The 142,287-nt window shown below is 47.6% G+C and overlaps 3 protein-coding genes and 1 long non-coding RNA gene across 8 annotated transcripts; 2 read left to right on the forward strand and 2 right to left on the reverse strand.

Moving 5' to 3' along the window:
* Positions 1-14,630: 14,630 nt before the first annotated feature.
* Positions 14,631-36,002, reverse strand: SLC35B1 (solute carrier family 35 member B1). Of its 2 annotated transcripts, XM_083470164.1 has the most exons (10): positions 35,843-36,002; positions 34,643-34,920; positions 32,247-32,350; positions 30,854-30,984; positions 29,316-29,346; positions 27,945-28,105; positions 23,581-23,707; positions 20,345-20,451; positions 17,661-17,814; positions 14,631-15,040 (listed from the first exon to the last, which is right to left on the reverse strand). In XM_083470164.1, exons 2-10 carry the CDS (start codon positions 34,864-34,866, stop codon positions 14,988-14,990), a joined length of 1,092 nt encoding a protein of 363 aa, XP_083326290.1. In that variant the 5' UTR covers positions 34,867-34,920; positions 35,843-36,002; the 3' UTR covers positions 14,631-14,987. The 2 variants fall into 2 exon arrangements, with proteins under 2 accessions (XP_083326290.1, XP_083326289.1); XM_083470163.1 differs by lacking the exon at positions 35,843-36,002 and having other exon boundaries at positions 34,643-35,098.
* Positions 36,003-36,368: 366 nt separating this feature from the next.
* FAM117A (family with sequence similarity 117 member A) lies at positions 36,369-77,665 on the reverse strand. 2 transcript variants are annotated; one of them, XM_083470047.1, is made up of 8 exons: positions 77,448-77,665; positions 54,864-55,036; positions 45,830-45,919; positions 43,272-43,385; positions 41,874-42,008; positions 40,635-40,863; positions 38,865-38,985; positions 36,369-38,154 (listed from the first exon to the last, which is right to left on the reverse strand). In XM_083470047.1, exons 1-8 carry the CDS (start codon positions 77,551-77,553, stop codon positions 37,812-37,814), a joined length of 1,311 nt encoding a protein of 436 aa, XP_083326173.1. In that variant the 5' UTR covers positions 77,554-77,665; the 3' UTR covers positions 36,369-37,811. The 2 variants fall into 2 exon arrangements, with proteins under 2 accessions (XP_083326173.1, XP_083326174.1); XM_083470048.1 differs by lacking the exon at positions 77,448-77,665 and adding an exon at positions 71,498-71,552.
* LOC310690904 lies at positions 50,080-52,405 on the forward strand. The gene is made up of 2 exons (XR_014518270.1): positions 50,080-50,302; positions 50,401-52,405. It is a non-coding gene; the product is annotated as an uncharacterized lncRNA (long non-coding RNA).
* A 145-nt stretch (positions 77,666-77,810) lies between the features above and the next one.
* Positions 77,811-113,208, forward strand: KAT7 (lysine acetyltransferase 7). 3 transcript variants are annotated; one of them, XM_083469823.1, is made up of 16 exons: positions 77,811-77,934; positions 83,371-83,928; positions 87,431-87,578; positions 88,355-88,531; positions 90,161-90,400; positions 90,518-90,600; positions 92,049-92,138; positions 93,832-93,930; positions 95,334-95,444; positions 101,111-101,302; positions 101,495-101,584; positions 102,624-102,764; positions 105,287-105,380; positions 106,732-106,878; positions 107,677-107,783; positions 109,694-113,208. In XM_083469823.1, exons 2-16 carry the CDS (start codon positions 83,914-83,916, stop codon positions 109,793-109,795), a joined length of 1,836 nt encoding a protein of 611 aa, XP_083325949.1. In that variant the 5' UTR covers positions 77,811-77,934; positions 83,371-83,913; the 3' UTR covers positions 109,796-113,208. The 3 variants fall into 3 exon arrangements, with proteins under 3 accessions (XP_083325949.1, XP_083325950.1, XP_083325948.1); XM_083469822.1 differs by lacking the exon at positions 77,811-77,934 and having other exon boundaries at positions 83,006-83,928; positions 95,334-95,462; XM_083469824.1 differs by lacking the exons at positions 77,811-77,934; positions 105,287-105,380; positions 106,732-106,878; positions 107,677-107,783; positions 109,694-113,208 and adding an exon at positions 105,180-105,278 and having other exon boundaries at positions 82,997-83,928; positions 95,334-95,462.
* Positions 113,209-142,287: the final 29,079 nt, after the last annotated feature.

The raw sequence follows: 142,287 nt of genomic DNA on the forward strand, positions 1-142,287 counted from the left end.
CCTTGGTCCTAGAGCTATCATGAGCTAGTACCCATCAGAAGATTTATCCAGCACGAACCCCTTTCGAAAGAGCCACAACCACAACAGTGTGGCAGTTAATCCCGTAGTTTTAACTATTTGCATTTCAAAATATTGAAGAATTGCAAGGGGGTTGGGCTAGATGACCCATTGGGTCCCTTCCCTTGCTATGATTCTGCGTACTTCCTTTTGCCTGTCCTGAATCTTCGATGATTCGGGTGAGCTGGGTTTCCACTATGATGAGAGGAAGGGAGGGAAAAACACAACCTTCCCATCCACTTTCTTTATTCTGCACCAAAGAGACTCAACAGGGACGTTCTTTCAGCCCCGTGATCATTTTGGCTGCCCTTTGCTACACCTTTCCCTGACGATACAATACGATACGATACAATATCTTTATTGTCATTGTCCCATGCAGAACAATGAAATTGAAAAATCTACGTAAGACATTCAAAAACCCCTAAAAACTCTGAAACCCCATTTAAAAACACAATATACTCCTATAGAGACTCCTTATACTGCATTTAAAACCAGAATTGCATTTGGGTAGAAACTGTTTCTCAGGCAGCTAGTCCTAGTCTTTATAACCCTGTACCTTCTTCCAGAAGGCAGAAGCTGAAAGAGATCATTTCCGGGGTGAGCACTATCCTGCGCTATCTCTGCAACTTTCTTATGGCACCTGGCAGCATAGATCTGATCCAAGGTGGGAAGAGGGCACCCAATTATACTCTCTGCAGTCTTTACAACCCTGGATAGCATTGGTTTTTCCCCGGCCGTGCAGCTCCCAAACCACACACAGAGACCGTAAGTTAATACACTCTCCACAGTACAATGGTAAAATGCCATCAACAGGTCCTTTGAGAGATTGTTTTTCCGGAGGATTCTCAGTACAGAGTTCAGTGCTATTTTTCAAGAGAAACAGGTGCTGGCACTCACCCTGAACCTTGTTCTCTTAGAATGGCAATGGTGCCCACCTGAGAGGTGCCGGAACTGAGTTCTGGCTGGAAAAAAAAGCCCTATGTACACATTTCTTTCTTTTTTTATATAAGATATTTATTAAAGTTTCACAAATTATATAATCAAACACAACAATACAAACAAACACAAACAAGAAAAAAAACAAGTATAATTTCAAATCCTTATTTTCATAAAACTTACTTCACCGACTTCCTCATACCTCCCCTTTCTGCATTCCAATTTCAAATATTTAGTTCAGCAAATCCTCACCCTTAATTTTATCTAATTGTTAACCTTTCTTTTCTTTTAACTTAATCTTTACAGCTGTAATCCACTTACTTTCTAAAGCCGCATCATTTTAACACTCATTAATTTTACAATGTTTCTTAAGATAGTTCTTAAATTTCTTCCAAACTTCTTCCACCGTCTCTTTTCCCTGGTCTCGGATTCTGCCAGTCATTTCTGCCAATCCCATATAGTCTATCACCTTCATCTGCCATTCTTCCAAGGTGGGTAGATCTTGTGTCTTCCAATACTTTGCGATGAGTATTCTTGCTGCTGTTGTGGCGTACATAAAGAATGTTCTGTCTTTCTTTGGCACCAATTGGCTGACAATGCCCAAGAGAAAGGCCTCTGGTTTCTTAATATGTACACATTTCTTTCTGAGGTGCAGAGACCAGAGCCAAGCACAGTATTCCAGGAACAGTTGCTCCCATCAGTTGGTATCAAGGCATTAAGAGAGCAACCATTCCTCCCTGCTTCAGCGCAACAGCAAGTTTCCTTGCTGCGGCGACCGAGAACAGGTTGTTCCGGATACCATTTACCTTGGAAGCGTGTCAAGTTTGTGGCACCCATTTCCTGGCCGGGAGCTGTTACAATCGCCCTAACTATTTGCAGCAGTCGTATGAGTGTAGCGATGAAAATTTTGTGGGTCACAGCTCAAGGCTATTTTGACATCAGCTTGGTTGTAATGATGCCTTCATTCTATAAGTGGCGGTTGATGTTTTTACCGGTTTGTTCGTTCCTCTGTTGTTAGAGAACAAGCAATCTGCTGCAATGTTGTGACTGAATTAAATGTAAGGAAATTGCTGCTGGGGGTGGGGAAGATCAATGAAACTAAGGCTCCATCTGTACTACAATGGTACCTTGGTTCTCAAACGCTTTGGTTCTCAAACTCCAAAAACCCGGAAGTAAGCATTCCGGTTTTCAAATTTTTTTGGAAGCCGAACATCCGATGCGGCTGTCGGCGATTGTTTCCAGGGCACCTGCACCAATCAGAGGCTGTGCCTTGGCTTTTGAACATTTTGGAAGTCAAATGGACTTCTGGAACGGATTAAATTTGGTGCTTTTGTTTTTGCTATTTATTTTGTGTTTTTGTTTTTGAGGCTTTTTCGATTAAATTTTTTTGTGTGACTTTGTGGAGCCCAGTTCAGCTACTGATTGATTGATTGTGTGATTGTGGAAATGGATAAAAGCCCCCCATCCAAACAATAACTATCATCAGTGCAGGTAAGAATACAAATTAATTTAAATTTTTATCATCTACAATGCTGTCTTATTTATTTTATAGTACAGTACATTGATTATTGCTTTCGTTTTATGGATCAATAGTCTCGTTAGATAGTAAAATTCATGTGAAATTGCTGTTTTAGGGGTTGTTTTTAAAAGTCTGGAATGGATTCTTTTGTATTACTTTCTATGGGAAAGCGTGCGTTGGTTTTGGAACGCTTTGGTTTTGGAACAGACTTCCAGAACGGATTAAGTTTTAGAACCAAGCTACCACTGTATATGTTCAAAGCAGCATTATACCACTTTAAAGAGTCATGGCTTCCCCCCTAAAAATCCTGGGAGCTGTAGTTTGTTAACTGTGCTGAGAGTTGTTAGGCAATCCCTATATCAGTTTTTATCGATGGGCTGTTGGGCTGCTGAATGGAAAAAAATAGTGGTGTAATTGACTTCTGACAAGCACACAGAGCGTGAACAAGACTGAGTACATGGGGAGGGAGGGGGCCTCATTTAACTTCACTGCACACAGGTGATGTAGTGACAATAAAGGTTATATTATTATTATTATTATTATTGCCCCTCACAGAGCCACGATTTCCAGCATGGTTTAACAATCAATCGCTGTTCTTTCCAGGGAACTCTGGTAATTGCAGCTCTGTGTGTGGAATAAAGGTAAAGGTAAAGGGACCCCTGACCATTAGGTCCAGTCGTGGCCAACTCCGGGGTTGCGGCGCTCATCTCGCTTTACTGGCCAAGGGAGCTGGCGTACAGCTTCCGGGTCATGTGGCCTGCATGACTAAGCCGCTTCTGGCAAACCAGAGCAGCGCACGGAAACGCCGTTTACCTTCCTGCCGGAGCGGTACCTATTTATCTACTTGCACTTTGACGTGCTTTCGAACTGCTAGGTTGGCAGGAGCAGGGACTGAGCAACGGGAGCTCACCCCATCGCAGGGATTCGAACCGCTGACCTTTTGATCGGCAAGTCCTAGGCTCTGAGGTTTAGCCCAGCGCCAGGTGTGTGGAATAGAAATCCCCTAAAAATGCTCAGTACCCTTAATCAACTACATTTCCCAGGATTATTTGGGGGGGAGGGAGCCATGACTCTTTAAAGTGGTGTGATACTGCTTTAATTTTATAGTACATACGGGGGGCAAATTTAAGTCTGCCTGTCACAATAACATTTAAAACGATTGTCATCAAAGTACATATAATTACTCCGAAAAGAGTATTTTAGAAGTTCTCTTTCAGAACAGCAGTTTGCACTTTCAGAATTCCAATTCCAGACTGATTTGTTCAGGCAAATTTGTGCAGTGTTTCATTTCAGTTTAGTTGTGCTGGAAACTTGGCAGTTTGACTGAGCTTGAGGTCAGTGCTAATAGAAAATTCCTAAACTTTGAGAGCTGTGGATCGTCATTTTGAGGAAGGGAGAGCCTGGAAATTCTAATAAGAGGGCTTTGGGGAGATGTGACAAGTGGTCCCGCAAGATGTGTGCGTGGGGAGTAATTTTTGCCTTTGATTTGCTGAGAGCAAGGGTCTGTTTAATCCCAAAGGTGATGGATTTGATGTACTATTTCATCTTCCAATAAGAAAATGTGTACCGTATTTTTCGCTCTATAACACGCACCCGACCATAACACGCACATAGTTTTTAGAGGAGGAAAATCCGTAGGCATGCCACCCGTAGGCATTTCCTCCATAACACGCACAGACATTTCCCCTTACTTTCTAGGAGGAAAAAAGTGAGTGTTATGGTGCAAAAAATACGGTATATTGTTATAGATTTGGGAGGGGGACCCCCCCCCCCAAACCCTAGAAATTAATAAATGGTGGGATTTTGATTATTTGGGATACAAAGGGAGAAATACCAGCTGCAGAGGAATTCCTGGGCTAGCCTATGCAAAAAAACGACCTGGCCAAACTAGAGCCATTAAGAAACAATAAAGAGCCATTGGCAATGCAAGAGAACTCTACTTCCTCCTTGTGTGAACAGAGACTGGAGGTTTGGAAGGTTGCCAGAGAAACTGGTTGTGAGGTGACAGGAAAAGAGGAGTTTTTAGCAAGGTGTTCTGGGAGGAAGAAGGAAGAAGAAATACTGGGATACATCTTGGGCAGGCTGGCTGAAGGTTGGCTGGAAGAGATGCCTTGAACTTTAGGACTGCACAGCTCTTCCTCTTGAAATGATCCTGCTGTAAGATACGGACTCCCCCCATGCAGAATGAACATGTAAACAGGTGAATAAACTATATTTCTTAAAGCTACAACAGTCTCTGCTGTGTCTCAATTCTCCAAAGGAACACAGGCCCTAGGTGAGTGCCTGGAACCCCCTGGGATCTTGCTATTGCTTGGCAGAGAGACGGGGAGGCACTCAACTTTTGTTAACAATATTTTGAAAAGCTACTGAGCCAAGACTCAACCCCGGCCCCTGTTCTGAATGCAACGGCTCAGCCCTGGATTAACAACAAGGAGTCAGCATGGACAAAGGGCTCGTTTCTCACCAGGGATAAGAACAGCCAGACTCCACGCCCATCTCTCTGACTTAGCCATCAAGACAACTCCAAAGCCGCTCTCTGATCAGCTGGGATCTGGCCTTCTCGGCTGACTCTACTTCACAGGGTTGTTCTTAGGCTGGAACAGACTTTCAGAAAGGCTGAGCAGGCGGTCCCATTTAACAAATCAATGTCTCTCGGGGGCTGCGGACTAAAAGGCTCTCGAGCTGAAAGCAAGCACCTTCCAAACAAGCCTCTCACTCTTAATTAAGGAGTAGGACGACTGGAATTGCCCAGTGGGAACAGGGCACCAGTTGAAACAGCCTGCGTCAATAGCCTCTCTCTCTCTCTCTCTTTTCCATGCCTGGCTTGTTGAAAGCACACATCTACAGATTGGGTCCCTCGCTTCAATGCCTGCTCTAACAGGAAACCATTCCAAAATTTTGCAGAGCTCATTAAAGGAAGGAAGATGAAGACACCATCTTTCCTTGACTGTGAAAAAGATCTTCCCTTTGCCCCAAGTTGGCTGACCTTTAAGAAAACAGGAACAGGCTGACTACAGCAACTCCTTAACTTTTCCTTGTCCTTGTCCTTAAAAACACAAGAACAACAACAACAACAACAACAACAACAACAACAACCCACCCTTTGGAGCAAGGGGAGCAAAAAGTGTTCTTGGAGCAGCGACTGAGGACATCAGAAGAGATTAACATAGAAGTCAGCCGAAGACTGGCGCGAAATCAGAAAAGACGAGCGGAGGGGGAAGAGCAAGTTTGCAGCAGCCACTGAGGATGGGAGATCAAGGTCCCATCTGGAAGGGCGAGAGGCCAAAGGCACAGAGCAGATGGAAGCTGGTGGCGACAGCTGGTGGAGACACGCTTTCATGTGTAAAGTTTGCTCCACAGAGACTCTGGCACTCTGGTTTTGAAGGCATCCTTCTGCTAACAGTCCCTCCCTGTTACTGTGCGCTCAGGAAACAGCCTGGCCTGGTGCAGCTCTCAGGGCTGGTGCTTAATGACAACAGGGGCCCTTTTAAAAACATTGCAATGCACGTGTCCATTGGCTAGGGCTCAGCGGCGTTTGGGAGGAGAGATCTTCAGCAGCAGAGATCAACCTTCTGGGAGTTGTGACGCTGTGTGCAGAAACAGTCGATCCCAAGTCACCTTCCTTCCCCTTTGCTTTCTTTTATGAACGCAGTTGTTGTGTTATTTTTATGCAGAACAGGCTCAAGCACTGGATGAGCATTGCGCGAGGCAGAAATGGCTGCCAGCCCTGGCAGGCTGTAGCTGTGTGCAGCCAAGTCCCTGTATGATCTTGCAGCCAGGGAGAGATACACAAAGAAAATGAAGCTGCAGCTTCGAAAAGGTCCAAACTGGCGCGAGTTAAGCGCTCATAATCACAACGGATCAAAGTGAAAGGCCTTCTTTCGACTTACTTCATTATTTGAGAGTCTATGACTCATCTTGGTGCTGTTCTCTCCAGTTTCCCTTCTGCACTCATGAGGCCTGGAAATATGTCCATTCTGCGATTAGACTGCAAAAAATCACAACCCCGTACAACTTCAACTTCCCCAAAAGCAGCTGCGAGCTCTCTGTGTGTGATGACAGACCAGAACCAGAATTCAGTAAATGGTGCAGAGTTTTGGTGGTCTCATCTTTCATTCAGAAAACCCATCACATATTTTGCTAGAAAGTAGTTATGAATGAAAAAACATACAGGTGCAGAATGAAACATCTCTTTGGCTCCTGCTCTCTATAAAGTCCTCCTCTGCTGGCATTCCAGCCTTCTCTGTCTACTTCCCTTTCTCCTGCCTTCTTCTGCTAAGCACCACGGTCCCAGCTTCTATAAAACACAAATATTACCGTTTCTCGCAGAGGTGAAAGACTCTGGGCCTTACAGCTTCTGAGTGTAGGCAGATTTAACCAGTTCTCTCCACACAGAAATCTACATAGATGGGAGTGAGAAGGGTTCCTGTGTTAACCTTGTCCCCTATGTGGATTTATTTTATAATTTTGCACAGAAGGAAAATTCAGGTCATACATACCTGCATTCTGAAGTAGTACCTCCAGAACACAGGTTTACAACGTTAGCAACAAGCTTGAGAAAACAGATTAAATTCAGCCTATCTACAAAAATTGGGAAGGGGGAGGAAGAGACAGGATGACAAAAGATGCTTTATTTGCATACCTTAACACCTAGTTAGGATTTCTTGATCAGAGACTGCTAACTCCCATTTTTAGAGATTAGGAAGGCAGCAACTTGCTCAGTTTAGTGAGCGCATAGCAAAGGTTGGCTTGCAGCCCCAGCCCCAGCATTCAAATCCAAGTCTTCAAGCTATGGTTGCAGCCCCATGCATGCTTAGTGTTAGGGATTGATTAGCTGCTTGTGCGTAAAAACGTGCTCCCTCAGAGTTTGTGCGACCCCACAAACCTCCGTGTGTGACGGAGCTCCTCAGACATGTCTGCTCTAGTCACTAGTAGAGTCCGACAGTGGCTGTCTGCGGAAGCGTTTCCAGCAAAGGAGCTCCTTAACGGAAACGCGTCTCCTGGACTCACGGCGTGACAGTTTCCGGCGAGGTGTGGGTCTCCCTATGGGAGACTCAGATACCTCCCCACTGTTCTCGCTGGAAGCGTCCCTGAGCCCTCCCTCCTGCTCGCATTCCCTCAGAGACCCACTCCTCCCCCTGCTGGTCCCTGCTTCAGCTGTTGAGTCTCTTTCTTCCTCCCTGAGCCCCTCCACCACCTGATGCTCCGATGGCAGTTCCCTGACATCCACCTCCCCTCCAGGGCCCCCCTCACCCCCTCCCATTTCCTCTCCCCTGGGAGGTGAAGGGCTAAAACCCCGAAAAGAATCTTCCTCATCTTCCGACGTCTCGAACAATTCCCTCCATCGATCGTCGTCCTGGCTCGCTGAATCCTCTTCCTCTTCAGAATCTGGGAACCCCTCCAACTCCTCTTCCTCGTCGGTGGTGGCAAAGTATTCCCTTCGGAACCTCGCTACAGGCTGAGGTTTACGTGGGAACCTCTGATGAAAAGTCTCTATTAAAACTTCGTCATTGACATCCTCAGCCCTAACCCAGGTGTTTTCCGACTCCGGTTCCCCTTCCCACATTACCAAATACTCTACTTGATCTCCCTTCCACCTGGAATCGAGGATCTCCGCTACATGGTAGCTGTGTTCCTTCTCCTCCATTGCTGGTCCCCTAGTGACCCTCCCTTCACTGTCTCCTCTATACGGTGACAGCAACGACCTGTGAAAAACTGGGTGCAGCTTCATGTGGTTCGGTAACCGGAGCCTGAAAGCCACTGGATTGACCTGCTGCATGACTTCAAACGGACCCAGCCTTTTGGGTCTTAATTTCTTACAACCTCCTTTGAACGGCAACCCTTGGGTTGACAGCCACACCTGGTCCCCCACCCTGATGCTTTCACCTTCCCTTCTGTTTTTGTCTGCCTGCCTCTTATATTCCTCCTTAGCCCTGTTTAAGTTGAGTTGGAGCTGGCGATGGATCGCTTCCATTTCTTCAACGAACTGTTCTGCAGCTGGAACGCTCCAGTTCTCCCCCTCCCCCCCTGGGAAGGCTCTGGGATGGCACCCGTGATTAGCCAAAAAGGGGCTCATCCCCGTGGACACGTTCTCTGCATTGTTGTAGGCAAATTCTGCCAACGCCAGCTTCTCCACCCAATCATTCTCTCTGTCATTAACATAACACCTCAAATATTGTTGGAGAACCCCATTTGCTCTTTCCGCCTGCCCGTTGGTTTCTGGATGACGGGCCGTTGAAAAATCAACCTCTACATGCAGTAAGCTCATGAGCTTCCTCCAGAACCTGGAAGTAAATTGTTTCCCTCGGTCTGAAACCACCCTCAAGGGGGCGCCATGCAACCGAAACACATTCTCTACAAACAATTTGGCTGTTTCTTCTGCTGTGACCGCATGTGAGCAGGCTATAAAGTGGGCCATTTTAGTTAACAGGTCTACTACAACCATGATGGCTGTTTTCCCTCTAGACCTTGGCAGATCAGTCATGAAATCTATTGCCACTGCTTCCCACGGTCTTTCAGGTGTGGGCAGTGGTTCTAATAAACCAGCCGGCGCCCGCCTCTCCCCCTTGACTCTTTGGCATTGTTCACACCCTCTCACATACTCCCGCACATCTTCCCTGACCTTGGGCCACCAAAATTCCCTGGTAACCAGCCACATGGTCTTGTGTTGCCCAAAATGCCCTGCTGTGGGGCTATCGTGCAGCTGCTTGAGTACCTTCTCCCTCAATTCCCCTTCAGGTATATATAACGCTCCCTTATAATACAATGCCCCGTTTCTCTCCTCAAAACCACCGGATTTGTCTTCCTCCCTCCTGAGACCCCTGAGTTTGTCCTGGGCGTATGCATCATGCACCGTACCCTCTACCAATTCCCTTTGCCCCACCAAAGTCCCCCCACACACCCAGCGGTCCTCTGGAATGATATGGGTTTCTTCGGGTGCTCCCTCCCCCTCCAAATATTCAGGTTTGCGTGAGAGAGCGTCCGCCCTAACATTCTCTGGGCCTGGCACGTAACAAATCTCAAAGTTAAATTTGGAGAACTCCTGGGCCCATCTCAACTGCCTTTGGTTGAGCACTCGCGCAGTTCTCCAATACTCTAGATTTTTATGGTCCGTGCACACTTGCACCTTATGTTGTGCACCAACTAGCAGATGCCTCCATCTCCGGAACGCCTCATGAATAGCAAGGAGTTCTCGGTCGTACACCGTGTAGTTCCTCTCGGATTTGTTCAGCTTTCGCGAAAAGAAGGCACACGGTCGCCACTCTGACTCCTCCTTCCCCGGCTGCAGAAGAAGCACCGCCCCTATGGCTCTGTCAGATGCGTCTGTTTCAACCCTTAGCTTCTTTCGTAAATCCACATGCAGAAGTTGTTCTTCAGAGGCGAAGGCCCTTTTCAGCTCCTCAAACGCTCGCTCCGCCTCCGCCGTCCATACAAACTTCTTTTTACTGCTGAGACAGTCAGTGATGGGCGCCGTCAGATGGGCGAAGTTGCGGATGAACTTACGATAAAAGTTTCCAAACCCTAGGAACCTCTGCACATCCTTCTTGGTTTTGGGTGTTTTCCATTCCAGCACTGCCTGTACCTTGCCGGGATCCATGGCCAATCCCTTGTCTGACAGGCGGTACCCCAGGAATTCCACCTCCTTGGTATGGAACCGACACTTCTCCAGTTTCACCCACAGCCTGTTGGCTTGCAGTCTGCTCAACACTTCTCTGACGTCTCTCACATGTTGCTCCTCATTCTCCGAATACACCAACACATCATCTAGGAAAGCAACGCAATTCTTGTAGAGCAAAGGGCCCAGTACGTGGTTCATAAAAGATTGAAAACACGCTGAGCCTGCTTGTAATCCAAATGGCATAACGAGGTATTCAAATGCCCCCAAAGGGGTAAACATGGTGGTTTTCCATTCATCCCCTTTCCTTATGCGTATCAGGTTGTACGCCCCCCTTAGATCCAGCTTTGTAAAAATCTTTCCCTTCCTCACCCTGGTCAAAATATCATCAATCCTGGGCATAGGGAAAGCCACTGGCTCAGTCACTGCATTTAACCTCCTAAAATCACATACAAGTCTCGGCTTGTCCGCGTTTTTTTTGTCCACAAAAAACACTGGGCTACCCCCTGCTGCTTTGGACTCTCTGATGAAGCCTCTCTTCAGGTTCTTGTCAATAAACCCTCGCAACTCCTGCATTTCTCTGTCTGACATGGCATACAACTTGCCCACGGGAAGCTGTGCTCCAGGGAGTAAATTGATCTGGCAATCAAAGGGCCTATGAGGTGGTAGTTGGTCAGCTTCCTTCTCGCTGAACACGTCGCTGAGATCTGCATACTGTGGTGGTACCTTCACCTTCTCCATTACTTCAGTCCCTGCTAGGGTGGCTTGGGCCCCTGCTGAACCCTTTTCCCCTTTGCAGTGTTCTAAGCAATGTGCTGAACCAAAGGACACCACTCTTTGATGCCAGCCAACCAGCGGATCATGTAGAGCTAGCCAGCTCATTCCCAAAATAATGGGAGCGCCTCCCAGGGTGGCCACATTAAACGCTATCAGTTCTGTGTGCCTTGCCACCCTCATTATCATTGGGACAGTCTGCAAGCTGACTCCTCCTCCCAACAACTCCCTGCCATCAATCGTGGTCACCTGCAGGGGGTTGCTTAAAGGGATAGTCTGTATCTGGTGTTCAGCAGCAAACTCCTTGCTCATAAAATTGCAGGAGCTGCCTGAGTCCAATAGCGCCTTTATTTTTAGGGGGTGCCCATTTTGCAGCTCTAGCGACACTTCAATCACTAGAGCAGGTCGAGGAGCTTCTGGCACGGGCACTTTCACTGCTCTTTGGCCTGGCTGCAGTGCCCCGATTGTGGCAACCAGGCGTTGGCTTTTACCTGCTCCGTTCCCCCCTGTTCTCCCCCCTCAACAGCTCCCACCATCCCTTGCCATTCCTTCCTCTGGGGGCAGACTCTGGCAAAGTGGCCTGGCTGTTGGCAGAGATAGCATTTCCGGGCGCCCTTTCCCTCCTTCTTAGCCCCCTCGCTGGTTTTTGAAAATGCGCGCGCGCGCGCTGTTCCGATTTCCATCGGCTCTGCCGGCGGGAAAGCTGGCTCAGGAATGTCTGGAATGCGGAACTCCTTCCAACGTTCCCCTCTCCCTTCCCGCCTCTCCAAGGCTCTTGCCTCCTGCCGCGCTCCTATGGTCAGCGCAGATTTGGTCAGCTGATCCATAGACCCCGCCCTGGGGCTCCGTGACAGCTCGTCTTTCACCGCCGAAGAAAGACCTTCTTCAAATAGCATCTGAATGGGTGCCGCCGATAAATCCCAACCCAGTCTGTGAATCAGCATGGTAAACTCAGTCCAGTACTCACGGACAGATCGACTTCCCTGCTTGCAAGCCATTAGCTGTCTGCGCACCACCCCTTCCTCAATATCGCTGGAAAACATGATATCCATTGCACGAAAGAACTTCATCGTGTCCTTTAGTACGTCATTGTGCGTTGCCATTAGGGGTCGAACCCAGTCTCTCGCCCCTTTCTCAAGATGCCCAATTACGAAAGCAACTCGCGATTCCTCATCAGGGAACTCATTGAACTGCACATTAATGGCATATTGCATCTCTGTCCTAAAGGCATGGTAATCCTTGGGGTCCCCCCCAAATTTCTGCACCAATCCTGGTACCTTTCTGGGGAACTGAGTGGCTCTCCCCTTCTTGTCTGCATCCTGAGCCCTTCTCTCCTCCAGCCTCGCCGTCTGCAGCGCCAGTTGGACCTCCAACGCTCGGTATCTATCTTCCAAGCTTGGACCAGCTCCAGCCCCCGCTCCTCCGGTTCCGGTTGGTTCGCTCATGATGCTTTCTCTTGCACAGGCAGCGTACAGAGACTGTCGGACTGCTGTTAGGGATTGATTAGCTGCTTGTGCGTAAAAACGTGCTCCCTCAGAGTTTGTGCGACCCCACAAACCTCCGTGTGTGACGGAGCTCCTCAGACATGTCTGCTCTAGTCACTAGTAGAGTCCGACAGTGGCTGTCTGCGGAAGCGTTTCCAGCAAAGGAGCTCCTTAACGGAAACGCGTCTCCTGGACTCACGGCGTGACAGTTTCCGGCGAGGTGTGGGTCTCCCTATGGGAGACTCAGATACCTCCCCACTGTTCTCGCTGGAAGCGTCCCTGAGCCCTCCCTCCTGCTCGCATTCCCTCAGAGACCCACTCCTCCCCCTGCTGGTCCCTGCTTCAGCTGTTGAGTCTCTTTCTTCCTCCCTGAGCCCCTCCACCACCTGATGCTCCGATGGCAGTTCCCTGACACTTAGCTAGGGAGTAAGCACCAGTAAACACATTGGGACTTATTTCTGAGTCAACATATATAGGACGGCTCTGTCAATTGGCTCCCTGAAGAAAAGGGCTTTTCAGTGAAGTACAGTGGTAACTCGGGTTCAAGATGCTTCAGGTTACAGACTCCGCTAACCCAGAAATAGTACCTCGGGTTAAGAACTTTGCTTCAGGATGAGAACAGAAATTGTGCTCCGGTGGCATGGCAGCAGCAGGAGGCCCCATTAGCTAAAGTGGTGCTTCAGGTTAAGAACAGTTTCAGGTTAATGAATTAAGTACTTAACCCGAGGTACCACTGTAATGTTAACCCACAAACACCTGCGCTACAATGTGAACACAGTGTGTTTTCAGTTAGCTGCTACAGAACCTGTAAGGAATCTTTGGTCCTCCGGCTGTTGCTAGACTACAACTCCCAACATCCCTGGCTACTGGCCATGTTTTCCGGGGCTGATGGGAGTTGTAGTTCAGTGTCACAGAGCATGCTGGTCAGTAATCACACAGTTCAAAATTGGATCCAGTAGCACCTTAAAGACCAACTAAGTTAGTTCTTGGTATGAGCTTTCGTGTGCATGCACACTTCTTCAGATACACTGAAACAGAAGTTGCCAGACCCTTCTATATAGTGAGAAGGTGGGGAGGGGTATTACTCAGAAGGGTGGTGGGAATGGGAGATTGGCAGATAGCTGAGATGAGCCTGTTGACGACTCTTAACGACTGTAATAGGTCTTACAGGAAAAGGCAAGGGGTGAGAAGGTGAGAAATGGCTTAGTCATGTATAATGAGATAAGAATCCAATGTCTTTGTTCAGACCAGGTCTCTCCATGGTTTGGTAATGACCAAAACTTAAAACCATGGAGAGACCTGGTCTGAACAAAGACATTGGATTCTTATCTCATTATACATGACTAAGCCATTTCTCACCCCTTGCCTTTTCCTGTAAGACCCCTCCCCACCTTCTCACTATATAGAAGGGTCTGGCAACTTCTATTTCAGTGTATCTGAAGAAGTGTGCATGCACACGAAAGCTCATACCAAGAACTAACTTAGTTGGTCTTTAAGGTGCTACTGGAAGGAATTTTTTTATTTTGACTATGGCAGACCAACACGGCTACCTATCTGTAATTCAAAATTGGAGTTAACGCTTTATTAGAAAAAAACAAACCACGATCGCTGCAGACCCAGCTGTGTGTGAATGAGCAGAGCAATTCATTCCTGGTGCTCTTCCTCCATGGAAATCAGTTGCTGAGACAGAAAGTCCCCACCTGCCCACAGCCATCTAAGTCCCCTCTTCTCCAGGGCTTTTTCCAAGCAACTGGAGACTGCGCCTGCATGAAGCCAACCTCTTCTCTGCCCTTTTCATGTCTCTTCTGGTTCTGGGAAACCATGGGGGAAGGGGAGATTGTTGCAGCAGGAGAGAGACAACTGTGACTCTTCACCGGCCTGATTCACCTCTCCCTCTTGGCCTCCCTCCTCGGCTGCTTCAGCTCCGATTCCTGACTTCGCTCCGCCACAGATGCTCCCTGCTCACCAAACCCTGTTACCTCTTCAAGCTTCCGACAGCTCCAGTCTTCTTCCTCATGGTCATCCCACCACCGCTCCCCAGGCTATGAGCCTTCTTCCCTTGGAGGTTTCCCAAGCTAGTTCCTCCCACCATTCCTCTGCATCCAACCAGCCCATGACAATCAGCAACATCTAGAGGGCCAAAGGTCCCCCACATATGAATTGGAGGAAGTCCGTATGACTCCTGCCCAAAGCCTCCAAGAATGAAGGACCACAAGGTGACGAAAAAGGCAAGAACACAAATCTCTCTCAATCTCTCCTCCTTTTATTTATTATGAAGGGCTCCTCTCCTTTTGTCAATTGCTTCTCTTTTTTGCCGCCTGCCAACCCCAGCTTCGATTCCCGGCGCAGAGGGGAGGAGGCAGTACATGTGGAAACCTTCACGTTGTTGATTTCAATTAAAACAAAACCTTTGATTTCTCTTTTAAAAAAATATTCCAAGTTTCTTGGAGCCGCACCAAACCAATGCCCTGCCCACACTCCCAATAAAACCCCCTCTCCCCCAAAGCACAAGTCCATATCTGATAATAGGTGCCGGGGAGTAAGACAATAAGTTAACAGTTTGTTCAGGTTGAGGTTTCCAAGAGAAGGACCCACTGCTGTCTTAATGTGAGGTTTTCTTGGAGGCTTTCCCGTATCTGGCATCCAGTCCAAGTCCTGCAGAGAAACAAGAGGGGAACGCGGCTTTAAGAGGCTATTCTCACAGCAGATAGGTCGTTCCTGTGGGTGTGCGAGATTTTATTTACAATGAATGGGAGAGAGAAGTGCTTCTGCCTTCGCTCCCACCGGCCAATTACTCCCCAAGAGCCATGCTGGCTCTCAGAAGGCAAAACTGGCACCTTTGACGCTTCCCCTTCTCAGGCTAGGAGGCTGCCTCAAACAGGAAAGCTCCCTGCTTTTGTAGGGATGGTGAAAACGTGACTCGTGTTGTGTGCAGGCTGCTGGAGCTGACCGACCCCGTAACCGATAAGCTCCTCCCTCCTCATTTTTCCCTGCACAAGTTCACACATGCACAGTCGTTTCATTTCCATTTGGGTTTTTTTGTCGTCTCCTCTGCAGTTTTAAAGAAATTGAATGCAAGTCCGTATATCTCTGGGTCCCCACCCCTGTCCAAGCATGCATACACCTTCCCCTTCTTTGTGGTTGGGGTCATTTGCAATCCGTAATATAAATTTAAATATTATATTATTATATATATATATGTGTGTGTGTGTATATATATATATATAAGGCACCAAGAGAATATGCTCCTCTATATGCTCCTCTTCAGCCAGGCCTTTGGCTGCTTAGTATTCTACAGTCTTTTGAATGTGTCTGCGCAAAGGGGTGGGGTGGGGGTAATGTTTTGCTGTTTTGTTTTATTCATTTTCGTGCTTTTATGCTGTATTTTATTCTGTGAACTGCTCTGAGATCTTATGATGAAGGGCGGTATAGCAATCAATTAATCAAATAAATAAATAAATAGCATGCAGCCTCCAACTATTTTATGGAATTACACTCTCTCTTTCTCCACGCACAAAAATGCACATTTATGCTTATGCATTATGAATATATACACACGTGGTTCACACGACTAGCACAACCAGGAGCTGAGACCTTCTCTCTGGCCACTGTAGTCTATAGGACAGAAGGTCCTACAGTGGTAACTCGGTTTACATATGCTTCAGGTTACAGACACTTCAGGTTACAGACTCCGCTAACCCAGAAATAGCACCTCAGGTTAAGAACTTTGCTTCAGGGTGAGAACAGAAATTGTGCTCTGGTGGCGCAGCGGCAGCAGCGGGAGGCCCCATTAGCTAAAGTGGTGCTTCAGGTTAAGAACAGTTTCAGGTTAAGAACGGACCTCCGGAACAAATTAAGTACTTAACCGGAGGTACCACTGTATTTTCATTATTCATTCTATGATAGCCTCCTTTTCTATACCAATATGTATTCACGTGGCTTGTTATTAGGAACCAAAATCTGGGAAAGGGAACAATCTAGTGCTCCCTTGGGGAGTGGCCGAGGGCCTGTAGGATGCTGCAAACCTCATTCCCTGTGGTTGGAGGGTGACGTGTGTGGAAAGCAGCCTCTGCAGAGGGGCTATAAAGCATCTCTGTTGCTGTTGCAGACCTGTCCTCTATGCAGAAAGGATAACAGGGTGCTCTGGGGGCATCATGGTTGCGTTTGGATCCAGCGCCCTCTGGCCACGTCCCCTGGACCTGGGGTTACTTTCCCTCCTGTTGCTGGTAAGCGAAGGCAGGTGGGGAATACACAAACTTGCTCCCTCCTGACTTTTTGCCCTAGCTGGTGAGAGTGTAGCAGGGCTTACATTGTGGCGTTTCCTCCGCCCGGCGGCAGACTCTCCCCAGCAATCCTTGATTTTACAGAGCATCGTGGCAATTAAATAAAACAGCTGCGGACAAGACCCAGTTGGATGGTCCTGTCTTAAAAATGCTTTCTGAACGAAGTAAATAAATAAATAAATAAATAATCCCCTCTCCCCCCTGAAAAACTCACCTAAAAGCTTTTCTGCTTTCCATGCGACATAACCAAAAACTAAAACCCGAAAACCTTTCCCCCTGGGGAATTGGCCCAGATCATTTGCTCATCAGACGCCCCCCCCCACCTCTGGTGCCCATGGAAGGTGCAGGTTGGGTGCTGGTTGTGGCGCTTTGTACTTAGAAGAATGCAGTTCCTGGAGAAGCTTGACATTACACAGCGCCAGGCAAATATTCCCACCCGCCTCTTAATTTGCCCAGGCCTTCCAGCGCATTTTATAATGGGTTTTACTATTGTCTTTACAGCTCTGCATGGATTTTATTGATTTTATGGCTACTGCTCCCGTGTATTTAATGCTTTATATGGAAATTCTTTATTGCCTTTTGTTATTCTAAATTGGATGCCACCCTGGGAATCTGTAAATAGATTTTTTTAAAATTAATAATAAAACCATTCCCTGCCCCCCCACCTCCCCAATGGATGGGCAGGAGAGAAGGATAGCACCGTCCTGCCTACAGACCCTCACGGGGAGGGACTTGCCAGGCTGCCCCTCCCAACAGGAAATGCCACTTGAAGCACCAGACTTTGCAGGACCGCTTTGGCAGTTTTGCTAGGAATTGTAGAGTTGGAAGGGACCGCAAGAGTCATCTGTTCCAACCCACTGCAATACAGGAATCGCTTCTCCAAGGTGGGACTCGAACCCACAACCTTGAGATTAAGAGTCCCATGCTCTACCGACTGAGCCGCTGGAAACGGAGTCAAAACTCGCCCAGAAACAAACGGAGCTGAAACTTACCAAGGAATACTAGGATGGTGCCCACCCACTGCAGGCCGGTGATCGGATTGGCAAACAGAATAACCGAAGCCAAGATGGTGAAGAATTTGCGGGTGGTGGTGACGATGGAGCAGGTCAGGGGCCCAAAGTATACCACAGTCATGAAGATGAAACTCTGCAACGAGACAGGGGCAGATGCGCAGTCAGGCTGGATACGATACGATATCTTTCATTGTCATTGTCCCATACAGAACAATGAAATTGAAAAATCCACATAAGACATTCAAAAAAACCCCTAAAAACTCTGAAACCCCATTTTAAAATACAATATACTATAGAGACTCCTTATGCTGCGTTTAGAAACAGAATTGCATTTGCGTAGAAACTGTTTCTCAGGCGGCTAGTCCTGGTCTTTATAACCCTATACCTTCTTCCAGAAGGCAGAAGCTGAAAGAGATCATTTCCAGGGTGTGTACTATCCTGCACTATCTCTGCAGCTTTCTTATGGCACCTGGCAGCATAGATTTGATCTAAGGTGGGAAGAGTGCACCCAATTATTCTCTCTGCAGTCTTTACAACCCTGGACAGAATTGTTTTTTCCCTGGCCGTGCAGCTCCCAAACCACACACACAGACTATAAGTTAATACACTCTCCACAGCACAATGGTAAAATGCCATCAACATGGGAACAAACAACAGCAACACAGATTTTGTATCTTCCCAGGTGGTTTTGCTGCGGGACGTACCCCTGCGTTGTCGAGTTTGCACGTAACCAGACGCAACAGAGGGTTACGTGGCCCTTTCCCCCTTGGAGTACTGGGAAGAGGTAGTGCTGCTTTTCACCCACTTAGGCCAAAAAGGTTTTGGGCAGTTTCCTTTTTCAGAGGCTGTGTCCTCCGCTCTCTCTTAGGGAACTTGGCAGCAGCCTTGCTGCTGAAGCACAGAGGTCCAAGCAAAGAGGAAAAGCAGGGACTCGATTCCCACACGTTGCAAGGAGCCAGATGGGTGGCTTCTGAACCCGGCATGGGAGCAGAAAGGCAAAAGGCATTCTCTTGTTGATTTGCACGTCAGAGCAAAAGGGATCTAGGTGAAAGGTGCAAAGGTGACAGAAAGCCCAGCCGCAGAACATGCAAGGGAATGGACCCTCCGAGCACATGCGGAATGTCTTTTCCTTGCCAGCAAAGTGTCAAAGCCAGACTGCAGGGACAGGAAGAAGAGGCAGAGCCTTAAGAACACCCCACAAAATGGCCTGAGCTGCAGTCTCTGGGAATCATCTGCAGGAGTTAAAAGGCACCTGTAGTGCACAGGACCAATGGGAGAAGATACACAGATTGTCCCCTCCTGATTCACATGATGAAGGCAAAGACCCTTGTGTATTCCTGCAGGGCTTGTCTTGGCGCTCGGGGCACCTTAAAGACCAACAAATTTATTATGGTATGGCTTCCACGGACTAGAGACCACCCTGGCAAATGGTAACAATTGGTGTCCCTAAAAACGAAAGAATTTATTATTATAATACCACCACTGCGGCTAGAATCTTACTGACACAAAGGTGGAGAGCAGGAAGAGTGGCAGATTAAAATGCTTGAATATGATGAATTGGCAGGAGTAACGAATAGGGTAAGAGAAAAGAATGATAAAGAATATAACGAGGATTGAAAAACGTTTATTGAATATTTTAAGAACCGGTATAAACAAGTAAATAACCTAGCAGGTCCTGAGTAAATCCAGTAGAATAGAAGTTAATAGAATTTAACAGAGGGAAGAAGAAATTTGAAGATTAAAAATTTGGAATATGCAATTTAATAGGAAGAATAATGAAACCAGGAAAAGGGTGGAAGGGAAGTCACCAGGTATTTAGTTGTATGTCAAGACTGACATGAAAGTGGAGGGAAGGGGATGTGGGATGTTTTTCTTTCCTTTTGTCTCTATTCAAAATGCAAATAAAAATAAATAAATAGACAAATGCAGGATATGTATTCTTCAGCTGGCAGGTAGACATGGGTGTACTTAGGAGCTGGCATTAAATGGCCATGGAATGCAAGGAGGACAGGTTCATTAGCATGCAAAATGAGCGGTGACCCTTTACTAAAAGCAGCGATATACAATAGCACCTTAACATCCGTAGTGAGAAAGAAACCATTGCTTCCAAACAGGCCCAAATTAAGAGAACTAAATGATGTACAGCAGAGGTCAGCAAATTTTTTCAGCAGGGGGCCGGTCGACTGTCCCTCAGACCTTGTGGGGGGCCAGACTATATTTGGGGACGACGACGAATTAATTCCTACGTCCCACAAATAACCCAGAGATGCATTTTAAATAAAAAGACACATTCTACTCATGTAAAAACACGCTGATTCTTGGACCGTCCGCGGGCTGGATTTAGAAGGCGATTGGGCCAGATCTGGCCCCCGGGCCTTAGGTTGCCTACCCATGATGGACAGGAAGACCTTTTCCATGAGCAGTGGGAAATCCTATCAGCATAACCTAGAGTTTGCTCTCTGGTGGTGAAGCGCATCTTGGGAAGGGCCTCTCACTCTGGAAATAGTCTCACGAACACCCTATCCAGAAATTCATGTACTTCAAGCAGCAGACTTTATTCTACCTTTCGTCAAATGCCTTGAGAACAGAGCAAGGGTTAATGCACAAATCCTGGGCTGGTTAAAATGAAGAAATGCACAGAATAGCAAACACACGCCACTCACCTGGCCCAGGGCGCTTGTCAGGCCAAAGAGGAGGATATTGTAGATGATGCTGGGGTAACGCTCGGTGAAACTCAAGAATTCCCAGAGCTCTCCTGTAAACAAGATACCTGCAAAGGGAGGGGGCGTGTTTAGAAAAATAGAATGTGTTCTCCTCTGTCCTCTTTTTTATTTGGTATGGTGACCAGACTACAAAATAAAGGAACTTTTTGTCATTTAGGAAGGGAGCATGCTGGCTTCCTTGAAAACACGGAAACTGGAGCCCTGATTTTTCCCTCAGTGGCTGCTGTCACGTCTTCCAAAAGGAACACCTGCCAAAATACACAGGGTGTGTGTGTGTGTGTGTGCGCGCGCGCACTGCTTAAGAGGTTACGCATACAGATAAACAGCATGTAAATTATGTAAAATATATAAATAAGCTGCAAGGATTGGGATGAAACCAAAGCACTGAATCCTCTCCCATCCCCTGAAAGACACACTGCAAAGTGATTCCTTTCCACTTCAGTCCCACCCGGTCCTTCTTCCTGTGCCCAAATGGCTGGAGACTCCCTCACAACTACTTTTAACTATGGCAGCCTTGTCTGCAGGCAATTCAGGCTCCAAGTATTTCCACCCACTTTCGACCAGCATTCTGCATCCTTGACCATCTCCTGTTCCACAAGGAAAAGGGTCCTGCCTGGCTCACAGGTAAGTCTGCAACACAGCAAGCTGCGTCTGGAAAAGGAGAAAACCAGTCCCTCCTGCTCCTTGCTCAATGAGCTATTTTTGAATTCGACGTGCCTGCCTAGCTGCTTCACGTTTTCTCATCTGCCATCACATGCAAAAGCCTCCAGCCACCTTAAGCAGAGAGAAAATGAATGGAGCAGAAACCTCCATTTTTCCAGGGAGGCCAAAGGCAGCATGTAAAGCATTCAAATTAGGCCCACCGGGCCTCCCCACTTGGTTCGCAAGGCCGTTTTGGCCAATGTCACAGGTGCTTCCCAGCCAAAGGAAAGCTGGACAGCACAGTTAGTTAGAGCATGGTGCCAATAATGCCAAGGTTGCTGGTTCAATCCTCATAAGGGACATAAGGGGGTTGGACTAGATGATGTGCGGGGTCCCTTCCAACTCTACAATTCAATGGTTCTACATAGCAGATAGTTAAGTCTTTATTGTCAAAGATAACACCGCCACTCTGGATACCTACGCACACCAATCTAGCGTCAAGGCAGCTATTCCCAGGTCCACGCTCTATGGAGCAGTTGCAGCAACACGGGACCAATTCCCCTCCGCCGGTTTATGTACTTTCTCCCAATGGACTGCATGCACACAGCCAGAGACCATGCCTGTGTGGAAACTTCCTCTGCTCCTCCCATTTCAACCCCCTCTTGGTTCTGGGAGAGTGTTGCAGAAGAGGGTAAGGAAGCCCTTGCCCCTTCACTTTCCCAACCTGCCTCCTCTTCTGACTCATCCTGTGGCTCCACCCTCCAGCTCTGAAGCTTTCCCTGCCTCTTGCCTCCTGGCTGGTACAGATTCCTATAAGCCACTGCCCCCTCTCCCAAGTCAGACTCCGGCCCCGCTTCCCCCGTGGCACACTCACCAGAACCTGCCAGTCCCTGACAGCCAAGCACACCTGCACCGGTAGTCATATGCGTCACATGAAGCGTGGGGCAGGTAAAGGTGTAGCAGAGTCAAAAGGCAGTTTTTGCAAACACTGCCCATCAGCTGGAGACTCCCCCTCCTAAAATCTCAGAGTCAAGGGACAGGAAAGGTCCCAATCGAAGGTAGCGTCACCATCCTCCCGGGACCAGCTTCTAGGCCAGGTGTGGGAAACTTTGGGCCCTCCCTATTATACTGGACTACAACTCCCATCAGCCTCAGCCAGCATGGCCAATGGTCAGGGATGATGAGGGCTGTAGTCCAGGAGCACCAGGAGGGTGACTGCTTCCCCACTTCTGCTCTCGGCCACCAAGAGATGATGCAGTTAAGGATGTGCGGCTGGAAGGGATTGTCTGGTGTACTGTCAAAGATTGGCATTTGAGAAAAAAGAAATAAAGCTAAAATAAATTGCTGGCTGAACCTCACATTCAGGCTGATCACCCTTCCTCTTCCAGTCAGGAAGACCCTTCCTCACAGGTTGGACTGGCTAACAAACCCTGCAAGGCCGGTGTTTTCTGTATTTTGGGCTTTTTTTGCCTGTCACTGTGGACCATGGCTTGACTCACCTGGAGAAGGAAACTGCGCAGTTTAATACTTAATAATTCGTTTGAAGACGACAGGCCAACCGGCTTCCTTTGCAGCTTCTACGGAATTCATTTTAACACACTGCCTTGTTTTAAAATAATATACAGGGGAACAATCATTCTCCAAATTACTTTGGCTGCAAGGGACTGCTCCTTTTCATTAATTATCAGCTGTTTCTCCTAAGGCAGCCTCAGTGGAGAGGTCTAACAATTGCAGGGGGGGGGGAGGCAAACTGCAAAGGTTTAACTCTTGGAAGCCTAGCAGAATGTGGAAACCACCCAGGTTGCTGGAACGAGGGAGACGCCAAACGGCGGAAACAGGTTGTTGCTGCCAAGCTGCAGTGGGACCCCAGGCAAAAGTGAGTTGCGCACAGGAATGGTCTTTTGGGAAGGGGAGTCCTACAGGTGACATCAGCACCACTCCATGGCCATGTAGAGAACTGCAGTGCAGTCGCAACCCATGGGAGGCAGCCGTCAACATATTCAGAATTGGAAAGGACCACGAGGGTCATACTGTCCAACGCCCTGCAATGCAGGAATCTTTCGCTCAACGCAGGGCTCGAACCCACAACCCTGAGATTAACAGTCTCATGCTCTATCGACTGAGCTATCCAGTTTACTTAAACTGGCTTGCTGGGCAGTCTAGCTGCCACCCAAGGAAAGGTTCGCCCTAATTCAACAAATAGCAATTTAGGCGTGGAAACAGGTTCCTGCAGGTGAATTTACTGGACCCAGGCATACTGTGTATGAGCAGGAAGCGGGACAGACCATATCCATCAATGGGTTAAGAAAATGCACCCCCCCAATGCCTTACATGCCACAAGGATTCTGACGTATCCAAGGCTCGTGTACTAACCAGGCTTAGACCTTCACCCCCTTTTGCAGGTGCAGCCACATGCACAGCCACAAGCACTTAGCCTTTGGTTGCTTCCATGACAGTGCAGATCAGGGCTACCAGGGTCAAGCCAGGCCGTCCTGCTTCTTCCCCCGCTCCCTGTGCCACAAGAAAGTGCTTACCGGCTCCGAGGAACAAAGTAGACCACAGATTGACGTTCAGCATCATGTGATTGGAACCAGTCTGGTAATGAGCTCTCATGTGGTCCTGAGACACTCCGGTCAGTCCATCCAAGGTCAAGGATAGCAACTAGGGTGGGTGAGAGAGGGAGAAATCAGACACGCATGCACACCTGCTGAGTACGGCACGCTGGGTTCAACAAAACCTGCTTAGCAAGGGGATTAGCAACACACACATTCCCCCACAAACACAACACTCAAACACGGATGTGCCATATCTGGTTCTGCAGCGCAGAAATGGGTGGTGTTTTCCAAGAACAGTGAACTGCAGCTTTAAGGAGAGGCCAATATCCAGCCTTCAGAGTGGGAAAGCTAACACATCTAGGCAGTTACTAATGAAGATTTAAGAATCTCCAAGTCACACACACAGCTTCCCAGACACTTATTCCTGCCTCCTTGCCTTCCATACCTGCCTTATCTGCATCTCCCTCTGACCTCCCTAAAAGCCTCAAACAAAAAGTAGATTTGTGTTCACTGATGACAACAGCTACTCTACAAAGTGGTAAGGTGGTCTCCATTTCCACATAAGTGTATGGATTAAGGCTCAGGGAGGGAAGCCCACCACCAAGTCAGGTTGTGAATTTATATCTCCCCGTCCCAATTTTCACTCAATGGGGCTACCCAACTGCCAAACAAAGTCAATGAACAAAGGATGGAGGAGCCATCTTTTTGTACCCATTATTTATTGGGTATACACGTGAGTATGAGTGTGGCCTATATGGTTGGCCACACCCGCCCTGTGCCATGCAGCTCCTGGAGGGGTGGCAAGGAGCAGTCTGGTCCCCCAGCTGAGAAAAGTTAGCCACCCTGCTAGGTTTCAAACGGAAGTTATTGAAGGGAAAGTGAAATTACTGAAGGCCGCATACAGCATATTATCAGAATGGGAGACGAAAGATGAAGAGGTAAAATCAGTTATGATTAAATGGGCACAAGATGTAGGTCACAACATTATGATGGAAGAATGGGAAAAATTATGGAAAACTGATTTAAAATTTACAGATTGTTCCCTATTGAAGGAGAATTACATGAAGATGATGAATAGATGGTACACAACACCAGTGAAGTTAGGGAACATGTACAAATCTAGTTCAAATATATGTTGGAAGTGTAAGGAAAAGGAAGGGACATTTTATCATATGTGGTGTGATTGTAATGTAATTAAAAAAATTTGGGAAATGATATACAATGAATTGAAGAAAATGTTCCATTTAACATTTGTTTAAAAACCCGAGGCATTTTTGTTGGGGATTGTAGGGAAAGACCTGCCAAAAAAGCTGGAAAACATCTTCATGTATGCGACAACGGCTGTGAGAGATCTGGTAGCACAAGGATGGAAGACTGAAGAAACCCCAACTAAAAAATCATGGCAAGAAAAATTGACGGACTATGCAGAACTGGCAAAACTGACATATAAGCTACGGGACAAGGATAACTGTGACTTTAAGAACGAATGAGAACCCTTTACAAAATATCTGAAGACGCAACAAAGTGAACTGGACTCCTTGGCAGGTTTTGAATAAACATTCACAAACTTTTTATTGATAATAATCAGCTAAATAGTTTGAGGATCTATACAACTTTGTAACATGCAGAAAACAGCAGTCTCAGAGAAACCAAAGACTGGAACTGAGGGAAGTCGGGGGGGGGGCGGGGGGGTTTTGTGGGGGAGGGTGGGGGGAGGGGGGAAAATGGGGGCAAAACAAGGACGATATGTTTTTGGATAATATGTTTTGTTTTAATTTTGAATAAAAAAACTTTTTTAAAAAGAGAAAAGTTAGCCACCCTGCTTTAAAATCTGAACGCACTTTAAGAATGCGCCCCTTCTCCAAGGTTCTCCCTTGCATCACAGCAGCTTCCTTTGGTTGTTGCAGCTTCATCACAATGCTATGCACTGGGATAGTGGGAATGTGCCTTGTTTGCCTAGCCCCTGCCAACCCCAGCCCCTGCCACCACCCACATGTTGCTGTAGGCCCAAAGGGGGGTCTCTTCTGCACTGCCCATGCATGCTCCCCATGAGATTTCCCATTGACTGTAGACAGCGATAGGCACAGACTGGAAAGGCTGTGACAGAAGAGGAGGCCCCAAAGAGCACTGGCCACTCCATCCAGGAGTAGCAGCGGAAGGGAGCAGAAAAAGGAAGCAAGAACAGACGAAGAACAAAGGAAAAATCCCTTCCAAGATGGCGTTCCCACCTTTTCTATTTTGCCGTGCCTAGAGCAGCTGGCTAGAACAACCTGCAGTGGAGCTGGCAGGAAGCTGAACCGGAGAGAGGGGTTGTCCCAGCCCCAGTTGTAGCCTCTCATAAGTTTTTTACTTCGTGCCAGTGGAGAGGTAGGCGGAGCCAATCCAAACAGGATTCCCCCTTCCTCCAATCGAGGAGAAAGAGCTGTTTTATAGGTGAAATGTGAGCACGATCAGAACCCATAGAAAATGACTCACACAAGAAGTGATCAACTAGAACGTCCCATTCAGCGTTGAGGTATCGAAGGCCCTAACACGCAGAAGCCTCTCAAGAGTCATAGAATGATAGAATTGGAAGGGACCCTAAGGATCGTCTAGTCCAAGCCCCTGCAATGCAGGGCTATGCAACTGTCCCATGCAACCTTGGCATTATCAGCACCACACACTAACCAATGGAGCTATCCAGGCTCCTGGGCAGCGAGGTGGAGCTGAACCAAAAGCTTCAGTCCAACATCTGGAGGGCCACAGGTTCCCTGCCCCGTGGCAGAGAAAACTCCCTGTTGCAGTCAGTCCTCCAAGTGTGCTAACAAATTACCATATTTTTCGCCCCATAGGACGCACTTTCCCCCCTCCAAAAATGAAGGGGAAATGTGTGTGCGTCCTATGGGGCGAATGCAGGCTTTCGCTGAAGCCTGGAGAGCGAGAGGCACCGACCCCTCTCGTTCTCCAGGCTTCAGGAAGCTATCCGCAAGCATTGCAAGCCCGGCGGGAGTTCCCACGGGCTCACAAGGCTTGCAGGCAGCAGCCTGCAGCCCCGGCGAATGTCCTCAAGCCTTGCATGCCCGGCAGGAGGTCCTGCCTAGCGCGCGAGACTTGGGGCAGCAGCCTGTCGTCCGAAGCACGGGGAGCCCTCCGGAGGGTGCCCCGTGCTTCGGGCAGGTGTGCGCAAGGCTTGGGGCAGCAGCCGCGGCGGGTGGGGGGAATAAATTTTTTTTATTCATTTCCCCCCCAAAAAACGAGGTGCGTCCTAATGGGCCGGTGCGCCCTATAGGATGAAAAATACGGTAACCATCACCCAGTTCAGCATGGCTTGTATCTAAGCACGTGCCTGGGAGCTCGAGGGCTGAAAAAATGAACCTATGCTGCCAATTCTCGTAGAAGACCAGCTCCTGTAGATATCAACAAAGGTAAGTTGGATCAGAGTGTCGGTGATGTTACGCTCAAGGGTTAGATATCAACGAGGAAAAGTTTGATCAAACGAAGTGTCGGTGATGTTACGCACAAGAGTTAGACAGGGTGCCGGCGTTTGTCACCTGTTTCGCCCATGAAGAGTCCTCGGCTTCTTCAGTAAATTCTCTCTCACGGTTTTGATATATTTATAAACATTCAAGTCCATATGTTACATTTCTTCTTAGATTAAGCTATAATATTTAATTTCTTTCTTCAGGAAATTCTCCCTTAAGATTTTGGTGTATTTACATACATTCAACTTCATATGCTAAGTTCTTTCTTGACTTAAGCATTTATTCATTTACTAAGCCAAAACTCTTGTTTGATCCAACTTACCTTTGTTGATATCTACAGGAGCCTGGCTAAAGGAACCTTTAAAGACTGAATCTTCCTTTTGGACTCAATTTGAATGAGTTTTCTGGCTTCTGTAGTAGAACTTGTACATAGCCCTCTCAATCTTTGGATTATTAATATAAGATTTAGAACGTTTAATGGTTTTTTAGTGTTTTGTGTGCCGCTTATGTGCTGGGAGCTCCAGGGAGCAAGGCTCTGCATGCAAGTGCGTGAGTGGACTGGCCACAGAGGGACTGAGAACTCATTACTTCCTCTATGCGCAGCAGAGATACAGAGTGGGTTGACAGAGGACAGAAGCCCCCCTTCTTGGGCATCCAGCACAGAAATGAAGCAGGCTGCTGCAAAATGTATGAAGTTCACCATCTCTCCTTTGCTAGCCCCCAACAGACTAATAAAGGAAGTGGCAGGCTAGTAACTTGTGTGGACTTATTCTACAAGGGTGGATTAATGCTCCCAGGCATGGGTGCCCCTCCTGCTGCGTCCAGCACCAATTGAGCACCCTGCCACTGCTGCCACAGACTTATTAATGCTCCGGGGCTTACCAGCAGGAGTTCTCCATACCCAAAGAGGTGGTCGTCCCCGACGTCTCCTCCCTTTTTTGGTTTGTACATGAACAGGGCCACGCCTGTGACGATCAGCAAGACACACAGGTATTTGGACAAGGGGTACTTCTTCCTTAGCACCGTCACCCCCAGGAGCATGACTAGAAAGAGAGAAAGGAAGGAACCGTGGGCAAGATGTCAAAGAGAACAAGAACTACCAGACTTTTAGAAGACATCTGAAGGCAACCCTGTTTAGGGAAGCTTTTAATGTTTGATGTATTACAGTATTTTAATATTTTTTGGGAAGCCACCCAGAGTGGCTGGGGAAGCCCAGCCAGATGGGCGGGGTATAAATAAATAAATAAATTATTATTATTATTATTATTATTATTATTACTGACTCCCAGGGTGGCTCTGTTAGGAAATATAACCAACTGTTGACCTTTGCAGACTCTGCGACATCAGCTTCTGTGCTGCGGCAATATTGCTTCCCAAAGAGCAGGACACAGGCCAGTCTCAAGAACAGGAACTGTCACACTGAGTCCAAGTGACGCTCCAAACCTCCTGAGTCTCTGCCTGGTCCTGCGAGAATATAGCTTTGGAAACGGCCCCGGTCAAATGAACAAAAGATGCTTGCAGATCTGCATCTGGAGGGATCCCACGGGGCTACAAAATGTGGGTTGGCATTGCCCAGCTTGGCTTTTACAGGCTCCCTTCCCTCCCAGGAATCAATCCGTGGGGAGGACCCACAATGAATTCTCCAACCCTGTTAGCACAATGGTTCTCAAACTCCCCCCCCCCCGGCCACACTTCCAGAACAAATTTTGCTCACGCCACACCAAGCTATTTTTGGTAAGATATACACTGGAAAACAAAAAGGAACTCCTAGCGGTGCCTGATTCATAACATAGAACTTGTAGTTATTTAATATTTAGCACACTTTCCGTTTTCATTCAGCTGCATCGTTTGAAAAGTGTTGTTACCTACCCAATCCTTCTGATGGATGGGACAGAATGCATCAATACCTGAAAGTGAAGCATTGGAGGGGTTGCTTTCGACATGGGAGAAATCTAGGTTGTGCTTGGGCAAGCTATTACCTCTCTGCCCACCTCAGGACTGTCTGAGGATAAACATGCCATTCTAGGCTCATTAAAGAGACGGCAGGCAGCAAACTCTCAAGAGCCTTCCCTCCCCTCCTTGCCATTCCAGTCCTTAACTCTGACTTTTGGGGTGAAGTCTGAATCTGGGAAGCAAACGTAGCAAAACCAAGCAGCAGGCATGCAGATTTTGTCGATATGCTCAACTCATCTGCATAGTTGCTCTGCAAAGCACAAAACTTGGTTCTGAGTTACCGGCACAGGGGCTACTTACCTGGAATAGGTTTACAGGACTTCCCCAGCACCTACATGGGAGAAAAGGGAGAGATTTATTTAGACCTAACGTTCCATAGCCTCACCTTTAGCAGCATCAGTCAGTGCCTGAGTCAACTCCGCCCCGGAGAAAAACTGATGCTTGTGGTGCAGAAGATATTCATTGAACAGACACGAAGAATCTCTGTTCTTTCCTTTCGCAAACTCATCACATCCGGCACCCTCTTTAAGCTTCTATTCCTTAATTTTAAAAGCTCTCACATTCTGTGCTCTATCTCTACTCTATACTCTCTCCCTCCTTTCCTTCTTTGCTAACTCATTCTTCCCTCTCCACTATTACAAAATCACACCCCTCCCTTTTTTACATCTTCCTGGTGGTGTTACTGGCCATTCCTGCTTGGCTTCTACATTCCTGAAGCCACGGCTTTCTCGGAATCCCAGCTCCTCCCCCACCTGCAGTGTTTAGTCTCCTGCACACATCTCCAATCTTGCTCATCCCTTTCAGCAATCCCAGAAAGGCCATGACCCCTGCTTTGGAACCATGGCCGGTGCAAAAGGCTGTCTGGGTTAAGCAAAATGCCTAGATTTGCAAGCCCAGGGAGGGCTTGCTGAAACAACTGGGCCAACACTCTCGCCTTTGTGCCATGTGTCCAGGCACCTCTCTCACAGTCTTCTGTCTCTGTCAGCACACTGCAGGAGACTCAGGGAACAGAGGATACTGTCACTTTGCTCTGGGTTGCAGAAAAGCTTTAAGCAGCATAAGCAGCTTATGCTACTTCCAACTTTACTGGAAGAAAAGCAGACAATGAAAGTCCCCATAAACCTCTGCAAGGAAAAGCGCGCGGGGGCTGTGTATGTAGCAGAGAGACGAGGAGGATCTGGGTGGATGTTGAAGTGGGGTGTACTGTGGTACCTCGGGTTAAGTACTTAATTCGTTCTGGAGGTCTGAAGCACCACTTTAGCTAATGGGGCCTCCTGGTGCCGCTGCGCGATTTCTGTTCTAATCCTGAAGCAAAGTTCTTAACCTGGGGTACTATTTCTGGGTTAGTGGAGTCTGTAACCTGAAGCGTCTGTAACCTGAAGTGTATGTAACCCGAGGTACCACTGTATGCTGGTCTGGCTGCTTTCCTTTTAATATGGGTGTCCCCAAATCCTGGAGCAAGCCTTGTTTGGCAGATTCTAAGCACCAAACTCTTCTAAGGTAGTTACCAAAAAGGCAGGCAAAATGGTTTGCTCTACTGTTGATATCTCCCCTTGGAGGGTCACACACTGTTGAGAGGCTCTTATTACTTCCGTCTCATTTAAGCACCATTATTTCAGAACCATCATGGACGAACATCACGTCTGCCACATTTATGCAGCTGGTATCCTGCTTTCAATATATTCTCTTTGTTGTTCCCTGGGCTTAAGGTATCGCACAGGCTGCAGTGAAAAAGTTGCCAAACTGTGCACCAGAAAGCAGGAGACACCCCATTTCCCAGACCCTCTTCATCTCCTGCTAACCCCCTTGCTCCCCACTAGAAACCTCCCCTTCTTCACCTGAGTTGGGTAGTTGACAAATTGCAGGGCAGAGTTGCTGGAGACCATGGCACCCAGGTAGGAGAGAGAGCAAGCTGCGTATAGCCAGTTCTGTGTCCGGTCTACCTTGACGCTGTCAAAAAACTGGATCACTGATTGGGGGAGAAAAAGGTGAAAGAAACAGGCATGTTGGCAACAGAGCAAGAGCAGGCCAACCAATGGCAGAACTGCATGGCTTTCATATGCAGAAGGCGAAATGGGTAAGGTGCTCAGGCCTCCTAACTCTAAAACCTGAACATGGAATAGAGGCAAAGCCATGTCTGGGAGGACCACACAGGCATACTTTGGTGCAAGGCAGCAGCATTCTAACACTTGTTTCAAGGGGGGAGGGAACCAGAACCCTAATAGTCTTTTGTATTGTTTCTTACAGCCAAACAAGACATTACACATGCAATTTTCTCACAACACTCTCAATAAAGAGAGATCAGCATCAGAACCCTGTAAAACTGATGGCACCAGCAGCTGGGATGGTAGGCAACAGAGGGCACATAATCCTTTCCCCCTCAGCCATTTTTTTCCTGATCAAATCACCCTCCCCTAAGCTGTTTTTCCCCATCCAGGAAATCTCTGTGGAGTATCCAGCAGGCCAATATTTTTAAAGGAGGGGAGGGAGGAAGATAAAGGGGGCTAAGTTAAGTTGCTTGATGGTAAGACTAACTCTCCCTTCCACCTGCAATGGTAGTGGTGCTGAGGAAATGGATGCACTTGAAAGAGTGTACAACCTTCTGCTACCTTTCTGAAGCCATTTTTGAATGGGAAAAAAGGAACAGAGATGTCTTCTGCATGACTTTTTGCCCCTACCCTATTTTGAGTTTTCAAAACCAAAAGGCATGTGGCGGGAGAGAAAGGAAAGCACACAAGCAACAGGAATTCTCATTCACCCGCTCCTCCCTTCCTCAGAGAAAGCTGATGAGGGTGATGCAGAGGTATCAAAAGGGAACTGAATTTCCTATCTGGATTTAAAACAGCCAACCAAATCTCTGGCTGCAGGTGTTAATAAGAATCAAGCCAAAGCAACTCATTCCTGCAAAGGGTGTGCTTCAAACCCTGGTGGGTTTTACAAAAAACTTTCACAAGTAAGGGATAGGCAAAGGGCTCAGAGCAGCCACATCACTAATTTCTAATACAGTGGTGGTTAGTATATTGGGTTAGGACCCAAGAAGCTAGGGTTCAAATCCCCACTCAGTCATAGAACCTCAATGGGAGAAATCAGGCCAGTCACAGTCTTTGAACCTAGCATACCTCAGAGTTCTTGTGAAGATAAAATGGATAGAGGGAGAACCACAAAGACAATCTTGAGCTCCTTGGAGGAAAGGTGGAATAAAAAGGTTGTAATAAATAAAAAAATACTTACACAGTTTGGCGAAAATTGCATTGATCACACATTGGATGAAGACCAAAGACAGAGCATATCTGAACTTTTCCTGCTTTGCTCCTTCCCCATATTTGCCTCTTGTACTGCAGGAAAACCAAATTGGGAGGGTAGAGTCAGTTGCAAAGGAAAAGACATCAAATGACTCAACTTCTTTGCACGTGTCAGTAGCAAAGGGTAGGCATGCGCTAGTTTTACGGTGCACTGAACATCTGAGATAGGCCAAGGTACATTTACTTCTTTTCAGTGAGACAAACGGCATCAGGATCTTTCCCCCTGTGCAGTCATGGGTAACTGAGGGGAACAAAGCACAGGAATGCAATTGCAGGATTGCACTTGTGTCCCCGTCAGGAGAACACACAAACTGTAGGTCTTTTCAGATTTGTGTAGTTTCTTGCAGGGCCACGAGAAAACTCCTGCTTTGGAAACAGACTACAAGGAATAGGGAGGGCAGCCCAACTCTTGAGAGTGCTTTAACTGTGGAGGAGGTAGGGAAGAAACAAGATCAAAGCCAGATAATGAGGCAGGGAGGCATAGGGAGAGGAAAGACATACTCTCAAGCAGCTCATAACAAGTAAAATTCAGTGGTACCTCGGGTTAAGAACGTAATTTGTTCTGGAGGTCCATTAACTGTTCTTAACCTGAGGTACCACTTTAGCTAATGGGGCCTCCCACTGCTGCCGCCGTCGCACGATTTCTGTTCTCATCCTGAAGCAAAGTTCTTAACCTGAGGTACTATTTCTGGGTTAGCAGAGTCTGTAACCTGAAGCGTCTGTAACCCGAGGTATAGACTGTACAGGAGAATCCCTGCTTATGCAGGGGGGTTCTGTTCTAAGTGGGGATTCCCCCGTTCTGCCCCCCTGCAGCGCTGAAAATGACACGTGTGTCTGCAGGAACTCATGTGCTGATCGTGCACAAGTGGGGAGGTGCCTGTATAAAAATCCAATTCAAGCAAAACCTCCTCCTCAAACAGCGAGGGTAAGAAATGCAAAAGACGTAAGAAGTAAATGCACCAAACAGAAGGGAAAGCTGCCTTATGCAGAGTGAGACCACTGGCTTAATCTTGCTCAGTACTATCTATACTGAGTGGCAGTGGCTCTCCAGGGTTTCAGACAGGGAATGTTCCCAGCCCTACCTGAAGATGCCAGGGATTAAATCTGGGGCCTTCTGTGGGAAAAGCAGATGCTCTGCTATTGAGCTATAGAGAACACCTTAAACTCACGTGCTTTATTATAACATACAAGTGCAGCTCGCTCGTGTTCCTACAATGGAGCAAATACCTCGGGTTAAGTACTTAATTCGTTCCGGAGGTCCGTTCTTAACCTGAAACTGTTCTTAACCTGAAGCACCATTTTAGCTAATGGGGCCTCCCGCTGCCGCCACACTGTGGGAGCACAATTTCTGTTCTCATCCTGAAGCAAAGTTCTTAATCCAAGGTACTATTTCTGGGTTAGCGGAGTCTGTAACCTGAAACGTATGTAAACTCAAGGTACCACTGTAGTATGATTTTTTGGTAAGGTCTATATGTCAAACGTTAAGTTTATGTTAAGTTTATGTTCTTGCTCACCGCCTTTCCCACCCACTAGCAACTCCCCCACCTCACCCCCTTGCAGGAAGCTAGAGCTGGCCTGGAACTTATTTAGTCAGCCCAAGTTCAAATTTTCAGCTGCAAAATTCGAATTTCATTTCTTATAGAGATGGTGGTATAAAACAGGGAGAACTTAAAGAGGTTGCCCTCAATTTCAGAGGGCCCCTTTGCCCCCACAAGTGAAGCCTCAGGAAATTGCTCCATCAGATGCTTTCCCTTAGCTTTTCACTTAGTCTAAAAAGACCTCACCACGCGAACACCACATGATCTTTGTCAACAACTAATTGTCACTGTTTTTTATGAATATATTCTATATGGTGATTTATGGACCTAACAGGTACCTAAAGCTATTTGCACGTGTTGCCATGCAACCAGTCCATGCAGAATATAGGCACCCTATACACAGAAATGGGCAAACCAGTGATACTTTAGGGAGCAGGCTAGCAGGCAGGGCCCATGACTTACATCACAGGAGCCTACACAACAGAAAACACTGTTGCTGTATGTAGGATTTGATTTGTTTTTTATGTTATATTTTGGAAATGTACACCCAGAGTTTTTTCCCCTTTATTTTTTTTGGGGGGCCCCCCAAGAGTGGGGCCCTAAGCTATAGCTTGTTTAGCTTATACGTAAATCCGGCACTGCTCCCCGCCCCCCAAGTCAGTGGAGAGAGTCTGGGGACTACGTTGCGAAGGTAGGAAGAAGAGAAGCGGAGGCGGCTTTGAGGTCGCCACCAAGCAACCCCTCAAAGCCAGAGGCGCATGTCGTGCGCGGCTTCGGGGCAACTTACATTGTCTCCTGCAGGACGCCGTACCAGAAGTAGCAGACGAAGACGCCCAGGCAGCAGAGCGGCAGACGAAACCGCTCAGGGAACAGGGCGCCGCCGCCGCCGCCGCCTCCGCTCACCCCCATGACAGGCCCTGGAACCGTTCCCGGCGCCGGCAGCCTCAGCGCCGGCAGCTCCACGCAAACATCCCTCAGCGGTGCCGCCGGCGGGGGGAAAGAGGGCCTCATAGAGGCGGCTGCGACGGCGGCCCGGAAGGACCCCCTCCGACTCCCGGCCGGGGGCTGCCCGCCGCGGCGCCTGACGAGGAGGAGGACGCCGCCGTTTGGACGGGGGTCGGCCGAGCCGCGCGGGGGTTCGCTTGGGGGGGGGTCTTCTCTCCCGCTGCTCCGGAGCGCCCGCGTTGTTTCGTTCGCGCTTGTTACGCGCCTCTTCAGGCGCCGCGGATGGCAGCACCTCGGAGGGGCCTAGAAGGAAGCGGGCGAAAGGTTTAGACGTCGGCAAATGTGGCTCGTCGCGATGGTTCGGGAGGCGGGACCCGCGAGGAAGGGCTTTTGCCTCGTGTCGGAGCCTTATTGCTGGTTCCGGGAGAGGCGGAGCCGCGGGGGTTAGGCTAGGCGGCACGGTAACGTGAGGATTTGGGATACACGTGTCAGGGCGTCCTAAAGGACACGCGTTTGCTGCTGCAGTAAATTACTTACTGCGCTTATTTACCGCCTTCCTTCTCCACCCCCCCAAAGTAATTATAATTAAGGAGGAATAAACGAAGCAGCGCCTGCACAGGTACCAAGTGCAGAGTCCTGGCGGGATGCCACTTCCAGTCCCCTCTGGTATGGACGTGCCTTCAATTTAATGCACAAAAGACACACAAGCTGCTTTTTCTTACTTGCTAGCCTTCATCTTTACCTAAAATTACCCCCGTCCTCGTGGCCTTTTGGTTGAGCTGGGAGCTGACATGCGCCTTCCTAACCTCTGCGTCTGATTTTAATGGCTCAAGAAACCTAGCAAATTAAATCCCTTTTAGGGAAGGTTGCCCTAATTAAATCCTGCCTTTTACAACCCAGAGTGGCCTGTTTTGCTTAATTAAGAAAACTGATATGCCCCTTGATCATTAAAAAAGCCAAACAAAAACTTCAGTAGTCATGGTGACTCCCTTTGAAGCTTATATGCTGTCTCAGTTGAACACCTGGTCTTTATAGATGTTACCTGGCTCCCAAATGTCTCACCTCCTCTGTTTCTCCAAGTTCAGCATGCTATGCAGCCATTGTTGCCATCTACTACTGTTACTCGTCTCTGAACTCATTAGGATGGCCTTGACATGACATGGGAAGAATGATGTGGCAGTCACAAACCTCCCATCAGCCAAAGTCCACAGCCTCCTGAAAAAATGTTTTGGCTCTTCTGCTCCTCTAAGTTTTAACATGGCATTGCTACCAGTCTCTGAGCTCATTAGGATGGTCTTGACATCATCAGGAAAGGAGATGTATACTTACAAGCCTGTATTAACTGAAATCCACAGCCTCCTAAAGTATATTATTCCCAGTTTAAGCCAAACGCTTTCACTAAAGATTAGTTAATAGGTTCAACTGATGGGTTAACAAGCAAATACCAACCCAAGAACATGCCACCCATCTGTAGATTCCTTATTCTTTTTACAGAGCTGGATGAAGCTCCAACACTTCATCCAGTCCCACTGACCAATCTCAACTCAGACAAGGCACAGTACAGATACTTCAGATACCGAACAATTTTATTTTTTTAATTGGTTTAAACACCAAAATCTGCAAAAGCCTCTCCAAGACAAGGCAGTGATCCTCCAAGGCTAACATTCTTCCTTAAGCTTTTGTGATACATACATTAAAATTTACAAAACTTCAAAAGTAGCTGCAAAAATACTGTTTTCAAATAGAAAATATAGTTTCCATCTCAGGTTCAAGAAAACCTTTTCAATGCAATCCAGAGGCTTAGCAAAAAGAAGAGTTGCTTTCATTTCTAATACTTTGCAATCAAGGCATCACCAGGTTTAAGGCCTTTCACAGTTGTGCTGTGGGGGGTGGGGATGCGGGTGGCCTAAAATGTAAGTTTAAGTGAACCATGGGATCTTTGGAGTGTTCTGTGTATTAAAAAGTAGGGTTAAAGCTGAGCAGATCCCCCTGACTCATCAGCCAGAATTGTAGTAGTGTCAGACCTAACTGGACTGGCCAAATCATTACAATTTAAAAAAAAGGAAGGAAGTGGATTTGATATGCTAAGAGCTGCAATTCCACCAGGGAACTTTAGACATTGTTCTGGCTTCAGCATCAGTTTCCTTTGCCAGAACTGTTGCAAGAAATCAACTCAAGAGGTCCACTGGAAAAGATGTCTGGGGAGTGTATGAAGGGGGAGGGGGAAAAGAGAGAACATTCCCTTATTCTTACTCCATAAGGGAAGGGAGTAAGACCTCAAGAAAGGCACACAAGTTGAATATCTGTCAATTCAACTTCTAACTGTTACAGCATGACTGGAAGAGAAAATGCTTCTTTCAAGCATTTAGCTGTGTTCCAGTAATGCTAGTCTCATAGAGGGCAGGGCAGGATGCAAAATAATCTCTAGATTTCTCATTCCCTGGAAACAGATTGCCCAGCACAACTCTTGCCCAGCAGCCATCTGCTAGAGCAGCGTACACCAGTTCCTCTGGATACATGTAAACCTTTTCATCCTCCCTAGTCTGTGGAAAGCCTGAGACACATCCTTAGGATAATTCAAAACAAAACAAAACAAAACAAAACAAAACAAAACAAAACAAAACAAAACAAAACAAAACAAAACAAAACAAAACAAAACAAAACAAAACATACATGAGCTCTTGCCTCACCCAGCAAGCAAACAAGAGGAGGAAAAACCCGGTAGCTTATAGTGTGTATATTCCATCAGAGAGGATGAGGGGCTCTTTGGACATCGCAATAGCAGGACAGTGACATGAACTTGTAGGGAAACGAAGTGCTTTTAAGTACCAGGAGTCAAAAGGGAAAAAACTACTGCGGCTGCAGAAAAGTCCAGTGGCAGTCTGCATTTTTTAAGGCAGTTGCTGGAGGACTTGTGTCCTAGAAGTGCTCTGTTCTCTCCATTCCAAGGCACTCTTCTCCACAGGCCATGGAGGGACCACAGATTCATTTGGGGTCTGCCCCTCTGAGCTTCAGACAACCAGGGAGCTGTGGAAGAGGACGGTGTCTTCAGCCTGGTGCCGCTTCCAAGTCTCCAAGCTCAGCGGAGGAGATTTTGGGTTCTCCACGAAGTCGTCTCCCCTCGAGTCTTTCTGCAAACTGAGGATTGGGACCGTGTGAGTGGGCTGGCAGGAGGAGAACGTGCCTGGTGGCATGGGGCTGGGAGAGGAAGAGAAGTCTCTGAACAGGAAGTCCACACTGGGAATAAAAGGCTTCACCAGGCTGAATCGGCAAAAGGCAGAGCCAGTTGGGTTGAAGTGGACTTTGTTCTTATCGGGACAGGAGGGCAGGAAAATCTGATCAGGGCTTGGAGGCCTGGAGAGGAAGAAACCACAAGGAGAAAAGAGATGAGGAATGCAAGGATTGATGCCATCAACTGGCTGAGAGTTTCGACTGGCGGTTGTAAAGATCCTTTGCAGTGGGAACAGCAAGGAGGAGTGTGTGAAGGAAGAGAATCTTTGACGTTCCTCGTTTTGCACTTTGGGACATGGGCGGGGAATCTGTGGTCCAACAGCATCTGCAGGATCCAACTCCCATCAGCCCCAGCCATCGTGACTGATGGTTAGGAATGCTGAGGGCTGGTTGGTAGGTTGGATCATGATGTTCCCCCAACCCCAGTGGGCCACTCACAAATCAATCACTTGACATCACCATGACATTAGGAAAAGCATTCCTCCCTGCACCTTTTGCTGTTTAACCTTTCAGCCAACAGGTTCTTATAGAAAGCCCAACTTTGGGCAGAGTTTGCTGTCACGGCCAGTCAGCTGATTGTTCTTGGCAAGTAGGGCTTGCTGTTAGTCCCAATCAGGGGTACACTTTATTTCATTTGTCCCACACATATGACATCAGGTGCATGGGTGTGTATTTTGGGGGAAGCAGCCTCAGGGGTTAAATTTGGACCCCCTAATTTGGACCACAGGCCAGAAGTTTCCCAGGGCTGATCTTGGAGGAGGTGGACTGCATTGTATAAGGCTGCAGTATCTCGGCCTGCTGTGTCCCTAGAGGCAAGTACCCTTCTCACTTACGCAGCTTCCTCAAAAGCCCGGATTTTCTCACAACCCTCTGGAGGTTCCCGCTTGAACACATAGGTGTGGTTGGGACGAGGAGACAGGGCAAAAGCAAGGACTGGAGAAGTGCTGCCGTTTTCTGGCGGAAGTGGGAAAGAAAAAGAGAAAGGCTTAAATGTGACAGAGACAAATGCAGAACCAGTCATGCTGTGATGCATCTAAATGTGGAAGAATCGTTTGCATAATGTCCCATCCAGGTCATTGATTCTAAAGCTATTCTTGTTGCGTCTTCTGTGCACTCAGCTTCCTGTTTCCAACTTCTCCCTTCACCACACATTCCTGGTTTTCCTTCTTACACATTCAGGGGGCACTCCCAGAAACGCCTCCAATATTTACAAGTCCCCCCTCCATCCTTTCCCCCTTCACTGGGCTCCACAAAGCATCACAGAATACAGTGGGCTTTTCCCTGCCCTTGCTGCCATAAAAAGGTTACAAAACTAGCAGTCAGGTCCATATGTAAAGGAGAGATCATATGGCGGATGTATGGTGGGATTTTCACTATTTATCTTCATATAAGACTTGAGAAATTTGGTTTGATACACGTTACAGTCAGGAGGATTCTAAATGCCCAAATAATTAGAACGGCAATTATTTAGGAATAAAAGATGTGAAATCCTGAATGAGCAGGGTCAGATTTGGAAAGAAGTTCAAGCCAATTAAGACTGTGACCTTGTATAGGCACATCACACTGTTTGCGATCCCTAATATCCGTACTCTTCTCTTCAACTGGTTTGTGGACACTGATGATCCATGGAAAGGGAAGAGCAGGCTGGATCTCTTTATTTTAGGGTTTAATTGCTTTGAGTTAGCGATGTAGGGCAAGTCAGTAAAATGAGGTTCATGCTCCATTGCTTGCTTTTGGTTACCCTCCCTCACAATTCCAAGGCGAGTCTATGGGCATTGATGTGCTATCAGTTTTCTGGCAGGATTCAATCACATACCAGTAAATTTAGGTTGTGCAACTGAAGCCAAATAATAATAATAATAATAATAATAATAAATAATAATAATTGTTGTTGTTATTATTATTATTATTATTATTATTATTATTATTATTATTAATACCCCACCCATCTGGCTGGGTTTCCCCAGCCACTCTGGGCGGCTCCCAACAGAATATTAAAAACACGATAAAACATCAAACATTAAAAACTTCCCTAAATAGGTGTTTTCTAAAAGTCAGATAGTTTCCTTGACATCTGTCGGGAGGGCGTTCCGCAGGGCAGGTGCCACTACCTCTGCCTGGTTCCCTGTAACCTCACTTCTCGCAGGGAGGGAACTGCCAGAAAACCCTCGGAGCTGGACCTCAGTGTCTGGGCTGAATGGTGGGGGTGGAGACGCTGCTTCAGGATTGGGAGGATCTTGTGCCAAAAACAGCAACAACAAAAACCCACTTCCCCGAGAGATTGGACTTTTTGCAGTAAGCGTCTGGAAAATTGTGGGGAGACTTGCTTTGATGCAACGTCATCTACACAAACCAATCAGAACGAAGGCTCATTCAATAACCAGCGCCGTCTGACCTCCCTGCAAACAAATCAGGATGACTGTTCGATAAATAGTGATGCCTGGGGAGCACCCTATGCTGTCCTCCAGCTTCCAGGCTGTGTTCTCGTACTGTGGAGGGGGGGGGGCAAGGGGGGGCAAACAAGGCCTGGAAAAACCTCTTTAAAAAATGTGCAACTTTCTAAGGCTCCCAACATGCCTCTTACTAGCCCCCTTCTGGCTTACCTTTTCCCTTAGCTTCCGCTGGTGGCTTATCCAGCACATTGGGGGAAAGTTCCTCTGTTGCTGCTTGGGCAGGCGTGTGTGGGGACCGCCCAAAGGCAGCTGAAGGGGACGGAGAGAGAGAGAGGCTGCTGCAGCTGCTACTGCTGTGCTCCACCCGCAGCAGTAAGGCTTCTCTGGTGCTTCTCGGCAGCGGGGCTGGGGCTCTGTGGCCATCGGGAACATCCAGGATCTAGAAGGAAGACACTTCTTAAATTAATTCTGGTTCACTTAGGGCCTTTTTACCCCAGCTCTTATTTCAGGGCAGCTACTACAAGAGGGACACAGGTGGCGCTGCGGGTTAAACCACAGAGCCTAGGACTTGCCGATCAGAAGGTCGGCGGTTCGAATCCACACAACGGGGTGAGCTCCCGTTGCTCGGTCCCAGCTCCTGCCAACGTAGCAGTTCGCAAGCACGTCAAAGTGCAAGTGGATAAATAGGTATTGCTCCGGCAGGAAGGTAAACGGTGTTTCCGTGCGCTGCTCTGGTTCGCCAGAAGCGGCTTAGTCATGCTGGCCACGTGACCCGGAAGCTGTACGCCGGCTCCCTCGGCCAGTAAAGCGAGATGAGTGCCGCAACCCCAGAGTCGGCCACGACTGGACCTAATGGTCAGGGGTCCCTTTACTTTACCTTTACTGCAAGATCAACACATTTATTGGGAGGGGGGAAAAACCCAAGACCCTCTCCTGTAGCACTGCAGGCATTTCGCTATAAACAGCTGTAGTTTGCCCTCCAGAGGAGACGTTGCACATCTGCTGTGACCCAAAGGCCAGCGAGGGAAGGATGCAACGCAGCCCCAGAGTTCAAGACAACCAAATCAAACATGTGCTTAAAGTGTATTATGAACCTTTAGGTGTGGTCTGTTTCTAAGTCACGGGAGACGAGGTTAGTACCGTAGGATTCCTCAAGCATTTGGAGATTTCTTTTAAAAATAAAAATAAAATCACCATAGAAAGTCAGTGGCCCTCAATGAGAAGAAGGGGCTGGCTGTGGCTAGCTGCTGATGCTGTAGGTTCACCCTATCTGTACTTTAAAACAGCCATAACTGTTTCTAGATGAGTGTTTGGAAATTTCAGTGCAGAGAATTTCAGTGTACAGCTCAGCGTATGTCAGGAGTGGGGGCTTTGCATTCAGCTAGTGGTGCAAAAGAGGCCACAAAGGTGTGCTCTGCCCAGCAGTTTTGGGAACCAGCCGTAACTCACCCTGAGGAGCTCCTCATCTCCTTGCTCTTTCACAAACACTTCTTCCAGTTCTTGATTGAGACCGTCGAGGCTGTTGTGCAAACAGGGGCTGATCGGCGCAGGAGTCAGGGCTGGAAAGGGTGCAGGTGGGGAAACCTGCAACAAGGACATCCAGCAATGTGGTAAAACAAGCCACTGAACCTTTTTGCAAGGAAAGTATTTTCTACAGCAGTGGCTCTTTAAGGGTGTGGCGGAGCATGATGGGAAGATTCAAGGAAAATCAAACATTTAAACATTTCAGTATAGTACAGTATAAAAAAAATTCTTAATTTGCAGATTATGGATAGGTTTCTTTCCAAAATCAAGCACAGCTAGCTGTTTCTTTTAATTTCCCAATGTATTTCTTATCACTAAAGAAACTGGGTGTGGCACAAGCAAATTTTTATTCTGAAAGTTTGAGAACCACTGCTCTACAGCCAATCATGTCCTTCCCTAATTCTGAGCTTCGAATGCTCTCCTCTTTGTTTGCCCAAGGGATATTGAGAGGTCAGGGGTTGGGGACCACGCTGACGAAGAATTCTACGAAACAGTAGTCAATATCCGGAATCACTGCTCAGTGTTGGACATCGTATGTGCTGAATACACAAAGCTTCACAGCTTGTCTTTCATCGTACAAAGTCTGGTACCTTGCTTCAGTTAAAAGATTTTCAGAGACTTTGAGACAAAAGATTTCATTTTGTACTTGTTATGGTTTGAAGGAATTCTATAAAGATTGTATGTTGCGTATGTACATGGTCATCGTGTTGCCTAGACATTGACTGGGCCATGGGGGCAGGGGCAACAACATCTGGAAGGGCACTGGTCAAGTAGGTGCGTACTTAGTGGGCCTGTTCCATCACTCTGGTCTGGTATAATGCAGACTCAGAGCGCTGGTCCATGCAACCCATCCCTGACCCATCTGGCAATATGCTCTTCAAAGGTCTCTCCTAAGTCCTGCTTCCTAATGCCCTTCTAATCACATGCCTCTCAAACACAGAACCCTCTCCTTTTTTTGGTCCAAAGGATGCCGAGAGACCTGGATGCTGAGAAATGCACCTTGAATGCCTAGTTCAAAGGGCAGCTCAAGCACAATCACTTGAGCTTGGAGCAAGGCTCTTGACCTCCGCGTACACGACAGCCAGCACAGGCCAGTAGGAAGTGTGTGTGCGCCCCCCAAATTCCTCGCATTGTTTTGGGTGGGGCTGAAGAGAACGGTTTTGCCCTCCCCCACCCTGCAAACGCAGCAGCAGAACTGAGTACTTCAAACTCTTTCCCAAAAATAGCCTCGAGCTCGTCTCTTGCCAACAGTCCATCGACAGCTGGACCCTGTTTTCCTCTGGCCGGATGGGGGCAAAGAAAGGAGAGGGATGCGGTGCCTACCTTGGCTGGCGAGAGGACACTATGATCCCCCTGGACGGGGGAGCTCTGGTCTTTCTCTTTGCTATTCCGGGCACCGAGTTTCGTTCTCTGGAGCTGCTGCTTCAGTTTGGCAATCTGGGGAATGAGAAGGCAAGCTGCATTTAGAAGAGGCAAAGGACCTCACAATTTCTTCTGCCCACGCGCAACGCATGGCAAGCACAGGGGGCAACTTCTGCAAGACGCCCTTCCAGTGCCGGCTTACAGCCATGGATTTGTAGAGTTGGAAGGGACCCTGAGGGTCCTTTCGTCCAAACCCCTGCAATGTAGGAAAATAAGCAGTTGTCCCACCATGCAGGGATGAAACCTGTGGCCTTGGCATTATCAGCACCATGCTCTAAGGAGCTAAGCCATCTGGGATAACTTGCTGCCCAATTATCAGATCGTTCTGATAGGACCAGTCTTTTCTCAAGGAGGTGTCACCTTTTTAAGTCACACAGCTAGGCCTGGTTTTTTTTGCAAACGCAAGCCAGAGAAGCAGCAGCAGCAGCAGCTCTGCTTCCTGTGGGCAATGGAGGCCTCTTGTTCGCTTTGCAGGGGGCTCCCTCTGAAATCTGTGGTGCTGTTTCTGCTGTGAGTTTTGTTAAAACACCCACACAAACACAAAGAGCATACTTTCGAAAGGAAGAGGTAACACCTAATAACCACTATACATGAAACATACATACATATATATATATATATATATACACACACACACACACACACACACACACACAGTGGTGCCTCGCAAGACGAAATTAATCTGTTCCGCGAGTCTCTTTGTCTTGTGGTTTTTTCGTCTTGCGAAGCACGGCTATTAGCGGCTTAGCGGCTATTAGCGGCTATTAACGGCTTAGCGGCTTAAAGAAAAAGGAAACAAACTCGCAAGAACGTTTCGTCTTGTGAAGCAAGCCCATAGGGAAATTCGTCTTGCGGAACGACTCAAAAAACGGAAAACTCTTTCGTCTTGCGCGTTTTTCGTCTTGCGAGGTACCATTGTATATACAGTGGTACCCCGCAAGATGAATGCCTCGCAAGACGGAAAACCCGCAAGACGAAAGGGTTTTCTGTTTTGGAGGCGCTTCGCAAGACGAATTTCCCTATGGGCTTGCTTCGCGAAAGTCTTTGCTCCCCCCTGCCTGCCTTCCCGGGAGAGCGGAGAAAGGCAGCACGTTTCTCCGCTGTCCCGGACGGCTTTGGAAGGCAGGCGGTGGGGAGCAAAGACTTTCGCCCCCCGCCCGCCTTCAGAAGAGGTCCAGGACCTCTTCTGAAGGCGGGCGGGGGGCAAAAGTCTTTGTCCCCCCTGCCTGCCTTCCCAGGGGCTTTTACATCGCCCCGGACAGCGGAGAAGTCCTCCGCTGTCCTGGGTTTTTTTAAAATGTTGGGGGTGGGAAGAAAAGCCCTTGTCCCCCCCCCCCAGCCTTCAGAAGAGGTCGGGGGACAGACTGTCCCCGGACCTGGTCTGAAGGCGGTTTACATAGGAACGCATTAATTGATTTTCAATGCATTCCTATGGGAAACCGTGCATCGCAAGACGAAAAACTCGCAAGAAGAAAAAACTTGCGGAACGAATTAATTTCGTCTTGCGAGGCACCACTGTATATGTATATGATGCATCTGAAACCTGATGCATCCAATGTGTTTTACCATATAGCTTTTGTATGGGAAGAAACAAGCACTTTGAACTGTTTGAGAGAACCTGCAGAAAGCTTTGGGAGCACAGCTTATTCTCTCTCACTGGAGAAGAGACACTGTCAGGTTTATTATATTTTGGCCTCAAAGATACTTATGTGAAATCCATTGGGTGCATGAAACCTTGTTTAAAAAATAAATAATAAGCTCCATTTTTATTTTGAGGTAGTTCCAAGGCTTCTGCTAGGCACTGCAAGCAATGCTGAGGTAATGGACCAATAGCCTGAAGTTGCCTGCAGAGTCTTGTCTCTTAGGGCAAATGGGGTGCTGCTCCACCCATCGTGGCCTGTCCTCAGCCAGCCCCTACTCCCTGCCTTCTTACTTACAATCATCACAGAGAACTCAACAGGGAGGATGGTGATAAAGGCAGAATCAGCTGGCTCTGGCTCCCCCTGCTGTTGGGTTCCCTGCCTTCGCGCCCTACCAATGCGCACCAGCCGCTACTGCTTTTGGTGAGCGTGGTGCCTCCTCCCTGCCACTGCTTCTGGGGATCGCAAGCAGCACTCAGCAACTGGTTTATTACTGTAAACCATGGTTTCCCAAACTTGGGTCTCCAGCTGCTTTTGGACTACAATTCCCATCATCCCTGACTGCTGGACCTGCTAGCTAGGAATGATGGGAGTTGTAGTCCAACAGCAGCTGGAGACCTAAGCTTGGGAAAGCCTGCACAGGGCCTAGTGGGAAGGTTCCTTATTTGACAAAACTACCTGCCGATTTGTATTAGCTGTGAAGGACGCTAATTCTGGGTTTCTGGGATGCTCAACACAGGCCAGTGGCTGAGTTTCCTTTGTGCACTGTGCAGTGGGGGAAGCATCCTTTTCGTTTGGCTTGCTAAGCAGCTCTCTCACCTCTCTGCGGTGATCCACGCTACTCCACGAGGCCGAGCGCTTATGGGCAGCGGCTTTCCCCACCTCTGCTTCGTGCCAGGACACAGGAGTCTGCAAAGAAGGGAGCAAGGCGTTCAGCAGAGCACGGCCAGTCCAAGCGAGTTCCAACACGTACGTCTACTTTGCAAGAGTCATTCTGAAAACACGCCATTGGAGGGAGGAAGCGTCATGCCGAAGGGCTAATTTGTGGGACTTTGGAAAATGGGGGGGGGGGGATCACTTTCCTACGGGAACTAAGAGTACAACCACATTGCCATGCTACCTAGGAAACTCTGGCTGCTGCTCTCAGTGCATTTGGAATCCAGGACAGAATGCTTGGCTGGCGTTTCCCTACACAACGACGTTGGTATAAAATGTCATGGATTACACAGGCCTGGATGGAAAAAGCCCAACTAAAACTTTCAGGAAAGATTTGCGAACGACTTTCTATGCCTTCACATCTTCCTTGCAGAGTACGGTAGCCAAAATTCACATAGAGCTTGCGTTCCACACAAGTTGCTTTCAGGAAAATTATCCCAGAAGTGTTCCCAGAGGAGGAAAACCTTAACTCAAGAAGAGTGTTCACCCACATTTCAGCCAGTGAAGTCCAAGTGGAGCTCCATACCACTTCTTTTTGAGGGAGAATATGCCTCCCACTAGGGCTGGGTGATATGGGACGCGGGTGGCGCTGTGGCTTAAACCACAGAGCCTAGGACTTGCTGATCAGAAGGTCGGCGGTTCGAATCCCTGTGACGGGGTGAGCTCCCGTTGCTCGGTCCTTGCTCCTGCCAACCTAGCAGTTCGAAAGCACGTCAAAGTGCAAGTAGATAAATAGGTACCGCTCCGGCGGGAAGGTAAACGGCGTTTCCATGCACTGCTTTGGTTCACCAGAAGCGGCTTAGTCATGCTGGCCACATGACCCGGAAGCTGTACGCCGGCTCCCTCGGCCAATAAAGCGAGATGAGCGCTGCAATCCCAGAGTCGGCCACGACTGGACCTAATGGTCAGGGGTCCCGTTACCTTTACCTTAGGGCTGGGTGATATATCATCAAAAACCGGTTTGAAGTCCGTACTGTGATTATCAGTTTCATAATTTTCGACCTGGCAATGTATTGCAAATCTTGATGAGTATGTGCTATGCAATTCACGAAGTGTGAAAATCACCAAGTGTGAAAATCACCAAGTGTGAAAAACTGAAGCCCGCCAAGGCATCTCTCGATTCCTGCAACCCCTGTTAACTCTGCTGGCTCAGCTCTCCCCTGCCTCATACAGGGGGGCAGCGAATCACAAGAGCAGGTGCAGGCAAAAATCACAACGTGAGAAAAACCACAAAGGCAACCAACACTTCTACATGGCACCATCCTTATTTCAGACATCGTGATATATCCGTGAGACCTCCGGGTATAGGACGGTATATAAATTCAATTAATAATAATAATAATAATAATAATAATAATAATAATAATAATAATATCTGTATATTGTGATGTTTAGCTGGTGATATATCACAATGTCAAAAGCCAGATATCGCCCAGCCCTACTTCCCACATAGCCCTGCAATAACATTTCCAGCAAACTTATAGGCTTCCATGCTTGGGTCTTTATTCAGGAACCGTAGTCCATCACATCACAAAGTCTCAGGGCAATTTAACACTGCATGTACACAAAACAAACTCTTAAGAAAAATAAGCCGAATGCTACAAGCAAAATCCTAATAGACTCCAAGTAAAGGTGACAATGAAATTAGTTACTATAGGCAGAACATTATTCAAACACCAAGGAAAAGCCTTATATTCATTTTATGACACCCAGCAGCTCTCATCCAATCTCCGTGACCTGCCTGGAAGTTTATTAATATTATTTATTAAATTTATATACATTTATCAAAAGATCCCTGGGCGGTGGTACAACATTAAAACCACATCACAGAACATCTGTGATAAAAACATAATAAAAAGCATACTGATATACAGCCTAATAATAAAATAGTAGTCATCATAACAGTCCCACACTTTCACAGGACATACATAGAGTATTTAATAGCCATAGGCCTGGGTAAAGAGGAATGTTTTTGCCTGGCTCCTAAAGACATGTAATGATGGTGCCAGGCGAGCCTCTCTGGGGAGAACATTCCATAGATGGGGAGCCACCACAGAAAAGGCCCATTCTCTTGTTGCCACCCTCCAAACATCTCTCGGATGGGGGGCATAGAGAAGGGCCTCAGGTGACAAGCGAAGGGTCCGGGTCGGTTTGTATGGCAAGAGGCGATCCTTAAGGGTGAGCGTTGCACGTGTCTGTTTCCTGCTATTCAAGGGGATTGCCATGCAAGCACTGCTGGCCTGTGCTTATCAACGGCCCTCAAGGTGGGGCTGCACAGAAGCAAAGGAAGTGGTAGTGGCAGAATTGCTTAAGTTCAGGCAAACGCTTGCAGACAAGTGGCTTGCCAGACCCCCAGCATTCAAGCCCCCCCCCCCCATTTACAGGACAAGCCACCCTGTCCAACAACCCAGGTGGCTGGGCTGCTGGGACATGTTACGCTTCCATCTTGTGAGGCATGCTCCAAGACCAGCAGCAACTGAGCAATACCAGTGCAGAGAAAGCTATTAAGGACCAGTCACCCTAGAGCTCTGAACTCAAGACCATGGTCTGGGGACAGCTCTGTTTCTCCGGTTGGTCGAGCTGCCAAGGCAGCAGAAGGGGCTTTTCTATCAGCAAGACTGACCTCCCTAGAAAGGCTGTTGTAAAACAGGAAATCTGGCAGCCATTTTTAATGTTTTTTTGTTTAAACAGCCCTGTTGAACAACCCTGCAGCAGCAAAGGATGCCCTAGGCTGGAAAGTTAGCTCGAACCGCTACAAATCCTGACCGGTACAGGCCTTGCAAGTGGCGGGAGAGGAGTTGCAAGGGGCAGGACCCAGACATTTTGTGGAATTGTAGAATGCCAATGACTCCCCCCCCCCCCCCACATTTCATGCCAGAAAAAAAATGTGGCCACAAGTGTTGATGCAGAGCCAAGAGTTACCGCCCAACCCTTCAGCAATGCTTTTCGGGAGCAGGAGCAAATAGCAACCGCCACTCGAGGTATTTTTAAAACCTCAAGATAAACCCTTATCTTTCAGGTTATGAAGTGCTGGTCACGAGGGGGAAATTCCACCCATGCCGTCGGTGTGGGGGAGGCTAACACCCCCCCATGCGGCAGCGACGTCTCAAAAAACTATTTGCAGGTGAAACTGCTGCACCCTGGTGCAAGCTTCCTGCCCCGGTTGCAAGAACAGCTGAGCTGCCCTGCCTGGAAACCCCACATCATGCTGCAGCGGAGAGCCCAGAAAGCTTTGTTTTATTTTGCTTCCTTGCTGAAATGCACATCGGCCGGCAGATTTCATGCCTGTCCTGGGCTCAAGGAAAGCTGTAGGCGGCCTCCATTCCTAAAGTGTACACAAGAGCTTTGAGGTGTATATGGAAAAAACATTGCTCTAAAAAGAATATGTTGACATGCATGGATTAAGTATGTAAAGTATAAGTGAGAATAATAATTAGACGTGGCTATAAGAGATGTATTGTCCAAAGAATGCAATGACAGTATTTAAATCTGAGCTAAAGGAAGTCGAGTCGTGGTGGAGGGAAGTCATGGGGGTATGTAGGGTTTATGTTACAGGCAACCAGGCAGAGGGCCTTCTCGGTAGTGACACCTGCCCTGTGGAACGCCCTCCCCAGCAGATGTCAAAGAGAACAACAACTACCAGACTTTTAGAAGACATCTGAAGGCAGCCCTGTTTAGGGAAGCTTTTAATGTTTGATGCGTTACTGTATTTTAATATTTTGTGGGAAGCTACGCAGTGGGGTATAAATAATAAAATATTGTTGTTGTTATGTTTACAGGGTAGGGGGTACATGTATTTTCTTTAGTTTAATTTTGTACAGTGCTACCTCGGGTTAAGTACTTAATTCGTTCCGGAGGTCCGCACTTAACCTGAAACTGTTCTTAACCTGAAGCACCACTTTAGCTAATGGGGCCTCCTGCTGCCGTCGCGCTGCTGGAGCACAATTTCTGTTCTCATCCTGAAGCAAAGTTCTTAACCTGAAGCACTATTTCTGGGTTAGCGGAGTCTGTAACCTGAAGCGTATGTAACCTGAGGTACCAGTGTATTAGTATTAGTTTACTTGATTTTAATTTTCTGTAACATTTATTAAGAAATAAATAAAAATTAAATAAAAATAATCAAGTGTGCACTGGCTAGGGGGTGGAGAGGGAATGTGGGGCAGGAGAGAACACCCCCCTGCAGCTCTTGGTGCTGCTGCCACTGGGGAGGCCTGGCTTAGAGCACCCTGCCCTTGCAGGCCCAGCCTTCTGCCATGAGGCAGGAAGTTTCCAAACACGTTATTCTAGTGGTGGCCAAACAGCTTCCGCCGAGCAGGAGAGAAGGGGAGGAAAGTGCTTTGAGAAGACAACCACAAGGTCTGAAACCACAAGGTCAGATAATCTGCAGGGAAGGGCGTGCCTCTCGAGTCTCATCCCCAAGGCTATAAATATAAATAAATCCTTTGTCTTCACAGCAGAAAGCGAGCCACAGCACCCACAGAAAAGCAGGAGGTTTGGGAGGCTCTGTTGAAACGTTAAACCAGCTCTTGCACACAAGAGAAAAAAAAGGATTTCAGGCACTCGCTTCACCTGCGACCTGAGCTTGCGCAGTCTACCCCAAGATCCCCACGCCTCAAGGGAGAGAGGCGGCGAAGTGGGCGCAGCACCAGAACAGCAGGCTGCACAAAGAACGTGCCGGCCTTGGGCTAGGGAGACTCGGGTTGAAGTCCTTGGCTGGCCCAGTCAACTTTTAAGAAAGGCTCTCAACCGAGCTTATCTAAAAGGGTTGTTGCAAGGATGAAAACGGGGCAACCCCCAAGTACCTTGGTCTGGGGCACGTTCAGTAAGGAAGCCTTTGTGGTTGTCAAGACTGGCTGCGTGTCTTGGCTAAACCAACATTACAGTCACTGTGCAGGGGCTACCCTAGAACTGCCTTGCACAGGTGGACTTGCATAGCTCTGATCCAACCTCTTCTGTAAGGGTCATAGGTCAGGACTAGAGCAGCTACTTTTCATGCAGAAAGTCCCAGGTTCCATCCTCATCTTCTCTACCTAAGCTTGGGAAGACCCACACCAGAAAAGCTTTGCAGGCTGCTGCCAGTCAGTGTTGGCAATACTAGACGGACTACAGGCCCAACTCAATGTAAGGAAGCTTCCCGTGTACTTCTTTGGTCACCCGGATCAGCAGATGCCATAGGGCTGTAGGTTCCAACATCGCAGGAGACCTAAGGCCTGGCTCTTGCAGAAGCGGTCCAATTGCGGGAAGACTCCACCACTTCACATACACATCAGTACTCCCTGCAGGCCCTCCCAACTCCCTGCACTTGGAAGTCTAGCATGTCAGGAAGAAAGGGTTTTCAAGTTCTCCATGAGAAGGAGCTTCATTTTTATAAAAGCCTATTCAGCAACGTGAGACTTCACGCATGGTTTGAAGAGGTATGGCGCAGGCACACATTTACCGCTGCACCGAAAACCAGCCCAAAGTCTGGCCAGGAGGGACAGCACGCTTGGTGATGGCACCGCCATTTTGGAATTCTATCCCCAGGGAAACCTGCCCGGCCACTGCTTTGCAGCTTCAGGCTCCTGATTAACAGGTTTGTTTTTCCAGGATTTAATACCTCGGGGCCAGTTATGTTGTATTTTTATAGCTTCGCTGGGCTGCTTTTCCAGCTCCCGCCATGCTGTTAACTTTGCCTAATGGTGGGTTGTTGTTTTTTTTTATGGATCTGCCTCCTTTCCAAGCTGTTGTTACTCCGAGTACCTCTCTTAATGGATGAAACGTTGAACCCTGCAGGGAGCCACTCAAGCTAATGTACCTATTTGGTCACTGCTTGTGAAGCTGGTTTTGTAATACGTTCTCTATCTAGGCACTCCAATTAAAAAGGCTAGATTCATCTCCAGCTGAAAGGGGCCGAGGCTGTCCTTTTGTCTCAGAAGGACCATTTGTTGCTCTGCAGAAATATTTATGGGTTGCCAAGGCTTCCTCGATGGCTGGAGGCTCCCCGCTCCACCCGGGGAGCACACACGCCTCGCCCTGAGCAAGCCTCTCTTCCATCGCAAGAGCCCTCGTTCTCAAAAGCAGCGCATGGCACACAGCCCTGAGAAATGTTATATAAGGGTTTTGGCCCAGGGCGGCGAGCCGAGCTGAAAGAGCCTCAGAGCACGGAGCCCCTTTCCAGGAGGACAGCTGCCTCTGCAACAAAAGCCAAGGAAAAGTCAAGCGTTGCCTCTAACCAGCAGAAGCACAACAGGGAAGGCCTTCCCTAGAAAGCCAGACACAAAGAGCAGGGCTTGAGACTGAGGACAGCACTCTCACCCAGCCTGGGCATGCATGCATCTTGCAGGGAAAGGCATTTAGACTTCGAGTTCACCCGGCTCAATGTTTTCCAGCAGAATTTTTTTTTTTTTGCACAATCTAAGTTAAATTTTAAAAGTCCAGCTTAAACCCTTGCACATCTGGTTTTACAAGAGGGTTGCAAAACAGTGACCGGGATATTCCCCTCCCTGGGTGCATAGCCTTGGTTTAGCTTCAGCCAAAGGGAAAGGCGGCTGGGCAATGCTGTTGCTGAACAAAAGATGGTCGGCACTGAGGGTTCTCAGTACAGTGGTACCTTGGGTTACAGACGCTTCAGGTTACAGACGCTTCAGGTTACAGACTCCGCTAACCCAGAAATAGTGCCTCGGGTTAAGAACTTTGCTTCAGGATGAGAACAGAAATCGTGCTCCAGCGGCGCGGCAGCAGCAGGAGGCCCCATTAGCTAAAGTGGTGCTTCAGGTTAAGAACAGCTTCAGGTTAAGAACGGACTTCCAGAAGGAATGAAGTTCTTAACCCGAGGTACCACTGTACAGTCGCAGGCTGTTGGAGACAGCCCTCACTCCAAGCCCAGCAAATCCATTTCTGCTCATGGGTTGCTTTCTCCAGGTTGGGGGTATTGCTGTTTGGCCAAAAGACACAAACCACACACACAGAGTTTTATTTTTAAGTACTTTCGCTTCTGACTTCAGGCCCCACTTTAAAGTTCCTTAATGCTTCCTACTCTTCCTTACAACGTACAGCCACCAAATGTGGAGACAGAATATGGGTTGTAGCGTTGGAAGGGACCCTGAGGATCTAGTCCAGGCTTCCTCAATCTCGGCCCTCCAGATGCTTTCGGCCTACAACTCCCATGATCCCTAGCTAGCAGGACCAGTGGTCAGGGATGATGGGAATTGTAGTCTCAAAAACATCTGGAGGGCCGAGGTTGAGGAAACCTGATCTAGTCCAACCTCCTGCCAATACAGGAATAGTCAGCTGTCCCATACGGCGATTGAACCCGTAACCTGATAATTAGAACAAAGAGGCTACGTTCAGCTACTGGGTTGAATGCCTGGGAAGTGCACACCTGCCTTTTACCTGCCTCTCCAACCAAACAACCCGGTAGCACCCTTTAAGGACTAACAGACATATTAAATGCTTTTGTGGAGTGTAGCAAGGATGGGGAACTGGACTGCAACGCTCGTTGCCCGTCATCCAGCAACTGATGCCTCCTTAGCAACCGCCTCTCGCTTCCCATCAAGCACTGTCTGCTTGACAACCGTGTGGGCTGCAACTAAGATGAAAGCAGAGGTTCTTCAGATCACCTGCATCGCCACAGAAGCCAAACCCCGTGGTTGTGCAACACAACTGCAAAACAGCCCCTCCAGGCTAGGCCTGGGCGATATATCAATATATCGCCCAGGACCGGGATGAGGAGCAGACCGCGATGTCGACTTCACTCAGCGGTATATTGCTGGTGAAACTGACACCGCCTCCGAGTCCCTCTGCTAGCGACTTCCTCCAGCAAGCGCTGCTAGCAGAGGGACTTCACCAGCAATATATCATACTGTGCAGAGGGAGGGGGGAAATCTGCATTGGTGAGGCGCCAATACAGCTTGTTCCTCCCTATGCATCTTTTAACTGCCCAGCTGAGGAGTGAGCTAACCTCAGCCGAGCAGTTAAAGGCTCCGCCAGCCCAGTGCTGGCTCTCACACAAACGGGGAGAGCACCAGGGATGGCTCAGTGGGGGCTCGGGAGCCCTCCCACGCCCCAGCTGAGCTGCACAAACAAACTGCCTTGTCCCAGTCCGCTAGGCAAGGGGCAAAGCTGCCTCAGTTCGCACGGTGAGAGCTGCGGCAATTTCAACCATGCCTCACAAGCGGAGGCCAATGCAGCTTGTTTTTCAACATCGTGGTATATCGCCCGACCGCGATGTTTGGCTGGTGATATACCGCGATGCTGAAAAACTGTTATCGCCCAGCCCTGCTCCAGGCATCTCTTGCCTGTAGCCAAGGGCCACTCCTGGGAGATGGAAGGGGAAAGTTCCCCCCAAGACTTTGCATGGTGTTTACTGGGGCTGGGCACCAAGATTGCCATACTGCAGACAGAACTGTACGGGACTTGGCAACAAATTGGAAGTTTGCAATAAGGCAGGAGACTGTGCTGGGGTGAGTAGGACTGAGAGATATCTGGTTTTCAACATTGTGATATACCAACAGCTGAACACCACGATGTTCAACTCTGGAATGTATCTTGGCTGCTTCTTCCTTCCCACCTTAGGTTCCTTTTGCCTGCCTGCCTGCGACTTTGCTGTCTGCAGGCCATTTGAACTGGCACGCTTTATCGCCAGCTCAGATTGTCTGAAACCAGTATAGTGATGTGAACACCATAATCGTTTCAGATAATTTCTCAATGCATCACTCAGCTCCGCGCAGGACAAGGTGAACCTCTGACCTGATCTGGCAAAAGCTTTTCTTACGAAGCGGTTAAGTTGAGAGGGCTCGTGTAAACACATCGCTGGTGATCCCAGCCTGACCTCTGGAAACACCAGCCCAACCAGGCAACATCTCCTGCCACCTTCAGGATCTGCCCCATCATCCCTCCATGATCTCCCACTGTCCCTGCAAAAAGGTAGCTCCAGTACCTGGGTGGATTTGTCACTCATATGCGCTACGGCAGCTCCTTCCGCATCCCGAGGCCACTGGCCCAAGAGGTACGATCCAAGGACGGTGTCTAGGGAGGAAGTGCGCCTCACCCGGGGGGGCCTGTTCCGGCAGGCCTTCTCGACCGGACCGGCCGCAGCACATGGGACACTGGCTGGAGAGGAAGGAAGAGAAACAAGTTAAGAATTCGAAGCATCACTCCTAAATCTCTTCTACCTGCAGCAGGAGCTTATCTGTAGTGTAGGGAAGTGTAGCTCAGTGAGGGGGCAAACTACAATTCCCAGGCAGCCAAATCCTTTAAATGTATGGTGCGTGGGCCGGCCATATTGAAGTGACAGGTCTGAAAAGGCTACAATATGATTTTCCTAACCTTTCTGGTGTGTGTGCTTCTGAATAAGCAACAAGAACTAAATCAAAAACCCCCAAAGGGAAGGAACATTTATTAGCAGATTCCCTCCGCACCCTGCCGAATCTCACGACAATTTTGCAAATGGACGGGGCTGCTGCGTCAATGTTTTGGCATTTGCCGTTCATATAATTTCGACACTTTATCTGTTCATTGCCAGAGGTGCCTTAGGTTCCCCATTTCGAGGGAACCCTGGATGTAAATTCCACAGAGAATATATTGTTTTGTTTGCTCTCGCTTGTTTGATAAACTCAGAGGCTGTGAAAAGTAACGAGGATTAACATTGGAATGATTTGTGGGAACTATCACGAAAATTATGAAAGCAGTAGAGGTATGAGATGATCAGAGCCCCCAACCTCAGAACATGGGAAGATACCTCCTTTTTAAAAAAATATAATTTGGCATAATACTTGGACTGTTTGATTATTGAATAATATGTATAATTTGGAATATTTAATATGGTTTGATTGGATTGTTAAAGTGGAAAATTTAATAAATAGTATTTTTTTAACAAAATAGATTCCCCATTTGGATACTCCAGCTTGTTCAAAATTCAGCACCTAGAGTACTATTATTAATTCATTTTTTATTATTATTAGAATTTATATACCACCCTATACCATAGCTGCCAAGTGTCCCTTATTTGAAGGGACAGTCCCTTATTCCAGCGCCATGTCCCGCTGCTGTCCCTTATTGATGATGTCCCTTAAATTTCAAAGGAAGCAGCTCCTCTCCCTCCCTCCTTGCCAGCCAGGGAGGAGGGAGGCTCCAACTGTGTTGCTTGGCTGTGTTCCTCACCCAATAAGAAGTCTAAGAACGACTGGGGGGTGGAGCTTGCATGCCTTGTGTGTGGCTAGTTAATGCAAGCTGAGGGGTTTTTTGAATGCTGGACACCATTTTGCTGCATATGCTGCTGCAAACTTTGCAGTGCAAAGCCAGGCCGGGGAGCCATCTTAAGTTGAGGCTGCATAGGCCTTGTGGTGCATGTGATTCAGATTCTATTCAGTTGAACCTCTGGTTACAAAGTTGGTTGGACAGTGTTCTCGAAGCTACCAGCATGAATTTGACCAGACTGCAGGAGGACAGGAAGACTGGAGTGCCTGGAACAGGTGAGGCTGCAAGTCCCTTATTTTGGCTGCTGGTCCCTTATTTTCAAATCTGTAAGTTGACAGCTATGCCCTATACCCGGGGGTCTCAGGGTGGTTCACATAATAAAATCAAGATATAGAAACACAAAATACCTAATAAAAATAAAAACAACCACCCAATTACACACACACCTCCAATTTTAAAAGGGCATAGGATGTAAATCGGATCAACCAAGTGCCTGGTTAAAAAGGAACGTTTTTGCCTGGCGCCTAAAGGTGTATAATGAAGGCTCCAGGCAAACTTCCCTGGGGAGAACATTCCACAGACTTTACCAAAGCTTGGATTTTGTTTTTTGGACTACGGAGCTCTCTAATGTTGTGCCATCTACATTGGCTCCGTTCCCAAGTATAATCCAAAGTGCTAATTTTGACCTTTAAAGCCCACACTTTGGGGCCAGGCTCTCCTTAAGGCTGCCTCCTCCCACTTGGATGGCATTTGACGCCCTTCTCTGTGAACCCTCGCCATCCAAGATGTGGCCGGTGGGCACATGGAATTAAGGCCTTCTCTGCAGCGGTTCCCGGGTTTGGGAACTCTTCCCCAAGGAAAGCTCATGTGGAAGATGGTCAATGAGCCCTACTTTTTATGGAAGACACGTTCACAGGCTCAAAAGGCTATCTGGTCCAAGCCCAGTTTCAAGAACCCTAAGAAGGGAGAGCAGGAGGGGTCCTGATGTTGCCAAACAACCGTCAGGACCTTGACAGCAGACCGAATAGGCACCCTGGTCAGCTGGCCAAGCTTCCCCACTATAGTGAGTTGTATTAGAGTAAAATGTACTGTATTTCTATGCACAGCGCACACACCAGCATGCACAAATTTCATGCAAATCTGAGTGGCTCTTTTTACTCCGCTGATCCTCTCTTGATTTGCTTATAAGATGCTCAGTCAAAACTCTGCTTTTGCTCGTCAGCAACTCAATTCTTTTTCCTTTTATTGCTATCAACCTCCTGTTACTTGTTGTGCCGTTTTATTGCTTTCATTGCTTATTTACTGTAGCCAATTTAAAATTTGTTCGACTATTTAATTATTGCTGGCATTTGGAATTCCAGGACGCAAAGGCTGCCACGCATGGTTAATACTTTACTGTGAACGCAACTCTCCTTACCATGTACAGCAGCGACAAGCCAGGATATCTGGCTATAGCTTTACGATGGACCATTTGTTTAGCTCAAACGAGCCATGAGAATAAACCTTGGCTCTGCACTGTGGTTTGTTTGGAGCAAAACACCACGATCAGACAGAAAGCTAAGCCTAGAAGTGCGGTTTGCAACTCCTGTGCGCATGTTAGGGGAGAAACAAAACAGGACCCCTCTCTGTGTTCACAGCATATTCCTAGCTACGGTTTACTGTGACAGGCAAACCGGGACAAAGTCAGGAAGAGCTCACTTTTCTACCTTGAAGCGCCGACGCAACAGGTCAGCTTTCTAGACGCAGGAGCTACCAACAAGTTTCCAAGCGTTTCTTTAAGTCCTGTACAAGTCAGTTGGAAAGTGTGCACCTGTAAACAAAGCACTACTACTGCCCTTCCCCTTTAAGACAGACAGGCAGCAACAACTGTTTCCGAGCACAATTCAAAGTGTTGGTGCTGACCTTTAAAGCCCTAAATGGCCTCCGTCCAGTATACCTGAAGGAGTGTCTCCACCCCCATCATTCTGCCTGGACACTGAGGTCCAGTGCCTAGGGCCTTCTGGCAGTTCCCTCACTGTGAGAAGCCAAGTTACAGGGAACCAGGCAGAGGGCCTTCTCGGTAGTGGCACCCGCCCTGTGAAATGCCCTCCCACCAGATGTCAAAGAGAACAACTACCACCAGACTTTTAGAAGACATCTGAAGGCAGCCCTTTGTGGGAAGCTTTTAATGTTTAATAGACTATTGTATTTTAATATTCTGTTGGAAGCCGCCCAGAGTGGCTGGGGAAACCCAGCCAGATGGGCGGGGTATAAAAATAAATTTTATTATTATTACTACATAGCTCAGTTGGTGGAACGTGAAACTCTTAGTCTCAGGGTTATGGGTTCGAATGTCACGTTGGGCAAAAAGATTCCTGTGCTGCAGGGGGTTGGACTAGATGACCCTCATGGGTCCCTTCCAACTCTGAACCTATGCGTGAAAAGGACTGGCTGCACCTCCCCTGGGTTTTTCCAAAGGGAAAGGCGGACTCACACCTCCTTTGCAACAGAGGCAATCTAAGCACCTTCTGAACAAACTGCACCTGTATCCAATTTAGCGTGAGAAACACGCCCCCCCCCCCAATCCACTGGCTTGCTCAGTGGCCTTGGGCTATTCTCTCAGCTGAACCTTCCGCACAGGCTTAGAGATGAAATAGGAGATGAGATGGTGTAACACCTAGCCCTTGGGACAGACATCTAATTGCATCTTAATACCTTTGCTTCCCAATTGCTTCTGAACAGGAATGCATCCCCTCCTCTTATTTTCAGACTGTACGCATGTAGGCTGGGCCTGGTGTAGGCCTCCCCATCCCAGCCCCCCAAATTATTAAAAGGACTTGCAACTATTTTCTTAGCAAAATGATGATTACTATTTCCTTGACTGTGCTGGGGCAAGTCTATTTTATGCACTTATTTCTGATGCCAACGGCTGCAGCCATATTTAGGAACAGCTGTGCGCTGTGAACATTCCTGCTTCCCAGCATTCCCAGTCCCTGGTCCCCAGCATTTCTGGAAGTTGATAGGCTAAGCCTCAGTTCGGGGACCCAAGATCTCAGCTTTGTCAAGCCATAGCTTGTTGGCAGGGGAGGAACGAGACCACAGCTCAGTTGTAAAAGCACAAACTTTGAAGGCAAAAGGTCTTAACCCCTAGCATCTCCTGGTAGGAATAGGAGATACCCCCTCCTGGAAACTTAGACTGTCATCAGAAGCGGACACCCCTGAGCAATGATCCAACTTTATCTAAAGCCACTAGGTAGACTTAGGCAGGCCACGGTGCCTGATCTTAAGTGTTAATTATAGCAGGTTTTATTACTGAAACCTCAAGAGCCTCTGCTTTTTTTATTTCAGATGCACGGGGCCAGCTCATTGGCAAAGGAAGCACACTGTACAGCGCTCACAAGTGCTATTAACCACATGGGTCCTGAGCGGCATATATGTGACATTCGCCATTGTCAATGCCTCCATCATCTACCTTGCAAAGCCACCTCAAGAAACTTGACGGATGGATATAAGGCAAGCTGTGCCCTGAACAGCGTTGCATGCAGTTTAATCATAATGGAGACTCAAGACACGTAGGAAGCTTTGCCTTGTGCAGAGTCAGGCCCCTTAAAAACAGAAGAGATCAGGCCATAGGCCAATCTAGTCCAGCATCACAGGGGCCAAGTAGATGCCTATGGGAAACCTGCAAGGAGGACCCAGGTGCAACTGCGCTCTCTCCACCAGTGTTAGAAACACAGATATAAGCTAGGGGCCAAATGGCTCCTTAAACCAAGGTTGCAGTTGCCAAAATGGAACGTCTAGTTGCCATTTGGGGGCAAGATGGCTGTAAAGTCTTTATTTTTCAAATGACTGTGATTGATCCGCAGTTAAACATCTGGCTAGTTCAGATGACAACTTGAGCTAGATTGAGATCTTTGAGAATTCAAAGAAGAAAAGTCACTTGCTCCAGAAACAGTCCACATATATACAGTGATACCTTGGGTTAAGAACTTAATTTGTTCCGGAGGTCCGTTCTTAACCTGAAGCTGTTCTTAACCTGAAGCACCACTTTAGCTAATGGGGCCTCCTGCTGCCGCCATGCAATTTCTGTTCTCATCCTGAAGCAAAGTTCTTAACCCGAGGTACTATTTCTGGGTTAGCAGAGTCTGTAACCTGAAGCGTCTGTAACCTGAGGTACCACTGTATTGGCCTATTCAGACCTCTTTTCGTTAATGGCGACTGCTCCTGCTCAGGCTGCACAGAAAAAGCATTTTGGTTCCAGACGTTCATTCCGATTGTGCAGATAAATGTAACTGATAGAATCCTACAGGCTGGGGTATTAGTGAGTCACAACAGTCCAGGCAGAAGACAGATTATTTCCACACACGGAGGCCTATCTCTGCATCCTATTTCTAGGCAAGCAAGGTTCATGGTTGCAGTTCAAGGACACATTCCAGCCATGCAAAACAAATACACTTAAGGAAAATGTGGCCTGGGGAAGAGCCTTGGGGGCCACACGGAAAGGCATGGAGGGCTGCATTTAGACCCCAGAAGTTGCCCATCATCCAAGCAGCGTTAGAAACTGAGATATGAAAGCTAGGAGCTAAATGACACCTTAAACCTAAGTTATGGGCGCAGCAATGGAATGTCTAGGCACACATTTTTTAATAACAATACAAAGCTGAAAATGAATGAACTGCAGCTAAAATATTATGCTCATTTTTCACATGGCCTAGTGCTTCCCCTGCACACACCCCTAATATTCTTAGGAGGGTCTCTTCTCCAGTCTTCAGAGTAGCTGGAAGTGGGGAGGCAGAAAAGGGCCCTCCTTTCCTTCCATACTCTGCAGTTTTAATCTGAATTTGTAGGCACAGTACTGCGCTCAGAGCTCAGAAACCAAATGCTAACCAAATTCCCTGTCGCAAAATGCGCCTAAACCAGGCATAGGCAAACTCTGGCCCTCCAGATGTTTGGAACTACAATTCCCATCATCCCTTACCACTGGCCCTGCTAGCTAGGGATGATGGGAATTGTTTCCCCAAACATCTGGAGGGCCAGAGTTTGCCTATGCCTGGCCTGAACCATGGGTAGGCAAACTAAGGCCCGGGGGCTGAATCCGGCTCAATCGCCTACTAAATCCAGTCCGCGGATGGTCCGGGAATCAGCGTGTTTTTACATGAGGAGAATGTATTCTTTTATTTAAAATGCATCTCTGGGTTATTTGTGGGGCATAGGAATTCATTCTTTTTTAAAAAATATAGTCCTGCCCCCCACAAGGTCTGAGGGACAGTGGACCGGCCCCCTGCTGAAAAAGTTTGCTGACCCCTGGCCTAGAACAATGGGAGTTTTGAACACTGCATCCAGCGTATGTTATTGCCCTGCTCTGTCCAGCTTCCCCATTTCTTGGGGGTTGCTTTTACATATTTAGCTTTTCGAAGGCTAGATACCCCCTGCTTGCCGGCACAGAGTGCATGCTTCCTTCTCTCACCTAACCAGTTTCTTTCGTAAAGCAAAAAAGGGGGCAGCAGCCACCCCCTCACATCAAAGTTTTCACCCTCCCCACTTTAGTAGTAGTAGTAGTAGTAGCAGTAGCAGCAGCAGCAGCAGCAGCAGCAGCAGCAGCAGAATACTGGGCTATCGGCAAGTAACTGGTACTAGTCTGATTAGGGAGAAGAAATGAAAAGGCTGTTATCATGAGCTGCAAAGGCCCCAAGAACCGCATTGTAATACTTCAGATTTATGGAATATCTAACCACTACACAACACGTTCTCGTAGCAAACTCTACAGCCCCTCCCACAGCACACGCCTGCGTTATCGATGTACTTTGGGGGTGGAAGTGCCGAGACAGACCAAGTGGCACAGAGCCACCCACAAATTTGTGGTTTGAGCCGGAGAGCTCTGAAGTGATGATTTCCTGGCTCCCAGCTCGCTTTCAGCCATCACGCTCCAAGCTACTGCGTTTAAAGCAAAAGAGAAATGCCAACCCAAGCCCCAAGGCTGGAGATTGTTTGCTTTTTCATTTACACGTAAATTAATATGCACTCGTAATAACCAAAGCCAGGACCTCCTGGTACGCTGCCAAGGAGAGATCTCTGGCAGCTCAGATTCAGAGCTCCTGACTCACAGCAGTTTAGCAGCTATTTAAGGCGCCCCCCCTCCACCGGTTGTTGACTGAGCATCAGGCAGGCTCTATTTGAGGCGCATGCAATGCGCACTCCGTTTCAGAGCAGTCGCAAGCCAGCTCGGAAGGCTGGTTCAGCAGCCCGAAAGCTCTGCCCTTTAACCCTAGAGGTGTGGCTGCTCAGTGGTGGAAATGCAATCTGCACAAACTCACGATTCCAGGGTTGGGGTGGTCAGCTGGTAAACGCCCCCCCCCATATAACTCGCACCTGATAGGCCCTGCCACGCTGAAGGCACCTGTGAAATCAGTGGCTGCACAGACAGACAGACAGACAGAGAGAGCAGAGCCAAGAAAGATTGCAGTCCCAACAGCTGGCCTGGAGCACTTCTCAGCTCCCGTCAAAGCAACAGGCCTAAAAATACACCAGGGGCAGCAAAACAATGCTCGCTGCAAGACAAAGATGGCATGCGAGAGAAGCAGAGGCAGGGTGGGGTGTCCTGTTTACAGCACAGCTCTATTATCAGCCTAGTCCATTAGGCTGGGTTCAGCCCAGCCACACCTGGCTGCATATTCTAGACTCCCATCGCTAGCTGAGCATCTCCGATCTGGGGAGTGGGGGGGAACGTCCAGAACAGAACAGCTCGGAGATAAATGGAACCGGCACTATCTTGGACCACCAGTCTGGCAGCTGCCTCACATCTTCGGCTCCTCCGTTTGGGACAGCTCCTTTTTAATTCCCTAGTCTTGCTTTACACACTGAACGAAGGTGGAGGCAGGGAATCAGCATTTTGGAGAGGAGGCAAAAAGGGGGGTTCTGCTCCTTCCTCGCACCCCCCAATACTCAGCTGCATTGGCTCTCAGGAAGGCATGCAACAGTCCCTTCCTAGTTCATACGACTGCAAGATGCAGAGGGCCAGAAATAAAACATCTGGATAGAATTCAGTGGACTGATTACATACGATCAATGCACACAATGGAATATAATACTGTTGCGTACAATACAACCAGAGCCACAAGAGCTAATGGGAGTCCCACATTCCCCTCTCCGCTCGACTTCTGCACTGTTTTTCCCTAGCGGTACAGCAGGTATCTGAACTGCTGCTGCTACTCATCTCAGCTTGACCCCCGTGCTGGGAAGAACTCCCCATTTTTCCTGGAAGGGCGAGGTAGAAATTTAATAATAAAACTGTTTCTCAAACTTGGGTCTCCAGCTGCTGTTGGACTACAACTCCAATCACCCCTGACCGCTGGGGTCCTGGCTAGCTAGGGATGATGGGAGTTGTAGTCCAACCAACAACGCTGCAATAAAATATTCTCTTTGAATTAATGCATGGGTAGCCGAGTTCTCTATTTGAGTGTGGGTGTGCATGTACCACTCTCCTCCAGACAGTGGTCTGAGTGCTGGAAGTGTTTCATGCTGCTGCAAAAACCAAATGTCTCATGTGCGGTCTGGTTCCATAAGTTTACCATGTGCTCAGGCATTCTTACATCATACTTATACGTGCAGCTAAGTATACACCGGTATGAATGCACGTTGCATATGAAAAGAAACCTTAAACAGAAGCAACATTTTTGTAGCCTGGAAGACTTTTCTCCTTGCAAGACCCATCAGCCTCAAGCAGCTGGAATGGCTGAGAAATTGCTCAACGCTTCTGCCTAGGCAGGCCTTACAACCTTCGGATGATCTGACAAGCGCTGTCACTTTGGTTTCCCATTTACTGCAATACGCAACTGTGGGTTGCCCTTTTCTTACAGCGCGATTGTTTAAACCAAAACCATGATCGCAAAATAAGAGCTGCAAATTACTACAACAACCATAAGTCATAAAATAGGTTGTAAACACTAGCTACGCTAAAATAGGAGTACAGATACAAGGTACAACCACAATTATTAGTAGCCTTAGGGGAGCTGCCAAGTATAGCACAAGTTGCCAAGTATGACCACGTCATCTTTCTACAGTAGTTCGAAAGCACTGCATGTTTTAACTGTTAGCCACTTTTGAGTTTCTTCTGGCCGGGAGTTATTAGGATAAAAACAACAGAAGAATTATGCAGCTTTTGTTGATAGCACCCAAGAACTTTGGCTGCTGCTATTATTATTATTATTATTATTTATTATTATTTTGCACTGCATTCTGCAGGGAGGCACAGGCAGCAATAGTCCCAAGTCGCAGCGCAAAACCTTCTGAGAAGCAAAACCTTTTGACAAGAGTAGCACAATGAAAAACAGCAACCTAGCAATGACCCAAAGTATTAAGATTCCACAGAAATTTCCCATGTGGAGAAGTTCTTTCAGAACCACCACAAAACGAGCACCACAAATCTTCAACACCTGCAGCAAAGGAAACATTTAGATCCCCATCTGCACTACACATTTATATAAGCAGCAACACACCCCTTTAAAAGACATGGACTCCCCCAAAGAATCATGGGAGCTGTAGCCTTCTAAGGATGTTGTTGGGAGTTGTTAGGCGACCCCTGTTCCCCTTTGAAGAACCATAATTCCCAGAGTTCCCTAAGAAGAGGGACTGATTGTTAACTTCCACTCTTGAGAACTGTAGCTCAGAGAGGAAAGGGGCGGGGGGAATCCTAACAACCACCAGCTGCCTTAACAAACTACCACTCCCAGGATTCCTTAGGGCAAACCATGGCCGTTTAAAGCGTCGTGCAACTGCTTTCAATGTATATAGCACAGATGGAGCCTATTATTATTGTGAGCAGCCTGGCTGCAACAAGGAAGCCGTAGTAAACAGACCCAGACTCTGGACACTGTTGAAACCCAGGAAAATTGACACAGAGGTACCTCGGGTTAAGAACTTAATTTGTTCTGGAATGGCAGATGAAGTTGATGGACTACATGGAATTGGCGGAAATGACTGGCAGAATCCGAGACCAGGGAGAAGAGTCTGTGGAAGAAGACTGGAAAAAGTTTAAAGACTATTTACAGAAATACTGTAAAATTAATGAATGTTAGAAAGATGTTGGAATGAAGTTATATGGCTTTAGTAGAAATGTTATAAGGAATTAAGTATAAATAGATTATTAGAGCATTAAAGGGAAAAATAAGGTTAGAATGTGTTAAGACAATTATAGGATAGAAAACAGAGGAAGATGGAAAGGAATTGCTGAAACAATAGAAGTGGAATACAAAAAGGGGGGTGTGAGGAGGTCGTGGAAATTAGTGAAAGAAAGATAAGATATTGAAATTGGACTGTGTTTTAAATAGTTTTTGTTTTGTTTTGTTAGTTGTATGTTAGTGTTTTGCAGTTTATTTGTTTTTTGTATTGTATTGTATCATTGTATGTTTTTTCTTTTTTGGTTTTTTGTAGTGTTGTGTTCAATTTGTTGGAAAACTAAAAAATATTATTTTTTTAAAAAAAGAACTCAATTTGTTCTGGAGGTCTGTTCTTAACCTGAAACTGTCCTTAACCTGAAGACCACTTTAGGTAATGGGGCCTCCTGCTGCCGCCACGCGATTTCTGTTCTCATCCTGAAGCAAAGTTCTTAACCCGAGGTAATATTTCTGGGTTAGCAGAGTCTGTAACCTGAAGCGTATGTAACCTGAAGTGCATGTAACCCAAGGTACCACTGTACTGCCAATTCTATGCCAGCCTTTGTGCCCTCCAGGCGTTTTGGGCTCCCAACAGTGTGGGCAATAGTCAAGGCTAATAGGAGAACACCAGTTCTTTGGGTGGGGTGGGGGTAGGAAGATACTCTAGATCAGTGTTTCCCCAACTTGTCTCTCCAGCTGTTTTTGGACTACAAGTCCCCTACCTGGCAAGACCAGTGGGTAAGGGATGATTGTGGTTGGAAAACGGCTGGAGACCCAAGTCTGGGCAAGCCTGCTCTGGGTTCTCCCCTCCACCCAGACACGTATCCTACTGCTTACAGTTCCACTAGGCCCAATAGCTAAAACATCCAGCTCATAGTAGAGACACTCTTATTTTCCATTCTTTGCTAGGCAGGAGAAGAGCCAGCAGTTGTTCGCAATATAAAAGCTCTCTTCCATCAGCTCCATCCACCCACACCGACGACGCAAAGTGGAATTTTTGTCCTTCGGCATCCAAACATTTCCACCCAGCCAAGAATACGCCCAGTTTGCTCCATTTGGCAAGCAGCATCCCGACTGACCAACCAACTAACCAGCAACCCCCAGCTCTACACACACACACACACACACTAACTAGCCAACATGCCTGGTGCTTACCCCCCCCCCCAAAAAGGCAAAAGTTTCACAGTGGTTTCCCTCTCTGCTCTTGGACTGGCGCACAGCACCTAGGTTGCAAGGAAACTATTTGGCGGAGAGGTTCCAATGAAAACCCCCAGCGTCAGATGGATGAGTCACCTCGGTTTTTTGTAACAGCAAGTTCCTGAAAAGTGAAATATCACCACAATGTGCTGCAAGCCAGAGAGAAATGCTCCCTTTGCCCTGGTTGAGAAGCGGATGACTGCCAACTACTGCTCACGTCTGTTCCGAAGCCTCTGCTTTGCTAGTTTCCATAACCTACTTTCTTATCAGCTGATTAGCAAGCAGGGACCAGTAGATTCTGCTGCTCCGTTTTCACTGCCTAGACAATCTCTGGGCAGAAGCCTCGAGTCTTCTGGCCCAAACTACTCCCACTGGTTCCATTTTGCTCCCAGAAATCCAGAGTTCCGGCACTGGGTGGGTGGGGAGGAGGCAGAAGCAGCCTTCTCTCTTCCAGACAGCAGCACTGAGTGGCCCAAACTGCGGCAAGCAAGAATGATCACTGGGCACACAGGGGGAAACCCTAGGTGACCACACCATCCCCAGCTGTTCTCCTGGAGCCAAAAGCAGCATGGAGAAAACAGTGGTGCTTCTTCCACCACCCTCCACTGGTTGCCTGGGTCCAACAGTCATTTGGATTCTCCCCCTCTTGGAACTGACTCCATCAAACTGCAATTGCACCCAGCTAAATCAGCAAAAGGGATGAGATAGCCAAGACCCACAATGTCAGATCAATGCGGGGACCAGCTGCCATTCACTCTGGGCTGTTAAGAACACAGGAAGAGCCTGCTGCATCTGGCCAATGAGTCATTTAGTCCGGCGTCCCGTTCTCATAGTGGCCAACCAGCAAGCAGGATTCTAGCAAAAGAGCACTCTCCCTTCCTGAGGTTTCCAGCAACAGGTACAGTGGTGCCCCGCAAGACGAATGCCTCGGAAGACGAAAAACCCGCTAGACGAAAGGGTTTTCCGTTTCTCGATGCGCTTCGCAAGACGAATTTCCCTATGGGCTTGCTTCGCAAAACGAAAAAGTCTTGCGATTTCCCCCCCTTTCTCTAAGCCGCTAAGCTGCTAATAGCCTTTTAGCCGCTAAGCCTTTAATAGCCGCTAAACTGCTAATAGCGCTAAGCGGGTTGCTTTGCAAGATGAAAAAACCGCTAGACGAAGAGACTCACGGACCGGATTAATTTCGTCTTGCGAGGCACCACTGTATTCAGAGGTACAGCTGCCTCCAACTGAAGGCACAGGGGGGGGGGGGAATACCCATACCCATCACAGCTAACAGGCATGAGTTTGGAAGCCAGTCTCCAGCAAGAAACATGGGTAATGTTATGGAAAAGCTGGTGCCTGGATTTCCTTATGCCCCTCTTGTGACATGCCTCTGAGCTTGCAGTCCATTATTTCAAAGCCTTGAGTGCTTCAGCAGAGAAAGAGAGAGAGAACAGTTGGTAAAATTCACCAGCCAGGGCTTACACTTAAGAGTGGGGGTCAAGAGGCCTAAGGTTGGCAATGCACTTTGGAATGCCTACTTTCTGAACATGTGCAGAGGTCTTCTTGAGGAGTCACAGCCCACCCACACCCCATACAGTGGTGCCCCGCAAGACGAATGCCTCGCAAGACGGAAAACTCGCTAGACGAAAGAGTTTTCCGTTTTGGAGGTGCTTCGCAAAACGAATTTCCTATGGGCTTGCTTCGCAAAACGAAAATGTCTTGCGAGTTCCTGCGGTTTTCCCCCCTCCCCCCTTTTTCTAAGCCACTAAGCCGCTTATCAGCTGATCCGATAAGCCGCTAATAGCGCTAATCCGCTAATCCGTCAATGGGCTTGCTTCGCAAGACGAAAAAACCGCTAGACGAAGAGAATCACAGAACGGATTCTTTTCGTCTTGCGAGGCACCACTGTATATCCAGGCATCAGGGGGAAGTTACTACTGGACGGAGAAGCTCAAGACGTAAGCACCTTTAAGAAAAGAGGGGGAGAATAAACAGCATCCCCCTTGGGTGAGGTTCTTGGGGGGAGGGCAGAGAAGGATAACTCTCAAGCACACTACCTGCAGGGTGCATCATCCTCTACCAAGACCAGCAAGATCCTGTCTGCTCAGAAGCACAACCTATGTTAGCAGTTTGTATCTCAGCTTCCACAGAACTGTTTCCATTAAGCGGTGACTAATCTCTACTGTTCCGGCACAAATGCCCCATCAGGATCTCAGCTCTGCATTTAAAGGCTGTCAGAATGCCAGATTTAAGCCATCTGTGCAGCGATGATGCCAGGCAAGACTACTTGGCTCCCCCCACCCCACCACGGTACACGAGAGGGTACTAAAGGCATAGAAACGAGCAACTTGGACCTCAAACGCAGGAAAAGTTGACACGATTTTTTTTCCAGTTTACAGAACTGAGAGGAATTAGCTGGTGGCTCACACGGCAGTTTTACTCAACTTAGACCGAAGCAAGCATCACATTTTCCAGCTTGGTAAGAGAACGAGACCAGGACTGAAATCATGGCTTTCGTTAGCATCCACTCCACAATTAAGTGCCTTCTCGGAATCAAATGCACCAGCAACAGGCAGCTGCCACTGCCACACCCTGCCCGTCTGTTTCATGTTTAGATATCTAATGGGTAAAGAAATAGTAACTTTGCTCTTGAGGAAGAGATCAGGAGCAGAACGACATGCTACACCAGGAGTGGGGAGTCCTTGGTCCTCCAGATGCTGCTCCAACTCCCATCAGCAAGGCCTGGGGTGCTGAGAGATGCAGATCAGCAACATCTGGATTCCCCCACTGATGCTAGACACATGTGCATCTTATGAGAGCATGCCAGTGGAGATCCCTAGGGGGAAATAACCACCCACTATTTCTCCACTTTAAATTACCCTGCCCTAAAACGTAGTTTTCCTTCCACAGTATTAAAAAACTCAGATACAATATAAAACCTAGGGGCCAAATCGCTCCTTAAACAGAGCTTGCAGTTGCCAAAACAGAATGTCGTTGCCATTTTTGGGGCACAACTCAAGTCTTATTTTTCAAATAACGGACTGGCTGTGATTGATTCTCAGTTAAACATCTCGCTAGTTCAGATGACAATCTTGAGCTAGATTAAGAACCTTGAGAACTTTATCAGGGGACAACCCAGATATATATCAGCCTATTCCTTCTGGGGTTTTTTTCCCTTAATGGTGACACAGACCATTCATAATGTAAGAATATTCTTCACAACTGAGCAGGGCAGTAGGGTGAAGTGAAGACAAGCTGCAACAATGAACTGTAAGGTTGTGCACTGCTCCTGCTAAGGCTGCACAGAAAAAGCATTCTGGTTCCTGAAATTCACTCCGATTGTGCAGATAAAATATAACTGATAGAATTCTACGGGATGGGGTATTAGTGTGTGAAAACAGTCCCGATCCCATTATCCCCAGACCTGCACTCCCAGGTGGTGGTGATGTCAGGCGTTATCCTGGTGCCCAGGGATCTTCACAAGTGACTGATAGTCAGATGCAAAATGCCCCTGGCCCCTGGCTAATTTCAAACACAGGCGTCCAAAGGAAGCGAGGGGGACTTAGCAGTAAAGTGGTGTATGCACAGAAAGGTTAAAGGCATCTGTCCTCCAATACTTCATTCCAACTCTTCCTGCTCCTTACGCTTCTGTGAGATGGAGGGAGAACCTCCGCCTGCCTTTTGTTGTGTTTGCAAGAAACATGCAGTTGGGCCCCCCAATCCCAGTACCACAGTGTGCTAAGCCTGCTTATGGAGACAATGAAACTTCTGCACCTGGGAGTGCAGACACACTGCATGCAGGGCAGGGTGGCGCTCTGTTGAATGAGTGCTAGCATTCTCGGCCTGCTCACCTACAGCACTTTGTACCACTGCTGCCTACTTTGCACCCAAGGAGGCCCTAGGTAAGCAGCAATAGGGGATTCTTCTGCCCCCACCCCAGCCCCAAATGCATTTTATAATCAGCCAAAGAAGGCCACGCCCTACGACTGGCCCCTATCCTGCAGCCGCGATGCCAGACGCACGGTGGAGGTGCCAGTGGGTCACACTCTGGACCTATGCTTCTTCTCTTGAAAGGACAAGTCCCAGCAACTGTATGGATCGAGAGACTGCAATGGCAGCCACCAGACCTCATATATAACCACCAGAAACTTGTTGCCTGGCCCTCAGCCACCAACTGAGCTTGCTGCAATGCTAAAAAACCGTTCATAAACATCCTAATTGTGGAGTAAGAGAGAAAGAGACCACCATGCAATGCTGAAATAAAAACTCCTGCTGAAAGTGAATTGGAAGATCAACTGAAGGGGTTGGGGGGGGGAGTGTCTCTGTATATTAGGGGAGATGGGCATATTAACCGTTTGATGCTGCAGCCAGGCCATAATTGTGCCAAACCCGGGAGTTGCTCCTCTATAATCTGGCCCTAATATAGCACTCCACTGATTTTTTAATGGTTCAGGGCTTTTGGCAGCTGAAGAGATGCGTTTGTCATCTGGCGATGGGCATCTGGTAACTGCAGAGCATTCTGCTCTCAAGTTCTCTGCAGCAACCTCCCTCAAAGCACAGGGACAGGGGAACCGCCTGGCCCAGAGCAGCTGAAGAGAAGGTACCAAGGAGGGAATCTTTCACATAGGCATCAGGCACCATTTTTATCCTTGGTATTTGCAAGCAGCCTTTTGTACTATTTATAGCAGAAAGTGGTGCATATGTCTTAAATAAAACGAGGTGGCATGAGCCGTTGGTGGAAAGAGGAGCGAACAGCTGAATTTCCTAGGTGGTAAAACACACACACACAAAATATGAAAACTTTGGCTGAAAGCCTTTTTTTTATATATATATAAAGGAGAGAATAACTTGCCTCCTTCTACTTTTGCTCCAATATATTCCAGTCAGTGTCTTGATGGGTTAGCAGATGGTAACTACCCTCTGTTGCAGTTGTGTTTGCAGGATATGAAGATGGGGTGATCGTTTTAAGAATAGAAAACGAAATGAAAAGGTGACTCAACAGGGCTTACATAATGTTGAGTTGTTTGCCCAGCGATAATAGGACATAACTGACAAGGCTTACCTATTGTGTATGGATTTGATTGCCAGATACAAATGTACATTTGTAATTTCCTTACTTCACTCTTGCCTCCATGATAAACTGTTTAGCGCCTGTTGAAACATGTGATATGAAAAAAACTCGAGCCGGGTGATGCAGTTCTGTGGCAAGAACTGTTATCAAACCATAGTGGATCTTGTCTTCCTTGGGGGCAACTTGTTATTCTACGGTTTATTTACGTGCTGCTTTTTTGGTTCAAGGGTTCAACTTATGAATACAGGTTAATTGCAACAATATTAAACAACAAAACCACAAAGCACCTACCAGCCACACAGATAGAGGTACAGAGCATTCCACCTCTCACTTAGAAGCCAAGTTAACTCATATCCCCATCCCAGCTGGTCCAATGTCTCAGTAAGTCCATCTACAACAAATCGCACCACGAAGGAGAGACCCAAAAGGGACAGTTTCTTACCCTGTGGGGTTGCCCCACTGACAGCAGCCTGCTGTGCTTCCAAATGAGTAGGCTCAAGCTATGGGAGTGGCCGGGTTCTTGCTCTTGATGGGCAGGGCTGGTGGTGTTGTTTTCCAGGTGCAGCAGATCAAGGCTGGGGAATCTAAGGTTGCTATCCATCTCCAGCCACCAACAGTCCTCCCACTGCTACCTGCCTTCTCTTGGTAGCCGCTTTTCTGTTCATGTGCATCCAGCGTTCGAAATTGACCAGGTGCATTTTGCACCTGCCGATCAGCCACTTGAGGCCAAGTGAAGATGCCCGGGTGCCAGGATGGTGACCGACGTCTCCACCATCTGGAGGCGCATGCCAAGGGATTCTTGGATCGTGACCGTTTTCACACTCTAGCAGCACATCCTGTAGAATAATTCTGCTATATTTTGTCTGCACAATCAGAATTCCAGGCGCCAAAGAGCCATATTGAAAAATATGACTTTCGAGCTGCCTGACCCCAAAAACTGCAACTAGACATTCCATTCTGGCGACTGTAACCCTGGTTTAAGGAGCCATTTGGCACCTTAAGCAAACACTGGTTATATCACTGGTGATAATCCTCCCACGATTCCACTGCCAACCATCTCCAAATGAAAACAGGACTGAGGTTTCCTCTTTCTCCTTTCAATTCTTGTGCTCAACAAATTTAGGATTGCTAACCACCTAACTGAGGGAGTAACCACTACCACCACAACCTTACAAGATTTTAGAGCTTCTGGGCCTGTTGCCAGGGTTGTGCGAGTACCAGGATTGGGGGCTAGCTGCCAGAGTTTGAACAGAAGCCGGAAGCATCGTTTTCACATAGTGTGCAAGGCTCAACTGTGTCACCCAACACGTGTGTAACCAAGGAGGCAGAATGCTGAGCTCAGAGCTAGCTCATCATTTCCGCAGGAGTTGTGGCACGAGGAGCTGCAGGGTGAATGTGCTTTCTCTTTAACCACCCACCGCAGGCTCCCTAAAGCTGAGGAAGGCAGGGTGGCGGCAGAGCAGCTTGGTGGCGGATGTCAAAGAGATTTTTCTCACGCCCACATCCCTTCGCCCCACACAGAAAGAAAAAGCACAGGCTGTGCCCACTGTATTCACCACTACAGGGAAGATTTTGTATATTATTAATTCTGCTCCATCCACCACCTCTGCCCAGGTGCCATGAGCACACACATCCTATGCAAAGCAGGCTGAGAGCTCCTTTTTTTTTGGGGGGGGGACCCAACCACCTCGTCATGCGAGCCTATTACCTGCCTTGCCATCTCGTATTCCTTTCATTCTACCCACTCAGCCTGAAATATAAATTCGCATGCCTCTAAGGCACTGCGTGTACTTTCCCTGGCAAGGCAATAACTACTTTCTGCAAATGGGAGTCATTTGTCAAGGCCCTCTGGTAACAGAGGTAGTATTTTTTTAAAAAAAGGAACACAAAAAACACACCTCGGTCCTAACTAGTACCAGAGTCGGAACTACATAATGAAAGAGAAAATGGGATCTAAGGGATCAGGTCTCACTGAAAACAGATGGCATTTCCCAGCCTCCTAATTTTGATAAGCAGCCTTGAGGGGATCTAAATCTTACAACGTTGCTAATGCCTTGTGGGATCTGTGTGTGGATCTCTGGAGCAATTCTCCGTTTTCCATTTGTTGCGCTGGTAATAGAAAACAGAAGCAGGCGTGTGTTTAAACTTGGATCTGCCATGATCTTGCAGAAACGTGCATGTGCGTGGGAGGGGGGCAATTTAAAGAGTAAAGCAGGAATGCAATATCTCCACTGCATATCCTTTTTGCTTCTCAAGTAGTAACCTTCCCCCCTCCCCCCCCCTCACTTTTGTGGGTTTCTGCAGATCTAGGTGCAAACACTCAAATCTCCTGGCATCAAGCATCATCTGACCCTGAGCTCTCGGTTCCTTATTTAAACACACTCAGCTTGTACTATGTACACAAAACACAAGTGAAATCTACACTTCTGTATTCCCCTTTGAGCTGACAAACACATGCCCTGAACTCCAGCCATTTTGCTGATAGGAATGTTGTTACATGAGGGTCCCCAGGATGCCTTTGTCCACCAGAGGGGGAAATAGTTTCTCTCTAGGAGGAGTTTCTCTATGTGTGTAATGCAGGGTCTGAAAGGACTTACTAGGGAACAGAGGGTGTTTTTACAGAACACCCCCTTGCTAGGACAGAGAGATCATGGCTGTGATGTGTGTCAGCTGCTCAAAATAAGGCACTAAGGAGTTATTCAGTCTTGTCCCACAGCACACACAGCCTTACTTTTTAACACTGGAATTCAATTCCTTCAGTTCAGATCTCAACATTAGCTCCTTTAGGTGATAAACGAAGTAAGATACGCTCATTTCAAAAGGGGAAATGGAAGAATGCAATCCTTTTTTTTACTAATCAAACATCTTATTAGGATGGGTTTCAATATTTTCAAAGGAAAACATTGGCATCAATACACTAATAAAATAGATATAAAGGTACACTTTAATGAATTTAATGGAGAGCAGCTAGGCCAGAAATCGGAGCAATTTCTTATGGAGTCTGGCCATAACATTGCACTCTACTGATTTCATTGTGGTCCTGTCTTTGGCAACTGAAAATAATGCATTTGTCAACGAATGATAGGACAGCTGCTGACCTCAGAGCATCCTGACTTGCTGTGTGCTGCCTGGGGGAATTTAGTAAGTTGTCATAAGCTGCACATGGAGCAAGAATAGACAGGCTTCTATAAGCTAGCAGCCCAGTGTTATTAATTCCCCCCAACATCATAACCCCCCCCCCACCAATTAAGTGATAAAGAGTTTAGCAGTTTCTCCAATAAGATGAACATCCACCAAACTGGTCAAAAGGCAACTCTGTTGTGATCAGATCCACCTTCACTGACATTTCCTACTGCTAGAGATAACTGCAAAGTTAAAAAAAAGCATCCAAAAGCTGGATCAATGGTTTGATGTGGCAGCCAATACAGCCTTGCAGAGCCTCAGATCAAACCAGAGCTCCCTGAAAGAACTTCACTCCTTTGCCAGCAAGCTGAGCAAGAGATTCCAAGAGTAAAATGTGCAGAGGTGAAAAGACTTCACTCAAAATGCACTGTTTCCTCAACTTATAAAAAACAACAGCACTGTGAAGTGTTCTGGCGTACTCTTTGGGATAGGTCTGGAAAAACACATATATTCCTACAAGAATACAACCTGAACGAACAACTGTTAATTGCTTTATTTTCACAGTTCAGTCTCCCTTCTTATGGGAGCTTGCATAAGGTGTTAGGTATATATGAACTACAACAGGTACCTATGATCTGGCACTAGGTACTCACCCTAAGATTAAACAGGCATGGCTTTCTATTCTTTAAAACAGTAAGTCAAGAAAACCACAACAGCAGTAAAGGAAGATCAGTAAGCCAAGCCAAGCTCCCCACAGAATAAGAGAAGCCCAGCTTCCCAAAGCACAAACACACAGCGCCTATACGCCCTAGAGAAGAATTTAGAGGAGGGGAACAGCAAGAGACTGAGGCTGCCACAGGCACAGGCACATCCTTATCTCTGTTTCCAACTTCTGATCAATCCATCATACAAATGTGCCGACAGCTTTAGCTCCTGCTTTTTGCTGTTATGTACAGGATCACCTGAATAGGCTAACCATTTTGCCTGCAAAGGAACACTGGCCACGAACTGGCTGGTGCTAAATCAAGATGACCCAGATACAGTTGCCTCCCCCGCCCCCCCAAAAAAGAAAAAACCCTTCAGAGAAAGGAGGTGGTTGCATATCATAGCAATGAAATCAAAGTGCAGCAGAGAGGGGAAAGAGTGTTATAATGGGGCACCACTACTCCCCATCTCTGTCAATGTTCTGCCCTGTCCCCACCCATTTCCCCAGAATAAATCCTTCTCTTGTCCTACCTACATTAAGCTCCTACCATGTTCCTTAGCCATTTATCATAGCCAAGTACACCAAATACATAGAACACCCTACTACTGCTGCCCCCATTACTTCCACATCCCTCGCCAGGTGCTTGCTGCTCCCACCATTTCACAACACAGAAGCCCTCAGCTGCCACTGCTCTTCACTGATCTCGGCCTAACTTTTCCACACCCACTGTTTGACCTGCCCTATAGCTTCCTCTGTTCCAAGACCATTTGCAAATGTTTTTACAAATCCCCACCTGTTCAAGCAGCCTCCATTTTCACAGCCCAGGAAAGCCACTAAATATTCCCTCTGAGACCTGAACCTGCTTGGTTCCACCTGCAGGACCTCCATCAATTATTAGTCCTTAAAAAAATAAAATGCTACAACTCTTGTTTTTGTTGCAACAGGCTACTATGGCTCCCCCTCTGGAAGCTGACCCTTTTTCTTCTTCTACGCTCCCATCCAACATTTGGCCCATCCCGTTTCTTCACCGTATATACGTATTTTCATACCTTCTCCCACAGAGGCATCCTAACTTGGGCCACAAGCACAGCTCCAGCCTGCAGTGCAAAGCAGCTCCAGGGAACACCCCCCCCCCAAAAAAAAACCCAGCACTGCCCATCCTCTTCCTCCACACCCACTTCATTTTAAACTGCTCTTTTCTGAGCCTTCTTTCAGCTGTGCAACGTTCCCTTTTCCCCCTTCAAAATAATACAACTCTGGCTGCATTCCAAAGCGTGGCCACATCATATGGCAACAATGATACTTGCAGCCTATTAATCTCCAACGTTGTGTTGTTTTAGCCTTCTCCAACACTCGAAGCGTAGGCCTTTTTCAGGGGAGCTTTCCACCAGGCTCCCAAAGATCCCTTTCTGGTGTGGACACAGCCAACCCACGCACCAGCAGTATAATATGTAGGCAGGATTTTATGTGCATTACTTTACAGTTTCTTGATGGGAGAATTTCTCCTGGAGTTTTTGCTGCCTGTTCAACCCAGCAACTTGGGTCCCTGCAGATTGCCTGAACATGCTTAATAAGCTTATTATCATCTGTAAACTGGGGGGAGGGGGTCCCCTCATTGTTCGCGCCCTGCCCTCCCCCCAGGACTTAACCTTCGCCCCTTCAACTCCACAGACCAATCGCCCTCAGATGAAAGGCAGCAAATTTAATAATTGCCCGACTACCTCAGAAACTACCTCAACCCCCCTCGCCTTCTTTGCACCTTATTTTAATAGCAACTTGCACCCATTGCTTTCTCAGCCCACCCCCCCATCCCCGAACCCATCACTTGCCCTCATGCACCCCTTTCTCCAACACGGCTCCCCCACCTTACTTCCCCCTCTCTACTGCACCCCACCCAGCTGCTCAGCCCCCCAACAGCCCTCAGAAACACTTTCTACCCCCCCACCTCGAACTTACCGGTTTTATTCCCCTTCCTAATTGCTTGCTTGCTTGCCCACCTACGGCCCTTAACCTGCTGCCCCCTGAAGCGGCTACCTACCCTGTCCGTCCCCCGCACCACGTAGTTAGGCCTAGCCAGGTCTCGTTTAACGGACGCCCCCGCCCCCCAGTTACCTGCCCGGCCCCCATCTCCGCCTCGACGGTGCTGCAGCTGGAAGGGGACGGTGGCCCTGAGCGGCTGCAGCCCGCCCCGGCAACACGAGGAGGTGCCTGCCGCCATGGACCAACCCCGCCACCTTCCAAGCTCCGCGGGCGAGGTGGCCGCGCCAGCAGCTTCCCGAGCGCCCGGCTGCAGCCCCTCTCTCGCCGCCTCCGCCGCCGCGACTGAGCCGCCCGCGGGACGCCCCTAGCACGGGGTCCCCTTTTCAACGCGCTAGGGGCGGGACCCCGCACGGCGGATGCCGGTCATTGGCCAGGGGAGTTGGGTTGGGCGGGGTCCCCGGTAAAAGACCACGCCCACGGGACCGCCCCCCCTATGCCCGCTCGCTGTGCACAGAACGGAGGGCCAATGGGGAGGCTTCGGGCTTCTTGCACGCAGCGCGCGACCTCTTCCTCCTCTTCCTGCAGGTTTGTTTAAGACGGTCCCCATAGACTTGTGCTGGTAAGGCTCCTATGCAAGGCTGCTCGGCTTGGGGGTTTCTCGAGTTGTGGTGGGGTTTTGTGTGCTTGCCCCAAAGGTAGAGGCGGGAGCGAGAGAAATGCAGGGTTGCTTTTTTTTGTTTTTTTTAATGCAAGCTGCGATTCGACCGAGCAAAGCAGCACGCTATCTCCCCCCCCCAAAAAAAACTCCAACCCCAGAAAGGAAACAGCTGGCGTTCCTTCTAAATTCACCTTTTATATCCAGCAGAAAATGGGGTTTTAACACATGGGCGTAGCGGGGGGGGGGGGAACTGCCCCCTTAAATCAAGCAAGTAAATCAAAACACTTAACTAAAAGTACACATTGTAGAAAGACGTTGACAGATTTTTCAGTGCACAAGGGGTCAAAAATAGACATTTAAAACAACCGTTGTTGAGACATTTCATTCCGGATCTGCACAGAGCCAGGCAGAGGATGGTGACTGGTGGGCGTTCTGCTCTCCCCCCCCCCCCAAAATGCATAAATCCTAGCGACAACCGTGGTTTGGCAACATGGTGGTTATTAGCAGAGGGGGCATGTCTTAATCAGCAGAAATGTTCCGTGCTCAGAGTGCCGCACCCCCTCCATAAAACTTGCTCCAGGATTTGGGGAGGAGAGAGCTCTTAAGGAATAAAACTCCATTCAGTAGCCATGGCACCCAAGCAACAGTTGGAATCCAGCTGAATTTGGGAGTAGTAAAGTTATCGTTATCTGGTTTCCATCCCCACTGTCAGGTCTTGAACTCATAAGAACACTGAACTTGAGCGTTGACTTGTAACACAGAACGAGCAGCCCTATGAGAAGCAGCCTTAACATTCATTTCCATGTACAAAGAAGGAACGTGGATATTTGTCACACGTTGCTAACCCATATAATATCGTAGGCATGTTCTGTCCCCACCAACAGCCTCTAAATGCAGAGGCCCTGACAACACAGCCCCACCTGTAACCAATGATCTCTCTCTCTCTGGGCCTACGAGGCATGTGACAAGATGGCAAACACAGCTTGCGAGGAAGCACAGATGTTGCAGGAACACTGATAGAAACTAGGCCAAAATTAGTGCCAAGTATATGAAGTGAATGGTGGAACAGCAAATAGATGGGAGGCTAGGAGAAGAACTGGCTTGCACTGGTGCAAGGGACAGTGCACTTGACAGTCAACTTAGATGAGATGGAGTGCAATATTGGACTGTTAAGGAGCAGAGGTTCAGCGCTTCTGAAGTTTAGCAATTAAATATCAAGGTGGGGAACGTTTTCCCCCTCCTCAGTATACCTGTAAGTCTGAACTCTCCCTGCATTCTTAAGCATAATGAGGCAAAGCCTCCTTTCTGACCATTTTGCTATTACAGGTAAACAAGGAGGAGGAAGTCAAAATTCCTAAACAAGAGGAGGTTTTCCAACTGCATCCCCAAGCAAACAAAGGAACAAATTAAAGGAGGTGTGCTAAAATCTGGGAGTGCAATAAGTCATGTAAAGAACCTCCCTTCCTTATTTATTTATGCTTTATTATTTTGAAAGGCATTTTTACCTTTACTAGTCTTCTCTGGAGTGTCTGCAAAGTAGCCGATGTGGTATGCCTATCTCTTAAAGAAGCTAGAGCAGACTCCCTGAAGCCTGAAGGAGATAAGAGGCAGGGATAAAGTAGCAGCAGATCTCCTGTTTCTGCAAGACAACTTCCTTGCACAGAACCTCAGGATAGATCTCCGCATCCTAGCCCCACCCCCCCAGTCTGTAAAGAGCCAGACGGTATACAAGAAAGACTTGCCAAGTGATTCACTGGATTTAAACCATTCTTACAGGGCCAGAGAAGTCAACACCTAGCAGATTTACTTGCACATAAATTCCTTTGAAATGGATGGGCCTTGTTTCCATACAAGTGTGCTGAACACTAAAGCCTTGAGACTGCTATGCACATGTACTTAGATGTGACTAACCAGCCGATTTTAAATTGTTTCAATGTCTTACAGGATTTACATTTATTTTATTTTTATAGCTTTATTCTGTTACAAGCCGCCACCCTGGACTCTATTAATGCTTGTCAGTAAACAAAATAAAAACCTACTTCAGTCTCTGGTCCTGACCGAATAAAAACAGAGGGGCAGCCATAATAAATCTGTTACAAGACTAACTTTCATTTTGTAGCACCTTAAAAAAACTAACAAATGTCTAAACATTGAAGGAACCCAAAGTCTCTGTTTTTATGTGGAAGTAAGTCCCACTTAGTGCCATTTATTTCCAAGTAAATATTCAAAAGACTAGTGTGCACAATTTATTAATGTCCCAGAAATGCCTTCACCTAAAGTGGGTCCTGCAACAATTGTTTAAAAAAGAAAGAAAAATGGGATAGAGAAAGGGGACAGTGTATGCCTACACTAGAAGTTTACATTAATTCCACAGTTTGAATTACCATGGAGGAAACCACTCCACCCTTAAATCCTGGGAATTGTACTTTCGTGTAGGGGCAAAAATTCCGTGCTACAGACCTCTTAATCTTATAGCTCAATTCAAGGTTCTAATACTGGAATATGGAACCTTTGACCTTCCAGGTGTTGTTGGACTCCAACTCCCAGGAGACCCGCCCAAGATGGCCAATGTCAGGGATGACTGGAGTTGTAGTCCACCAACATATGGTGGGCACCAGGCTCCCAAGTCCTTGTTCTAGTATGTCTGTAGTGTGCATGTGCTTGAGAGGAGCTACATATCTTAAAATGTACATCCTAGATCTGGACACCTTGCATTTCCTTGCATCAAAGCTACCCACTTGCAAATGATTCTTATGTTAGGTTCTTATGCCTTTGGAACAACCCCCATTGTAATTCATATAAAGGGAAGATTGATAGCTTCTGCCTAACAGAACACTGTTGTAGTTTTGCCTAGGTAAGGAGATAGACCAGGGCAGCACTTGGCTTTTGTATTTTCAGAAATGAGGAATTAGCCATTTTATTTTTCTCTCTCCTAGTAGACCTTGGTACAACCTGAAGCCTCCATATCATAGCCTCAATTGAAAGTCTGCTACCACCTCTCACATTCATCTTAAGATTCCTAACAGTTGCAACCTTTATCACTAGCTTCCTCCATTTTTGTCGGCCTGATGAAGGGTTCTGGAGAACTCGAAAGCTTACCACACTGTCTTGTGACATTTTGGTTGGCCTAAGAAAGGTATTACCCCAGCAGTGTTTTGGATTCACGTCTTAAGGACCAAAACCGCTGCTTTGCTTTTTGTGGCACCCCGGAGTACATTATAATGATGAAGATGCGTTCCTTATCCTGGTTTTATGGTTAGACTGCTGACCTACTCCCTCCCACGTCCTTTCTGTACCATATCCTGTCTCCACCCACTCGCACAGTTCAGGTTTATAGTGCAGCTGAGCTATTTAACCTCATTGCATCAATGATGGTCCAAGTGCAAGAACACTGACGTTCGCATCCCACCCCCCAGCTGGCTGACACTTTCACACCAAACAAGCTCGGAGCATTTAGCTCCCTTTGGGGGTTGAACCACCATAAATTTAGCATTTGCATTTTTTAACTGCTTATGTCTGCATCTGGCTTTAACAAGTTTCCAGGTTTTAAGAGGCATAAATTCAACTTGCTGATAAGTTGTATGCCTACTTAAGGCAGTGGGGAGCTCACCCGTGGGTATGAGTAAGCTATTTATCAGTAGCACTAAGACAAGATAGGCTACAGATAGCTTGGATTTCAATATCAAAACTCTACTCATACTTAATTACAACACTATTACTAAATTCCAACCTTATTATCTGTTACTGTAATCTAGCTGTATTCAGAAACCTGGATATAGGATACACGGACTAGACCCACAAAGCATCTCAAACGGACTTACTATGCCATTGTCTGAGGAGTGCCACATAGACTTTTTTTTATTCTGCCTTGATTTTAATCTGTAAAAATCCTGCTGTGGCAATTCTTTTTAAACTGACCTAGTTGTTTATGCCCCTCCCATGCACTGTTTTTACTGTTTATGTATCGTGTTTTTTAAACTGCAATAAAAATGAGATTTTAAAATCTGGACATCACCTCAGGGGCCCATTTGGGGATAAAAAGATAGGGGTAGAAATGTTGTGTGTTTGGTTGGTCCCCCCCTTATTTGAAGTTTTGAGCCAAATGCACCAAAAGGGTATCTCATAGGGTAAATGAGTGACATGAATGGTGGGGACTGGGGTGGCCCCAAGCTTGTTTTATACACAGAGGAGTTCTTTAATTCCTTCTTTACTGAGAAATTGCAAGAGAGATTCCCAGGGAGTCTCTGCTTGAGCAAAAACAAAGCTGTGGGGGCATACATTCTATTGGCAAATAAAGGCACAATATCTCAGGGAACAGTAGGGATGGCTCAAGAGCGTATGTTCTGTGGGCATAAGGGTTTTGTGAACTTCATCTGAACCTCTGAAATGAATAAGCCACTAGGAACTGAAAGTAAAGAACCTGGAACAAGCCTCAACTGCAGGGTAGTGGTGAGGACAAAGAACAGAAAGATCACCAAGCCGTACAACATACACACTATATTTGAAGCATCTCCTGACCTCCAGCACAAGGAATTCTGGGCACTGTAGTTTGTTAAGATTTGCTGAGAATTCTGACTACTGTGCCTAGAATTCTCCGAAAGAATGTGCTTAAAGATAAGTGTGCTTGCAACTGTAGTCTGATCCTAAACAGCTAGTTAAGAGTGCGGTGCTGATAATATTGAGATTGCAGTTTCGATCCCTGTATGGGACAGCTTCTTATTCCTGCGTTGCAGGGGGTTGGATTAGAACTAGTTGATCCCCAGGGTTCCTTCTAAATTTTATGAAGACTCAGAATTAAGCACTGACCTATGCATAGCTACCTGGTGGTGGGAGAACCCACTTTAATGGGGCTACTTCCAACCAAACATGCTTAGGAACAGGCTACAAATCTCAAGTAAGGCTTACAATTCATATTACAGTAAAAGAATTGCATTCAGGCTTCTTAGATGTAAGCCCCACAGAACACAACGGTAATTCCTTCTGCATAAGCATGCATTCAGGTAGGGGCCTGCCAAACCTGTTCTTTATAAATGATACAAGGCACCATATTTAATAATGATTTGCGTTTTAGTTAATTGACATATGAATAAAGCAGTATCGTTTAGTTTAGATTATGCATGCTGCTATACCATTAGAGGACTTCTCTCTTACTGTAAGGTAAAAAGCAAGGTTTTTCAGAAAACTACGACCTGACACCCCCCAACCCCCAATGTACTGTATTAACTTCTTTTTTAAAAAAAATGCATCGCTCAATTAGTCAGAAGTTTTAAACTGATTAATCGACCTAATCAGTCAACGAGATGGAGCCTTAGATTCAGTAATTCAGCCCTTTGTAAGTTCTCCAACATCCCAAGAGTTACTGAAAGAGATAATGGTGCACCTTTTTCTTACACATAGGGGAAGCACCGCCTCCGTTGCCCAAAGTAAAGATGGTTCTTCCACCACGAAGAACGCAGGCTGGGCCCCTAACCAAAGATGGCGGATCCAGCATCGGGGCGAGTGCGAACCGCACTGCACTTCAGGTCGCTCGACCTCGAATGCAGGAAACCACCAACGGTGCCCACCTCAAACATGGCCGCCCCCGCTATAGCGAGTGGAGGAGCTACCCACAACCAAGATGGCCGCAGCACTTCACCGGCGACTGGTTCTCGGAGGCGCCAATCCCGACTCCAAGATGGCGGAGCGCCGTCGGCGTGAGGTGAGGTTTGTCTGCGTCACGTGACAGGCAGGACGGGGGTGTGTGTATCCCCGTCGTGTGTCCCGGCGGAAGAGTGAAGGGAGTCGGCTGAAAGGTCGCAGCTGGAGGGAAAGGGAAAACAAAGCGGCGCGGCCTAGCGCTGGAGAACCGGAGACACGCCAGTCACCACGGATACAGCCGGAGCCAACGCGGCGGCCGGGGCGCAGCCACCCTCGCTGCCTCCGCCGCCTCCTCCGCCGAGGATGTCGCGTAGGAAGGTGAGAGAGCGCAAACCGAGCCAAACCCCCTTCCCGTCTCCTCTCCTTTAGCTGCATAGACCGTCAGGCTCGAAAACCAGTTAAAAACGTAGGCCTTCAAGCCCCTGCTTCATCTCGCGTCTTGATTGGTCGCCGCTGCCTCCCGCCGCAACTTCTATGGCCATCTTCGCCATCAGTCAAGCGCAGCCCCCACCCTCAACGGTTATTTGTTTCCCTCCACCCTTTCGGTGATTGTTGTGTCCCGCCTCCTTCGGTTGCTCATTGGCTCCGGCGCTGAAATGCCATTGGCTGCTTTCCCTATCACTTCCTACTGGCGCGGTTTTCTTTTCCCCTCCTCCCCCGTCGCTCCTGTTCCCAACGACTTCATACTTGGCTAGGTGCCTTGGGAGCGGGTGTTGAAGTAGCTGCTGATTGGCCGGGCATTCTGGCCTGAATTGGCGTCCAGGGAGTCCCGCCCCTCTCTTCTTTCTCCGTTTCCCATTGGGGGACAGGGTCGCGTAAAGGTCCTCCTCCTCGCTGTTATGATTGGAGGAGAGGGAAAATGGCACAGAGGGTTCAAAACACAGCAAGCAAGATGGACTGGGCCATGGGGATGGGTAGCAGCCATGGCTATAGTTTTGTGCCTACTCGGGTGTAAGTCCCATGGAATTCAATAGGGGTTTCTTATAAGTAAATCTTCTTACAATCGGTCTGCATGTATAAAAGGATTGATCATTCTGGATGCAAATCCAAGTTGTTTTTTGCAACTATCCAGTTTTAAGTACAGATAGAATTAGTTTTATTTTCAGGAGAGTAGGAACTTTACACATTTTTTAGAGGACTTTCCATAGTCTCTTGCAACAAAGGAAGGGAGGCTGCAACATGAATGACAATTCACCAAGAGGTTTAATAATAGGACATGTTTCGTAGTAGCTGTATCTTGAATTGGGCTGCAGTCTTGGTTTTGAACCATCGAGTCTTTTAATTTGGGCAAGAACCAAGTTTTGCTACGTTGTACAGATCTAGCTTAAAAGAGCAGATTTCTAGCCCACAACATGTTAAACATGCAGTTGTTTCTCACAAGTAGCATGGAAGGCTCAAAGTTCCAATCTTCATATTGCTTTTTAAAATGTATTTCTTTTATGAGACACACACATGCATATACACCATGGGGGTTCACCCGATTCCTACCTGCTTAGAATCAGCATTGCTGTAGCATCTGGTCCTTCCAGGTTGTTCAGTGATCTCATTAGTCTGTATATTAAAAAAATTATGTTTCGCTAAAGGTTCACAGCAACAAAATATAACATTTAGCAGACCAGTTTTTTACTTGTGCAGATTGTCTTAAAGCAACGAGTAATAACCTCATTTCATGCAAGTGGAAAGGAGGAACAAATATTGGGGGAAAGGAAGTCATGGGGGGAGAGAGAGAAAGAGAGAGAGAGAGAGAGAGAGAGAGAGAGAGAGAGAGAGAAGGGGTAGGATAACCTGCTTTAGGTTCTGGTCCTGACCACATTTGTCTCCAGCTGCACCCACTACGCAGCTCCACAATATATTACCCCCAGGTAAATGTGGCCCTCAACAGAAAAAAGGTTGACTGCCCCAGTCATAATCAGAAATGAATTGGGATGGCACCTGCAGCATTCGAAGACCCAGCTTCATATCTGTTTGGAGTGCGATATAAATGAAATCCTCATTCCCTGCAACTCTAGATTATTTTCTCCCCCTTCCTTGGTATCCCTCTTGTCTCACACACATCCTTACAAGTGGGGAAATAGAATCGGAGGGGGAAAAAAAAGTGGGAGGAATTACAATAGAAATTGGAAAGCATGATGAAGGAATTTGCTCTCATGGTCAAACTTAAGGTCCTGAAAGAATCGTGAGTCAGAGGAGGGCTATTCTTTATGGTTGTTCAGTCCTGCAGTGGAAGCCAAATTGAGATGTTTGCCTTTCCCTGCAGTGTGCTGGCTTGTATCACATGCTTGAGTCTCTTGTAGAGCCATCTGGTCTGCAGCTCCCCTCTATGCAACACACCTGGTGTCTGCTCCTGCTCTGACTACTGAATATATTGCACTAGCTGTGTGTGAGGTGGGGTGCTTTCTGCTTGTGTACATGGATGGTGTACAATCCTTCCTTTCCCACTTACCCCCTACAGGTAGCAACAGAACAGATTTCCCTATCACTGCATTTCTGTCACCTGTTATATTTCTGCCTGCCCGAACCAGGCAGCAACTCTTGAATGTGTGGGAAGTGGCCGATGGGTGAACGGTCTTTCATCTGCTGCAATGTTGTGATCCTACAAAAAGAGAATTGTTTTGTGACAGGTTCAAAATTGATGCCAATAGTAGCAGACTGTGAGTTCAAGAGCCAAACTCGGCTACTCTTTCCTGCAGAGTAGAGAATAGGCTTCCATGCTTGTAGTAAAAGATGCATTGTGCTGGCAAAAAAGGAAAAAAGTTATCGGCTTTAGGCTGGCTATTTAAAAGGAGCGGCAGCTGCTCCTACAAATACAATGTTTGTTTCAGACTTGAGGAAAGCTAGTCTGTGTAGTAGGTTTGGCCCTCCAGATGTTGTTGGAGTATAAATTCCATCCTGCCTAACTGTTGGCTGTGCTGGCCGGGGCTGATGGGCATTGGAGTCCATCTGAAGAGCAACAGGTTTCCCATCCTTGCTGCATAACTTTCACTCTTAAGTGGATTGCTGTGTGCCCCTGGATGAATTGCTCAGCTATAGCTTTTGTTCCCTGGGTTTTGAGATCTCATCCCTGTTTGGTGGCAATTGCAAAAACAGACTTTTGCTCAGAGTGTGTTGAGTCTTGTGATGTGAAGATTGTGGTATACACAGACTGGGTGGAGTTGCCACTTTTTGTCCGGTCCTGTGTCTTTTTAACAACAGAAATCAAGGAGGTGAACCTTTACCGCTACATATCTTTATGCTAGGAAGAAGAATTGCCTGCACACTTGCGGCTTGCTAATGCACTGTACCATATCCTCCCCTGTTGTGTTGACTGAATGAGCCTGAGACTTGGGTTACAGGCACAGTATGCTTCTCCTCAGGCTGAAGGCTGTTTTGAAGTTATGGTCAGCATACAACAGAGCTCATTTCTTCTGATGGGATTGTTCCTGTTGCCTTCTAGATAAAGTTCTGGAGAGTTTGGTTTGACCTATGCAATCCCTCTTGACTGAAATCAGAGATCAGTACCATCACCGTGTCCCATTGCAATCCCATATACTAAATGAGCACTTGCATATAGCTGTATGCACGGTCCGGACAGCAAGAGCACAGAGAGAAATATTCTTGTGGATGTGTGGAGATTCATCAGTGCTTTAACCTAAGCGTTTTGTCCCATTCCGTTGTAAGAGGTTTCTGTTTTGGCTTGGTATTTCTGCAAGCACAGTGCGCAATACTTACTAGTTTACGATATCCGTTTTTCTGAAACGTTTTAGTTAGTGCTGCTCCTCAAGGAGTAGACCCCAGATAAATGATACATGTTGCTTATGTGGCTGAGTCTTTGGCCTTTCAGAGGAACGCAGGCAGCAGTTCTGATGGAACCGAAGACTCCGATTTCTCCACGGACCCAGAGCATACAGACAGTTCAGAAAGTGACGGGACGCCACGCCAGTCTGCGCGTGTGACTCGCTCTTCCGCCAGGCTCAGCCAGAGCTCCCAAGGTAGAGCCTTTGAATGTTTGGTCTTAAGCCTTATCCTAAATGGCATGAGCTGTATAATAACCTGGTGTCTGCCCTCCCCACCCCACTCCAAAATCACAGCCAAAATCTTAATTGGAGACATGCTAGCCTTAGTCTCACCCACCCCTGAAGCCCTGTAAGCCATTGCACATTCTGCATTAACCACCTTGTGGACATGCAACAGGTCAGTCTGTAAGAGAATGACCTCTAAATAATAACACCTTTAAAACGAGCTTGAGCATCAAGTTGAGGATATTGATGGGCCAATAATTAGGATTCTGTCTCCCTGGAGGATTTCCAGACTTCTGTTTCGTGTATGCAAAGAAACAGCAAGGAGAGGCATTGCAAATGTTGGGTATTCCAGTATTATTCCTATATTCCAGAGAGAGGCTGAGAGAGTGGCTCTGAGATCAGAGCTGAACCTGGGATTTGAACCCAGGATCTGCTCTCTCACATTTGTAACTAACATTCACTCTCATATACTCAAAATCTGAACTTGGGCATGGAGTAGTATCAGAAAGAAGTTTGCTGTTCTTTGCTCCTTAACTTGTGCTTTTGAAAATCCTGGCTATATTAAAATTATTAAATCCTCAGAACGTATGTTGATGATGTTGGGAAGGCAGGCTGCACTGTGTCCTTCCATGCAGGGGGCAGATGTTTTTGCAGTGTGAGTGTTGCAAATGGTTTCTCCTAATGAAACACTTGCGTGTGTGTGTGTGTTTCCCCACTTCCTTACCTCCCCATCCTCTTAAAACTAGATTCCAGCCCGGTTCGCAACCCACCATCGTTTGGAGCAGAGGAGCCTGTTTATTCCACCCGGAGGGTAACCCGTAGCCAGCAGCAACCCACACCCGTGACTCCCAAGAAATATCCCCTTCGACAGACCCGCTCGTCAGGATCTGAAACCGAGCAAGTGGTTGACTTTTCAGATAGAGGTTTGTAAATGGCTGGGCAGGATGTAGAGTGACTAAAACTGGCACAGTCTGGGATCATGCTGAATTTCTTTCTATCATGTTCCTCATCGGATTTCTTTAGAACTTTTATGACTTCTAGGTTAGGTTGAGGGGCACTAGCTTAGCCAAGGCTGCTTTCGAAATACTAGTTGCTGTGTTGATCCCAAAGAGAGGGAAAGCACAGCTGAGATGATGCCCAGTTGTAATCGTCTTTTATCTGCCCCTCTGATTTCTTTCTCCATCTCAAGATCACCCTGGCAGTTTTGGTCAGGAGAGCAACAATACATTTCCTAGTACAGTACAGTCATACCTTGGGTTACAGCCACTTCAGGTTGCATTTTTTTGGGTTACGCACCCGCCGAAACCCGAAAGTACCAGAACGGGTTACTTCCGGGTTTCGGCAGTCGCGCATGCGCAGAAGCGCCGCTGCAGGTTGCGAACGTGCATCCTGCACTGACCACATTCGCAACCCGAGCATCCACTGTACAGTGGTACCTTGGGTTAAGTACAGTGGTACCCCGCAAGACGAATGCCTCGCAAGACGGAAAACCCACAAGACGAAAGGGTTTTCTGTTTTGGAGGCGCTTCGCAAGACAAATTTCCCTATGGGCTTGCTTCGCAAGACGAAAGCCCATAGGGAAATCTCCGGGGACCTGTTTTAAATGCTGGTGGTGGGGAGCAAAGCCTTTCCCCCCCTCCAGCCTTCAGAAGAGGTCCAGGAAGGCCGGCGGGGGCCGAAAGGCTTTGCTCCCCACCGCCAGCATTTTAAAAGCAGTCCGGCATAGCAGGGAAGCGCTTCCCGCTATCGCTGACGGCTATTGAAGGCAGGCGGCGGGGGGGAAAGACTTTCGCCCCCCGCCGGCCTTCAGAAGAGGTCCAGGACCTCTTCTGAAGGCCGGCGGGGGGCGAAAGTCTTTGTCCCCCCTGCCTGCCTTCCCAGGGGCTTTTAAATCGCCCCGGACAGCGGAGAAGTCCTCCGCTGTCCCGGGGCGATTTTAAAATGCCGCCCGCCAGCATTTTAAGATCGCCCCGGACAGCGGAGAAGTCCTCCGCTGTCCCGGGGTTTTTTAAAATGCTGGGGGTGGGAAGAAAAGCCCTTGTCCCCCCCCCCCCAGCCTTCAGAAGAGGTCGGGGACAAACTGTCCCCGGACCTGGTCTCAAGGCGGTTTCCCTAGGAACGCATTAATTGATTTTCAATGCATTCCTATGGGAAACCGTGCATCGCAAGACGAAAAACTCGCAAGACGAAGAGACTTGCGGAACGAATTAATTTCGTCTTGCGAGGCACCACTATACTTAATTCGTTCCGGAGGTCCATTCTTAACCTGAAACTGTTCTTAACCTGAAGCACCACTTTAGCTAATGGGGCCTCCTGCTGCCGTCGCGCCCTGTTCTCATCCTGAAGCAAAGTTCTTAACCCGAGGTAATATTTCTGGGTTAGCGAAGTCTGTAACCTGAAGCATATGTAACCTGAAGCATATGTAACCCGAGGTACCACTGTATTGCTTTTTTAGGCCTGGCATTTTGACCTACAAGGGATTCTGGGGAGGACTCCCCCCCCCCCAGTTTATTGGGCTCTGCTCACTTTTGTAACGTTGTGACTCTACACAGACACTAAAAACGCCGCTGACCACGATGAGTCGCCACCCCGCACGCCGACTGGGAACGCCCCGTCTTCCGAGTCCGACATCGACATCTCCAGCCCCAACATGTCTCACGATGAGAGTATCGCCAAGGATATGTCCATGAAGGATTCGGGGAGTGACCTGTCCCATCGTCCCAAACGCCGCCGATTCCACGAGAGCTACAACTTCAACATGAAATGCCCGACGCCCGGCTGCAATTCATTAGGTAGGGTGGAGCCTTCCATGATCTGAGATTTCATTAGCGGACTCTCCTCTTCCCCAAATCTCCCACGTGCCCTTTCTTGTTACCAGCCCTAAGGCGTGTTCCTTTGGCTCTCCACAGGACACCTGACGGGAAAACACGAGCGGCATTTCTCCATATCTGGATGCCCACTGTATCATAACCTTTCAGCGGACGAATGCAAGGTAATTTATTCTCTTGGAAGATGAGCTTGTGGCAGTGGAAAGAGATCAGTCAGGAGGAATGGCATGAAGAGCGGAGAGAATTACAGCGCAGTTCATCCCACCCACCGTCTCTCCTCTTTTCAGTGCTGCTTTGCAGGAGAGAAGCGGTGCTCAGTGTTTGGACACACAGCATGGCCGTGTAATGTGCAGCACAGCCTTTGCCAACTTGCTGACCTTCAGATGTTTTGGATTACCATTTCTATCAGCGGTGCTGGCTGGATCTGATGAGAGCTGTAGTCAAAACCATCTGGAAGGCACCAGGTTGTCAAAGCATGGTGTAGTTCCTCTCCTCTGAGCGTTGTGATTTCTGACACAGAAACAAACACGGGGACAAAATTCTCACGGGAAGCACACTATTTGAAGCATACGTAGGAATTTCTGTTCTCAGGCTTGTCCAAAAATCCACCAAGCCTATAATTTGAGTTTTAAAATGGTTATTTGAAACTTGAATCGAACCCTTCGTTTGTAGGCTTTGGGTGAGTCTGTATGTTGGTATTCAAAATTTCAATTTACAAATTTCCTTTTTGTTTTGTTTTTCCAAGAATGTTAACATCTAAAAAAAAAGATAGTATGCTGTTGAACACCAGCTGTTTGCAGCAAATGTCTCTCTGTGCATGATATTCAGAGTCTTTTTTGCACGTGACTAAGATTATTTACTAGGGACTCTGGTAGTACAGTGGTGCCTCGCAAGACGAAATTAATCCGTTCCGCGAGTCTCTTCGTCTTGCGGTTTTTTCGTCTTGCGAAGCATGGCTATTAGCGGCTTAGCGGCTATTAGCGGCTTAGGGGCTTTAAGAAAAAGGAAACAAACTCGCAAGAACTCGCAAGACGTTTCGTCTTGCGAAGCAAGCCCATAGGGAAATTCGTCTTGCGGAACGACTCAAAAAACGGAAAACTCTTTCGTCTTGCGAGGTACCACTGTAACTGCTGAAATGAACTTGAGGTGGTAAAATGGGGCAGGGAGAGGTGATCAGATTTTCTCATATTGAATGCGTGTGTAGGAATTAGTTAAATTATTCTTTATTTTGTAAAATTATACCCTACAACTTCAGCCACCATGGTTCCCGGGGCAGAAGACAATGCAAAAATACAACAATGAAATCTAAAAATCCACCGTAATTTGGGGCAGAAATTCCTGATGGAGCTGCGTAGCTTGAAGTTGGGCTTGAGCCCTGCCACTTCTCTTTTGAAATATCAAACCTTGTTTGGTCAATTGCGAATTGAGGGCTTATGGCTCCTTGGATGTTCCTTTCCTGCTTGCAAACCTCAGAGATGCCTGGGCTCAGGGCCAACAGTACCTTAACTCCCTCATATTGTGGTTTTGGTTGGACTGTTCTTACATTATCTGAGGAAGAATTTGCATGGCGTGAGAAGGGAAGGATTGATACAATCTCCCTCTGGATTTCAAGGTGAGAGCGCAGAGCCGCGATAAACAAGTTGAGGACAGAATGCTGTCTCACCGACAAGATGATAACAACAGGCATGCTACCAGACATCAGGTACTTCCATCTTACATTTTTACTGTTGCACCTTTATCAAGTATGCACTGGCTTTGACACCCCAACAGGACCATCTTTTTTCTAGTGATCATTGACATCTCAGTTTCAGAAGACAGTTAAAAAATAACGAAACCCAGAATCAAAAGCAATTTTGTGTGGAAATTCTGTCTGAACCTGTGTCTACTTATCTTGCTGACCACATTTTCTGAGTAATCTAAAACTCGGGGGGTGGGGACAGGGATGATTCATTCTTCATTTTTACCAAGAAAAGAATAAATGTGTTTGTTTCTAAAATAATTGAATATAACTTGCTCCGTGATAACTTGAGAAGAATTCATTCTTTGTGCCTTGTTCATGGGATGTGGTTCTTTAGATTGAGTTTACTCTGTGTATGTTCATCCTTCAGCAGTAGCAATAGATATGTGTGAAACCCCACCAAGATCTATGGGCATAGGGCACTATACAAATTTAATAAATAATAATACATTGGTACCTCGGGTTACAAACACCTCGGGTTGCAAACACTTCAGGTTACAGACTCCGCTAACCCGGAAGTAGTACCTGGGGTTAAGAACTTTACCTCAGGATGAGAACAGAAATTGTGCTCTGGTGGCACGGCGGCAGCAGGAGGCCCCATTAGCTAAGTGGTGCTTCAGGTTAAGAATGGTTTCAGGTTAAGAACGGACCTCCAGAACGAATTAAGTTCGTAACCCAAGATACCACTGTAATATGTTTTGTATCCTTTCAAATGCCATACACTTCTCTGAAGGCAGTTACAGATAGGTAGCCGTGTTGGTCTGCCATAGTCAAAATAAAAAAATTCCTTCCAGTAGCACCTTAAAGACCAACTAAGTTAGTTCTTGGTATGAGCTTTCATGTGCATGCACACTTCTTCTCTGTGTATCTGAAGAAGTGTGCATGCACACGAAAGCTCATACCAAGAACTAACTTAGTTGGTCTTTAAGGTGCTACTGGAAGGAATTTTTTTATTTTCTCTGAAGGCAGTTCTCACAGTCATCTTGTATGTTGCCAAGTGAGGGACATGTAAATAATCCCTGATATTTTTCAAGCACAGTCCCAAGTATACAAGGCTCCTGGTTTGATACCATCTTGCTATACCGGGATAAAACACACATAATACAATGCAGTGTGGCAAGAGTCCTGTTCTCCCATCCAGCAATAGTGCCCAATGATCAGGCTCATGTTGGTTTGCAAGGGATGGTCTGGACTGTTTGACATGGAAGTGCAATAGACGAGCATCTAACTCCTGCAAAAGCATACAGTGGTACCTCGGGTTAAGAACTTAATTCGTTCTGGAGGTCCGTTCTTAACCTGAAACTGTTCTTAACCTGAGGTACCACTTTAGCTAGTGGGAGCAAAGTATATGCTTGTGCCATATTGCATGTGTGACATTCGGTGCCAGAAAGGTGTGGCCTATAGCCCAGAGTTGGGGAACCTGTGGCCCTCCGGGTTGTTGCTGGACTCCAGCTCCCGTCAGCCCCAACAAGCACAGCTTGATGGTCCGGAATGATGGGGGTTGTAGTCCAGCAGCACCTGGAGGGGGCACCGCGGCTTCCCATCTCTGTTGTAGCAGATGAAGCAATAGTTGGCCTGCTTTGGGGTCAGATGGCTCAGGATCCTGGGCAGGTTGCCGCCTCCTATGCATGTCCTGTGTTTGTCATCCCCTGTGTAGGCACCAACTGAAAGACAGCTAAGGTACAAAGAGAAAGTAGCGGAGATGAGGAAGAAGAGGAATGCTGGGCTGACTAAGGAGCAGAAGGAAAAGTACATGGTACAGAAGCGCTTTCTCTCTCTCTCTCTCTCTCTCTCTCTCTCTCTCTCTCTGAGGAGTGTGTGTTTGGCAGAATCAGGCCACCCTTAATGTCATGGCGCATTTCACACCCTGCATAGAGGGAATAGTTAATTTCTAACTGCATCTGATCCCAAGATTCTAGGTCATAGTGCTATACAGTAGAACCAAAACAAGAATAGGCAGCCATGAGCTAAACACTCCTCCAGTTATTTGTGAATTCCAGCCTTGCTGCTTCCCATCCCCTCTTGCATGCAGACCTTTGTGTCCTTTGGCCCTGCGCGAGGCTGTAGTTGGGGTGTGTGTGTGTAGCTTATAGGCCACCCAGCCCAGCCCCCTGTGCGATGTAGGAAATTAAGTGCCGGAGCAACCCCATCCGATTCCTGCCCAGCCTCTACATTGACGGCCTCCAACAAGGGAGAGCCTACTGCCTCTCTAGGTAATTGGTTCCCTTCCTAAACTGCTCTTACCAATAGGATATTTCTCTTAATGTTCAATCAATATTTATCCTCTAAATCCACTGGACTTAGTCCTGCCCTTTTGGACAGTGGAGAACAAGCCTTTGCCCTCTTCTGTCGAACAGCCTTTCATGCAGTTGAAGAGTGCTTCTGTAGATTCCCCCTCTATTCCCCCCCCCCGGGTTAAACATAGTTCCTTCAGCCTTCCATCGTAGGAGTTGTGTTCCATACTATATCTGTTGCCTCCCAGTTCATTCGGTCTCCACTGAGTGGGAAAGCTGTAGCCCTCCAGATGTCGTGGAACTACAGCTCCCATCAGCCTCTGCCAGCAGAGCCAGTGGTCAGGAATGATGGAAGCTGTAGCCCCAACAACACAGAGGAGGGCTGCCCCTTATCCACAGGCTTCTTAAAATGTGGTACCTACAACTGGATACAGTACAGTGGTACCTTGGTTCTCAAACAGCTTGGCTCCCAAAGAAATCGGCTCCCAAATGCCGCAAACCCGGAAGAAAGTCTTCCTGTTTGCGAACGTTTTTTTGGAAGCTGAATGTCCGACGCGGCTTCTGCTTGAGTGCAGGAAGCTCCTGCAGCCAATCAGAAGCTGCGCCTTAGTTTTTGAACTGTTTTGAGAGTTGAACGGACTCCCGGAACAGATTAAGTTTGACAGCCAAGATACTACTGTATACGCTTCATCTCTGTATTGATTCCTTGCTTCTGCACTCACAACAGCCCACAACTCTTCTTGTCCTTATAAGCAATCCTGCACGAAGCTTTCCAGGCTCCCTCGGCCTTCTGCTTCCCTCAGAGCAGGAGCCAGTATAATTTCACTGTCGAGCAAGAAAGGGCAGAGGGTGGAGGCTGAGGGGATCCACTTTCCCCAGGACAGGCAAACTATTTCTAAGAGATTATTTCTTCTGTTTGCTGTAGGAGCACCGGCAAACCTACGGCAACACCAGAGAGCCCCTTCTAGAGAATCTGACCAGTGAGTACGACCTCGAGTTATTCCGACGAGCGCAAGCAAGAGCCTCTGAGGATCTGGTAAGAGGACTGGGCTGGGTAAGATACACATCCTTCCACCTTCTAGGCTTGAAGTAAAACCATTTGTACTCTTTTTTTGTACTAAGCTGAGTGTGAATCACTTGTGACTCAGTTTGGACAGAATCAAACTTCTGAGCAAGGGGTGGGGAGAAGTGAGCAGAAAGAAGGGAAAGTATCTTGGCGTATCCTCAGAGTCTAGAGATGGGCGTCAGCAGTTGTGTATAAATAAATGGGCTCCTTCCTCAAAAGGGCTCAGAAATTCAACAATATGCATTGCATGGAGAGAGAAAACAGGGTACGGAGAATCTGAGGCAACTGTTACTGGAGGCATTTGGCAGTAGGCCCTCACCAATCACGGCAGCTGCGAAGGGAGGACAGTTGGGCAGGGGGCAGAAGCTGAATCAGCAGAATGGGCAGAGAGAGCCATGTGGTGTAGAGAATCGTGGTGGTCTCTCTTGGTTCCTGAGCCTGCGGAGGATTAGAGAAGCAATGATGGATCTTTAACTGGGTCAAGGTTGTGGGTTTCTGACTCCTCAGTTCTGAGAACAAGGTATTTGAGGAGCTGTATGTGGATTTTTTGTCTTTTGAGTTCAGTATTCTGCTTGTGCTCAGTCTTCTGAGCTTGAACATGTGCTCAGTATTCTGAGCTTGGCTCAGCCTACTGGTCCCAATTTTTCGCTAGTCCGTTTCACTTGCTGTTTTTCCTGGGAATCACAGCTCTTGACCCCACTTTTGTTTGTGGGGATGGGGACCGCAAGCAAGTGCCTCTCCCACTTTTACCAGACTTAAGCTTGAAGAAATGAGGAGAGGGTCTCAGTTTCCAAGTGCGGGACACGCCCCACCTCTCCGTTCCTTGATCCTTTTAGATTAATGTGAACTGAAGGCTAAGTGTATTTATGGCAGAACAGCAGAAGGAGATAAAGGAGCACCGTGGAACCATTCACATAGCAGAATGAAAGAGGATTGCCAGCTTCTCGACTGCTGTGCATCTGCTTATATTTTTAGAGTGTATCTATTGCCCTTCAGGAAATACTTCAAGACAGCTTACAAATAAAACCATTTTTAATAGTATAGAGGTACAGCAGGCCATTTCTTGGAAGCTGGACCGCTTCTGTCTGCTGTGGCCTTGATCAATGTAAACTATGGTCACTCCCCTATTCTTATCTTCTCAGAGTCCTCTCCCCACCCCAAAATGTGGCCCTTTCTTGGATGTTTCCACTGCAAACCATTCACTAGATCAGTTAAGGTTTGCTTTTCTTTTTTATCGTATCTTTCTTTACAGTGGTACCTTGGTTTAAGAACAGCTTAGTTTATGAACAACTTGGATTAAGAATGTTGCAAACCCGGAAGTAGGTGTTTTAGTTTGTGAACTTTGCCTTGGAAGCAGAACATGTGCCGCTTCCTGTTGAGTGTAAATTGGGTCCTCCGCTGCTATGGGAAAGCACGCCTTGGTTTAAGAACGCTTTGGTTTAAGAAAGGACTTCCGGAACGGATTAAATTCGTAAACCAAGGTACCACTGTATTTGCAATTTAGATCACTCATAAACAGTGATTTTGGTTTTTGGTTTTACAATCTCCCCACCAGCATCAAATATCTATTTAGTTTTTCCCCTTGTTGGGGGGGGGCAGGTGAATTCTATGTTTTTGATCAGGGTTTCAAGCTTTTTTTGGACTATGACTCCCGTCATCCCTGACCACTGGACCTGTTAGCTAAGGATGATGGGAGTTGTAGTCTCAAAACAGCTGGACACCCAAGTTTGGGAAACCCTGTCTTGGACGAAGGGCAGGTATTAAAGACACCGCAGTTGCAGTTGGAGGGAGCCTAATGCACCGTAAGAGCTGCGACAAATATCACATAATGGTTTTGCATTGGCCCCTTTATGGATTTGTGATGAAATAATCAAAGCACATTTCCCAATGAGACCAGCCTCTCACACTGTTTTCTTTTTTCTAAAAAAAAATGCTAACAAAGGGCACATTTTAAAAAATGACAACGAAGAGGCGTGCGGAAAGTGGACCGATCAATTGTGTGGGAAAGCTCTGGCAGCAGAACAAGTTTTTTTTAACCTGCCGATGGCAGCAGAACGTGGATTCGGTCGGACCGGGGCTATGTCAGCTGAATGGCAGTTTCGCTGTAGATGCACTGGTCCTGCCAAAGGACCCCCAGAGAGAAAATGCCTAGAGAGAAAAGACGATGCTTTTGAAACCTCACTGCCTATCTGGAGATGCAGGTTTTAGGTTGCTTGAGGCTTAAGCTACGTCTTAAGCGGAGTTGCGTCATTCTGTTTCTTTCTCAAACTCAAAGCAGGCTGGGGTGGGAGACTGTGCCTGAGAAGACATTCAGGTGGGAATATGCACCCTTCCCCTCCTGGTCCTTTACCAGCTCAAAACTTCCCTCCCCAAGCTTCTTTTCCACTTGAAGAGGATGGGGTGGCTCCTTCCCACCTCTCCAGAGTGGAAAAGCACCTTGAGTATAGCAATTTAGAGCTGCAAGACGACGAGAGCGCCATGGGTTAAGCAGGCTCTCTTGGCCTGCCCGTTTTCTGCTCAGAGCAGACCGAGCTGCTTAAGGTTTAAATAGAGAAGAAGAAAAGCCTGGAGGAAAGAATTGCAGAACTACATGTGCCATAATCTTTGGAAGCCAAGATATGCAGACGTATATGCCCAGCCCCACTGTTTCTGAGCCAGCATTTCTTGGCCCTGCTGTTGGGGTGTGGATGGCTGTGTTGACGTGCCCTCGAGGACCGGCGCTGAAAAGTGTGAGAAGATGAAAGAGCTTCGTAAGTGTTCTCATTTGGAAGAAGTGCCACTTTCTTTCCGCGGTGACAGTTACACTGAGCGCGGGCCTCCACCTCGCTGTCTTTTGCTGCGTAAGGAGGTGCCAGACTTCCGAAAGCAGTTGCCCGAGGTGCAGTCTGCATCTCTTTGGTTTCCCAGCTTGGAGAGTGCCAGAAGCCCTGGGGCAAGAGAATGGATCCTTTTTCATGTTTGATTGAAGCTCATTTGATGCTTTCCTTGTGATATGACCCCTCAGGCCCATGCTTCTCCCCCAAAAGATTAGGGAGAGACTTCTGGCAAACGTAGATCAAAGCATATAGAGCAAATCAAAACAACAAGAATCTTGGGGTTCTGCTGAGAGTGGACCACCACTTCCAGAATAATGCTTTGGTACTTCTGTTAAGTCACGTGGAAGTGCTGAGCCCCCTATTCCACGTGGCCATGGCGGCTTTGAGAACAGCACTTTCTTCAGATTTGTGTTGGGAGTTAATCCGAAAAAGACTGCAAGCTGCAGGGACCTCCAAGCTCTCTGCATTGTTCAGGTCTTGGGGAGGGGAGCTTATTAACTGGCCTTCCAGATTTCCCGTCTCCAACGGCTAACTGCGATCAGAGCTGCGCAGTGGGTCAGGTTAACCACCGTGATGCCGGGGAGCCATGATTTACCACCAACTTCCTCCCCGCAACCCCAGTCCTTGAGCCTCAGCAGGAATTCAGCGTTAAAAGCTACACATATGCCAGCTCGCCTCCGCTGCTGTGCCCTCATCTTGTTCACAACAAGAGAGGAAGAAAATACACACAGGCTTCGAAAATGAAAGGCAAGCGGGCAGTGTCTCCAGATTTTTCTCAGGACTTTTGAAAACCAGGCCCAGGATGTAAAGCACCAAGTCAATGTGGTCCAGGGCAGAGGGAAATCACAAGAGCCCCAATAGCTGCTTGTTAACCATGCCTTCACCCACTTGTGCCCTCCTGCATCCTCAAGGAATCCTGCCTCCAATGAATGCCATTCAGGGGAAAGCGGGCATGCCCTTTGAAAGCATGTACAGTGGTACCTGGATTTACGAACTTAATCCATTCCGGAAGTCCGTTCTTAAACCAAGGCATGCTTTCCCATAGAAAGTAATAGAAAATGGATTAATCCGTTCCAGACGATGAAAAACAATCCCTAAAACAGCAATTTCACATGAATTTTACTGTCTAACAAGACCATTGATCCATAAAATGAAAGCCTCTATACTGTACTATAAAATAATAAGACAGTATTGTAGATGATAAAACATTTTTTTAAAAAAAATTCTTAGGTTCACTGATGATAATCATTGTTTGGATGTGGGGCTTTTATCTATTTCTGCAGTCACACAATCAACCAGTAACTGGACTGGGTTCCACACAGTCACAGAAACAAGTCACAAAAGTGAAGTCACAAGCCACAGTCACAAGTCAATCCCATAAAACAAAGAATAAGTCAGAGTCAAAAAAAATGAAATTCACAAACCGGAACACCTACTTCCGGGTTTGCAGCGCTCTTATTCTGTTCTAAAACCAAGGTACCACTGTACCTGGGACACAGAAGCTACAAATGTGTAAAGACATTGAGTGAACCCTGAATAGAGCTCTTTGAATTGTTATTTTTTTAACTTGCCAAAAGACTCCTCTAAGACACAAACACACTGGGAAATTTTATACAAGCAGTGAGAATATTTTAAATCCTTACTGCAGGGATAGGCTGGAGTGTGTCCTGGGACTCTGATGATACTTGTTGCTTTCCTGGCTGTAGGAGGATGATGATAATGATAATGATGATTTGGTATTATTTGGTATTTATATGCCACCTACCAGACTGGGTTACCCTACCACTTGGAGAGGCTTCCAACAAACTAAAACACAGCATATCAAACTTTAAAAAGTCTGCATAAAGGGACTGGTGAATGTGAGAAAACCTTCACTACTGCACAAAGGTGTAAATGACATGTTTTGCTCTGTCTGCATTTGCCTCTGGTCTCATCCCCCACTATCATGTGATCCCAGAAGGTTGTTCAGAAGGGAATGGCCATCTGCCATGGATGCTTTAGCTGAGATTCCTGCATTGCAGGGGGGTTGGACTAGATGACCCTTGGGTCCCTTCCAGCATTCTATGAATGTTGCCCTCAGGCTGAAGACAATTCCCTCCACAGCTGTTCTCAAGGCACCATGGTGAGGAAGAGGAGACAGAGGCTGTGGCTGCTGTCCTCTACTAGACACCTTCACATCGAATTTACACACATTGGGCTTGATCCAGCCTAAATTAGATTGCCGTCCTACTTGTGCTAAACTGTGGTTAAGTCCCATTGAATTCATTGGGGCTGAGTAGACATGGCCCCAATGCCTTTGAACTTGAATGCCTTTGAAATCATTGGATCCAGCTAGTCTTGACTTTTAAATTCCATGGATTTGAAAGCACAGTTAACTTGGGAAGGATCCAGACCGTAGTTGGCCAATTCTGTGTTTCACAAGCTGCGGAGTTCAGTTTCCTAACAGTTTCAGTTTTCTGTTTGCAGCAAGTTTGTAGACCTTAAGGCTAAATAAAGAGAGGCTTGAATGTGGGTGGGGCAATTTGCATTTCCAAAGATCGGAGTGGGGCTTTGATGCTTTTTATAGCTCTGCCGCTCCCTGCGATTAGTGAAATAAACTGCAAAATAAGCAACTCCGCATAAATTTCCTTAATCTGCGTATCACTTATACAAAACTCAGTTCTTCCCGATACTGGAGTTTGTTTTGATTGTAGAGGAGTTTTTGGGGTGGGAGGGAATTTTTTCTGTTTTCACATGGGTCTAGCATAGATCGTATGAATAAAGAGCATGGTGAACTGTTTCTTTTTTAAAATAATTTTGATTCCCCTTCTCTCTCTATAGGAGAAGCTGCGACTTCAGGGCCAGATCACGGAAGGGAGCAACATGATCAAGACGATTGCTTTTGGCCGCTATGAGCTGGACACATGGTACCATTCTCCCTACCCAGAGGAGTATGCGCGACTGGGGCGCCTCTACATGTGCGAGTTCTGCCTCAAATACATGAAGAGCCAGACGATACTACGCAGGCACATGGTAAGTGTTGGGCACACTGCCTTTTTATTGGTTGAGCAGAAAATGCGTAGCTGCTTCTGCTGCTATGTTATTGTGCCCCCTAGTAAGTATCTTGTTCTTCCCCTCGCGATTCTCTCTTCCGCCTCTTTGTGCTTCTGATGCTGTTGGCCACACTAGGCAACCGCGCTAATGCTTGTGCAATACTCTCCGTAGGCGAAATGTGTCTGGAAGCATCCTCCGGGTGACGAAATTTACCGTAAAGGCTCCATTTCGGTGTTTGAAGTCGATGGGAAAAAGAACAAGGTAACATACTTAACTGGAATTGGTTTCGGAGGAGGAGGAGGAGGAGAGAATTTGTGCAACACGTTGTCTTTTGTGGGCCATAGGCAGGCTGCCCAGCTGGCTCTCCTTGAAGTCTGTCGCCCCAACCTGTCCCAGCTCTCTCTGAAAAATGCTAAGGCTCTCATTAGGACCAGTGCCAAGGGTTGGCATTACTGGGCATCTGGCAAGAGATCATACACTAGCAGGGGCCCATTGACAAGAGCCCTGGGGCCTGCTGCAGGAGGGTGTCCTATAGAGGATGTCTTGCCCTAAGGCCTTTCAAAACCTGGATATGGTACTGGTCATTATATTGGTCTAACTCCATCGCCTTTGAGGGTATTAGACAGGTAGTCTTGCGTGGCTTACTAGTGTCCACCGAACTCCAGCATTATTTTTATTATTATTTATTTAATGTATATGCTTGTGCATGCTTGAAGCAGACTTTCTCTCAGACCACTACCACAGTTTCTTTAAATAATTATATGCCACCCATTGACTAGGTTGCCCCAGGCACTCTGGGCGACTCCCAACAGAATATTAAAAACACAGTCAAACATCAAACATTACAAACATCCCTTCACAGGGCAGCCTTCAGATATATTCTAAAGGTCATATAGTTACTCCTTGACATCTGATGGGAGTGTGTTCCACAGGGCAGGCGCCACTACCGAGAAGCCCCTCTGCCTGGTTCCCTGTAACTTCACTTCTCGCAGTGAGGGAACCGGCAGAAGGCCCTCGGTGCTGGACCTCAGTGTCTGGGCTGAATGATGGGGGTGGAGATGCTTCTTCTGGTCTGCAGGTCAGAGGCTGCTTAGGGCTTCAAAGATCAGCACCAACACTTTGAATTGTGCTTGGAAGCAAACTGGGACCAGTGCCAAAAAACCAGAGATGGGCCAGTCACAGTTTCAAAGAAGCAGATTTGGCCAAAGAGATTTTTCAGGATTTGGGGGCAGTGAGAGTGGTGCCTAGAATTGGCCACCTCTTCCCAACACATCCTTGACATGCCTTCTGATTCTTCCAGATCTACTGTCAGAACCTCTGCCTTCTGGCAAAGCTCTTTTTGGACCACAAGACCCTGTATTACGATGTGGAGCCCTTCCTCTTCTACGTCATGACGGAAGCCGACAACACCGGCTGTCACCTGATAGGCTATTTCTCCAAGGTCGGTAACAGCCTCTCGAGCTCTGCTCCACAACCAGGGCACTGGCCACGACCTAGGCATTAAATCAGAACGGTGGGCCTGCTCTGGGCACTGAATCTGTAAGAGTGGGTTTGTGAAATATAGTTAACAGCGGAAAGCGAGCTTATAGTCCAAAGACAAATGAAAGCCAGGCTGCTTCCTGGAATCTTATTCAGGCTTTGTTACAAGTGCCAACTTCTGGTGCCAAACAGAGCCAGTTATTCTTGGTATTCATGACGCTCCTCCACCCCGCTTATAGTTGCATGTGCAAACACCTGCTTCCAGGAACATAAGAGCTGGGTTTCGGAGATATATAAATCAGAAATCAGGACTTTGAATGTGCTCTTGCATTGTGTGACAAGGAGCACCACACCCCGTCTTAGATCCACAGTGGGATCAGTTCCAACTGTAAATCTGCTGAGCTTTCTTGAAAAGACTGTTGGGTGGGTAGTGGTTCTGCTCATTGGTTCGCTGGCTTAGAATTGGATCAACATCAGGTTTGTGGACTGAATCCTCATCTTTTAAACCACAGTGGTGGCCAAACTTGGCCCTCCAGCTGTTTTGGGACCACAGTTCCCATCATCCCTGACCACTGGTCCTGTTAGCTAGGGATGATGGGAGTTGTAGTCCAAAAACAGCTGGAGGGCCAAGTTTGGCCACCACTCTTTTAAACAGAGAAGGTGACTTCTAGCCTGCTCCTCAGTAAGGGCTTGTTAGCCCAGGCATCCAAACTCTCCATCTCAATCTTAGTCTCTGTTTTGTTGACAGAGGAATATTGCAAGTCCAGGTGTGATGTGAGGATAAATGAAGGCCTGGTGTGGGTTCTGTTTGTTCCTTTACATTTGACCTGAATTCCCAGATACAGTGCTTTGTCATGCTGATCAAAATAGAGCACAGGAACAATTTGAATTTCACTTTTTCTGGCAGTGTGAGAGGCCATTTTCCCAAACGGCCGTTAGAACTATTGATTCTGTTTAACTTTGGTCTCTGACACGTGCACCATGGCCACTAGGAGTGCTGCATCAAAAAACTTTAATAGTTTGCCATTGGAAGTGCAGCACTTTCAAGTTTTTGCCTCATTCATTTTTACATGATAGGTTGGTAAAATCACCGTTTTGGTACAGTTTCAGCGAAAATATTAAACAAACAAATCCTGTAAGAGAAATGGACTGTTGCCCAACTCTCAATTTGTGCAGGTTTTGAACACAGCACTCTGAGAAATAGAGACGGTGCTTGTCTAAAATTCAAGGGGAGGGAGGTCCAAAGAGTAGATGCCACCACAGTAAGATCCCAATTCGTATATCCTATGGAACAGACCTCCTAATAAGATGCCAAGGAGTGTGGTGGAGTCTTCTTCTTTGGAGGTCTTTAAGCAGAGGCTTGACAACCATATGTCAGGAGTGCTCTGATGGTGTTTCCTGCTTGGCAGGGGGTTGGACTCGATGGCCCTTGTGGTCTCTTCCAACTCTATGATTCTATGATTCTATGGTATCTGCAGGATGCCCTCTCCTAAAGTGTGCAGTGATAGATTGGGCATAAGAAGGGGTAAGACAGTCTTTTAGGTATCCTGGTCCCAAGCTGTACAGGGCTTTGCGGAAGCACCTCGAACCTAGCTCAGTAGTCTTGTGTGCATCCTGTTCCAGGTATTAAGGATGAAGTTGAATGTTACGATCACTCACTTCCTTTTCCAGTTTGGCATTTCCCCTCACAAATAGTTTGGAATCTACTCATCGCCCAGGCAGACATTTGGGGAAACGGCCACCACAGCCAAACAAGGCCAATTCAAGTTGTCTCTGTATGAGCTAATACCAAAAGAGCTTTTGCTGGCATTCCCAAGACCTGAGGGGAGCTGATGTTTGAGAAATGCAGGCCCAAAGCCGGGGTAGGGTATCTGTTTCAGCCTGAGGGCCACATTGCCTAGCAGGTGGGACAAGAGGGTGGAGCCAAAGATGTTGCTTTTGTATAGTAGACTGCATCCAGACCATGCAGAACACCGCGTTCTTCACCCACACCTGTCCATCTAGGCCAGGCATCCCCAAACTCTGCGCTCCAGCTGTTTTCGGACTACAACTCCCATCATGCCTAGCTAACAGGACCAGTGGTCAGGGATGATGGGAATTGTAGTCCCCAAATAGCTGGAGGGCCGAGTTTGGGGATGCCTGATCTAGGCAAGCAAGCGACATTGTCACCGTTCAAGGACGCATTCCAGCCAAACAAAAGCGTTCAGAGAGGGTGCAGAGCAGGACCATTGAAGACTGTGGCCTGGGAAGAGTCTTGAAGACCACAGAGAGAGAGGCCTTGAAGGTCACATTTAACTCCTGGGCCCGAGGTTCCCCACCCCTGGTCTCATGCCTCCTAGGGTGTCCAGGACTAGCTTTGTGATTCTTTGCATTGCAGCCATTCTGTTTTGATCAGCTTGCAAAAGCCATGCATTTGAACTTTTGCCACGATGTGATCAGTTCTTGTCAAACATGACCCTTCGCGGCTATACTGTTTACTTCCAGGAGAAGAACTCATTCCTCAACTACAACGTTTCCTGTATCCTGACGATGCCTCAGTACATGAGGCAGGGTTACGGCAAAATGCTCATCGACTTCAGTAAGTGTGGACGGACACACGCTTTTGTTCTTAATCCAGTGCTTACATACTGCCACAAATCAGACGGTTTCATAGCCTCAAATGTGACACAAGAGCAGTTGAGGGGGTTTTTAACGCAGCGTGGTTGTTAGGGTTATAACTTTTTGACTTTTTTTCTTCAAAACAATGATTTCTTGTATCATATAGGGATGAACTTTTGCTTAGAAACACTAAGCAATTAGGGACTAATTCTTCTCAGTTGTGAAAAAATGGTCACCCCGAAATGAAAGTTGGAATCACTGTATATGTAATGTTACTACTCAGTATTAGCACTTTAAAAAACTTTATGGAACTGTTTAGGACTTTTACAGCTGTCTGGAACTTCCTGAAACTGTATTGGAGAATCACTGGAAGCAGGAGCCATCCATACTCCAGATACCAAGAAGTAATCAATGCGCAATCAAAGCGATGCGGGAACTTTATGGTGCTTGTGGCAGAAACAAAGACAAACTGCAACCTCAGTTTATTCTAAGCAATAAGAAGTAATGCATAATGTACAAAACCTTATACAGTGGTACCTCGGTTCTCGTACAAAATCCGTTCTGGAAGCCCGTTTGGCTTCCAAAACGTTCAAAAACCGAGGTGCAGCTTCCCATTGGTTGCTTCTTGCACTCAGCGGAAGCTGCGTCGCACGTTCGGGTTCCAAAAAATGTTAGAAAACGGAAGCATTTACTTCCAGGTTTTCGGCATTTGGAAACTGAAATGTACAACAATGGAGCCGTTTGGAACCAAGGTTCCACTGTACAAGTGTTAGAAAATTTGCAAGCTCTATTTTTCCTGTATTATAATATATGCTATGCATATTACATAATGCATTATACAGTTGCATATACAAAAATCAATTTATTGATTTCGGGGGACCCTTTTTCAAGAGTTTTGGAAATGCAATTTCATTCTTTTGTTTTTAGGTAAATGTTCATCTAACTAATCTTAATGGAGCATCAGGTTGTAAAAAAGTTATAACCCTAGTGACCGTATGACCAGGGTCTCAGGGCTCTTAAGAGGTAAATAAACGTGGTAGCTGCTTTCTTAGCGATCACCATCTTTCCATAACAAACCCTTTTTGGTCGAGGGCCTGTTAGCTTGGAAGTAAAATTTGGCCACCTCCAAAATAAGGTCTCTTCTACATTTTTGGAGGTGCTTTAGCTTTGCAGTAGCACAAGCTTTTGTGATGTTAAAAGAAAATGACTTTTTAAAAAAGACTTTAAAATGAAACTGCCTGACAGGGAGCTACGAGCTTTTGACAGCAGCTAGGGGGTGGTTGACCACTTCATTCAGGTTCCAGAGAGTCTGCTTTGTTCTCTTTCAACAGGCTATTTACTCTCCAAAGTGGAAGAAAAGGTTGGCTCCCCAGAAAGGCCCCTCTCAGACCTGGGCCTTATTAGCTACCGTAGTTACTGGAAGGAAGTTCTTCTCCGCTATCTGCATAACTTTCAAGGCAAAGAGATCTCCATTAAAGGTGGGTTCTAGCTGTTCCTCCCCAGTGCATCAGTAGCAAACAGCACCTTTTTACAACAACAACAACAACAACAACCCTTCTAGTCCAGGGGTCGGCAACGTGTGGCCCATGGGTCAGATGCGGCCCACAAATACCGTTTTACTGGCCCACGAGCCGCTCCCGAACCAAGCCGCCTGCTCAGCAAGTTCCCCACGCTCAGTGCAGTGCGGGGACTTGCTGAGCGGCGCAGGAAATTGCGTCTGCGCACACGCACATACCAGAAGTTGCTTCTGCGCATTCCCAGACGCCGAAAATCACTTCTGCGCTGGCACGATTTTCGGTGTCTGGGCATGCGCAGAAGCCATTTCTGGCACCACGGACATGCACAGATGCAATTTCCAGTGTCGCGCTGCGCCGGTACAGCCCTGGACGATCTCCGCAGGAGTGATCTGGCCCATGGCTGGTAAGCCTTGCCGACCCCTGTTCTAGTCTTTCTTCCCCCAAACTGTGAAATGTAATTTCTCCCACCTTTGCTCCTCGAATGCCAAAGGAGCAATGTGGGGTGCTGAACCCCTGTTTACCTTCCCCCGGTATACTGAGATTCTGCTAGCCTTGCTCATCTGCTTCCAACCTACCTTTCTCAGCCATCACTCTTGGGGATCTTGTCTGGAGTCGTGGAAGACGTTTGGTCCTGATGCTTCCATGCATTTAAAGCTGGAGTTGGCAGGAGACAGCGAGAGCTCTCTTGGTGGTTTGCCCCATATATCCCTCTCTCCCCCAAGCCCCTCAGTAAAACACACTCTTGCTTCTCTGTTTCAGAAATCAGCCAGGAGACAGCCGTCAACCCTGTTGACATTGTTAGCACTCTGCAAGCGCTTCAGATGCTCAAGTATTGGAAGGGCAAACACCTAGTCTTAAAGAGGCAGGTAAGTTGTGGGGCTAATTACCTGCAAGAGAGGTATCTACCTCTCTTGGGTCACTGTGTTTCTCTCGAGAGATTTCTAAGAAAAGCATCACTCTTCCGCCCGAGATTTGCTGTGAATGAAAAGCAGAGAGTCCAGCTTAGCGCAGAAACCTATGGCAGGATTGTTTTGTGCATGTAACCAGTCAGTGGGGAGAAATTGCTATGTTTACAGTGGTGTCCAAACTTTTCCCCAAGAAGGCCAGATTTGATGAAGTGAAGGGCCGTGAGGGCCGCCCAAAGGGCCAACTAAAGTTGTTGACTTTTTTTAGGATTGAAGTTGTTGAGGTTTTTTTAGGGTTGAACCCCAGGAAATAAACTGCCACAGGGGCCGGATTAAACCGACCAGCGGGCCGGATTAGGCCCCCGAAACGGACTTTGGACATGCCTGGTTTAGGGCTAGGGATGGCTACCAGGAAAAGTGGATGTGTGTAGCTTCCCTGTTCCTTGACTCCCCACCCACAGAGTCTCTCTTTCCTTCCCTGCCTCTGTATTTCTGCTCATGATGGTTGCTACTGCTCCAGTTCCAGCTGCCGTGGTTCTTGACAACGTCAGACATGCGCCCAGTTGGTCACAACAAAGCTGCTTTCATGGAGCAGAAAAGCCACGGCAGTTGAAAAGAACAAAGTGTGCCGTACAGACAGACCGCAGGAATGAGGTTCCAGTGAGCCAGTGTTTCTCCAGCTTGGGTCCCCAGCTGTCGCTGGACTACAACTCCCATCATCCCCCAGCTAGCAGGACAAGTGGTCAGGGATGATGGGAGTTGTAGTCCAACAACAGCTGGGGACCCAAATTTGAGAAACATTTCATTAGGGGAACCCTCTTGTGGCTCCCGTTGCATGCTCCCTCTGCACTGCGTATCTCATTTACCTGTCAGGAGACGTTCGGGTTGTTTCACCCATCAGTCTCTTGTCTACAGTGTCATTTGAAGTGCTTTAGAGTCAACTCACCTGGTAGCCACAGGTGATAAGGAATTGCATGCTGATGAGTGATGAACCTGCAGAATGGGAGGTGCAACATTACATCCTTTTTCTGCACCAAGCAGGATACTAGAGAAGACACGGGGCCCTTTCACTCCTTTGTCACCCCCCAGGAGGCTACTAATATTTTTTGGGCAAGCTGGCGAGTTTTGTGGGCTTAGGCTGCAAACCTAACCCTGTCTACTTAGGAGTAAGGCTCACTGAATTCCAGTGGGACCTACTGCTGAGTAGACGTAGTTAGGATTGTGCTCACACGTAAGTCTCACTTGTTCAGTGCAAGGCTTACTCCCCAGTAACTGTGGTTAGGGTTGCGGCCTCAAATGTTTAATTGCTACTTAGCTAGCACACAGAAAACCCTGTCTGCTAAGCAAAATCGCCTCCTTGCTACATTTGTGATGGGGCTCAGCAAACATCAGGTTAAGACGATAACCAGAATGTGGAGAGGTCAACGAAATCAGCCTTCTTCCTTTGTTAAGTCTTCTCTGTCCTCTTCTCCTTCCATCTCTAGTCTCTCTAGCATAGCATTAAAACACCCAGATATTTCAGCTTCCTGCAATCCCCCTCTAAAACATTAAGTCTGAAACCCCCCAGTGACAAGATTTGACCTGCAGAAAACGCAACACAGAAGCAGGAAAGGTCCAGCAGATTCTCAAAAATGGAGGTCCACGTTTGCACGATGGTTACTCCTCGGCAGTTACACAGAAAGAGAGTTCCCCAGTACGGAAGCCCCGGCTGTTTAAACTGGGTCATTTTGCAGCACAAAACTACTACTGTGCTTGTTTCCTTGAAATTAGGGGCATCCTTATCAATGCTAGACACAGCTCTATCATCTTGTTAGCAGCTTCCCCCAGACTTTTAACCTGCACCTTCCCTTTTTCTCCCCCTCTCCCTTCAGGATCTTATTGACGAATGGATAGCCAAAGAGGCCAAGCGGTCTAACAGCAATAAAAGCATGGATCCCAGCTGTTTGAAATGGACCCCTCCTAAGGGCACTTAATTTGACCAACCTCTCTGAGAAGTGTGGACACCTCCTTGCCGCCGACCACCACCACCACCATAACCCCCTTTCTTTTTCCAGCATTAGGAACTGCCTTTGGGATCGCAGATTTGTGACTTGCTGTTGGTACCAACCCTCCCCGCCCCTCTTTCACATTCCTTCAGGATGTTTCTCTTCTCCCCGGGACCGTTTTGACCCAGGTCCTTCCTCCGCACGGCAAGGTCGGGAAGATCAGAACAGATACAGTGTCAGTGTGGCCCCGGGAAGGGGCAGTAAGATCTTCCAGCGCACCGTTTCAACTTGCCGCTCCGTGAACCACAAGGCCCTAGTCCATAAGATGGTGTCGTAACTCGTAATTTCTTAGTTGTTTCAGCCTCCTGCTTCCATGCAGCCTTGAAGGGCCTGGTTGGCACCTGCTGTGAGGTGGTGAAGGTCCTGCACGATACAGAGGGCTGTACTGTTTCAGATTGCAAGTGTGGGGCACCGCGATTCCCCATGCAAAGAATTCCCTTTCAGTGGAAAACCAGCAGTGACAGGGATAAAGATTCTAGCAGGCTCTCTATCTCCTGTCCTAGGTTTCTACTCACCGGGGGGGGGGGGTTAATACAAAGGAGAGCATTCGGAATCAATTATCTCCCATCAGTCATATGAAATTTTGGTCCAGTCCATTCTACCCCACATTCCCACCCCCCTCTTATTCTGCTGCACCTTTGGATCCGGCCTAAAGGTGGGTTTGCGGGACCATCTCCCCCCCCCCCCCGTCACTCTGCAAGTGGAAATGATCAGACACCCCCTTGGGCTCCTATGAGACCATCAATTTCTCATACCTGTTTGCAGGTCTGAGCGCTAACTGGATATTGCACACCAAGCGTGTGCAAACAGCAGTTATTTCTTCCTTCCCAGCAGGCCAGGAAATCTCTGGGAGGCTCTGACTGAATGTGGGGACGCCCTTTGGCTGCTTCCCCTTCCCTTCCCCCGAAAAGTTTGAACATTAAGGCCCTGCTGCTATCTCTGTGGGCCACACAGCTGAGTCCCCGGTGGGGGAAAGCGGCCTAACGGAAAAAAAGCACCACTTCCCTCACTCCTGCAGTAGTTGTGCCCTTGCCCAGTGTCGCCTAACATGGAGCTCCTTTCTCTTCCTCGCGGCTGCTTTTGAGTGCTCTGACCACAAACCCTTCTGAAGAGCCAGCTATAACTGTTCCTTTGCAGGAAGAGAAATGGCAGGACCAGCAGCCCTTACCAGCCCCCTTGTCCTGGTGCCTCCTCACTGCTTCTGGCCTTTTTTGTCCTTTGAGCTTCCGCCCACTCCGAAAGAAACCTGCACCTGACAGGCCAAGGAGCCACACCGCAGCGGCTGTTCAGAGAGCACTGCCAGCCGGACGCCGCTCCTTTTGCCAGCCCAGCTTTGGCACTACTTTGAATTGTCAGATCTAGGCGGGAGTTAGCTGCAGTCGGCTGGCTTGCCTTCATGCGGTGGTAGTTTAGTTCCCGCCGATACGTTTTGGCTCCTTTTGCAGTCCACACTCCTGCATCTCTTGAGCCCTCTGTGCTCATCCGAGGACAACCCTGGACCTTTTCCCACCTCCATTCTGGCCGAGGCAAACAGCCGTTGTTTTTAAAGGATTGCCAGGGGGAAACCAGCTTCCATTTTCCAGAACGTGTGCTTATTTCACCCATAGATTGCAAGAGCCCCTGAGAGCCACCACGGCCAGGCAGCCTACCCCATTCATTTCTGACCTTCTCTGCTGGTTTTGTTTGATGGTCTCGCAGAAGCATGAGGTGCCCCAGAAAGGCTGGGTTTCTCCCACACTTCTGGGATGCCGTACCTGGTTGCATGTGGGTCCTCATCCCAAGACAAATTCGCCCTTAGAAAAATTGTGAAAATAGTTCCAAGAGCCTGGAAAGTGTGTGTGCAAGCACACATAGCACCAGTTTGACACAAATAATGGGTGTGCCCCTTTTCAAGGGGAGCCCTCCCATCTTTTAAGTGATTGTCACTCCCTGGCTTGGGATGGAAACCCCTGCCTGAGCTGTGTGGCACTTGTTCCCAAGGACTGGGAGGGGAGAGGCAGGAGGCTGCTGGACCTGATAGGCTGTCTGTTAAGGGGGAGGGTGCTTGACAGTTTTAAAATGTCTTGTAAAGTCAGAGATGGGGACTGCAGCTCCCATCAACCCCATGCTTAGGGGATGATGGGATGAGCCACAGCTCCCCATCCCTGCTCTAGGTATTAAGCTCACAAATCCGCCTTAAGTGTTCAGAGACTAAAGGGAAGCCTCCACCGAGCACACTTTGCCTAACCTTGCTATTCACAGAGAGGACAACCCGTTGAAAAGCTGCAGCCAGAGAGGTCTCTTTCCTTACAGAGTCAGAAACCTCTTGACAGGTTCGCTCTGTGCCCCTCACACGCCATTGGCGTGCTTTCAGAATTGCGAATCGTCGGGTGGCATTTGCCCTGCGCTGCTTCCGGCGACCTTTTGGGCAGGGCAGAGTCGCCTGGTGACACCCCAGCATTTTGGGGGGGGGGGGCAAAAGCCCACTCGCTTGAACGCTGAGGTGCTTTTGCACAAAGCCCAGGGTCCGAGGGCACATGTCACGAGCCACAGACCAAGCTGGGCTGTGTGTGTGTCACATGCAGCACAACCAAAGAGGCCACAAAGGAGAGTGGGGTGGGGTGTGTGTGTGTGTACAAGTCACATATTTGCCCCCATGCACCACCTCACTCCGGGTTGCATCTTAGTACTGTTTGTCATCCCTAGAACATAATTTTCTTTCCTTCCTAGAGATTACCTTGGCACAAGCCTTTGGACCTTGGGGATGCCTGGCCAGAGAGCGCAGTGTGTTTTCACCTGTCTTTCAGACTGCCATCACGATCCATTTCCAGAAAGTCTGGTTTTCGATTGTAAGGTTTGGCAAACAAAACCAAACCCTTCCAACTCGAAGCAAAACACCCTGAGGGCATAAATAGCCATCCTTTCGCCATGTCTTTGGTCTCTAGTCTGCTGCGTGTGTGGAACACAACCTCTTTGTTTCTAGCTGAACTCCCCCCCCCCCCAAAAGAAAAGAAACGCCTCTCCTTGTCTCCCATCTTGGGACAAAATGGATTCCAGTTGAAAGCCGATCCCTCTAGCACAGATCTTTCCGCAAGCACTCCTGTGGTTGGCTCTCGTGTTTGGTTTTGTCTTTTCATTGCCATCCTAAATCTGCCAAAGTTTAGATTTCTGTGCACATTACTGGCAAGTGTCACCCAGCACCCTCAGCTTCTAGTTTTTAGCAAATGGTGAGGTGGCGCCCTCTCAGGTGGGGAGGGGAGGTTGGCCATTCTTGTACAGAAGTGAATCTCTGTTTCCTGGATATGTTAGAATATGCTACCAGTGTATCTACTTCTCAATAAAGCATGTTCTCTGCTCTAGTATTCCAAGCATGATCATTCCTGGGGGGGAAATGTCTGTGCAATGTGTCGATCTGAGCTTTGGACTTTTGGAGACTTCCCTGCCATCGCCCGTTTTGCAACAAAACTGATTCCCTATAAACTACGCAGGTGAAGCCATTTGCTTGTATTGGCTTCTGGCACATGTTTCTTTCCTTTTTTGACTCGCATTCTTTCAAGTTCCGGGAATACAATGGTACCTCAGGTTACAGACACTTCAGGTTACAGACTCCGCTAACCCAGAAATAGTACCTCAGGTCAAGAACTTTGCTTCAGGATGAGAACAGAAATTGCGTGGTGGTGGCACGGCGACAGTGGGAGGCCAAGTGCTTCAGGTTAAGAACAGTTTCAGGTTAAGTACGGACCTCCGGAACGAATTAAGTTCTTAACCCGAGGTACCACTGTACAAAGGGAAAGATAAAATCTTACCAGTGGCACAGCACATTTTTGAATGCAGAAAGTTCAGGTTTTGGGCCCTGGCATCTCCAGTCAAAAGGATCTCGGGAAGCAAACCTGGAAAAATCTCCCACCTGATAACTTGGAGCCGAAGCCATTAGGAGAGGAGAGTACTGAGCTAAATATCCGTTCTTGTATCTGTGGTCTGGCAGTGTAGGGCGATATGGAGAGCTGAGGCCAAGGCCAATTTAAATGCTAAGCTTGGGATATCTATGGTTTTCTCAGTGTACTTCATTGTCTCTGACCATTGGCCATGATGGTTGCATGCTGGAATCTCAGAATTGTAGAGGTGGAAGGGACCATGAGGATAATCTACTCCAGCCTCCTTTAATGCAGGAATCTTGCCCAACACGGGACTCAAACCCATGACCCCAAGATGAAAAGTCTTCGTCTTCTACTGACTGAGCTATACAGGTTGTGGAATCCAGTAACAAGCTCCCTATCCCTGTTCTAAGCACTGGCCTAACACAAAGGAGCCCTGGGCAGTGCAACTTCCCATGGCCCCCATTTTTTATTGGAAGTCCCATTCTAGTAAAGCTTGAAGGTGAAATTGGTTTGTTTTTGTACTGTGAACTCCCACCGTCAATTGAGACACCCATGTAATTCTTTTGGGGCTAATGTTTCTTGTCTATGCGCCCTGTGACTTGAGCCATGCCAATACACAACTCTGGATCTTCCATTAGGGGAAACAATCCATTTCTTATTAAATGGGAGGCACCGTTGAAGCATCAACCAGGGGACAATTTGCAGAGATTTCAAACCTTCCCACCAGAGTTCCCAGGGGTGATGGAGATCGGGTCTTAAACTTCTCTGATCAGTTTAATAGACACCCCCTGGTTTTCAAGCTGGCATCAAAGCAGTTAGGAGCATGAGCTGGAAGGTTTTTGGCTGGTGTGGAGGACTTCCTGGTGCTGAATGGGGTAACTGCCCCTGAAGGACCAGGTGCACAGCCTGGGAGTCATTTTGGACTAATTTGGCAATGGAGATGCAGGTCAATTCTGTGTCCAAGGCAGCTCCCTACCAGCTCCATATGGTACGCAGGCTGAGACCCTACCTGCCCACAGACTGTCTCGCCAGAGTGGTGCATGCTCTGGTTATCTCCCACTTGGACTACTGCAATGCACTCTACGTGGGGCTACCTTTGAAGGTGACCAGGAAACTACAACTAATCCAGAATGCGGCAACTAGACTGGTGACTGGCCGTGGCCGCTGAGACCATACAACACTGGTCCTGAAAGCCTATATCGGCTCCCAGTACGTTTCTGAGCACAATTCAAAGTGTTGGTGCTGACCTTTAAAGCCCTAAACGGCCTTGGCCCAGTATACCTGAAGGAGCGTCTCCACCCCCATCGTTCAGCCTGGACACTGAGGTCCAGCTCCGAGGGCCTTCTGGCGGTTCCCTCACTGCAAGAAGTGGCACCTGCCCTGTGGAATGCCTCCCACCAGATGTCAAGGAAATAAACAATTACAGTGGTACCTCGGGTTAAGTACTTAATTTGTTCCGGAGGTCCGTTCTTAACCTGAAACTGTTCTTAACCTGAAGCACCATTTTAGCTAATGGGGCATCCTGCTGCTGCCACGCCGCCGGAGCACAATTTCTGTTCTTTTCTTCTCATCCTGAAGCAAAGTTCTTAACCCGAGGTACTATTTCTGGGTTAGCGGAGTCTGTAACCTGAAGCGTATGTAACCTGAAGCATGTGTAACCCAAGGTACCACTGTATCAGACTTTTAGAAGACATCTGAAGGCAGCCCTGTTTAAGGAAGTTTTTAATGTTTGATGTTTTATCATGTTTTTAATATTCTGTTGGGAGCTGCCCAGAGTGGCTGGGGAGGCCTAGCCAGATGGGTGGGGAATAAATAATAATAAAAAAATAAAAAATAAATAAAAAATTAATTACTACTCTCAACCCCAGTGGTGGCTGGTCTAATGGAGACAATGGAGCACCTACCTCAATCTGTCCCCACCTATCTGCCACCTGACAACTAGTTCTGCAGGACGAAGGCTATTATATGCCAACTTCTTAGTTTTGAGTCAAGTCCTTGCAAAACTTGGCAAGGAGCAGGCAGCAGACAAAACTTGGAATTAGTTGACTGTACCTGTCACTGGCTATGGCTTGACCTGCTCGTCACCTGACCAGTCCCAATGAACGCCAGTCGCCACTGCCAACCCCATTTTAAGCCACAAACTCTACAATGGACTTTTTTCTTTTTTGAACCTGCCGCCTCTCCATCTTTGCTTTATTTCACAAGAACGTGGTGCAGAGAAAGCGAAGACAGCCCACAGATTCGCAAACACATTTATGCCACTAGGCTGGTGCTTAACAATGGAAGGAGATATAATGGGAACTGTAAAACACACAAAATGTTTGCCATTCTTGGCTACTGGAGAAACAGGCGACGTAATATCCACGGGGGCAGTAGAGCAGAGGAGGAAATTGTACTAAGCAGTAGATCTCACTTAAGATATCCAAGGTGGAAGTAGCTCTCTGCTTGACCGTTCCTGTGTCGGCTCTGGGAGAAGAGAAGAAATTGGGGATCAGCAAAAAAATAAAAACACAAAATACGTAATTTTTTGTCTTGCCTGAGGCAAAGATGTTGCTCTCAATAAAACTCCATGATAACAATGCTTGACCTATTTAGACAAATTCAATCTAATCACTAGGAGCATAATAACCAGTGGCAGACTTTGTGCTTTCAAATTTTAGCAGGGTCCTGTGCAACACCAAATTTTGGAACCTCCCATCCCCCGCCTCTCCTTCCGTTGTAAGTCATTGTTACGGTGCTGGAGAATCAGTCAACGCTCTCCCAAATCGGCCTCTGATAATAACACCACTACTAACCCAAAGACAGTGGTACCTCGGGTTAAGTACAGTGGTACCTCAGGTTAAGTATTTAATTTGTTCTGGAGGTCTGTACTTAACCTGAAACTGTTCTTAACCTGAAGCACCACTTTAGCTAATGGGGCCTCCTGCTACTGCCGCGCTGCCGGAGCACGATTTCTGTTCTCATCCTGAAGCAAAGTTCTTAACCTGAAACACTATTTCTGGGTTAGCGGAGTCTGTAACCTGAAGTGTATGTAACCTGAAGCGTATGTAACCCGAGGTACCACTGTACAAGCAAACAAATTAAATTATTTCTTTGAGCAGATAGACACTTGTGATTATCGAATTCCTTTGTCGCATAGCAGAAATTTCTGTTGCTATTGTCTTTTCATTGCTTATTGCAAACTCCCTGGAAATTGTCAACGGAAAGGGCAGAGTATACACACACACACACACACACACACACACACCGTATTTTTCGCTCTATAAGACGCACCAGACCACAAGACACACCTAGTTTTTGGAGGAGGAAAACAAGAAAAAATATAGTCTGAATCTCAGAAGCCAGAAGAACAGCAAGAGGGATCGCTGTGCAGTGAAAGCAGCGATCCCTCTTGCTGTTCTGGCGTCTGGGATAGCTGCGCAGCCTGCACTCGCTCCATAAGACGCATACACATTTCCTCTTACTTTTTAGGAGGGAAAAAGTGAGTCTTATATATATATACGCATTAAAGGGTGGGGTGGAAACGATAAGAAATGTAGGGAAATGAGACCCTCAGTCTCAACCCACCTCAAGAGGAGCACCATCATCCCATCAGCCCTCTAAACATCTCTCCTTGGTGCCCTAGGGTGGCAAAGAGAGGGGCACAGGTTGGCACAGAGATTAGGCACTTCCACTCTCAGATGCATTTGGGGAGAAAGACGGTTCACAAACATAAGCAATGTATTTGGGACACCCCTTTGGCTGTGCTTCTGCTGGATATACCATACCTTGACTGTTCTCTGTGAAAGCTGGACGTCTCTCCTCAAAATTATGGATACCAGAAAAAGTGGGGAGGGCCACTTTATGTGTCACAAACCTACATACCTATAAATCAGAGTGGAAGAGCACCTTGGCATGCAGAATGGATCCTAGACAGTGCCAGATTTACATATAAGCTAAACAAGCTTTAGCTTAGGGCCTCCCTCTCGGGGGGCCCCAAAAAATTTAAATGAAAAAAAACCTGGATGTACATTTCCAAAATATAAGGTAAAAAACAAATAAAATAAAACCTACATACAGCAATAGTGTTTGTGTTGTGTAGTCTCCTATGATGTAAGTAATGGGCCCCGCCTGCTAGCCTGCTCCCTAAAATATCACTGGTTTGCTCATTTCCATATCAATTACTTTGATAAAATACATATTTTGTTATGTGCAAATGGGTTTAGATACCTGTTAGTTCCATAATTTACCATACAGCATATATTCAACACAAAAAACAGTGACAATTTGTTGTTGGCAAAGGACAGCTGGACATATAAAGGGCCCCATTACCTTCAGTAGCATAGGGCCTCATCAAACCTAAATCTGGCCCTGGTCCTAGACCAGTGGTGGAGCATCTGACTTTGCATGCAGAAGTTCTCAGAGCTGACCATCTCCAGTTAGGGCTGCATGTCATGGGCTGGTTGGATTAAGGTTACCAGACGTTCCCGTATTTATAAATCGGTCCCCATACAAAATCCATTGCAGTTGAAAAATGTCCTTGGATTCATTGAAAAAAATCTGGTAACCTTAGGTGGGATGCGAGGACTGGTGGTGGGATGATGATGAGTGGTAGGAGGGAGAAGGAGGGGAAAGACGGGGAAGAGGAGGTGTCAGAAGCAGCAGAGGTAACAGGGCTTAGTGAGCAGAGTGTGACTGTGGCAGGACTTTCCAGGATCAACTCAGAAACAGGAACGGCTTCTGCAAATCTGGGGCTGTCCCTTTCTGAAGGTAAAGACAGGGATTCATTTGGCACAGCTGTTCTCAGCATGGAGGTGCCAAGAAAAGCAAGGTTTGGTTCATTTATAACCGTTGGCTGTTAAAGGTACAGATGTAGGCTTGAAACGGGGGAGGGTGTGTCTTTTGCAGCCCAAGGGCCGCATCGCCTTCCGAGGGCCACAGGCCAGCAGTGGTTTGAGCCCAGAGGCAAAAGTATGCAGGGCAATGAATGGAAATATTATATTTGTAGGCTAGTTTCCACACACAAACATACCCCTCCATCTTGGTGAGCTTGAGGCATTAACAGAGTGGGATATTTTTAATATATATTGTATTTTTCTGTTGCAAACCACCCTGAGATCTGTGGATAAAGGGTGGTAAACACATTCAATAAATAAATAATAGAAACACTCAATATGGATTACATGGAAAAATATTATAGCAAGAAAATAATCATAACAGGTTGAAAAAAAATACTTGGCAGTAGATGTTACAACATGAGATTATGCAAGGTAACGAAAATAATTTGGCAGAGTAAGAAAATGCAGTTAAAAGGATAGTATATAGGAAAACATGGAAAGAGTAGAAGGGAAGTTTAACTCAAGATATATAGGATTTAAATAATCTTGGAAGAATGTAAGTATGTTATTATTACTATAATATCCTCCTGCAGCCAATCGGAAGCCACACCTTGGTTTCTGAACGTTTTGGACGTCGGACGCACTTCCGGAAAGGATTCCATTCAACTCCTGAAGTACCCCTGTAAACAACGCTCCATACCCGCCAACATTTCTCTGGTGAAAACAGGGACGTCCACCTTCCGGGATCAAATCAGAAACCGGGACAGCTTCTGCAAATCTGGGACTGACCCTGGAAAATAGGGACACCTGGAGAGTCTTCTCTCAAGGAGGGTGCAGGGCAGGTTTCGTGAGGGGTATGGCTTGGGAAGAAGGGGTGAGGTTGAGGAGAATCCAGAGGGACACATAGCAAGACTTGGAGGGTCGAGGTTGCCCTCTGGGCTTGAGGCATTCACCCATTGTTTAGAATGAAAAAATAGACACTCTAACTGAGCACTCCCTGCCACAGACAATGCCCCAAAGCAAGGGGCTTCTGCTAGAAGGCCGACTTGCAAGGACTCCTTACTCACCTCTGGCCCGTTTCCCCATCAAGCCGTAGAACTGCTGGAGTTTCCCCCTCTTCACCAAGTCAGCAAAGTCCTGGAAGGCTCTCCTCTGCAGACGGTCATCCTGGAAAAGGCCAGAGGTATTTTGACTGAGGAGTAGCTTGAAAGGCAAGCAAGAACCCACTCTAGGGAAGCACCCCAAGGAATGAGGCCAGGATCACACCTCCTAAATATTTATTGGAATCCGCACAGCAAACACAGGTTCTCCATGTTTTCAAGAAGCAAGTCGCTAGTCCTCATGGCACGAACGTGCCCTCATACCTGATCCAGGGAAGCTGATCTCTGTAGGTGGAGGTGCTGCTTGAGGCACAGCAAAGCTGGAAGCTCGGGCATCTAGCCATTCTGGTAACACAGACAAGATATCCAGGGTTGCCACTGCCAAGTGGAAGCCAGAACAATTGTGTGCTCACAGCCTCTTCTAGCTCTCTAAGCTGGGGCAAGTACATATCTGCAAAACAGGACCCCTGGGACATGGATGCTAAATTTGCGCCTCCCGTGAGATACGGCTGGACGTCAGCTCCTATCATACCTGACCATTGACTATGCTGGCTGGAGCTAGTAAGAACTGGGAGTCCAGCCACATTTGGACGCATATACACACTGCACTCTTGGACCACTTTAGAAGGCAAGGCGAATCCTGGGAACTCTTGAGGGGTGCTGGGAGTTGTAGCTCTGTGAGGCCTGCACCCGGAACAAACTGCAGTTCCCAGGATGCTGATCCATGGCTGTTAAAGTGGCGCAAGAGTGTTTCTAATGGGTGGCGCAAATGGCGCATAACATGTTCTCCAGCCCTGAAGCAGGAGGATTTCGTACAAAAGAGCCTGGGGCAGCAAAATGCAATGTTTATCAATGAGGGAATGTACGCAGTACCTCTGTGCCTTGTGTTTTGTGCCAGGCATGGTTAGGCACTGGTTCCGGGTTCAAAGTATGGAACCTTCCGAACAGCACAGCACACCTGATCCACCTGATCAGGCGTTCTTTGTAACTTGAAAGTGTCCCACCTTCTGTATTGATGAAAACGGTTTAAGGCAACCTCTCGGTTGACCTCTTTTGTGTTTCAAGGCTGCCTAGCATGTAAGATTATTTCCTACGTGACTGTCAACAGGAGAGCTCCTTGCACACCACAGCCAGAGTGAAACACAGCGACCTTGGGTTAAGAACTTAATTCGTTCTGGAGGTCTGTTCTTAACCTGAAACTGTTCTTAACCCGAAGCACCACTTTAGCGAATGGGGCCTCCTGCTGCTGCCGCGCCACCGGAGCACAATTTCTGTTCTCATCCTGAAGCAAAGTTCTTAACCCGAGGTACTATTTCTGGGTTAGCAAAGTCTGTAACCTGAAGCGTCTGTAACTCGAAGTACCACTGTATATCCCAAGTTTCACTCAGAGGACTTTTACTGCACCTTACAATTAAAAAACAACAACAACAACACGAAACATCACCAGTGGTTTAAAGCACATGCACAAAGGTCTATCTTGTCATAATTGACTGTGCAAAGCATCCTATTTATAATTTACACACTCCCGGCTTCCCGAAAATAATACCGGTAATTTGAAATTTTGGTAAGCCACCTTGCCGGCTATTATGCTAGGCAGTGGAGCATAAATATATAATTATTTGACCTTATATCTCTCTCTTTTTTTTGCATATTAGCAGGTGCAGAACTTATTGCACAGAGTGTTGATTTGTTCAGTAAATCGATTAATGTATTAATCAATTTAAATACTTAAAAATCATCCTGGGGGGTTGGGGGGGAGGGGAGAATGTTAGCAGTCCCGCTGTTCTGTTTCCCCACATTTGCAGTAAAATACACCCATCAAAAAATTCACCACTACTTTCATTCCTTCAGTCTCTCAGTCTTTAAAACCACGAACCCCGAGGCTGCGATCCGAACCCCACTCGCTTTGAGAAAGGGAGCCCCACTGATTTCAATAGGACTTGACCCTGAGCTGCCATTAATGTTTTATCAAAAGAATTTTGATCGTAAAGGAACAAAGCGATACAAGGCAAAAAAGAAAAGAGGGAAAAAAGAGAAAAGTTGACACAGTTAAGCCCGTGCTCTCACAAAATACCTCCCGTGCCCAAATCCAGGAGTAACCCAAAGTTACCTTGGGGGCTAGGTCTCTCAAAGAGGCCTCCTCTTCTTGCGATGCTGGCACAACAGCTGCTTCCCCTTCAAAACGAAACATCTGCAAAGATAGGAGGATGAGAGCCAAGAGTAGTTTGAGAGTGCCCATCTTGCCTGGCTGATGATCCCTCCTTTGACACTGTCTTTTGCCAGTAATCAGAAAAGCAAGGGAGTTTTAAAAGAGGGGGAAGCTGCTGCTTCTCCCAGTCTCTCTCTCTCTCTCTCTCTCTCTCTCTCTCATTGCAGAAGCTACAAGTGCATCAATTTATGTCTCCTGCTCTCTTCTTTGCTCCTCCCAGTCTTGTCAGTGTCCCCTGCTCTGAGCCCACCCCCTTTCCCCATCTTCTGGTTAGTTATTTAACCCTGTCCAGAAGACTTCCCCCTTCCCAGACCTCCATTAACCCACCCCACATGGACTGAACTCAAGCTCTGGTGTAGATTCCCCTAGCCCCAACCCCCAAAACAAGAGCAAGGCAGAGCCCTGTTGGATCCAGGGGTAGGTTTGCCATATTTCAAGAAGCGAAAATCCAGACACCAACGTTCTTAAGCCTTTGAAGCTTTTGAGCCATTTTTAAAGAAATTCCGCCAAAATCTACACTTCTGACACGGGTTGCCATACGTCAGGACTTTCCAGGACACTTCAGCGATTTCCAGCTAGACACTGATAGTGACTGCTGTGGTTTAAACCACTGAGCCTCTTGCGCTTGCCAATTGGAAGGTTGGCGGTTCGAATCCCCGCAACAGGGTGAGCTCCTGTTGCTCTGTCCCAGCTTCTGCCAACCTAGCAGTTTGAAAGCATACCAGCGCAAGTAGATAAATAGGTATTGCTGCAGCGGGAAGGTAAACTGCATTTCCGTGCGCTCTGGCTTCCGTCATGGTGTCCCGTTGCCCCAGAAGCGGTTTAGTCATGCTGGCCACATGACCCAGAAAGCTGTCTGTGGACAAATGCCGGCTCCCTCGGCCTGAAAGCGAGATGAGCGCCTCAACCTCATAGTCGCCTTTGACTGGATTTAACCGTCCGGGGGTCCTTTGCCTTTGCCTTTTACTCCAGCTGTGTCCGTGAAATAAGTAATTATGTATGGAAGTCAGAAAGAGGAGCTGGGGGAGGTCGATGCTCTGCTAGAGCAATGCTTGAACTTATTGTATTATGTATTGAAACTGTGATTATGATAAAAATGAAAAAGCAATAAAATTAGTATACGGTATATAAAAAAGGAATACAGTGTCCAATTCTGGGCAGCACAATTTAAGAAGGAGGTTGACAAGTAAGAGCTCTTTGAAGCCCTTGTAAGGCGATGGACTCTCCTTCATTGGAGATTTTAAAGCAATGGTTGGATCACTGTTTGTCAGAGATTCTTTAGCTGAGATTCCAGCTTGGACTAGATGAGCCTTCCAACTCTATCGTTCTGTGATTCTAGGATCCTGATCCAAGTTGAGCATATGAAGCTGCCTGATAACCGGATCTGAAGTGGTGGCAGGTGGCAGGACTCAGGAAACGGCCAAGTGATTAGCTGCAATTCCTGCCTTGCAGGGGGTTGGTCTAGATGACCCTTGAGACCTGTCGCTGCACTTCTAGGATTTTACAGCAGCTGCCTGCCATTAGACCAGGAGGTGGGCGGCCTGTGGCTCTTGGACTAGTTTCAAGTGGCTGGTGGACTAATTTCTAAAGCACTCTTCATGTTCTCAGTCAGACCTCTGGCAAGTGTGTTCTGTTCCTCTCCCCACGCTTTGCTTGGCATCAAGAAAAGGGAACCAGGCAGGGAAAGAGAGAGAGAGAAGGGGGCCAGAGAGAAAGAGGCAGAAAGAGGGTGAGAAATGGCCTTGGTCCCTTTTAGTTCTGGCCTAACCCACCGCTGGGTTCAATCCCATCCACCACCAGCACATACCCCTAAGAGACTGACAAAGGTTTGCCCAACCCTGCATTAGACAGATGGTCTCCATCAATGACTCCGATGTGACCAGGTTACACAGATCTTGGCCAGAAAAAAGAGATCTGTGTAAAGCCAAAGCCTGCATGCTGCATTGTGAACAACCTTTTGTTGTTGTTGTTTAGTCGTTTAGTCGTGTCCGACTCTTCGTGACCCCATGGACCAGAGCACGCCAGGCACTCCTGTCTTCTACTGCCTCCCACCGTTTGCTCAAACTCATGCTGGTAGCTTCGAGAACACTGTCCAGCCATCTCATCCTCTGTCGTCCCCTTCTCCTTGTGCCCTCCATCTTTCCCAGCATCAGGGTCTTTTCCGGGGAGTCTTCTCCTCTCATGAGGTGGCCAAAGTATTGGAGCCTCAGCTTCACGATCTGTCCTTCCAGTGAGCACTCAGGGCTGATTTCCTTCAGAATGGAGAGGTTTGATCTTCTTGCAGTCCATGGGACTCTCAAGAGTCTCCTCTAGCACCATAATTCAAAAGCATCAATTCTTCGGCGATCAGCCTTCTTTATGGTCCAGCTCTCACTTCCATACATCACTACTGGGAAAACCATAGCTTTAACTATACGGACCTTTGTTGGCAAGGTGATGTCTCTGCTTTTCAAGATGCTGAACATCCTTAGACTGGTCAATAATTTAACTTGCAGTTGTTGGCATCCATCTGTCTTGAGCATGGGTAGGCAAACTAAGGCCCGGGGGCAGGATCTGGCCCAATCACCTACTAAATCTGGCTCCTGGATGGTCCAGGAATCAGCGTGTTTTTACATGAGTAGAATGTGTGCTTTTATTTAAAATGTATCTCTGGGTTTTTTGTGGGGCATAGAAATTCGTTCATTCCCCCCCCAAATATAGTCTGGCCCCCCACAAGGTCTGAGGGACAGTGGACCGGCCCCCTGCTGAAAAAGTTTGCTGACCCCTGGTCTTGAGAGACAATGAGCAGTAAAGTCAAACCACCGTGTTAGCAGCACCAGGGTGACATCCCTGGTGCACAAACCTGGGCAAGTGTGTATGGCAGCCCTGGGCTGCTCAGATGACAAGACTGCCCCCTCTCGGCCTGGCTGATGTGGTCCAAAGGAAAGCAGAGCAAGACGTTCAGGACCAGTTGGGCTGCAGGAGTTGTCAGAAGGAAGCGTACAAGGAGCCATCCAACTGTCTTAGGGACTCCACTCTGGATTTGTGTAGTGTTTACTCCTGAGCCGTTTCTCCTCCCGAAGATATCCCACAAGGCAGAGGAGGTTGAGGACCAGAGCTTTTCCTTTCCTGGATGGGCTCCCTTCCCAGGTGGACAAGCCCCACTTGTTCCTCACTTCCTTCTGCAGCATGCGCAGAAACTGCCTTCTTGACCACTGGACCCACTATTGAAGAAGAAGAAGAGGAGGAGTTTGGATTTGATATCCCGCTTTATCACTACCCGAAGGAGTCTCAAAGCGGCTAACATTCTCCTTTCCCTTCCTCCCCCACAACAAACACTCTGTGAGGTGAGTGGGGCTGAGAGACTTCAGAGAAGTATGACTAGCCCAAGGTCACCCAGCAGCTGCATGTGGAGAAGCGGGGAAGTGAACCCGGTTCCCCAGATTATGAATCCACCGCTCCTAACCACCACACCACACTGGCTCTATTGGTCTTCGCTCAATCTGCTGGAGCCTGTCCTTGCATGCAGGAGAAATCCCTCTCATTGAGGGTTGGAGACCCATTGGCTACCCTCTCCTGTTTAGCTGGCCAGCCAAAGCTGTTTCCCATGTTGTGGCTGCTGTCGCATGCTGGCAGCTTCTAGGAGCCACAGGTGAGAGCTGAGTCTGGGACGGGGAGCCAAAGGTGGACAAGCTACTCCAGGAGGAGCACAATATTGTTCTTTCTAGCTGAGTAGGGCAGGTGGCATCTGTCCAGGAAGAAGGCAGGCAGGTGAGGCAAGAATGAGGACCGACGGCCGTTGGTAGGGCAGGGCCCCGTTTGCCCTAATAAACCTGCCTCCCTGGTCCACACACTGCAGAAAGAGATCTTGTTTTTACCAAGAACCGCATTGTATTTATGCAGAGCTTTCAGGGTTTAATGGAGCCGGTGGGTTTCAGCATCTCTTTTTAGAAATGAAATCACAGCTTCTGGGTCAAAACGATGCATCACTCCTTTGGAATGTGTCTGCTTGGGATGCTGCTATGGAGAGATCCTTGTATGGTGTGGTTTCAGCCCAGAACAGACTGGTTCTCTGCTTCAGAGGACAGGAAGGAAGCCAGGAAGCAGCTCAAATGTGCAGGTAGCGTGAATGTGAGGCAACCCAGTTCCAGAATGCAAGAAGAGCCAGTTGGATCAAGCCAATGGGCCGCCTAGTCATAGAATTATAGAATTGGAAGGGACCCTGAGCGCCATATGGTCCAACCCTCTGCAATGCAGGAAATCTCAGCACATGGTCCCCATCCAATTTGAAACCATACTGGACCCTGCTTAGCTTTGCAAATGTGCCAGCAACTTTATTGCTGAACCATTAGGAGGTACATTGATTTCAATGGGTCGACTCAGAGTAAAACTTAACCTGTTCTGTTTTTTTTTTTTTTCTAGTGAGAAAAGAGAAGGGAGGAAATGAAGACCTGGTATATAAAACATTAATACCCTTTTTTGTTATTAGCAGCATGCCTGGAAATTGCAAAACGTTGGAAACCAGCAGACAAATGGACTTTTGAGTTATGGCTCCATAGACTATTAAATCATTTTGCTCTGGGAGGAAAAACTGACGTTCAGTATAAAAATTGGCCAAAGGCAAAGCAAAATCAATGGACTGTTGTTGTTTTTTGCCACCTGGAAGCTGTTCATGGACTACAATTGAGATGCAGAAATGGAAGCTGCACGTCTCTGCTGCCTTTTTGAGACTGTGGGACGCTGGTTAAAGCGATGATCATCTGGTTGACTTGTCACTTACCTCCTTGATTCCCCCCCCCCCACTTAGATATGTCCTCGAGTGCACTGTGGATGCTCGTTTTCCTGGGGGAAGGCATTTACCCCGTTTAACACTGTTGCTGTTTTGGTCTTCTGAAACTCAGGCTGAATTCTGTTTTGAAGCCAGTCAGGTATCTGAAACACACAGTCCCTTCTTGTGTGGGGCACAGAATATTTTTTTTTTTAATAATTTTTTATTGGTTTTAAAGTGTGTGGGGCACAGAATAGAGTCCCAGGGTACAGAGATGAACGAGTAAGTATCAAGGAAAGAACTCGGAATAATCTGCGACAGCAAAAGCAACAACTGAGGTTTGTTTGTACATGGTCTAATAATAATAATAATTTATTATTTATATGCCACCCATCTGGCTGGGTTTCCCCAGCCACTCTGGAAAGCCCCCAACAGAATATTAAAAACACGATAAAACATCATACTTTAAAAACTTCCCTAAACAGGGCTGCCTTCAGATGTCTTCTAAAAGCCAGACAGTTGTTTATTTCTTTGATATCTAATGGGAGGGCCTTCCACACGGTGGGTGCTGCTACCGAGAAGGCCCTGTGCCTGGTTCCTTGTAACTTCACTTCTTGCAGTGAGGGAACCACCAGAAGGCCCACGGAGCTGGACCTCAGTGTGTGGGCTGAACGATGGGGGTGGAGACGCTCCTTCAGGTATACTGGGCCACAGCAGCCCTTGGTTTGAGGGTTATGTTTACTGAAGGTTACGTTTACTGGGAGGGGGGAGTCTTTGGTGAAATAGAAACAGCTGACCCAAGGGATCGTCATGTTTCTTTTGCTGCCTTCCGAATATCAGTGCATTTCCAAAAGGCATCGTTTGCTCACAGCACCAGACATGGCATTGCTCAAAATCAGCAAAGCATCGATCTGTTTGCACTGCGGCAGCTAAATTAGGCACATTCAAAGCAGTTGTTACGATGCACCTGGTTTTTTGTTTGTTTGTTAAAAAAAACATTCTGTCTCAAATAGGAAGCGGACGGTTCAACGAAAGCATTTGCCAATGGCGCCATCTAGTGTTTTCTGGTTTATTGCTTCAAAAACTTTGTTTTGCAGGAGGGGTTCCACTCGCATACAGTGGTACCTCGCGTCAAGTACTTAATTCGTTCTGGAGGTATATTCTTAACCTGAAACTGTCCTTAACCTGAAGCACCACTTTAGCTAATGTTGCCTCCTGCTGCCGCCACGCCGCCAGAGCACGATTTCTGTTCTTATCCTGAAGCAAAGTTCTTAACCTGAGGTAATATTTCTGGGTTAGCGGAGTCTGTAACCTGAAGCGTATGTAACCCGAGGTACCACTGTACCAGATATTTAGGTCTGTGTGATTTCTTTTATTTATTTAGTGAAATGCATATGCTGCTTGATTGCAAGAAAAACCTCAAAAGGCTTTAGAAAATATATATAAAATATATAAAATAAAACTGTAAGGTATGAACAGTTAAATAGGAATGTCCTAAGGAACAGCAGGGATGCGGGTGGCGCTGTGGTCTAAACCACAGAGCCTAGGGCTTGCCGATCAGAAGGTCGGCGGTTTGAATCCCCGCGATGGGGTGAGCTCCTGTTGCTCAGTCCCTGCTCCTGCCAACCTAGCAGTTCAAAAGCACGTCAAAGTGCAAGTAGATAAATAGGTACTGCTCTGGCGGGAAGGTAAACGGCATTTCCGTGTGCTGCTCTGGTTCGCCAGAAGCAGCTTAGTCATGCTGGTCACATGACCCGGAAGCTGTACGCTGGCTCCCTCGGCTAATAAAGCAAGATGAGCGCCGCAACCCCAGAGTCGGCCACGACTGGACCTAACGGTCAGGGGTCCCTTTACCTTTACCTTTAAGGAAAAGCAGGCTCAGATCAGAAACCAGGGTGGCTTCTGTAAATCCAGGACCGTCCCTGAAACAAAAGGGGCCCTTGGAGGGTCTGTTCTGTTCTTTGCAGTGACTGTATTGTACGATAAAAAATACTTTTTTTAAAGGAACATTTTAAAACAAGTATTTGAAAATATTCAGAAGGTGATTAAAACCAACAGTGGCTAAAAAAGAAACATAGCACATGTAACTTCTGCATATCTGCATAGGCTTGTCTAAGGAAAAATGTTTTAAGCAGGAGCTGAAAGGGTTACCGTGAAGGTCGCTGCCTGGTGTCAAGAGTCAGGGAGTTCCAAAGTCTAGCTGCTGCCACACTAAAAGATGGATTCCTTACAAGTGTGGAATAAGCATTTTGTGGCACCTGAATCAGTGCACGTTCCACAGATTGAAGTGGTTGAGTGGGCATATATGGGGGTAAGTGTTTGTTGCTCTGGCACATCAAATCCAGTTACCCCCCCCCACCAGCCTATTTGTGATTAGGAAAGTGGGGAGATACACTGAAAAGTGTGGGGTAATGACTGAGGGGTGCAAAGACATATTGCCTCTGTTATGTACTGAAGTTCTCACCCTGGGCCAGCAGGGGGATACTGTAGATAGTTATGCAAATAAGGGATCAAAAGTGACGTTCAGTGATTGGATAGTTTTAGAAAGTTGTTACAGTAACGGTGTTCTGGAGCTCTATATAAGCAGGCTGACTGAGCCCTTCGGTTCAGTTCTGTTCTGGCCTGTGAATAAACAAGAGCTGTTTCAAGAATCGCTGTGTCGTCTGATATGTTCACCCACAACTTAACAGCCTCTGCGCAAACAAATCAGGATGAATGCTCAGTATCTTATATTCTCCCTGCAAACATGTTTTCTCAATAAAGCACAGGCATGGTGCAATTTCTTTGTAAACTGTGTGCAAGCAAATTAGGATGAACGCTCCATAAGCAGGTCATTCGAAGGAGCCCTTAATCTCCACAAAACGGTTATTGCACAAGCACGAATCCCTAAAATCTGAGCTGTCAATTCTGCTTCTGATCTTGTCCAGGAATTTAGAAGGCTCTGGAAGACGGGCTACAACGCCCTGCTTGCTCCTGGAGTGCGGATCTTCTGCCTGTGTTGTACAAATGCCTCCACTTCTCCCTCTGCGGTAAATAAAGCAAATATTTCAAAGGCACCCGCCGTCTCTGGTGCTCTCCCATCCGAAAGGAACTCAGATCAGCAGCCTTTGAGCTTCTCACGGCTTGGCAAAGTGTGTGTGTTTGCGCAACGTATTGATTGCTACTTCGTTATAAATGGCCCGCTTTGCTATTTTAGGGAATTTTAAATGGCCTTGAATTCTCGTCTAGGAAATGCAAGTTTGTGTGTGTGTGTGTGTGTGTGTGTGAAAGAGACAGGTGGGCAGCTAGGGAGAGGCATATCTCATTTTCTCACACACAAGGGATAAGAGCAGGGCTTGGGGCAACTGCAAGGTTTACAGAAGTACAAAATATACCATATTTATTGCTCTATAAGACTCACTTTTTCTCTCCTAAAAAGTAAGGGGAAATGTGTGTGCGTCTTATGGAGCGAATGCAGGCTGCGCAGCTATCCCAGAAGCCAGAACAGCAAGAGGGATTGCTGCTTTCACTGTGCAGCGATCCCTCTTGCTGTTCTGGCTTCTGAGATTCAGAATATTTTTTTTCTTGTTTTCCTCCTCCAAAAACTAGGTGCGTCTTGTGGTCTGGTGCGTCTTATAGAGCGAAAAATACGGCATTTTAAAGAAAAACCATCCTAACTCAATGAGAACAGAGTATGCTCCGGAGGCATGACTGAGGCCCCATCTGCACTATACATTTAGAGCAGAATCATACCACTTTAAACAGCCAAAGCTTCCTCCCAAAGAATCCCGTAGTTTGCTAAGGGTTGTGAGGAGGCCCTCACAGAGCTACAATTCCCAGAGTCTGCAGGTAACCATAGCTCTGCGAATGATATAGGGTCTCCTCTTAACTCTCAACACCACCACCACCACCAGCAGCAACAACAAAATTAATTTTATTATTTGTACCCTCCCCATCTGATTGGGTTGCCCTAGATTTTTGGGGGAAGCCACAACTGTTTACAGTGGTACGGTATTATTGCTTTAAATGCAGAGTGCAGATGAAGCCTGACTGCTGGAGGAATAGAGGAATGCCGGTGATGGGAATGAACAGTCTGGAAACCTGAACAGGAGCATTCCTCCTCGTAACAATTCTGTTGGAAGCCCCACTTCCATGTTTCTGTTTGCAGATAGGAGGACACAACACCACTGTCCCCTTTGTGCTCTGCCCCCTAGTGGCACTAGCATGTCAATACCCACCTGTCAGAAACGCTTTATGATTTTTTTTCATTTCTCCTGAACATCAAAGATCCTTTTTTAATGTGTGTATTGTTGTGATGGATGAAGTGAAATAGCCTTGGACAGCGCAAGCTAGGGACTCCTGAATCCTAGTTCCACTCCTGTCAAGTACTATGATTCTATCTATCTATCTATCTATCTATCTATCTATCTATCTGTATTCAAGTGTGTTATGCACATTTTGGAAATACAGTGGTACCTTGGGTTACATACACTTCAGGTTACAGACTCCGCTAACCCAGAAATAGTACCTCGGGTTAAGAACTTTGCTTCAGGATGAGAACGGAAATTGTGCTCCGGTGGCGCGGCAGCAGCAGGAGGCCCCATTAGCTAAAGTGGTGCTTCAGGTTAAGAAGAGTTTCAGGTTAAGAATGGACCTCCGCAACAAATTAAGTACATAACCAGAGGCACCACTGTACTTGCCATTCTTTGTCCCTGGACTAACTTTTTTCCCTGGAAGGGAACCCAAGGGAAGGGAACATGAAAACAAGGACAAATCGCCAGGTCTGGATAGCACCCACCTGAGAGTTCTTAAAGAACTCAAATGTGAAATTGCTGGTCTTCTTGGAAAAAATATGTAACTTGTCCCACAAAATCAGCCTTCAGACTTGAGGGCTGCAAAGTGGACCAGGTAACACCAGTTCCTAAATAAGGGGTCCAGAAGGGAAACTACAGGTATATTAGCTGTAATGTGTATGGGTTGCTCGTGCGTAAGTTGCCGCCTCTCCAGGCTTTGTTGCCTTGCTAAACCTTTCAGTCTGGACAGCCCTTCACTTCGTGGCTGCCTCAGTCGCTAGCAGAATCCGTCAGTGGGCGTTTCTTAAATCTTTTCCAACATAAAAGTTGTTTGACACCCAGTCCCCTCCTACTCTCTCTGCGCGGAAGTCTTCTGCGCAAGGTGGGCGTGGTTAGCGGAGGACCCGTGCTCTCCCCGCTGGTGTCCAGTGAAGAGTCCTGGAGCCCTCTCGCTGATTCCCCCATCAGCCCCTCTATATCCCTGGTGTTGCACTGATTTGCTTCCCCATCTGCGGAGCTGCCTCTCTCCCTGCTGGGTCCCTCTCCAGCATCATTTGAGAGCCTTCCCTCTGCCTCTAGCTCCGATGTCAGTTCCCTGACATTAGCTTAACACCTGTTCTGGGAATGCTGCTGGAAAGCATTATTAAAGATCATAGAATTGATCATAGAGTCGGAAGGAACCTTGAGGGCATCTAGGCCAACTCCTTGCAACTTAGGAATCCTGCCCACGGCTGTCCCTGGTTGGGCTCAAACCACCAATTCAGTAAAGTATGAGACTCTTTGTTGGGCAAAAGATTCCTGCATTGCTGGGGGTTGGGTAGATGACCCTCAGGGTCCCTTCCAGCTCTACAATTCTATAGATAGATCTGGGGAGTTTGCACAATTGCCCAATTTTTTTCCTCACCCCCCCCCCCCCGGCACCACATCCTGTTATTTTTAGCACCCTGTCCAATGGGGAGTTCTGGAGAACTTGAAAAGCTCAATCACTTATTTGGTGAAGCTGTTGAGCTGATCTTAACAGAGGTTTTTGTTTTACTGTGGATTTGGCGGGCAATGAATCAATATGACCACTTTTTGTATGTGAAGATGTAAAGGAAGAAGATAAAGAAGAAGATTGGCAAAATAAATTATTGAATTATGCAGGACAAATTATTACAAAAAAGGGGAAATGTTTAATGCATATTTTTAAAAAGCTTTGGGTATAGATTTTTAAATTAGTATAACTTTTAAAAGTCACTTGTAATAAGATGGAGAAGGTTTTAAAATTGGATCATTAAGGATATAAGGTTTTATGGACGTGCATGAACAAGCATATTGAAATGGAACCAAGAGGGAGAGTGGAGGGAAATCGACCAAAAAAAACCTGTGGTTTAAAAATTTGGTTATGATTTATTTATTTATTTTGTTATTTTTGGAAAATCAATAAAATGTTATTTAAAAAAAAGTATGTAAAGACCCTCCCTGCAAAAGCTGTGAACTGGTTGTGGCGCTCCCCCCCCCCCCCGCTCTCTCTCTGTGTGTGTTTGTATGTGGAATAGAAAACAAAAGGGAAACAGTGTTCACCCTTCTTCCATATGTAAGGGGTTACTTTGGCCCACAGCTGTGCAAAATCTGGGATGGCGACAGGGTGCATGGAAAAAATTGCTCCACCCCAAACTGTCCGTCCTTCTGAACTTCATTTTTTATATAAAGTTTTTTATTAACAATTTCAACATAACAATATCTCAAAACATATCATATTCATTATTCCCCCCCCTTTCCCCATCAAAATGTACAAAACCGGGTCAAACATATGTTGGAAATGTAAAGAAAAGGAAGGGACCTTTTATCATATGTGGTGGGAATGCAGAGAAATTAAAAAAAATTGGGAAATGATATATAATGAATTGAAGAAAATGTTTAAAATGACATTTGTAAAAAAACCCAGAAGCATTTCTGTTAGGGATTGTAGGACAAGACCTGCCAAGGAAAACAAAGAATTTATTTATGTATGCTACAACAGCAGCAAGAGTCTTGAAAGCATAAGGATGGAAGAATGAGGAAACCCCGACAAAGGAACAGTGGCAAGAGAAATTGATGAACTATGCAGAATTGGCGAAACTGACATACAAATTGTGAGATAAGGACAACTGTGACTTTAAAGAAGAGTGGGAAGTTTTTACAAAGTATTTAAAGTATTTAAAAAGACAACAAAATGAACTGGACTCCTTGGCAGGTTTTGAATAAACATCCACAAATTTATTGATTGATAACATGGTAGATAGGTAATCTAAGGATTTATATAATTTTATAATATGCAGAGAATAACATGTGCTGAGAAATCAGAGAGAGGAGCTGAGGGAAGTCTTGACGGGGGACATCCTTCTGAACTTCTGATACAATTGTGCTGATTTCCTTTCTCTGCTTTCCCAAACAATCAGACCGACACAAGCTGATCTCTCTCTTGCGCATCAAGTGAGCATTTCCCCTGGACTCTGCCCCTGCCCAGGGGACATGGCTCTTCATGCCTCCGGGCTGCCGGAAATAGAGATCGCTAATGGATGGAAGGATAGGAAGCCAAACTCTCCCCTTGCCTGAAGAACAGCCCTGTGTGTAATTACCTCGATGTTTGTGTCTCTGAGATCCCATCTCTCCTAATGATCTGTGCGGCCGGAGCCTGGTTTTGTCCATGTCGGGTCTGATCACTTTTCAGGCTTTGCAGCCAAGCAGAAAAGCCTACATTTGATTGCTTGCATGGCCCTGGTGCTTTTCCATTCTGACTCCGAACCTCTCTATCTGAGGTTTAACATGTCAGAAAGGACGGCACATTCGAGGTCTTCTTTAGGGTGAACTGGGTCCTACTTTCCAGAAGACAGTCCTCTTATCTGAAAGGCAGATGCGGAAAGCCATCCAATTAGACTTTAATTTGATTTGAACTGTTTTTAGGAGGTAATTTGATTGTTGTTTGATTTTATACTAATGTTATATATCTGGTGTTAGCCGCCCTGAGCCTGACTTCGGCCGGGGAGGGCGGGAAGTAAATAAAAGTACATTATTATTATTATTATTATTAATTATTATTATTATTATTATTATTATTATTATTTTTAGGAGCACAATCCTCTATTCTCATAGAATTGGAAGGGACCCCAGGGGTCATCTAGTCCAACCCCCCGCAATGCAGGAACCTCAACACACAGTCCCCCATCCTAGATGCTCTGGCCTAGGAAGGGAATTCTTACTGAAGCTGAAGTGTAGACAAGACACAGTGATAACAGCAAGAAGCTTTATTGAACTACATAACTGGGAAACAGGGGCAAAACAACTGCTTATATACATTTCTGAAAAGCCTGGGCCGCTCCCACTCCCAACGTGATTGGCTGTCTAAACTTCCAAGCTGCAAATCACGACTCAGAGTTCAAAGGCCAATGGCAGAGGTCCAAGTCCTGAAATGTTCTGTGATTGGCCATCATGTATCGAATCAGAGCACAGGAGCTCAGAATCCTTAGTCCAGACTGAAGCTCAGGCAAACACAGACCACTGAATACATAACAGCAGCCAATCAGGAGTCTGGGATTCTGATAGGATGCTTGGTCCATCTAGCTCAGCATGGTCCACTCCAATTGGCAGCAGCTCTCCAGGGTTTCTGGCAATGGCAATGAAACATTCTCGGCCCTATCTGGAGACACCAGGGTTCGAACCTGTGACCTTCTGAATGCAGTGCAGATGTCCTGCCACTGTCATGGACTGGTTGGATGCAGAGGAATGGTGGGAGGAACCAGCTGGGGAACCCGCAAGGGAAGGAGGTTCAGAACTTGGGGAATGGTGGTGGGATGACGATGAGTGGTCAGAGGGAGGAGACTGGGAGGAAGAAGTGTCAAAAGATGAAGAGGTGACAGGGCTTAGTGAGCTGGGAGAGTCTGGGGCAGAGAGAAGTCCAGAATCATAGGCAGAAGCTGAAGCCAGTGAGTGGAAAAGGGAAGCCAAGAGGCAGAGATGAGTCAGGCTGGTGAAGAGTCACAGCTGTCTCCCCCTCCTGCTGCGACAAGCTCCCTTCTTCCTCATCCCCCCCCCCGCCTTACGGAACCAGAAGAGGGCTGAAATGGGCAGAGCAGTCTTGGCAAAGGATTTTTATGGGATAAGACCTACTGGGCATGAGCTGTTGCGCTGTGCTGGTCCCGGGGGAAGGTTACGGTGAGGCGTGGTCAGAGTCCGGTCCTGGCTCAAGGGTCTGGAGACTGTCCACCAAGGGGGAAGCGGGGTCCAAAGCAAGAAGCCGGGCGTGGTCGGGAACTCTGGAAGAACAGGTCTGGGTCTGGCCAAAACAGGTTTCCAACGACGTTGCTCCTGCAACCTGGGCTGACTGGCCTTTATCTCCTCTGAGGCCAGGGGCGGTCCCGGCCCACAGGTGACCCGCCTCTCCTGGCCTTAAGGTGAGCACTCCTCCCGAGAGAACTTAGTTCCCTCCGCCTCTCTGCCCTGAGCCTCTGCAGCTCAGGAGAGGCTGGAGGGCTAATGGACCCAGGGGCAGCTTCACCTTCCCCTGACAGGGCTGGGAGAGGCGTACCTGCAGGCAATGGGTCCTCAATCACCTCCGGAGCCAGAGTGGATACATTTGGTGTCTGCTCCTGAGGATCTGGCACAGGTGCAGGCCCTTCAGATTCAAGGCCCTGCCCCGGCTTAGCCGGCCCTGGAGGCGGGGACTCCTGTGCAGGCTGGGACTCCTCAGGTTCAGCTTCTGAATCAGAATCACATGCGCTCATTAGGCCCGACACTCAGCCGAGTCTGTGGAGATCCTGTTTCTGCTAATAAAGAGTTAAGTCCGACGTTGACAGTGTGATTTACTGCCGGCTCGCTCTCTGACAGCCACTAAGCTACGACCCTTCGCTTAGACTTTTGTTCTGATCTAGGAAGGGGATTATTCTGGGAAAAGGGAAGGGTGGGATCGCCAAGGCGCCACTGCTGCTGAGAGATCTGTTGTGATCTCTCTCGAACGCAGGGGAGGTGGTTTGTGTGACTTTCTCCCTCCCCTTTGCCATTTTCCAGTAATGTGGAACACGAGGAATGGCAAAGTGCTTTGTATCTGAGGAGGGTGAAGCAGCCGATACAGCCGCCATCACCGCTTTGTTTTTGGAAAACACCCCTTATATATAATTAAATCCGCTTTTAGCCTGCTTCCCTATCGACGTGTCACAGGGAGAGGGGAAAACAACAACGCCTTATCAGAGTCGGAGATGACAGCATCTTCCCAGGGGAAGGGGAAGAGGTGGGAGTGGAGAAGAACGAGAGGACAAAAATAGAGGCAAGAAGTAATTAGTCGCAAATAATTCACAGCAAGTCTCCCCCACTGCCACCAGTCTTCCAAGTCACTGAATAGATTCTGAAGGGGGGGGCAGGATTGGAGACAGGGCTGGCCCTACCATTAGGCAGAGTGATGCAGCTGCTTCGGGCGGCAAATGTGGAGGGGTGAGTGCATAGTTTGCAATCTGCCCTAAACTAGAGAAAGCCCTCTGGTGCCGTGTGGGATGCTGCCACAACTCTAGGGTTGAAGTAAGAGCCAACTAGCAGGCTTATTGGGAATGGACACAGGCGGGTGCCATCTTGTCCTCTGCCTCAGGCAGCAAAATGTATTGGGCTCCAGGATGGGAACAGCCTAAACAAAGGACACACAATGGCCGTTGAAATGCATTGGTTTCCGGACTAAGAAATAAACAGTGGTACCTCGGGTTGCAAGCACCTCGGATTACAAACACTTCAGGTTACAGACGCCGCTAACCCAGAAGTAGTACCTCGGGTTAAGAACTTTACCTCAGGATGAGAACAGAAATCGTGTGGTGGTGCGGCAGCAGGCCCCATTAGCTAAAGTGGTACCTCAGGTTAAGAACGGACCTCCTGAATGAATTAAGTTCGTAACCACAGGTACCACTGTACTGGATTTCTAAAGGGTGGTTGGGTGTTATGATTGAAGTCAGGCTGATCGGTTGCTTACCTCAGTGGTTTTCAACCAGTTTGCCAGGGCACCCTGAGGTGCCTTGAATGATAGTCAGGGGTGCTGCGGACAACACTGACCTCTGCCTCTCTTTCCTTCCCTCCCTCCTCTGAAACCCTCTCCTGTCTCTGCCTCCTAAAGGTTTGTGTGGATACAAGCTCCGCAGGCGAATGGTGCCTCTGGGGCTGGCCAGGGGGTGCTGGTTGCCAGGAGCTGAGGCGGCCCCGGAATAAGCAAGCGAGCAGGCGGGTGAGGGAGCCGAGCCAGCCAGTCCACCAGCCCTTGCTCTTGGGAATGGACAGACAAGTCCCAGGCCCCTGTGGGGCAGTGTGAGGAGACACCTCTCTTTGGGGTGGTGGGGGGCAGCTCAGAGACCAGGGGTGGCAGCAGCGGCTGCCCAGAGGACTCCCAAGGAGAGGGGAGAGGAGGCTGAGGGAACCCTCCACAAGGGAAAGTGTTCAAAAAAGGGTGAGAGGCTGCCAGCTTTGCAGGCGAAGGGTGACATAACTGGGCTCCTGAGCCCCACAGGGGTGCCACAGAAAGAATGTTGTTGGTCAAGGGAGCCATGGACTCAAAAAGGTTGATAACCTCTGGCTTAAAGGTAAAGGTTGTTGTCGTTTAGTCGTGTCCGACTCTTCGTTACCCCATGGACCAGAGCACGCCAGGCACTCCTGTCTTCCACTGCCTCCTACAGTTTGGTCAGAAGGGTTACCCCTGACCAAAGGTAAAGGTTCCCCTGACCATTAGGTCCAGTCACGTACGACTCTGGGATTGTGCGCTCATCTCGCTCTATAGACCGAGGGAGCCAGTGTTTGTCTGCAGACAGCTTCCAGGTCATGTGGCCAGCATGACTAAGCCGCTTCTGGAGAACCAGAGCAGCGCACGGAAATGGCGTTTACCTTCCCGCCGGAGCGGTACCTATTTATCTACTTACACTTAACATGCTTTCAAACTGCTAGGTTGGCAGGAGCTGGGACCGAACAACAGGAGCTCACCCTGTCGCGGGGATTCGAGCCACTGACCTTCCAATCGGCAAGCTCTAGGCTCAGTGGTTTAGACCACAGTGCCACCCGCTTACATAGTGATTTATAGGGAATTCTCACTGTTGGGAGTAACGCCTCAACACCTATGTGCGTTGTATTAGAAGGATTTTGGGCATCACACGGCAGGACAGAATTCCAAACAAAGATGTTCTCTCCCAAGCCTATATGCCCAGCACGTTCACAGTCCTGTCACAGAGATGTCCACACTGGCTTGGTCGTGTCCACAGAAATGGAAGATGGGAGCATCTCCAAGGCCGTGCTCCATGGAGAGCTGGCATCAGGCGCCAGGCCTGTTGGCAGACCAACTCTACTCTTCAAAGATGTCTACAAATGTGACAAGAAGGCTGGCAACATCAACCCTGCCCCGTGGGAATCTCTTGTGGACAACCACAGTGCCTGGAGACGGGCAGTTAAGTCATACGCTTATAGCAGTGACCAGAGGAGGGATGACCGCTGGGAGGAGCGCAGAGACAAGGAACGCCATGGTGCACAACCGTACGCCTTCACCTGCCCCAGCTACAACAAAACATGTCTCTCCCGTATTGGTCTCTGCAGCCACAGAAGGCGCTGCAACCTTCCAACAGCTTGGCACACTCCTCCATTGTCTCCTGAGACGGACGGATGCCAACAGATCTCTCCCTCCACCAGTACCCCAACTAAGTCCACTTGGTCTGGAAACGGCACACACAGGCCACACCCCCAGCAAGAGTGTCAACAGAGTACATGGTTCCAATTCATTCGTGGTTCCTTTAATACTTTTTCTTAGCAGATCTTGGGAGAGGGAAAAGCTCAGTTGGGCTGCATAACTCCAATGGCTAGTATGGATCTGTCCAAGGTCCTGCTAATTTTTGAGTGACCCAGCCTACCAGACTGACAGTGATCAAGCCCACCGCATGCCTTTAAAGGACTCTGATACCACTGATAACAGTCAGGGCTCACCCCGAAGAATCCTGGGAACTGTAGTTTGCTAAGGGTGCTGACCTCACCGACCTACAGCTTCCTGCACCCTTAGCAAACTACAGTTCCCAGCATGCTTCATGACTGTTAAAGTGGTTTATGAGTGTATTTGGTGGATGTGACCTGAGAATTAGCCTGACTACCTTGGACTGAGTCAGTCCATCGACACATCATCTCACAGCACCCCATGCCCTTGTTAGTTTCTGTTTTGCCACTGAGCAGCTGCTTGGAGTCACAGGACTCTGTTTACATTCCAGGGCTTCCAGACTGTTGGAAGTCTCACAGGAGAGGAGACGGGATGTGACGTTGGTGGTTTCCTGTTTCCTTTGTTCCTTTGTCCAGTTGCTCTCTGCTTTCATAGAGAGAGGATGTCTTTTATGACTGCCTAGCTTAGAAATAAACTCTTTACAATGTAGCCCAAACCTCTCGTCTCTTTCCTGTGCTGGAAACTCTGCTGAATGGAACATGCCTTGGAGCCTTATCAAAGGCCCAGGTCGTTATATGTCGGGAGGCGATTCTGAAGACTCAGGGGAAGAAAATGAGCTTTATCAGCTTGGCTGAGCGGAGATCCCGACAGCCCTGTCGGCTTCTGCTAGTGGTCAGGACAAATTAGCACCCATGCTCTGTCACCATTCCTTCCAGACTACTGTGTCATGTTGCATATGGGGCTGTCCTTGAAGACAACTTGAAAATTATAGAATTGTAGCTTTGGAAGGGACCACGAGGGTCATCTAGGCCAATCCCCTACAGCGTAGGAATCTTTTTTGCCCAGTGTGGGGCTCGAACCCACAACCATGAGATTAAGAGACTCATATTTTACTAATGGAGTAGTAAAAAAACAAACAAACCCCACAGCAGCTAGATTACTAACCAGGACTATTAGCATCTAATGCTGGTCACACTGTTTGGGCACCTGAAGCAGGAAATCCCACTTCCTCCCCCGCTTCCTGGTGGCAAAAATAATAAAACATGAAATGAAATAAAAACAAAACACCCTAAACCAGCTGCCTGAGGTAGCCACATCCCTCTGCCCAATGATAGGGCTGGTTCGCAGGCCAGAATACTGTGAGATGTGATCCATGAGAGGCAGTCAAGTACAACATTCCTTGTAACGCTAGAGAAGGCATGCGAGGGAATGTTTGGTCCAGCCAGTTGAAACTTCCTGTTCCTCCTGGCTGGAGCATCCTTCCTTTTGCATGTGGTAGAAGGTGGGTGTGGCCTTACCTGTCCAGGTAACAAAAGGACGAGTCACGCAGCACCCTTCCCTCTTTTTCGCTTCCTTTTTCGTTGGACCAGCTTTTAGCTAGGACTGCTCTGCTAGCTCTCAGCTAGCAGAAGCACTGAGATTATTCCTCCATATGGGGTAGATTCACATGTACATATTTGCAACTAAGTCTGCCTCTTCAGGAATCCAACTGTGAACTGATGTGAGTAAACTTCTTTTATTGACTTTGAATAAGATTGTGGCGTCTTTATTCTTTTAAGAGCGATTCAAGGGAGTATACCAGGAATGTACAATTCAATCTGAGACAGATTTAACTGTATAAGAGTGAGAGGTTCACATGAGCCTGCAAGCTGCTATCTGCTGTGCATAAAAAGGGCTGGATGAATCCCAAACTGGAATTAAGATTGCCGGAAGAAATATCAACAACCTCAGATATGCAGATGACACAACCTTGATGGCAGAAAGTGAGGAGAAATTAAAGTACCTTTTAATGAGGGTGAAAGAGGAGAGCACAAAATATGGTCTGAAGCTCAACATAAAAACCCCCGAAGATCATGGCCACTGGTCCCATCACCTCCTGGCAAATGGAAGGGGAAGAAATGAAGGCAGTGAGAAATTTTACTTTCTTGGGCTCCATGGTCACTACAGATGGTAGCAGCAGTCAGGAAATTAAAAGACACCTGCTTCTTGGGAGAAAAGCAATGACAAACCTAGACAGCATCTTAAAAAGCAGAGACATCATCTTGCTGACAAAGGTCTGTATTGTTAAAACTATGGTTTTCCTAGTAGTGATGTATGGAAGTGAAAGCTGGACCATAAAGATGGCTGAAGAATGGATGCTTTTGAATTATGGTGCTGGAGGAGACTCTTGAGAGTCCCGTGGACTGCAAGAAGATCGAACCTATCCATTCTTAAAGAAATCAGTCCCGAGTGCTCACTGGAAGGACAGATCCTGAAGCTGAGGCTCCAATACTTTGGCCACCTCGTGAGAAGAGAAGACTCCCTGGAAAAGACGCTGATGTTGGGAAAGATGGAGGGCACAAAGAGAAGCGGACAACAGAGAACGAGATGGTTGGACAGTGTTATCGAAGCTACCAGCATGAGTTTGACCAAACTGTGGGAGGCCGTGGAAGACAGGAGTGCCTGGCGTGCTCTGGTCCATGGGGTCACGAAGAGTCGGACACGACTAAATGACTAAACAGCAACTCTGCTACATAAAGGAACTTGCTAGTGCAAGTTAGGAAGGATATTAATAAACAATATATCCTCTCCTGCCACCCTGAACATTCCCACAAATGCTTCAGGCCAACACTCAAGAGAAAGTAGTTTGGGGAAGGGCTGCAGCCGAGTGGAAGGGCAGCTCCTTTGCATGCAGAAGGTCGCAGGTTTAATCCCCAGGCAGGGCTCTGTCTGGAGAGCTGCTGCCAGTCAGTGTAGACAGTACTGATGTATATGGACCGTGGATCTGACACAGGATAAGGCAGCTTCCTCTGTATCGGCCTTGCTTTCCTGCAGCAGTTTGGCTGCTCCATCTTTCTTTCACGGACCTCGGAGTGAGCAGGCCCAGGAGACCAACGTTTTCTTGTTTGCGCTGTGCCAGCCTTGTGTTTTCTGACCCTGGATTTCCAGGCAGCTGGGAACAAATAGCTCCTAGTTACGCACTGGAGCGTCTCGGATTGTTTTGGCTGTTCCCATTACACAGAAGGCTGCACACACATCGCGGCA

Source organism: Podarcis liolepis, assembly GCF_965112155.1.
Source record: "Podarcis liolepis genome assembly, chromosome: 13".
NCBI classification, from domain to species: domain Eukaryota; kingdom Metazoa; phylum Chordata; class Lepidosauria; order Squamata; family Lacertidae; genus Podarcis; species Podarcis liolepis.

Coding starts and splice junctions, on each gene's coding strand:
- KAT7 (XM_083469822.1), top strand. Junction 90,401..90,517: donor GCCCGGCTGCAATTCATTAG/GTAGGGTGGAGC, acceptor GGCTCTCCACAG/GACACCTGACGGGAAAACAC. Junction 101,303..101,494: donor CGATACTACGCAGGCACATG/GTAAGTGTTGGG, acceptor TACTCTCCGTAG/GCGAAATGTGTCTGGAAGCA.
- FAM117A (XM_083470047.1), bottom strand. CDS start 77,553: ATGGCGGCAGGCACCTCCTCGTGTTGCCGGGGCGGGCTGCAGCCGCTC. Junction 40,864..41,873: donor GAGATGAGGAGCTCCTCAGG/GTGAGTTACGGC, acceptor TCTTCCTTCTAG/ATCCTGGATGTTCCCGATGG. Junction 38,986..40,634: donor AGCGGAAGCTAAGGGAAAAG/GTAAGCCAGAAG, acceptor CACTTCCGCCAG/AAAACGGCAGCACTTCTCCA.
- SLC35B1 (XM_083470164.1), bottom strand. CDS start 34,866: ATGAGGCCCTCTTTCCCCCCGCCGGCGGCACCGCTGAGGGATGTTTGC. Junction 29,347..30,853: donor TTGTCAACTACCCAACTCAG/GTGAAGAAGGGG, acceptor TCTCCCATGTAG/GTGCTGGGGAAGTCCTGTAA. Junction 15,041..17,660: donor CACCATCCTAGTATTCCTTG/GTAAGTTTCAGC, acceptor GTTTCTCTGCAG/GACTTGGACTGGATGCCAGA.